A 144179-nucleotide genomic window follows, 5' to 3' on the forward strand; every position below is an offset into this window, starting at 1 on the left:
TTGTTCAGTTATTTTCAGCAGAATTGGTCAGCTTTTGATAGTTCATCATTGCACATGGATATATTTTAGTTCATTTTTATTTTTGTGGAATAAATTACTTCCTACTTACAATATGAGCCTCGTCATTGGAGCTGACCAAGGAGAACGAGTGTCTGCAGAAGGCAAGTGGAAGTTGGACATGCAGTCTTCATGAGTCAGAACCCTTCACATCCTGCAAGAGGTGGCGAGGACTTGACTTGACGTTATGGTGGACATGTGTACCAACATCTGGATGTTTGAGCAGTTTGCCCACAGGAAGAGGAAACAGGAACCAAATGTCAATGAGATCATTGACTGTTTTGGGGATTTTGTTTGAGATTAAAATACTCCTAAAATATTCATTTCTTTTGATGCAAAAGAAATGAATTGTTGCCGATGAGAGGACAGATCAGCTCCCACCTGTCCATCAACCTGTCTGTCCATCAGTCTTTCTGTCCATCAGTCTGTCTGTCCACCTCTCTGTGTGTCCACTACAGTACACATGTTGGACAGTAACAGGGTGTTGCGTTCACTGACCCTCAGGCTGATTTAAAGGTTGTCTGTTTCACTTTAACGCTGCTTTGACTCTCAGTTTCCACTTGTTATTTCCAGCAGCCTGCAGACGTCCAGCTCGCTGCTTCTTTTTATTGACGGGGAGGGAACGTGTGTGCGTGTGTTACTTGCACTGTGGGAACACATTTACAGTGTGGGGACTCCACAATGTTAACCGTTCAGTTTATGGTTCAGACTTTTTTGTTTTTTTTGTCAATTCACTGCAGAGTGACAAGAACGTGATTATTGTGTGTTTGTGCATGTATTCCTTCTCTCAGTAGTCTTATCATATTATCATAGTGGGTAAAACTGACCTGTCATTCATCATTTCATTTTTACACAAGAGTGATCATTCATCGTTTAACATGTTTGCTACGTCCTAAACTAAGTGGATCTCTCCTGCTGTATTGTTTTCTAAAAATGTCTGACAACATCAACGTCACAGTTTAGGGGCATTTCTATGACTGAAAAGTGCTCTATAAATACAACAGGTGGAGCCAACATGCTGCTCCTCTCCTAATGACATGTTTGAGCCTTACGCCTCATGTCCACATGGTTAAGTTTGGTGTCTGTAAATCCGTATAGTATACGGACAAAGAGTACAGAAACAAAGAAACAAAACTCTGGTGCTTTTTTTTACATATGCCGCTGCCGCCATTTTGGACTGAAAGTTTTCAAGTGTAGCTCTGCAGCTGGGCGCTGATGTTGACATGGAACGAACAGTTGACTTTCACTTCTTATCAATATACGTTCTTTGATTATGACCCCTAGTGTTCAACGCAAGGAAATGCATCTCTTTACGGATGATAGAAACACCACCACAGATATGTGAGAGACGCTACTGCATAGATATAAAGCTCTATCTATGAGTTACTGTTTTTCACCGTCCAGACCAGCGTTTGACGAGTCACATGATACATTTTTTCTAAGTGAAAAGTTTGTCTGCATATTTAGCTTAACGCTGGTAGCATGCTAGCTGTTACTTCTTATGTCTTTTAACTAAATAGTTCACAAAACTGCAAAATGTGTCGTCTAACTTAGCTTATAAATAATACTAATTCTACGAGCTTCCTGTGGAAGGAACTGTGGAGCACCTCAGGAACCATATTGTAGTTCTTCATACACCACTTATAAATGCTTTATCAAAGGTTTACAATTATTTATCAAGTTTCAAGTTATTTACTGTCATGTGCACAACAAATATAGAGAAACAGTCTTTGGCAATGAAAGTCTCAGATCTCAGCCTCCTTCCAACAATGCTCATTAAATAAGTAGAAAAAGAAAAAACACCCAAGTAAAAAAAATGAGAAGCCGAGACATAAAATAGTGCAGAAAACACTTCGGACTTGCACAGATGAGTAGAAGATGCATGTGTTTGTGAAGTAGAGAACATACGACTGGATAAATGAGACTTGGATTATTCTGCACTAGTTGTGTGAGAGTTTGATGTCGTGATGTAGTTTTGTTGTTGTTAAACGCGGCCCACATTTACTTCAACTCATCAAGACTTGTCCATGTTGTCGGATTCTCCGTTCACTTTGGAGGCATGAGAGAAAAACAAAGTTTTCTTCAAGTATTCAAAGTAACACAGGATGAGGTGTTGGTATACAGGTGGTCATTTAAAAGGTGAAATATTACCCAGGATCCTCAGTGCTCCTCAGTAAGTAGCAGTGGACAGATGTTAACATCTGGTCACAGACACAAATGGAGGCATTTCCTGTTTGTGCACAAATAGAGACATTACAGCTCCTGGTTTAAGAAGGGAAGGTGAAGTTAAAGGCTCTTTAAAAACAACAGAGGAGGAGTGTTTACTGTGCTCCTCCTCCTCCTCTTCCTCCTCCTCCTCCTCCTTCTCTGTTTCTCCTTCACACATCAGAGCAGCAGTTAAGAATCAACCCACCAACACTCACTCTCACTCTGTCTATTTCTATTTCAAACTCACTCATGGATTATTATCACCTTCTTCTGCTGCTGTGGACCTGCAGCTTCCTGCCAGGTGAGCGAGCGAGCATCACACAGATCAGAGAGAGAGAGAGAGGGAGGCAGGTGTTGCTGATGGACTCAATGTGAGATTGATTACAGTATAAATAGAGTACAGTTGGGGGTTCAAAAGGTGCACAGAGGGACATTAAAGGTGCTTTATAACTTATTTATTATTATTTTTTACACCTGAAGGAGCATCGGAGATAAAGACAGAAAAAATAAAAGTTTACAGATTTATTTGAATCTCTCTTTAGATTTTCAGCTTTTTCTGTTTAAAATTGTAAACTGGTTGTTCCCAGGATGCTTCCACTTAAAGCCTCGGTGCCTTCATGTCACTTCATTCATCTAGTGTAGGAATTAAAAAGTCCATTGAATCGTCTTATTTTGAAAGTCAACAGCTGGGGAAGTACTCACAGCTTCCCTAACAAGCATTTCATCACCTCAATGTGATGTTTTCTGTCAGTTATGGTGGATCTGACTGTGTCTTCATCTGCACATGTTTTTCTACCCTTACCAAAAAAGAAGTTTATTCAAGTAGCATACTTCATTTAAACTTAAAATAAGAGAGTAGGCTTTCAGATTACTTTTTATGTACTAATCGGAGATATACTTAACAAAATTATACTTAAGTATACTTGGCTTATACTGACAAGTATACAGAAAAGTGTAAGTAAACTTGGCTTATACTGACAAGTATACAGAAAAGTGTAAGTAAACTTGGCTTATACTGACAAGTATACAGAAAAGTAAGTATACTTGGCTTTTATTGACAAGTATACAGAAAAGTGTAAGTACACTTGGCTTTTACTGACAAGTATGCAGAAAAGTCTAAGTATACTTGGCTTTTATTGACAAGTATACAGAAAAGTCTAAGTAAACTTGGCTTATACTGACAAGTATACAGAAAAGTCTAAGTATACTTGGCTTTTATTGACAAGTATACAGAAAAGTGTAAGTACACTTGGCTTTTACTGACAAGTATACAGAAAAGTGTAAGTAAACTTGGCTTATACTGACAAGTATGCAGAAAAGTCCATGTATACTTGATTTATACAGACAAGTATACAGAAAAGTCTATGTATACTTGATTTATACAGACAAGTATACAGAAAAGTGTAAGTAAACTTGGCTTATACTGACAAGTATGCAGAAAAGTATATTTGGCTAAGTACTGTAAGTTCACTTAAGAACACTTACAAGTATACTTGCAGTAAAAACTAATAGAATGGTAGTTTACTGAGAGTATACTTTAAAGTGTACTTGGGAATGAGAACGGGCTGGAATTTCTGGCCATATTTTCGACATACAGCATTTAAATAAGATTTCCTCTCGGCCAGCGGGGAAATTAATGAAATGGTGGTAAGAGAAAAGGTCAGGAGGGGTCACCACAGTTGTGAGGAAACCTGGTGTTGGAGGAGCAGATGAACCCACTAACATCCTAATCTCTAAGCACCGCTGCTACTGGCAGAGAGAAATCGTGCAAATTTAAAATAAAATGAGAACCTTTTACTCCAAGTGGATGATGCCAGAGATCATTTTCCTCATTCACTCGGATTAAATTATGTTTCCATACATTGAAGCTGGAGCATCATGATCCCACCGGCCCCTAAATGTGATCTGGGTAGAGTTTGGTGCGATGGCTGCGAGGAGGTGGATGTTTCCCTGGAGGGTCGGCCTGCAGGTCAGCGAGCTCTCGCTGCTGAGGTGATGGGTTTTTCTCCAGGAACTCAGAGGGGGAAATGGGTTCACGGTGTGGCTTTTAGGCGGATCGTTAAACATCATCAGTCATGATGTTGTTGTTGCTGCTTGTCAGTCTGCGGTCGGTGACACCACACAGGAAGACATCCGCTACCACCTGTCTTCAGGCTAAAACACACAAGAAATCCCTCCTACTATGATTATCTAGTACCTGATTGAAGTGGATTTAACCTCCTTGATGTCCCAGACAGGTGTGATTAGTCACCTCTGGAAACAGATGTGTCCTGGCAGCTTCTGAATGTCACTTAAATTCTCTTTAAATGGACTCAATAACTGTCCTGTGAACTGTTGAATCTCTCTGACACGCTATTATAAAACAAACCATGGTAGAAATATATCTTGGCCGAGTGCTGCTGCCGGCCTGGCACCACAGCAGCACTTCGTAGCAGCCACAGACATGCACGGTGGTTTTATGTTGTCTGTAACGAAGACTCAGGCACAGAACAGTCCGCTGAATTTGTGTGAAGCATAAAAATGTTTTATATAACTAAAGAAAACTATATTTTTCAGCCAGTACTGTGTGTACGGTGGAAGTCGATCCCTGATACGTGTCATCTTATGTAAGGAGAAACTCTCACAACAAGCTTCATTCAAAAAATTCAGAATTTAATGTGTCCTGGCTGGAAGAAGTATTTATGTGACTCAGTGAGTTTTGTGAAACAGATGGAGTCACATTTGAATTCAGCTCATATTTAATCCAACAAGTAGCAGGTTTTCCAGTGAAACTTGACTTGTCGCTCGCTCCCTGTGATATTCAAAGAAAAAGCAACACTGAATACTTTGAGGTTTTAAGCTAATTCTTGACTTTAGAAAGAGTCGTTGACAAAACAATCTCACCACGAGGTCCACTTAGAGCTGTTCTGGAGCTTTTGATCACAAACAAACACTGAGTATGGCTAAAGCAGCGATATATACAACTGTATGTGTGAGTGCTGCTTGGTCAACGATATGTACGCCAAAAAAGGTATACTGCTAAGAAGTGAAAGTCATTTGATCGTTCTGTTGCAACATCTGTACTATAAGTTCACTTAAAGAAAACTTACAAGTATACTGGCGGTAAAAACTATTAAACTAGTGGTTTACTGAGAGTATACTTTAAAGTGTACTTTCATAAACTAAAAAATGGGCTACAAGTATATAACTAGTAAACATTATACCTAGTTCACTTGTAGTATAGTTCACATTATAGTTGCAGTACAAAATACAACTTGGATATAAACTAGTAATGTACTCAAAGTTTACTACTCTTACATTTAAAGTACACTTAAAAGAATACTTTTATAAACTTAAAAGAAGGCCAATTTAGTCCCAAGAAGTAGTACACTTACAAGTATACTACTAGTACATTGATATTAGTATGCTTATTACATAAAGTATACTTGGGATGATACTTGAACTTAAGTTTACATCATAAAAGAAACTTGAACTATACTTCTTTTTTGTACGAGTACTCAGTGTTTGTTTGTGATCAAAAGCTCTTTCTAAAGTCAAGAATTAACTCAAAGTGTTGCATTAAAGAACCTATATTGCCAAAAGGTGAAGCAGCAGAGCTACGCTTCCACCATTTTGGACTGAAAGCAACAACTGGACGGCAGTAAAACGTCAGCCTACAAAGAGACCCTAAAGGGTTATTTAGCTTAACCCTTATTAAACTAACTTATTTCTATTCTATTGTCATATTTAATGTATCTACTGAAATGTCCTGTGTTGAACAGTAAAATATTAATAATATTCATACTATTTTAACTATTTACTTATTTATTTATTAAACTTTTTGCCCGGCTGCTTCCCAGAGGAGCATAAAGTCAGCGATGGACAGAAATGGAAGTTAGAAAAAACACAGACATTGAGAGCAATCTCAAACTTTTTTTTTTTTTTGGATGTAGAAGAGGTTGTGTCCTGTGCTTTTGCCCTGCGTGTTAGTAAATAGCCTACAACTCCATTAAATTCTGCTGATGTCATGCTACTAGCACTACTAGCTACTGGCCGATAGCCGGATGTTTGGGAACAGAGACGTTAATACATCCACCACGGTACAGGCTGACAGCATACAGCCCATGGGTGTATTAGAAGATAATAAAAGTGATGAATTACAGCCAATATATCCATTATTACAGCCGCATACAGTCCCGTGGGTCCGATGCACGTTCATTATGGCGAGGAAAATAACTCTGGATTCAGCTGTTAGGACATAATGATTTAAATGTGGGCTATTTAAGTGTTCCTACTGGGAAGTTGATTTACCTAAAAAATTGATCCTCTGATTTACAGACGTCTCTTTATACATTCATGGACACAGACTCATTGGTGTTTTCAGTCCAAAATGGCGGCAGAGCTACGGCAGCGCCATCTAGCGGCTGTCGCCTCTTTGCTTCTAGACTCTTTGTTTATGCCGAATTTAATATTTGTGATTTGTGATTTAAAAAATCTCCTGAGTTGTATCACATACATCTTGTAAAATGTCCAGGTTTTTAAAGGGAGTTTGGCATGTAGATGCTGCGTCTGCTCTAACAGAAATCTGACAGGTCAGAAAATACTACGCAGACCGTCAGGGTGGTGACCTCTGACCTGCGCTGGCTGTCAGAGAGGCAGAGGGTTATCTGGTCAACATGAGCGTCAGGCTGCAGTGATGCTGAGCCAATAGAGCCGTCTGCCTGCCTGCTGGAGGAAGTGACACAGACTGCGTGAGGCTGCCTGACAGCGAGCAGCTAAATCACTCCCATCTTTGGCCTGATTAGACTTATTTCCTTACTGCTGCATCTGATTTGAAAACTGGAGCTAAAACAGCACAGACTTTGTTTCTCTTCGGACAAAAATATTCTCTCCGTTGCTGCAGTAGCTGGATACTAATCTGGTGTCGATTATTACAGCAGCTGGAAAATTCACCTAAGTATGAACACAAACAAGTCACAAAGGCTCCTCTGCTGTGTAGAAAATGTAAAAAATGTGTCCTGATTGTCAGCGAAGATCATCTGAATCAGTCAGATTATCCAGTGGCAGCGATCAGAGACTTGGATCTGGATCTGGTATCTCCGCTCTGCCAAGTCTCTCTCTCCGTCTCAGTCGCCAACAGCTCCGATAAATCGAGCCGGTCTCTGGCTCGGCTCAGACAGGAGCAGATTCCTCTCAGAAACAAACACACCTGAAAGGCAGAGATGATTTACCGATCATTCCTCTCTTTTCCAGTGGCTCTTATTTTTGTCCTCAGCAGCCAAATTCATCACCGCTGGCAAAGGGTCGCACAGCGCGCCGAGTTTTCCGAGTGCTCATTTACGCAGCTGGAGGAGACGAACCTGGAGCGCTCGGAGGGAATACTTCAGCATTCACAGAGGTCACAGAGGTCACAGAGGTCACGGTGAGGTCTGAGGGTCATTAGTGCCTGGCTAAGGACACTGAAGCAGAAGCAGCTATGATGGTCGAGGCTCGCACATTTAATTTACAGGAGAACCTCTTTATGTCTATCTTGGTGGTTATAAACCTAGGATGACATGAGATTACATGCGATTATACACAATTTCAATAACTTTAAATTAGACTATAATACGTAGAAGGAGGGTAAAATGAGATTAGATGAGATGAGTTGAGACCAGATTAAATCAGATGAGGTGATGAGATGAAAAAGACAACAAAAAAAAAAATATATATATTAGGGCTGTCAATAGATTAAAATATTTAATCACGATTAATCGCAAATTAGTCACACATTTTTTATCTGTTCAAAATGTACCTTAAAGGGAGATACCCAACCGTCCCGATAGTAGCCATTCATTGTAGTGAGACCATTTTTTTAAACTTGACCTCACTGTATAAAATGACCTGTGGTGACCTCTAGGATAATCACAGCCTCATGAAACTTTATACCACACAGGCTTTCCTAGCTAGACTGACACTAAGGGGGTTTCTGAGCAGTTTACACAACAGAAGTGCTCACCATCCAATCACTGAAAAATGCAATTCTTGCAGAAATCTCCAAATGTCAAAAGTTTTTGATCCCAAATCACAGCATGACTTTTTCTATGGTGTTCCTCAAGGTCTTGGTGCCTTAATGTTGTATTTTGGAGGGATTATTGATAATTTTTTCTCAATTCTCCAGTGGTAAAAAATTGTTAAATTTAGCACCAAATCTGTGTAACAAATGGTATCAACCCAAAAATTGACCCAGAACAACTTATGAGACATAATAGAGCATGGGGATGCCCATCTTCTATCATAATGTTCTAAACCCTTATACACTTTTATAACTTGACACACAGTGCTGAGCTGCATCTAAAATTGATCTTCAGGTTCCCAGGTTTCAGATGATATACACCACTTCTATGTGACATCTACTGTTGACCTGCTATCACCCCCTAAAGATCCCCTGTACCTCCCTAAAAAAGACAAAAACAGGTCTGTTGTGGGTCTCAGAGGGTTAATGTTGCAGCTGGTAAATGTGGAGCTAATTTTAATGAATTTATATACTGCTGGCAGTTTAACCTATAATAATAATACATCAGCATTTATTAGTTAATCTTAATCTGTAAAGTAACTAAAGTAGTAAGTACAAGTACCTCAAACTTGTAGTTAAGTAGGTTACAGTACTTGAGTAAATGTTCTTGATGTAGTCGTTACTTTCCACCATTGCTCATAAGTGTGAGTGCATACGGTTGATAGTAGCATTAATAAAATATATTAGAAGATATTGATTGCTTTGATAAAAAAGCTGAAATAGTTGGAAGATCTAAACACAAAACCACGAGGAAGGATAAATTCAGAGTTTTTATTTCTCTCTTGGTATTCCTCACAAATAAAGTCCTTCCAATGATCTGATAGAGGAAGAATGCTTTGGATTGTCTTTACTCTGAATTTATTATTTTTCTTTGGATGATGCAGATTGGACTTCTGTTGAAAGGATGAAATCATCTCTAGCCTCCTTTTTCCAGGCTGCTCTCAGTTTCCTTTGCTGGAAAATAAACCAGAGAAAGCTCAGTGACGTCATTTTCATCATCCGTTATTATCGGTTCCTTTTGTCAGACCTGGCAGCGCTACGAGGCCTTCCTGTCCTCTCTCCTCCTGTCCTCTCTCCTCCTGTCCTCCCTCCTCCTGTCCTCCCTCCTCCTATCCTCTCTCCTCCTGTCCTCTCTCCTCCTGTCCTCCCTCCTCCTGTCCTCCCTCCTCCTTTCCTCCCTCCTCCTGTCCTCCCTCCTCCTATCCTCCCTCCTCTTGTCCTCCCTCCTCCTGTCCTCCTTCCTCCTGTCAACCTACCTCCTCCTATCCTCCCTCCTCTTGTCCTCCCTCCTCCTGTCCTCCTTCCTCCTGTCAACCTACCTCCAAGATACAGGTTTTAATTGGAACCAGAGGAAAGTTAAACGTAGTAATACTACAGTCTAGAAATACTCTGTCACAAGTAAAAGTCCTGCATTCAAAACTTTAAGTAAATGAACAAAAGTATTATCATGAAAATATACTTAAAGTACCGAAAGTAATAGTACTTATTATGTAGAATAATTTATATTATATTATTGTATTATAATTATTGATGCATGAATGTGTTCATCATTTTAATGTTGCAGCTGATAAAGATGGAGCTCATTTTAATTACTTTATATACTGCTGGTAGTTTAACCTATATTAATACATCGTCATTTATTATATTTTGTTTTATTAATCTGAATCTGAAAAGTAACTAAAGCTGTCAAATAAATGTAGTGGAGTAGAAACATAGCAGAAAATGGAAATACTTAGGTAAAGTATCTCAAAATTGTACTTAAGTACTGATCTGGAGTAAATGTACTTAGTTACATCACTCCACTCCTTTTCATCGTCTGTAAGTACTGAAAAGAAAACAAACAAAATCCCAGTAAAACTGTTCATCAACAAATTAGAATTAAAATTTATTATTATGCTGATTATTATTTGTAGTAGGGCTTTCAATCTATTAAAATGTGTTATCACGATTAATCGCATGATTATCCATAGTTAATGATGATTAATTGCAAATTAATCACACATTCATTAATGTGTTCAAAATGTACCTTGAAGGGAGATTTGTCAAGTATTTAAAACTCTTATAAACATGGGAGTGGACAAATATGTTGCTTTATGCAAATGTAAGAATATATTTATTATTTTAAATCAATTAACAACACAAAACAATGACAGATATTGTCCAGAAACCCTCACAGGTACTGCATCTAGCATAACAAATATGCTCAAATCATAACATGGCAAACTGCAGCCCAACAGACAACAACAGCTGTCAGTGTGTCAGTGTGCTGACTTGACTGTGACTTGCCCCGACCTGCATGTGATTATCATAAAGTGGGCATGTCTGTAAAGGGGAGACTCGTGGGTACCCATAGAACCCATTTTCATTCACATATCTGGAGGTCAGAGGTCAAGGGACCCCTTTGAAAATGTACATGACAGTTTTTCCTTGCCAAACTTTAGCGTTAGTTTGGAGCGTTATTTATCCTCCTTCATGACAAGCTAGTGTGACATGGTTGGTACCGATGGATTCATTAGGTTTTATAGTTTCATATGATACCAGGATCTTCACTCTAGCTTTAAAACTGAAAGACAGTAAAGTTGGTCGGGTCTCAGAGGGTTAATACAAAAGCATGTTGTGTCAAATAAAGGCAGGGTGTCATACTAGCCTACTTTACGGGTGAGAAATACAACTCTGCAATTATTTAAAGATCTTTAATAAAAGACCATAATATTTGAAAAATAGAAATCATACCCAAAACGTTCAGTCAGTCCGAGTCCACCCAAAGAGCACCTGAGTGGGAACCATCCCTTTATTTCTAGCACCCTCTGCTGTAACCCTCAAACATCACAGCTCCAGTCACACTGAGCATGAGTCAGAACTCCACGAGGTCAAAGACGGCGTCTCAGCCTTCATTTAATATCCTCGAGACAAACCAGGAAACAGGTTGTTATTCTGCCTCACTGAGACGACACACACACACACTGAGAGACGGTCGATAAGATTCACCTTCAGACTAAAACCACCACTTCCACTGAGAGAGGACATCTACAGGAGGGAATACTGGGAATACTGGGAATACTGGAATACTACCACTTCAACCAGCTGCTGAATCCACAAACAGAGTTTTACAAGAACAAAGTCTCAAAGTGAAAGTAACTTTCAGGGAACAGGGAGTGGCTGAGCCGTCTGCCTGCTGTGTTTTCAGCTTCACTCAGAGACTAAATGGCTTCCAGATTAGAGGACGATCTCTGCTGTTCTGTCTGCCACGACATCTTTAAAGATCCTGTCATCCTGTCATGTAGCCACAGCTTCTGTAAAGTCTGTCTGCAGAGCTGGTGGACAGATAAACACGTCCAAGAGTGTCCACTTTGTAAGAAAAGACATTCAAAGGACTTCCTAACTCCTAACTTGGCTTTAAAGAACCTGTGTAAGAGTTTGTTACAGGAGAGAGCTCAGAGATCTTCAGAGGCTCTCTGCAGTCTGCACTCTGAGAAACTCAAACTCTTCTGTCTGGACCATCAGCAGCCGGTGTGTCACATCTGCAGAGATTCAGAAAAACACACCAACCACAGATTCAGACCCATCGATGAAGCTTTACGACAACACAAGAAGGAACTTCAGGAAACTCTGGAGCCCTTAAAGGAGAAGTTAAAGGTTTTTAAACAAGTTAAAGTGAAGTTTGATCAAACAGCAGAACACATGAAGGTCCAGGCCCGACACACAGAGAGGCAGATTAAGGAGCAGTTTAAGAAGCTTCACCAGTTTCTAGAAGAGGAAGAGGAGGCCAGGATGGCTGCACTGAGGGAGGAAGAGGAGCAGAAGAGTCAGATGATGAAGGATAAGATGGAGGCTGTGAGTAGAGAGATAGCAGCTCTTTCAGACACAGTCAGAGCCACAGAGGACGAGCTGAGAGCTGAAGACGTCTCATTCCTGCTCAACTACAAGGCTGCAGTGGAAAGAGTCCAGCAGCGCCCCCTGCTGGAGGATCCACAGCTGCTCTCAGGAGCTCTGATAGACCAGGCCAAACACCTGGGCAACCTGACCTTCAACATCTGGAACAAGATGAAGGACATGGTCTCCTACACTCCTGTGATTCTGGACCCAAACACTGCTAATCCAAGACTCATCCTGTCTGAAGATCTGACCAGTTTGAGACGAGGAGAGAAACAGCAGCTTCCTGATAATCCAGAGAGGTTTGATTACGACTACTACTCCTCTGTCCTGGGCTCTGAGGGCTTTAACTCAGGGACTCACAGCTGGGACGTCCAGGTTGGAGACAGTACAGGCTGGTTCCTGGGTGTGTTAGCAGAGTCTGTCCGGAGGAAGGGAGTCATATGTTATGGATTATGGACATTAAGGATATTTAATGGTGAATACAGAACATTCTCCCCACCAGGTCCATACACTGATCTCGTAGTGCAGAAGAAGTTCCAGAGGATCAGAGTGAATCTGGACTGGAACGAAGGAAAGCTGTCGTTCTCTGATCCTGATACTAACACACACATACACACCTTCACACACACTTTCACTGAGAGGATGTTTCCATTCATTGCCCCTGTGGATGAACTCCCATTGAAGGTTTTACCAGTGAAGGTCTCTGTGACTGTAGGACAACAGAAATAGATGATGATGATGATGGTGATAATGATGATGCTGATGATGGTGATGATGATGATGATGATGATGATGATGATGATGATGATGATGATGATGATGATGATGATGATGATGATGATGATGATGATGATGATGATGATGTTGATGATGATGATGATGACGACCGACACCACTGCCTTTAACAGGAAACAGCGGCGTACAGAGCTTCAGAGAGCAAGATTATTGATTATATCTTTAATGTGAAGTTTCTGTGTATTTGAACAGCAGGTTCAAACATTGATTTGTTTATTCATGTAAAGTGTTAAAGAGATTTTATTTCACATCATCTGTTCACTGTAATTCTTTATTAGAAATGAGATTAAAGCTTCAACTGGAAAATTAAAGTGTCTCATGAAGCAGAAACTGGCGGTGCTTTTGTTTTTGATCTGAGGTTGTAACTTTAAAATGTAATATATACTGTATATAGATATATCTATATATATATAGATAGATATATCTATATACATATAAGGGCTGAAGAGTTTCTGTTCTAGTCCTCAGTAAAACTACCTGTCAGAGTCAAAGCTTTATTAAATGTTGCTTTATACATCAGGCTTCAGTCACACAGTCGTGGAAACCTGCTGTTAGTAATCTGCTGCAGTCAGATGTGTGAGAGGACGACTCTATATGTCTGAATGGTACAACGTCCTCTTTACTAACACATGTTATTTAGTTTAGTTTCACTTATTTTACACATATTTTACTCATATTTTTCAGACATTTTTCACATATTTTACTATTACTTTTCTGATATTTTTCACATACAGTATGTATGAATGGTAGAAAGTTGTCTTTACTAATATATGGTATTTAGTTTAGTTTTCACTTATTTTACACATATTTTTCTGACATTCTCCCAGATTTTTCTAACATTTTTCAATATTTTTTTTCACATGTTTTACCAATAATTTTTCAACATTTTTTGGGGATATTTTTTCATATATTTTATATTCTCCTGGAAGGTGTTTCACATTATTCCCTCCACATACCTGAGGGGAAGGCCTAAATGTGAGGAACACGTGTGTGTGATTTAGTGTTTTCATGGGAAAGTGGAGGAGAACCAGAATCTGATTCCAGTCCAGAAGGGCTCTGAGAGGAAACTGGTTCTTTCAGTGATGAAGAGGAGTTTACGTTTTCCTTCAACGACTTCTTCGATTACAGACTTTCCTACAAAAAAGGGTCATAAAGCTCCTCCGTTCAGGTGATGGAGAGACAGCAGAGAGACAGTTGATGAGGACTGGTTATACTGGGCAGCTTCCAGTTTGATGAAGCGTGTTGTTTCTTCTTCTGTGTTTCAGATCTTCAGCTCTGCTTCAACTTCGACACAAAGAACTTCAAGATCTTCTCTGGTTCCAAAGAAAACCAGTTTGGATACACAGTCCAGCAGCACGAGGCGGGAGGACGCCAGTGGTGAGAATCCCAGTTCACTGTTCATCCACCACACCCAGAAACCAGTCTGTACTGGTCCGTCTATATCTATAGAAACCAGTCTGTACTGGTCCATCTATACAGTATCTATAGAAACCAGTCTGTACAGGTCCATCTATATCTATAGAAACCAGTCTGTGCTGGTCTGCACTGTCTGTCCACATACAGAAACCAGTTTGTAATTCCTTTTCTCAGTCCAGACAACGGTGACCTGAGAAATGAAGGTTCGTACTGGTTGCCGTGGTGTTATTAAAGAGATACCATGACAGCTGTTTAAATTTAACAGGTGTTATTTAATCAACTTACCAGTTAGAGAACATCTGGCTGACTTGTGCTCCAGTGTGATGAGTGATGTGTTAGAAATATGAACACGTAATGTTTCAGTGGAAATTTAAATTTTCCACCGTGTGATGTAACTGTAGTCTGTCATATCTGGATCAGGTTTAAATAAGACGATAGATATTAAGATAAATGACTGACTAAATAAATATTATGCACTGCTTTTTAAGCTTTAGACAGTGTCTTCAGGTAGACAGGCAGTCTCTCGGCCTGTCTGTAGAGTTGAGGATTTATGGGACCCGGTGGTCTGTCAGAAGCGTCCTGGGAGACTGGATCTAAAAACCTTTGACTCTGAGACGTTTCCAAGAAAGTTGGTTGTTGGTTTCTGTCAATGAATCATGTTGAGAAGTCAGACTCATGTTGGGATGACATGTTTTTCCACCCATGTGTCTGATAAGTGGAGCAGCAGGACGTTATTTACTGTCCTCTCTGCTATGCTGTAAATCAGGATCTCATAATGTAGATCTGATCCTATACGGCCTCAGAGATTATGATTCTCTCTCTGGCTCTTCTTCATGTTTCCAAGCTGCTGTTGGATTCTCAAACACCAGGAGACACGTTTCAACCTCCAGCTGCTTCCTTTTACTCTCTTCCTCTCATTTAATTTCTATGACGGTGTATCAGGTCCATTGTAGGTCAAAATAAATAAATTACGGAGACAGGGGAGGGGGCAGTATTCAGAGAAAGAATTCAGAAATTCAGTGAGATTATAAAGTCACAAATTTAAAGGAAAAAAACGCAGACCTTTTTTTTGTCAAGGAACCACATCGCTTCACTTTGCAAGGTTGGATCAACCTCATCACAACACGCCACCGTTAAACACTACGCAAACGCGAGCCGCTGAGTGCAAAATATATTCATTTTATTAGTATTTATTTATGTGCATAAAAGAACACAAGAAGAACATGAAAAGAAACTCGCTCAGAGACCATAAGAACACTATAGCAACAAAAGTCAGACGGTGGCTGGCGGTACCACGGTTTTGCACAATTTCAGAGTTTTATTGTCATAAATTTGTGAGTTTTTTCTCATAAATTTATGACTTTATTATCTCAGTGAATATTCAAGTTTTTTTTCTCATAAATTTGTGAATTTTTTCCTCATCAATTTACAACTTTATAATCTCAGAGAATATACAATTTTTTTCTCATAAATTTGTGAGTTTTTTCTCATAGATTTATGATTTTATAATCTCAGAGAATATAAATTGTTTTCATAAATCTGAGTTTTTTCTCATAAATTTACAACTTTATAATATCAGAGAATAATCAAGTTTTTTCTCATAAATTTGTCATTTTTTCTCATAAATATATGACTTTATAATCTCAGAAAATATTAAATTTCTTTCTAATAAATTTGTGAGTTTTTTCCTCATAAATTTACAACTTTATAATATCAGAGAATATTAAAGTTTTTTCCTTATAAATTTATGACTTTATAATCCCAGAGAATATTCACATCTTTTTCCTCATAAATTTGTGAGCTTTTTGCTCATAAATTTACAACTTTAATTTCAGAAATTCTGAGTTTTTTCTTGGAATATTGTCCCTCTCCCTCGGCTCCGTAATTTATTTTTCAATGGCCCTGATTCGCCGTCGTACATTTCAGTTTATCTTATCTCAACTCATCTGATCTCATCTCGAGTCACGTCTCATCTCACCTAATTTCATTTGATCCCACCCCTTCTCCTATTTTTATATGACGTGTGTATTCCAGTCACACTGAAAGTCCATTAATATAGTAAAATATCGTCTCATCACAATTTGTGCATTAAATCAAATCTCATCTAGTTTTGTCTCATCTATTCTTGTGAGAAATTGAGAAAACAAACAGGGCAGGATAGGTTAGACGTAATCCAGTCTAATCCAGGGATCCTATATAATTAGTGTTATTTTAAAGGCAGCAGGCGTCACTGAGGAGATGAGGAGAAATTAAAGGAGATAAAACTGAAAGAAGTAAAGATCTCCAGTCTGTTGTTGTTGTGTCTGCGGTTGCAGGTGAACTTGTGCAACATTTCCGGTTCTCTTTTTTTAAATCTGGAAACATTTGAGCCGTGGTGAATACCTCGCAGTCTTCCAGGATTACAGAATCTTGCCGCCTTTGAAGTCGCAGGTAAATAAGTGGAAAGTATTTTGCGTTTGTCTCCTGCGTCCTGAGGCGGAGTGGCGGATCTGGAAACTATTTGTTATTCCCCAACCTCCCTCTGGGAAGCCCATCACGCTGCTCCGTGTGTGTTTTTAGAGGAGGGATCTGACGTCGTAGTTCTGCAGAGTTGTTTTTCTACACAGACTGGTGACCTTTTACATTTCAGCTGTTTGTCTGCTGCTGTTTTCCAGACAGACTCACCTCTTCTCTTCTCTTTCCTCCATCATTGCTCTCAGGAATATTACCCATAAACCATCAGGGACCTGTGACCTCCGACACTCCTCACAACTTTATAGTTGTAATGAATTTTGACCAGTTTTATGTTTAAATTTACACATTTTCAAGTCCAACAAACATTTAGAAACGTTTCACTGTTACTCAAGAATGTGCCGTTTCCATCTAAACACACATAAAGACGTGCATTTGGGTTTGTGAGCAGTTTTATTTCAGGTTTTAAACAACTTAAGGGAACTCACAACTACCACTGAAGCTCAGAGGTAAAATCTACTCCAGATTCATACAGCTGCCTGTTCAGCCATTATAGATAATATGATTTAACAGTAAACCTTTTTGTATAAAATATTCCTTCATAAAGAATCGTCAAACTATCATACATCTTAAATGCTGAATCTTCTCTGTGTGCAGAGGTAGAAGTCAAGTTCACCAGCGAACTTCAGCTGAGAACTAAAGCTGCGTTCGGACCGACTTCAGTCCTAATGAACAATCGCAGCCCTCCCGCTCATTTGATTCAGGCAAAAACAACGCAGGCTCGTCTGGGACAAGACCTTAACCTGGCTCATGACAAATTAATATTTCTACTGTTTACCTCACAGTGGTTAAATCCTGTCTCAGAGTTTTACAACCTACTGCTCAGTCTTCCTGGATCGTATTTTATTGTCTCACCAAAACGTTCTCACTCCCAACTCATCAAATACCGCCGCTTGGTCAGCGCCCCTCGTCATCGGAGATCGTCACACAGGGTTACCCTCTAGTGTTACTTTTGGACGGACCAGGGGCAACGTGTCAATATACACTCGTTACATGCATAGTGTCCTTTCAAAATAAACTTTCGTTTTCACAGTTTAGGCAAAACAACCACTTAGGTAGGGTTAGGAAACAGCCGTGGTTGACGTTAACTTCACTGACTAATGACTCACGTGACTAAAGACTAACGTGACAAAGTAAGTCAACGTAACTTTTAGTTTCACACGGGACACCAACAGCGGTCTCCTGGTTGAAAGTCTTGTGTTTGTTTGACCCAACCTCCTCTCCTCCCTCCCTCCCGCTCTCTCTCGCTATTAATACTACATGACTGCTCCGACCGTTGAATAACGCCGTAGGTGAGTTTACATTTGTGTTAATTGAAAGCGCGGTTCGTCACATACTGTCACTAAAGGGCGCCTCCATGCGTTGGTTTCCAATGCCGAGGGGCGCTGACCAAACGGCGGTATTTGACGCCCTGGGATTGAAAATGGTTTGGCTGTTTGAGGAGTTGGGAGTGAGAACGTCCTGCACAGTTATACCAGTAAACCTAAATGAACAGAAGAAGGCTCACCTGAATGTCATGTTTCCATTGTTAATGTTGTGATATTGACATTTCAAACTACGTGTGAATTTTTCCTGTTGGAGCCACTAAAGTTAAACGTGTTGTCTGCAAATCAGATCAGCTTTATTTACAGTTAACGTGTCTCAGCGCTGAAATAGAGAATATAAATAACCCTCTGGAGAACTCTAATAAAACTAAAGTAGAACACCATGTGTGAGGATGCTGTTGTGTCTGTTAGAGGTCGACCCCGTTGACCCCTGTCGACCTCTGAGGTCAAACCTCCGGCGGTACGTGTTAACAGAGACGAGTGTTTATGTGGCCTGGCAGCCTCCACGCTGGAATCTGTGTGTGTGTGTGTGTGTGTGTTTGAGGTTTTCGCCTCACATCCAACCAGCGTGCCGACCGACCACGCTGCCACCGCTAAAACCAAACTGCAAGCACGGCTGAGCAGCTGTTGATTTTCTTGCATTTGCATTGGTTCATTTAGTGGTTTAGTGTCTTTTTCTCGACTCATAACTGGGCAAAGTCAAGAAAAGAGAAAATGTAAATCATTTTCCAGCAGCAGCAGTGGAGCATGAAAGCATCAAAATGTCTAAAACATCTGCAGTAATCTTCAGTGGCTGTATTTAAATGTGCACCCTCTGGACTTGTGGGACCGTGACGTGTTCACCGTCATCACATTAAATCTGCGAGGGGATGAAATGCTCTATTAGATGCACCTCAAGTGTTTTTCCATGGAGATGAATTGAAATTTCTGACCCTGTAATTCATTTCGAAGTCTTCTGAACGGTTCTTAACGGAACAGTGTGTAGCATTTAGGGGAATTTAACAGCAGGAATGGAATATGATATTCATAACTATGTTTCCATTAGTGTATAATCACCTGAAACTAAGAATGGTTGTGTTTTCGTTACCTTAGAAAGAGCCCTTCATATCTACATAGGGAGCGGGTCCTCTTCATGGAGTCCTCCATGTTGCTCCTCCATGTTTCTACAGTAGCCCAGAACGGACAAACCAAACTCTGGCTCTAGAGAGAGACTTTCACATTTTTTTTGTTGATGCGGCAGCTTGAATTTGGTGGCGTTGCATGCATGGTGTCATTTCAAAATAAACTTCCAACGTAGGTTTACTTAGTTGGTTTTACTTGGTTAGGTCTAGGAAAAGATTGTGGCTTGGGTTAAAATAAGTACATCTGTTACGTAAAATAGCTACGTTTGTTAAAGGAGCAATACGTAGCACTGACAGCAAGTGTTTAAAATGGGTAACAGAAGTCCAAATTCAAAACATTGGAGTCGTGGCCCATCGGATCAACGTATTCTCATACAACGGTTCGTATGATATCTTACGAAAAACGTATTCCTCCTTTTTCATTAATTTTCCTACAAATGTCCAGCAACACACGACAATTTCCACTTGTTACATACATACAGTCTTTCCAAATTAAATATGCGTCTTCACAGGAAACAACTTGGTTAAGTTTAGGCAAGAAAACTACTTAGTTAGGTTCAGGAAATAATGGTGGTACAAATAAATCACTGACTTCTGGTTTCACACGGGACAGCGGTCTCCTGGTGAAAGTCTGGTGTTTTTGGACCCACCTATCCACCCCGACCTCCTCCCTACGCGACCGCTCTTTATACTTCGCGGTTCACATACAAATTGATTTTGTGCTGACCATCACGAAAAAAAATTGAAATTCGTATGTATGTACACGAATCAATACATTAAATTTCCTGACTATTGGTGCCTTCAAATGAAACTCATGAGCTTGTGTTTACAACATGGGAAGTCGTGTACATGATATGCTTGCCGTTCAAGTGGTTAAGTCGTGAAGAACACCGCTGCTAAGCAACTGTGATATTAACGTTATTGTCGGTGTCTAGAAGCCACAGAGGCTAACAATTTAGCAAGCTGGTAAGCGGGTAACATAATGCAGGAAATGCAAAGCGGCAAAGGAGGAAAAAGATGAGGCTGTTGGGAATATCAACATTTTTCTCAGACATATTATAAAATTACGAAGAAAAATAACATACGACTAAAATTACAATATATTAACTTATTATGCACCGAAAAAATGAACTTCCATGGCCTCCGCCATTTCTGACAATGTCAACAAACACGTCCCAACTCATGAACTCGGAGCTTTCAGAAACTTTCCACTTACGAGGTTGTGAATACGACAAGAGGGGGTGCGTTCATATGGACTCTTCTCGTGAACACGGTAAACACAACGCCATCATTATTCATGAACTGCTGTGCGACCTGGCTGATATATGAAATATGATTCTCTTTCTTAAGGAATAAACAAGAAGAATATTCTCTCTTTTCTCAGTATTGTTCCCTCCACCTTTATCTACAAACCCACTGCAGAGTAACGCCGGTCCAACCCCGTACAGGACTGTTTTTAGGCTCTGCAGGAGCTGCAGGAAATCAGTACTTAAGTAACAAACAGCCCAATAAAGCAGTAGCAGGAGAGGAGCGGGCAGGTATAAATGACAGCACCTGCTCAGGAAATGATCAGCTTGATGGAGTGATGTCAGAGGGCGGGAGGCGGGTCTGTGTCTGCTGCTGCAGGATGTGGACTCTGTGGTTTGTCAGCGCTGCTCTCCGCCCGTTTGATGTGGACGGGAGACACATTAGCAGATTGAGGGTTTGCGCTCCACTATGGCATCTCCTCCAGTATGTGACTCAGACCTCTTCCCAGAACCGCCGTCCAGACCACATGTGGAGCTGTTTACTCCGGTTAACACTCATAACCGGCTCGCTGGGTGACACTGTGGCGGCAGGATCTGACCTCTGAGTTCATCAGCACCAAACTCTACACTTTATTCTCTGTATATGGAATTAAATCTATTTATTAGGTTTCTGTCTACAACATGCACCACACCACAGTTAAATGATTACTTCACCAGAAGTCTGTGAGGATTGAAAAGTGCTCTGAAAACTTTCTCAGCTTGGATTTGTAACAGTGAATTTTAATGACTCAGAGTCTCAGTGACAGAGAAAACATCACAATGTCCACAAGAATCTGCAGCCTGCATGTCTTCTCCATCACCCAACTGCTCAGTATGATCATAACACTCAAATATAGTTTAATCAACGTATCCTCATACAGTGGTTCGTATGATATCTCACGAAAAAAGTTATTCCTCCTTCTTTCGTTCGAATGTCCCGCAACACATTTCAATTTCCACTCGTTACATGCACACAGTCTTTTCCAAATAAACTTCCGTCTTCACAGGAAACAACTTGGTTAGGTTTAGATAAGAAAACAACTTAGTTAGGTTTAGGAAAAGATGGTGGTTTGGCTTAAAATACCTTCTGGTTTCACACGGGACATGACCGCTTCTTCTGGGCTAAAGTCCTGTGTTTTTTCACCCACTCATCCACCCCGACTTCCTCACTACGCTGTGTTCGCTGCTCTTTATATTTATATATGGTTCACAATTACGTGGATTACATCAGAATTGAATGATGAATTTTGTGGGATATATACAAATTACAGTTCAGATTTGCCTTAAGCCGTTGTTTGAGACGGGTCTTAAGAGTGGAATATGTCAAACACACATTCACAATAAATCTAAATTATAGATTTAACACCAGACTGACGGTTAAACTACCATCTGGCTGACAGCAGGGTTTCTTAGTGTGGGTCTATCGAGGGTAAACCATCACTGTGTGTTGCTTCCTGCATCGTCTCAGCCTCAGGTGTGTGTGTGTGTGTGTGTGTTTCCAGGTTGTTGGTTGGAGCTCCCTTTGAATCCACGGGGAAGCAGCAGACTGGTGATGTGTTCAGGTGTCCGCTGGACACCAAAAACTCTGCAAACTGCACCAGGCTCAACCTGGGTGAGTAAACAGGGCTGGGACGATACACCTATCTTCTGATTCGATTCTATCACGATACTTGGGGGCCGATTCGATATGTATTGCGATTTTTAAGTAAGGCGATTCGATATTATGATTTATTGTGATTTTTCTTAACTTTTTTAACACTAGACCATGGGGGGAAAAGTTGAATCATACACTTCATGGGACTTTTACTTTGGAAAATCTCTAAATTAATCCAGTAAAAATGTTAGATTTTCAGCATGTAAGTCAAATATATCAGTCATTGTCAGGAATTATTTATTAATTTCCCTCACAAATTAGTATTTTCTTTTTAATTTATAAGGGACATGTAATGTTTTATATTTCTAGTGAATATAATTTATCAATCTTATTTCCATATATGTATTTTGTATATACAGTTCCCTTGTTAATTTTGAAAACCAGATGTAGTCACACGTGTATACTTCCTCTAACTTCTCCAAGGTGGTCTCTAGCTCTCCCGTCAGCTCCGTCCTCTTTATACATCCATGGTCAGCTCCATCGGGGCCGTTTGAATGCATTTAACATAAATGTCAGTATATGGGTGCTCTACAGTTGTAGCGTCGGCCCATTTGACCACGGAGATGAGAGTGACTGCCGGCTTGACCGCACGTTAACGCGATACGATAACGTTTCCTGTCCTTGACAGAGTTAGCATGCAGCTTTAGCCGTGATGTCTAGCTCTGCTTTACGGAACGGATATGACGTCACGTTACTCAGACTACAACAGTAAAAGTGGTAACTTCCTTCTACCTCCACATAGACTCAAATGAAGCAAAGATATTGATTCTGGCATTAAAGAATTTAATTTAAAATTGTAAAAAAAAAAATCATGATACATAGGTGAATTGTTTTTTTTCCCACCCCTAGTGAGCAACATGCAGACACGTTCATCAGAGTCACAGCATGTGTCCACGTTGAACCACATGACAGAAGAATAAGATATCTGAGACAAACACTGAACCTCTGATGTTTACTGACTGTACTGTGACTCCACTGTGTAAAGTTTAGTGATGTTTTGAATCAGGGAAACTTTCTCTGGACAACGTGTCTGAGAGGAAAGACAAGATGAGGCTGGGGATGACGCTGACCTCCAACCCAAAAGACAACAGCTTTGTGGTGAGTCACATGACACACAGAGACCACCTCCACATCAGCTCAGCTTCACTTTAAATGACCGAAGACCTTTGTACTATCCTTAAAAGTTACCCCTGTGTCTTTTTGTCCCTGCTGTGTGTGAATGTGTCCTCAGACCTGTGGTCCTCTCTGGTCTCATGAATGTGGAAGCTCCCTGTACAGCACAGGAATCTGCTCCAGAGTCAGCCGAAACTTCAGACTGTCCCACACCATCGCACCCGCCCTGCAGAGTAATCAATACACATCCACCCATCCATTCATCTCTCTGTTCCTCCATCCAGCTATCCATCCATCCATCCATCCATTCATCATGTCCTGTATCTTGTATTGTTTATTTATTATCTTGCAGGGTGTGAGACGTTCATGGACATCGTGATCGTTCTGGATGGTTCGAACTCCATCTACCCGTGGTACGAGGTCCAGGACTTCCTCATCACCATCCTGCAGAAGTTCTACATCGGCCCAGGTCAGACGCAGGTCGGTTCATCGCTGAATGAAATCCAGTGGGATTCAATATTACACAAATAAAAAACACCCGAAAGTACATTTTTCAGGGTTTATCATATTATATTTGTCTAAGATTCCTCAGGATGTTTTAATATAATGGATATAAATATATCAGATATCATCCACCTCTGATACGATACAGATTTTTCACAACAATCTACAGAAGAAGAGTCTGAAGTTTCTAGTTCATGTAATTTATTGTTCAATAATGTTTTTAAATCCATACAATGAACTGTAGTTTCAGTGTCTCGTCATGATCTAAATGTTGTGTAGGAGGCTTTTCCACTCACAGATTTAAAGGAAATACTTTATATATATATATATATGGTGAATATATCACCATCTTGGTATTTGGCCATCACCATCTGTTTTTTTTGTCCGTCACCATCTTGATTTTTGTCAGTCGACATGTGTTTTTTTTTTCAACCAGAAGTGACACAAGAGGGTAGAGCTAAGTACAACCGAACACTGATGACATTTTTAGGTGACCAAAATGTTATTATTAACTTTGATGATGTGAAAACACACTGTGAAAGGGTGAGAACTTCAGGTGCAGGGTTTTGAGGTCTGGACTGAGCTGTGGTGTGTTTTGGCTGCAGGTGGGTGTGGTCCAGTACGGCTCCACGGTGGTCCATGAGTTCGGTCTGGGTGAGTACCAGACGGTGGAGGAGGTGGTGGACGCCGCCAGGAGCATCGACCAGCGGGGCGGCGAGGAGACGAGGACGGCACTGGGCATCAACGTGGCGCGGTACGACACATAATGATGTCTGTCGTGAATAATAAACCCCACACAGTAACCAACCGGGTTGGACTGACGGACTGTCTGTTGCTTTTCTTTGCTGTGCAGGTCGGAGGCGTTCAAGCGCGGCGGTCGGCCCGGCGCTCAGAAGGTGATGATTGTGATCACAGACGGAGAGTCTCATGACAGTCCACATCTGTTGCAGGCCGTCGCCGACAGCGAGAGAGACAACGTCACCATGTACGCCATCGCTGTGAGTCCGTCCCTCTTTCCCTTCAAACCCAGTAATACCCTGCTGACTTCCTGTCTGACTTCCTGTCTGGTCCTGATTCAGCTTTCTGTTCCTGAGAACTTGGACTTCCTTCTTCTTTCCCATTTTTCTCCGAGCACTTGCATCAAAACCACCTTGAGGTTTTCTGTCTCTGAACTTTAAAAACCGCATCCTGAGTGTTTCCTCTGCGTCTCATCCAGGTTCTGGGTTATTACAACCGTCGGGGAATCAACCCCGAAGCCTTTCTGAAGGAAATCAAGTTCATTGCTAGCGACCCGGATGAGAAGCACTTCTTCAACGTGTCAGATGAGTCGGCGCTGAAGGACATCGTGGACGCGTTGGGAGAGAGGATTTTCTCTCTGGAAGGTCAGCTGACCCTCAGCCTGTTAAATCTTTGTTGATTGGTTGAATGTCTGAAGCTGCTTTTAGTGATTTTGAAATCAGGTCATTATGGCTAAAGAGTTACCAGAAACTACTACAAAACTACTTGGTTAGGTTTAGTAAAGCATCGTGGTTTGGGTTAAAATAAGTACATTTACACTTACTTACTTAAATCACACCACGTACGTAAGTTACATAACAAAAGTGCAATAAAATAAGTCAACGTTAACATTTGGTTTCACACGGGACACCAACAGCGGTCTCCTGGGTGAAAGTTCTGTGTTCGTTTGATCCATCCATCCACCCATCCCAGTGAAATCGCTTGAATAAAGGCATAGAAAGCTTTATTAATATGTGAAAGTAACAGGATAATGATGTCTGTGTTTGTGTTTGTGCAGGAACCAGCAGTCAGGGTCGAGGGTTTGGTCTGCAGATGGCTCAGGCTGGTTTCTCCTCACATTTAGTCAAAGTGAGTAGCTCACGTTCACATTTACAGTCCTCTATTAGTTCAGTTTATGCTCCTGAAATCTGAATTTTACATCTAAGAGATTGTGTTGATGTCAATAAAGTGATATTTCTAACTCACTGTTTCTGATTTGACTCTTTAGATTTTTAATAGACAGTGTAGTTGATTATTTTATCTTGTTTTATTTCCAAAGATCTGTCCATACTGGATAAATAATCAGTATAATTTCCCCCAAATAATTGCTGGATATAATCCTGATCTTTACTTTGATTTGTAGGAATTAGGGACTTGGCAGGTTTAACTCAACATAATAACTACAGTTTTCTCCAGTGAAGCGAATCATGATCCAATAAAATCAGCCGTCGACGGGAGCAGAGTTGTGTATTTTAATGATTTTAATTCCAACCGAAACAAAAGATCAAACTCTCAACCGTTGGTATCGGTGTCATCCTCAGACATTAAGCATCGGTTTGGTTCTGGTCCTGGTAGAAGTCTGAAGCTGCAGAATAAGAAGCTTCTGGAAATATTTCTGTTGTTTCTCGTCCAGGGAAAATCGTATTCTGCTGGATTCAAACGTCAGGGAGTGAAACTGGTGTCGTGGAAACTTTCTATGTGTAACACAGAGCAGATGGTTTTCCTGAACGCAACGCTGCCAACGAAACACACACACACACACACATTAATACATGCAGGAACACATGGGAACAGCTAGACTTTAACCCCCACACACACGCAGATACACTTGCATTCAGTATTAATGATGCACACTATCACATACACAGACAAATATGCAAAGTGTTTCCTGCTCTTAAAAGGTAAAAATGTGAAATCAGGTTGCAGTCAGACTGATGTGGAAAACAGATGACACAGAATCATCTCTGACCGAGTCATCGTGCAGGAAAACCAGCCTCCTCTCCCTCCTACAGGGTTACTACAGCAGCCTTGAGATATTTAACAGTGAACCTGCAGATCCAGAAGTCAGTCCATGTGCAGCTCAGATCCTGCAGGCGAGATGCTTTGTGGCGCCGCCGTCGCCAAGGATTCGGTCATTCACTGTGATCCTTGACTCACTGGCCCGTAGAGACTATGACTCAACGCTTTAATAACTTTCATATCTGGACTTTACGAGCGCCACAGTTCATCTGGGCGTGCGACCGACTGCACACACGTGTTGTGAGACGTTTAAGGACGTCCAGTTTCTGTGAAAGATAAACCAACAGCAGCTTCTGATCAGAGATCAGATTCAATGCTTCAGTGCTGAGACTACTTTCAATCATGAGACTGATATTTTATGCATTTTAGATAGATTTATGTATTTACCAATCATTAAAATACACATAATACTGCTCCGCCTGAAGTAAGTTATCACATATGTTTACAAAACTGTCGAGGATTAAATTATACAATAAAACGACAGGTTTATTTCCATTGTGATCCGTTAATAGTGGTTGCAACACATTCTCTCTCCCAACTCGTATGCAAACTGTGCCTGTGCTGACTAGTGACTCACGGGATTGATGATTCCGACGAGTCACGTGACAAAATAAGTCATCTTTTTAGTTTCACATGGGACACAAACAGCGGTGTCCTGGTTGAAAGTCTTGTGTTTGTTTGACCCCCCTTCCCTCCTTCCCGCCCTGAACGGGCTTTGCTTCGACCGTCGAATAACGCTGCGGGTGGGTTTATATTGGAGTTAGTTGACATCCCGGTTTGTCACATACTGTTGCTAAAGGGTGCCTCCTTGCGTCGGTTTCCGATGCAGAGGGGCGCTGACCAAACGGCGGTATTTGACGAGTTGAGAGTGAGAACGGGTTGGGTGGTGGGGCAAGATGCCAAGTCAGACAAGACCGACAGGTGCAATTAGGCTACAATATCCATCCAATCATACAAAAGAAACAACATGAAAGGACATAAAGGGATAATGTACAGCAAGCCGGTCATTGTTGTGAAAGAAACCCCGACAGGGCGATGCTGCACCCCGACGCGAAGCCCTGAAGGGTATTCTTACACAACAATGACCCGCTAGCTGTACATTATCCCGCTTATTACATGGCTACTTACTGAAGAAATCAATATTTTGACGCAAAAACGGTCCGCCAGAGTCCGACATCAGGACTGCGCCTATAGCAACGGTCTGTTGTAAAGAAATAACAGACTGCAGAATGCTGTGATTAACCAATCAAAATCGATTATTCAACAAAGCCGTGTAATAAATTCTGATAATAGAGTGACCTCAGAGCGTTTGAGCTCAGCTCTCACATGGTCAAGTGAATTCAGGAACGGTGTAGCTGGAACATTTCTGCATCCTGTTACTTGAGCTGCACGATGGGAAAAACAGTTCCAGTCAACAGATGTGAAAATAGTATCACTGATGGATTCATTCAATGATGAACACATGAACACTTCCAGGTTTTACTGGGATGTCATCCTGCTCTTTGAGTTCTTCTCATGTCATATAAATGCGGTACCTCATCATGCGCACTGTGTTAAAACCCACGTTCTCCCTTCAGGACGGCATTCTGCTCGGGGCGGTGGGTGCCTACGACTGGAACGGTGCCGTGCTGAAAGAGACTAAACACGGCAAAGTCGTTCCACCAAAATCCTCCTATAAGGACGAGTTTCCAGACGAGCTGAAGAACCATGGAGCCTATCTGGGTAATGAACCTGTACTGTACTCCATTCTTATATTTGTATCTCTGGTCTTTGTGTTTGATGCCTGTCTAGTTGGATAGCTACTGTCTGGACAGTTCATCAAATACTGGACAAAACAAACAATATTATTAGCTTTTGTTTGACCTTTGCCGTTAACAGTAATTCAATTGAGAGGCCATACAGTCATTAAAATCAGAGAGGTTGATCCACTCGGGAGAACGAGTGTGGTTGCAAATCCAACTGCATTGCGCCCAAAAGATTTTTATATTTCTTGTGTGCAGTACAAGTGGGAACTTTAGCACCACTGTGGCGCCACAGAGAAGGTTGGAGAGGTGACTAGAATGAGTTGGGTTCATCTTTTGCAGACCACGAATATTCTTATTAGTTGTCAAGACAGCTAGTGGCCAAAATGTTGGACACACAGTTCGACCTACTGGCCTCCATCACCATCTTTGTTCTGTGTTAACGAGGAAACGAAATAATAAAAAACATCTTGACTCCTGTTGGTCCGTTTCTGTGTCTTTCCTGGGTTCAGGTTACTCGGTGGGTTCACTCATTTCGTCTCGCGGCTCTCAGCTCTACATGGCCGGAGCTCCGAGGTTCAACCACACCGGGAAGGTCATCGTCTTCACCCTGAAGAACAACGGAAACCTGACCATCCTGCAGGCGTTGCTGGGAGAGCAGGTCACTAACACACACACACACACACACACACACGCACGCACGCACGCACGCACGCACGCACGCACGCACGCACGCACGCACGCACGCACACACACACACACACACACAGAAGCATGTAGATGTTACTCCTGCATGTATCCACACATGTGGGACACATGGCTATCTCCAAGATGACCCCGACCGTTGACCCTAACAACGGGATCTCAGCAAAACCAGGACCTACCACTGATCTGATGAGACTACTTCACACTAAAGCTGATTGGAGAGGTTGTTTCCAAATGTGAGGCTGTTATCCCTTACCAAAGTGGTAGAGCACATACTTGCCAACCCTCCTGATTTTCCTGTTTTTCATTGCCCTCTCCCAGTTTCCCCCCGGGACGCAATTCTCCCGCATTTCTCCCAATTTATAGAAAATGTTCACACTTTTTTTCCTTTTCGTTATCTTAGCCTGTTTCTGTCACTGAACAGTGTCTATAAACTCCACTGTTTCCACTCAGACAACAATACAGCTACACCAAATGTCGTTTCCCGGTGGAAGAGAGCAGTCCATTGTTGTTCTCTGTCACATTTTGTTTCCTTGTTTTCCAGATCGGCTCGTATTTCGGCAGTGAGTTGTTATCGATGGACGTAGACGGCGACGAACACACGGACATACTGGTAGTAGCAGCACCCATGTTCTACAGCCAGGGCTGGGAGAGAGGGAAGGTCTACATCTACACCGTCACACCACAGGTACATATTGTATATACCACATGTGCTACCACAAGGTTGATGTTCACAGTGTGTTCGGCTGCTCAGAGCCTCCAAAGGCGTCACTCTCATTGGCTGGCTTCAAAATGTACCTTAAAGGAAGATTTGTCAAGTATTTAATGTGCTGACTTGAGTATGACTTGCCTCAAACTGCATGTGATTATCATAAAGTGGGCATGTCTGTAAAGGGGAGACTCGTGGGTACCCAAAGAACCCATTTTCATTCACATATCTGAAGGTCAGAGGTCAAGGGACCCCTTTGAAAATGGCCATGACAGTTTTTCCTTGCCAAAAGTTTTGCACAAGTTTGGAGGGTTATTTAACCTCCTTCATGATAAGCTAGTTTGACATGGTTGATACCAATGTATTCATTAGGTTTTATAGTTTCATGTGATACCAGTAGCTAACTATAAAAATGAGCCTGGTGCAACCTAAAAATTGCAAGTTGCGTAAATGCTTTAAAGAAATTAGTGGCGTTTAACAACTTTGCGCTAAAGCGTTACTATCACGTTAACTTTGACAGCCCTAAACAAAATACAACTGTGTTTGGACAGAACACTGCAGCACGCTGGTAAAACTAAACTAAACGTTCTACCACCAGACATCATTCGTCCTGCAGGGGGTGCTGGAGGTTTCCGACCACGCTCAGAACTCCCGGCTGGGTTCGGCGTTGGCCCAGATACCCGACATGAACGGGGACGGGTTCAGGGAGTTGGTGGTGGGAGCGCCGCTGGAGGACGACCACCAGGGAGCGGTCTACGTATTTTACGGCCAGGACAAAACCCTCCAACACCGGTACAGACAGGTAACAGAAGCTGAACCAGTTCAGCCAATAGAAGCAATCTGAGCAGGAAATATAAATAATCACTGTTATGACTCTCTCTCTCTCTCTCTCTCTCTCTCTCTCTCTCTCTCTCTCTCTCTCTCTCTCTCTCTCTCTCTCTCTCTCTCTCTCTCCAGCGTCTGTCTGCAGCCGGTTTTTCTGCAGGTCTGCAGTATTTCGGTCAAAGTCTTCATGGTGTTCTGGACGTCAATGCAGACGGGCTCGTCGACCTCGCTGTGGGAGCACTGGGAGCTGCTGTCATCATCTGGTCAGACATTCACATATAGATATGCAGTATTATGTTTCCTCAACCACTCTGGTGATGACTGACATATAATTTATAAAAAAACGAACCGTGGGCTTGTTGAAACGTTGCACCACTAAACCACTCCATGCCTAATTTCCCTAATTTTAAACTTAATCTAACAAAACCAAGTCTTAACCCCTAAAATGTAGTGGTTTACCTTAAGGGGGGCAGTTTTAGTCCCTAAACGGTAACTGACTCTCCACAATGGAAGTAATATAAGTGACCAAACACAGACAAACACAACCTGATGATGGCGTGCTTCCTCCCTCCAGGTCTCGTGGTGTGGTGCGGATTCAGGCCAAGCTGACCTTTGAACCGGAGAAGGTCAACATCTTTAACAAAGACTGTCGGCGAGGAGGGAAGGAGGTCACCTGCATGTCTGTCACCGTCTGTCTGAGTCTGGAGTCCAGGACAAAGACCAGGACAAAGACCAGGACGGATGTTGGTAGGTGGGAGGCACACATTATCACAGTAACTACAGATTCAAACAAATCAAGCAGGGATGAGATCAACAGTGAGCTTGTTAGACGCCTGCTGGTACATTGTTCTCTAGCTTCCTTGGGAATGCCAAAATGGACTTCATTGTGTCCTGGTGCCGACCTTTGATGAGGAAAGCATTACACAAATGTACCACAGATTAAAACATCAGTAAACAAGTGTCAAAGCAGACCAGCGTTGTTAGAAAACTGAACTCAGATCTGGAACCGAGCGTGAAGGAAGGAGGCACAAAGTTCACAGTGACAACACTAATCTGTGTTTTAGAGTGTGTTTACTCATTTTGATACGTTTCATCATGAGATCATGTTGGACTTGATTTCACTTGGCCAGTCGCTCCAGCAGTCCCTCCTAAACATAGCAACTAATGTTAATGTGCCTTTGAGCATGTTGCACAGACTGTATAGAAGTGGACGTAGTCACCGTGACGTCACCCATTGGATTGGGGACTACAGTCTTGGAGCCTCGAGTTCTGCATTTTGGCCGTCAACACGTTGGTTTTTGGCCGTCACCATCTTGGTTCTTTCCCGTCGCCATCTTGGCTTTTTTGGCTGTCGCCATGTTGGTTCTTTCCCGTCGCCATCTTGGTTTTTTACCATCACCATCTTGTTTGTTCCCGTCGCCATCTTGGTTTTTTTGCAACCAGAAGTGACACGAGAAGGTTGAACCCAGTACAACTGAATGCTGAATTTTCAGGTGAAATGTTAACAATGAAGTGAGCTAATTACAACCAAACACTGAAAATGTTATAATTAACTTTGATGAAGTGAAAACACACTGTGAAAGGGTTAAAGTTCTAAGACAAAAACACGGACAACTCCCAGACCGGACAACGCCGTGGTAGCGACCTGTCAATCACAAGGTAGCCCCGCCATAAAGCATACCGTGTAAACAAACACAAGATTGTCAACCAGAAGACCTCTGTTCGTGTCCAGTGTGAAACTAAAAGTAAAGTTGACTTATTTTGTCACGTGACTCGTCGATATAGTCAGCCCCGTGAGTTGTTTGTCAGTGAAGTTAATGTCAACCACGACCGTTTCCTATCCCTAACTAAGTGGTTGTGTTGCCTAAACCTAATTTCCTGTGAAAACGGAAGTTTATTTTGAAAGGACAAGGCGACCAAAAGTAACGCTAGAGGGGTAACCCGTGCGTTGGTGTCTGATGCTGTGGGGCACTGACCCGGAGGTCGCCCACTGGCAGGTGGTGGTTGTAGCCCACAGCCTTCTTAAATGAGTTGATGTGAATGTTGAAGCTCGTCTGTATGAATGAATTTGAATTCTACAGATTCAAACAGCTGTCCGGTCTTCCAGCTGTGTGGACATTTTAACCAGACTCACCCAGATGTTCGGTATTTCTACCGTCTGTGTGCGGAAAATCTTGTCGTGGTCTTTTCCTCGCAGCAGAGATTCCCCACAGTGCTTTGTGTTGTCGTGTCTCTGTGTAATTGGCTGCAGATGTGCGGGCCGGCTGCATGGAAACCTCGCTGTAACGAGCTAACGCCGGCCAGCCGCCGTTAAACTGCGTCACTCCTCCATCACTTCATACCTTCATACCTTCCTCTCTACTTTCTTTCTCCTCATCTTCCCCCTGATCATCTGGACCGGATTAGACACACATATAGAGATGCATGCATGCACACACGCCAACACGGCCACATGGTATCAAACGATCACGCTCCAGTGGACAGATAGAGGACAGGAGCCATGGTTGACGAAACCTGAGAGTTTATTTATTTCAGTGCAGACGTGGCGTTTCTATCATGAACTGAGCTGGACTGAAGCAGCTTACCTCAGCTCTCTGTGTGTTCATAAATCAAAAGTTCAGTTGTTAAACAGATGAGAAGGAGCTCTGCAGCTACACTCGGCATCCAACAACTAATAAGGAGCAGGAAATGCTCCACTTTATTAATCAGTCACAAAGAAGAAGAAGAAGTTATTACTCTGTTTAAAATGTAATTAGGAACACAACGTATTACATTACCTTTGCAGTATATTTGGTCCTTTGTGTGCATTGTATTTGGACTTAAACAGCTTAATTAATAGTTTATCTGTTAACCCCTTAAAACTCTGGCGTGCCCAGCTGCTATTCTGTCTTTCAGAGGTTGTTGCAGGCTGAATTTTAAAGCTAGAGTGAAGATACTAGTATCATATGAAACTAAAAAACTTAATGAATCCATTGGTACCAACCATGTCATACTAGCTTGTCGCAAAGGAGGTTAAATAACACTCCAGTATCCAGTTTTACTGGGGACTAGCACAGAAACTCTTCAGCCCCTATATATATATATATATATATATATATACTGCATATATATATATTTATATATATATATATATACAGTATATATTACATTTTAAAGTTACAACCTCAGATCAAAAACAAAAGCACCGTCAGTTTCTGCTTCACGAGTCACTTTAATCTTCCAGTTGAAGCTTTAATCTCATTTCTAATAAAGAATTACAGTGAACAGATGATGTGAAATAAAATCTCTTTAACACTTTACATGAATAAACAAATCAATGTTTGAACCTGCTGTTCAAATACACAGAAACTACACATTAAAGATATAATCAATAATCTTGCTCTCTGAAGCTCTGTACGTGTTGCAACCTAGAAATATTTTATAATTTACATTTTATTGACCTAGAATAGATTTAAGTTATCTAAGAAGAAATATACACTACACTATTATCTGATTTATGTTATTATCACGAGGTCAAAGTTCAGAGTGATGTGATGTCATCAGTCAGCGCAATGTTATTATTGAAAAGGTCAAAGTTCAGGCTGTGATGAGGTCATCAGTCAGCGCAGTAGCGATTAGGGAACGTGCTTGATGTTTTACATATGTGTGCGAGCGGTTCTGATTGCTTCGTGTAAAAGATAACTTCAACAGAACTGGGAAGAATAAAAGTTGCCAAAAGGAAGACGGAGTCATATGTCTTTAAGGGTGCAACATACGCCGCTGTTTCCTGTTAAAGGCAGTGGTGTCGGTCATCATCATCATCATCACCATCATCATCATCTATTTCTGTTGTCCTACAGTCACAGAGACCTTCACTGGTAAAACCTTCAGTGGGAGATTCACAGTTCCAATGAATGGAAACATCCTCTCAGTGAAAGTGTGTGTGTAGGTGTGTATGTGTGTGTTAGTATCAGGATCAGAGAACGACAGCTTTCCTTTGTTCCAGTCCAGATTCACTCTGATCCTCTGGAGCTTCTTCTGGACTACGAGATCAGTGAATAGACCTGGTGGGGAGAATGTACCGTATTTACCAGTAAAGAACCATATTGTCCATAATCCAGTCCGTATGTCTACCTTCCTCCGGACAGACTCTGCTAACACACCCAGGTACCAGTCTGTACTGTCTCCAACCTGGACGTCCCAGCTGTGAGTCCCTGAGTTAAAGCCCTCAGAGCCCAGGACAGAGTAGTAGTAAACACGTAACCTCTCTGGATTATCAGGAAGCTGCTGTCTCTCTCCTGGTCTCACACTGGTCAGATCTTCAGACAGGATGAGTCTTGTATCAGCAGTGTTTGGATCCAGAATCACAGGAGTGTAGGAGACCATGTCCTTCATCTTGTTCCAGATGTTGAAGGTCAGGTTGCCCAGGTGTTTGGCCTGGTCTATCAGAGCTCCTGAGAGCAGCTGTGGATCCTCCAGCAGGGGGCGCTGCTGGACTCTTTCCACTGCAGCCTTGTAGTTGAGCAGGAATGAGACGTCTTCAGCTCTCAGCTCGTCCTCTGTGGCTCTGACTGTGTCTGAAAGAGCTGCTATCTCTCTGCTCACAGCCTCCATCTTCTCCTTCATCATCTGACTCTTCTGCTCCTCTTCCTCCCTCAGTGCAGCCATCCTGGCCTCCTCTTCCTCTTCTAGAAACTGGTGAAGCTTCTTAAACTGCTCCTTAATCTGCCTCTCTGTGTGTCGGGCCTGGACCTTCATGTGTTCTGCTGTTTGATCAAACTTCACTTTAACTTGTTTAAAAACCTTTAACTTCTTCTTTAAGGGCTCCAGAGTTTCCTGAAGTTCCTTCTTGTGTTGTCGTGCAGCTTCATCGATGGGTCTGATTCTGTGGTTGGTGTGTTTTTCTGAATCTCTGCAGACGACACACACCGGCTGCTGATGGTCCAGACAGAAGAGTTTGAGTTTCTCAGAGTGCAGACTGCAGAGAGCCTCTGAAGATCTCTGATCTCTCTCCTGTAAGAAACTCTCACACACGTTCTTTAAATCCAAGTTAGGATGTAGTACTTCCTTTGAATGTCTTCTCTTACAAAGTGGACACTCTTGGATGTGTTTATCTGTCCACCAGCTCTGCAGACAGACTTTACAGAAGCTGTGGCTACATGACAGGATGACAGGATCTTTAAAGACGTCGTGGCAGACAGAACAGCAGAGATCGTCCTCTAATCTGGAAGCCATTTAGTCTCTGAGTGAAGCTGAAAACACAGCAGGCAGACGGCTCAGCCACTCCCTGCTCCCTGAAAGTTACTTTCACTTTGAGACTTTGTTCTTGTAAAACTCTGGTTCAGTTTGTGGATTCAGCAGCTGGTTGAAGTGGTAGTATTCCAGTATTCCCAGTATTCCCTCCTGTAGATGTCCTCTCTCAGTGGAAGTGGTGGTTTTGGTCTGAAGGTGAATCTTATCGTCCGTCTCTCAGTGTGTGTGTGTGTGTGTGTGTGTGTGTGTCGTCTCAGTGAGGCAGAATAACAACCTGTTTCCTGGTTTGTCTCGAGGATATTAAATGAAGGCTGAGACTCCGTCTTTGACCTTGTGGAGTTACGACTCATGCTCAGTGTGACTGGAGCTGTGATGTTGGAGGGTTACAGCAGAGGGTGCTAGAAATAAAGGGATGGTTCCCACTCAGGTGCTCTTTGGGTGGACTTTCTATTTTTCAAATACTATGGTCTTTTTTTAAAGATCTTTAAATAATTGCAGAGTTGTAATTCTCACCCGTAAAGTAGACTAGTATGACACCCTGCCTTTATTTGATACAACATGGTTTGGTATTAACCCTCTGAGACCCGACCAACATTACTGTCTTTCAGTTTTAAAGCTAGAGTGAAGATCCTGGTATCATATGAAACTAGAAAAACTAATGAATCCATCGGTACCAACCATGTCACACTAGCCTGTCACAAAGGAGGATAAATAACGCTCCAAACTTATGCTAAATTTTGGCGAGGGCATGGCCATTTTCAAAGGGGTCTCTTGACCTCTGACCTCCAGATATGTGAATGAAAATGGGTTCTATGGGTACCCACGAGTCTCCCCTTTACAGACATGCCCACTTTATGATAATCACATGAAGTTTTTTTCATGCAGTATAAATGTGTTATTTTCGCCTATTCCCAAAATGGTGTTTTTGAATATTTCTGCATACTGGGGTCCCTAAACAGTCTTGAATTACATAAATTGGGAATCACTGTAAAGCTGAGACTCTTGTGGATCCAATGAGCCCAACTGTATTCATGTGTGATGATGTTAGTCCCCATAGTAGACATTTCATTGTAGTGAAACTTGACCTCACTGTATAAAATGACCTGTGGTGACCTCTAGGATAATCACAGCCTCATGAAACTTTACAGCCACAAACTAGAGACCTAGAGCATTCAGAGGATGGATGGCTTTCCTAGCTAGATGGACAATAAGGGGGTTTCTGAGCAGTTTACACAACAGAAGTGCTCACCATCCAATCGCTGAAAAATGCGATTCTTGCAGAAATCTCCAAATGTCAAAAGTTTTTGATCCCAAATCACAGCATGGCTTTTTCTATGGTGTTCCTCAAGGTCTTGGTGACTTAATGTGGTATTTTGGAGGGATTATTGATCATTTTTTATCAATTCTCCAATGGTAAAAAATTGTTAAATTTAGCACCAAATCTGTGTAACAAATGGTATCAACCCCAAAATTGCTGCAACAACTTATGAGACATAATAGAGCATGGGAATGACCATCATATACTTCTATATAAGAACCCTACACACTTTCACTATTTATTTTAATTAATTAATTATGTTTATTTCTTATTAATGACTAGAACACCTTGACTCACAGTGCTGAGCTGCATCTCAAATTAATCTTCAGGTTCCCATCTTTTAAATGATGTACACCACTTCTATGTGACATCTACTGTTGACCTGTTATCTCCCCCTGAACATCCTCTGTCCCCTAACCCTCCAAGACAGCTGATTCGTGTTTTATTTTGCCAACTTTTCAGGAATTCCCTTAAAACTTGCCCAACATTTGGAAACATAACAAGTGCAGTTTGCACCAATGAGAACACCTGGTGACATCACTTTCTTTCATATCACCTGAAAGACCTGTAAAGTCTGTTCTCGATGTGTTTACAATATCATTGTGCTGCATACGAGCTGGATGAGACTTTGATGAGACTGGATTACTTTGCCTCCTTTAAAACCCATTTCTCCTCCTCCTCCTCCTCCTCCTCCTCCTCCTCCTCCTCATCCTCCTCCTCCTCCTCCTCCTTCTCCTCCTCCCAGCTGTTTGGTACAGTCTGGTGTTGGATGAGAGGCGTTTTCCTCCTCGAGCTGTTCTGGACGAATCAGACCGACAGCAGCCCAGGAGTCTGTTTCTGCCGGTTGGAGGTCAGAGCTGTCAACGCCTCGGCTTCTCCATCCAGGTCAGAACATCACAACCCGATCACAACCAGTATAAAACACACAAATCCTAAAAGTCAGTGTGAATCCCTAAACGCACCACCGTATCTTTGAACAGGAGACGACTGACTACGGGCGTCCCATTGCAGTTATCCTGGAGACCGGGTTGAAGAGCCCAGACGAGGGGCCGGTGTTGGACCCCGACTGGTCGAGCGTCCTGAGGGCCGAGGTGAGAGTTCATCCAGGTGATGTCACACCTGTCTCTCAGTCTGTTGTATTGAGCTCCAGAGGTAGATGTCCCGACCAGGCAGGCCTCATTTTCCTTAGATTTTTAAACCAACCACTTTGCTAAAACACCTTTTCAACCAGCCTCCTAACAATGTGATTTGATTTTGAGATTTTTTTCACTTCCTGCCACTGTGACAGGTAAGTATTTTCTTTTGTCTGCCACTTTAAAATCTCTGCGCTCAATGAAGGAATAACATTTTAGATCTGATGTCATTCAATGTTCAGTATATTTTACATAAAGAACACACATACATTTGAACACATCATGATAACTTTGTAATTTACCTTCACCCAATGGTCATTTTTACTGAGCAGAGCTTGAACGCTTCATAATTGTAACTCAATGGCACCTCCGTTAACGTCAGTAGCTCCCTTATTTAACCAAGCAGGACTGTGCTTCTAACAGCTAACGTTACTAACTCTCCTCCTGACCAATTCAACACATATTTGTTGTTCACAGTGTCGCATTATCAGGGTAAAATAGGGTGCTCAGGTTTAGTAGCGCCATGCTTTTGAACACTTTTTTTTCTCACCGCCGTGTCTCCGGTCCCAAACAAACTGGAACATGATAAGGCGTGCAAATGTGTCATTGTGCATGTGTAACTGTCAGAAAGCATCAATACAGAGGAATCGATAGTCACGGAGGCATGAGATGCTAAGGAATCTAGGAAACTAGGACCCAACTAGGAACCGGTTCTCTTTTCCCTTTTCCCTGTCTGCCAACAAATTACCCGCATTTGGCGGGTGGCGAGTGCTAATTTCAGACCCCGGTTGGGTCAAACAAACAGACTTTCACAGACCGCTGCTGCTAAAGGAGTACCTAAAGCGTCATAGTTTGATGTGTAGGGCCTCTGACCAAGCGTTGGTATTTGACGTGTTGGGAGTGAGAATGTATTGACATATTAAAGTGGTGCCTCATCAAAAAGAAGTGAATTAATCCTTGTTTCTTGCCGTAGCTTCCCTTCTGGAACGGCTGTGAGCAGGAAGATACGTGCGTTCCTGACCTCATCCTCCACAGTCACACTGACCTCATGGATGTTCAGTGAGTGAACACACACACAAGTATTATTATAATTTATTAGAGAACCCATGCTAATTCATATTCTGTGTTTCTCCTGAAGGCAGTTCTGCAGCTCGAGGAACCGGGCCGCCTGGTCGCTCTGCAGCCACCGGGGGGCGTCAGAGGCTTCGGTGCACGTGGTGGAGAGCGGGCGGAGGAGGATGGTGGTGTTTGCTCGACTGGAGAATCAGGGAGAGAATGCGTACGGAGCCGCCATCCACATCTCCACCTCCTCCAACCTGCTCTTCTCCAGCCTCATAGTCAAGGTGTGTATAGAGCAATAAATCAGTTTCATTAGATCAGAAATAATCTGGCGTTTTTATAGAATAAACGTTTGTTCCTGTTCTCTGTCTGACTGTAAACATATACGAGTGATTCAACCTACATTCAGTTCTTTAACCCTCTGAGACCCACAATAGACCCGTTTTAGTCTTTTTTAGGAGGGGACAGGGGATCTTTAGGGGTAGATAGCAGGTCAGCAGTAGACGTCACATAGAAGTGGACCTGAAGATTAATTTCAAATGCAGCTCAGCACTGTGTTTAAAACAGCTTCTCTCCTGAGCATGTAGGCAGTAGTAGCATTATAAAATGCAAAATTTAACTGCACAACAGCTGCTAGCAGAGACAACGAGGTCAGCAACGCTTGTAACATTGAAATTAACCGCTGGTGGTCGAAGCTGATGTCGTTTGGTTTCTTCCGGAAAAGGTTTACGTGATGACGAATCAGGGAAGGACACGTCATGACTGATAAGACCCAATCCGGAATGAACGTGGGCATCTGCGTCATTGTTATCAAACGTCTCCGTTTCTGTCCGTCCAGATTAAAACGCAACCCCGGAGTTTTAAAACTAAAACGGCATCAGCAGCGTTTTCAAACGTCTCCGTTTTAGGGGCTTGAAAACGCAGAAGTAGTGTGAACGCTAAGCATAAATGTAGCAAAAGTTATGCGGTTTAAAACTGGAATGTATTAGTGTGGATGAAGACGGAGATGGGGTGCGTAGGGTGAGTGGGAGGTGTGGTAGGACGGCTCAAACAAACACAAGACTTTCCCCCAGGAGACCGCTGTTTGTGTCCCGTGAGTCAACGCCGACTTATTTTACCTTACTTTTGTTACGTAACTTTCTTATGTCTTATTTTAATCCAAACCACAATCTTTGCCTAAACCTAACCAAGTAGTTTTGTTGCGTACGTGAACATAAAAACGAAGTAAACCTACGTTAGAAGTTTATTTTGAAAAGACACTATGCATGTAACGAGAGGAAACTGACACGCCGTCCCTGACACGTCCTAAACTGACGCTAGAGGGGTACGTAGAGCGTCATAGTCTAAACGTAGGAACACTGACCAAACGTTGGTATTTGGGAGTGAGAATGTGTTATAACAACAGCTCCAGCTGGCGCTCATGCGTTTTGTATCATTCACAATCATATGAGATGGAGAAAGACTCTCTATGACTCATCAGGCTCCTCCCCTTCCCCACAGGACCAATCAGATATTCAGATTGAGTGCTCCTCCGAGGACAGACTGGCCAATCAGAGGAGCTGTAACATCAGCGCTCCGTTCATGAAGTCCTTGTCTCAGGTAGGTTCTGCGTCTATACACCTCCACTGATGTTTACCACCACAGACTGCTGATCTAACCAATAATACACTTACTATTTGCTTCTATACTCTATGCCCATATTAGGGAGTAAAAGTCAGAGTATTTTATATATAATATATATCCAGCTGCACAGATTCTCCTGGTTTTGATCCATCTCTTGCGAGTCCCCCAACTTTACAGTCAATAAGTCAATACTTAATTTCTGGTGTACTCTCCAGAGAGGTGATTATTAGACCAATTTCATAATATAGTTTCACCAAACATAAAACATACAGAACAACAGACTTCACAGATAATAAAAATGTAAGTGAAATGTCAGTTTGTTGTAACTGTAACCGCAGACAGACAGTAAAACAGGTGTTATTCATACAGCTGTCAGACTAATGATAGTGATTAAACAGAGCAGGAATCTGCGATCCACTAACATCCTTCATTAGCCTAATGACCGTCCTGTAAACGTGATGGTACCCCGAGGGCCTGCTCTACAGATGGCTGTCTGAATGAAGTCCAGTTTATGGGTCCAGACTGCGGTGCAGATTATTGTGGGCTTCCTGTTAATGAGGCGGTGGCTGCTGGATGAGGTGAGACGCCGCCGGAGGGAAATACAGTCTGAGATGATTAGAGACGAAACCACACAAAGCGTTTCACGTCGGGACGTTAAAACATTCAGAATAGTGTAAACTGATGAGACCTGATGGTTGAAGAGAGTCAGAGGTTTGAATATTCATCTTCCGCTTAGGATTTGAACATTTTTAGATATGTCTTACTGCCCATTTAAAGTACAAGTATATATAGAAACTGAATATATTTATTTAATCAGAGAAAATGCACCCATTTTGAATGTTATAAGCCCATTAAATGGCCGTTATCAGTTGTTATCACAACCATTATAATGCTTCAGACGGGGCAAACGGCACCTACTCGCATGTTGTGAAACGGTTCGCAGTTTTGAACACGTGGTTAACGTTGTGAATTGGTTAGGAATTGGTGAACTACTTGGTTAGGTTTAGAAAAGGGTCATGGTTTGGGTGAGTACGTTTGTTAAGTTAAGTAAGTTATGCACGTTATATAAGTTAACTTGCACATGTTAAAATGAGTCAACATTGACTTTTGGTCTCCTGGGGGAAAGTCCTGTATTTGTTTGACGTCACCTGACTTCCTCATTTGCTCCCGTCATAATTACGACGGCTACTAGAGGTCGCTGCCTAACAATAATGATCCTCCTCCGGCGCACCAATAGATGATAACAGCCTACTGAGCCAGTTAGGAGGAAGAGTACAGGGCCGTACCAACTAAAATCTAACATAACATTCGAAGAAGGTGGAAAATGTCAGTTGTTTTATTTTGAAAGCAACCAGCTCTCTTCCTGTCCAGGTATCCTTCCATCTGGAGTTTGAGTTCAGCCGCTCGGTCTTCTTGGATCACGTCCGGGTCGTCATGGCGACCAGCAGGTGAGACAGCTGATGTCACTCTGACAATTGTTTGATTTATTTCAGTGTTTGTTTGGAGTTTGGGAGTTAGTGAGAAAAGTCCTCATTAAAAGACAATTTATCTTTCTTTTTTTTATTAATTAGTGATGAAAACAGGATGCTGAGAGAAGAAAAGAAATGTCAATAAACAAATAATCAACATAAGTAAATATTAGCCTAAGGAGTAGGAAGAAGTAGCCTATAGTCTACACTTGTATGGTTCTACGCCTTCTCCATAACTCAATGAACTATTTATCATATAAACTTTTGTGACTGGTAGCTTATAGGCTATCTTTTTTTAATTTCAATTCCAACCGTAATAATGAAGTAGCCTAATATCTTTCAACGGGTTGTCCACATTTCAAACAAAATAATCCTTTATGTTGATTGTAAAGTGTGACAGCAGCAGGACCTGCGGTATCTCTCCGTCACGCTGAAGCAGCTGGTTATATAGCCTGCATGAATAAACCATGTAAGAATTCACAGGGAGAAGAAGCGCTTATTTTCTAGTCCATCTTTGGAATATTGTAGTTTCATGACGGCAGTCCCTCGTCAATAATAATCATAATCATAATTACGGAGCCTAGTGAAGTGCAGTCGGATTCTCTGAGCACCACGGGTGTCTTTTCCTAAGACCTTATGAATTTATTTCCTTGACCTCATGACCTTTTCCATCAAGGTCACGGAAAAGTGGTTAGGAAAAAAACACAAGGACGTCATTTTTTTACTTTTCGATCCTAACCCCCTTGTTCGAGACCGGTGTTTTATTTAGCTGGTTCCGTTTTTCACGTGTTTTGTAGTGACGTTACATTGTTTTCCGTACGTGTTTTACTTAGTTTACGTACTTTTTTAAAGTCCAACCATGACGTTTTCCCTTAACCTAATTAAGTGGTTTTGTTTCCCCCTGCTGGTACTGCACGTTAATACAGGCGCGTAATATTCACGTCTCTGCGAGGCAAAATGTGACACTGGCCCACTGTCCTCTGGTGGACGAACGGGTCTATTACACGATTTAGTTGTAATATCAGATCATATATATATTTTTTTTCAAATGAACATAATTCGAGTTCATGTGAGCAGCAAACAAAACAAGAAGCAAGACACTTTTGGAGAGTCTTTTTCTTTAGTTCTCACGTCTTCAAAAGGTGTTTGAGGGTTAAAATGATCGGGTTAAGGTTCAGGTTCCTCTATAAGTATAGAAGTACAAAAGTGTGTCTCTGTGTGTACTTGGACATCTGTTTTCATAGCTACATTGTGGGGACACACACCAGGTCCCCACAAGGTAAACCATCAAGATCAGGATCCAGATCCAGGTCTATTGTTTCTGATTTAGGTTAATGTGAGGCTTAAGGGTCCCAGGAGATAAGTCCATATAATGTCCTCACAAGTCTGTTTGTGTGTGTTAATCAGTGAGGGAGAGGAGGGATACCCAGACGACAACATCAACGACATCTTCCTCCCTCTGAAGTACCAAACTGACCTCCTCTTCACCAGGTCAGTGACATCACTTCCTGGTAAAACTGTTCCAGTAACAGGATGCAACAGAGAAATAGATCATCTACATACATATGTACATACATACATGTAAACATTAGGAAATAACTACTGAAAATCTAACAAATGCAACAATTATTTATCATCAGGGTTCAAATAAATGTGTTTATGAAAGATTCAGTATTTTCTAAGAGTGCAAATTAGAGGCAGTTGATGTTTGAGATATAGATGAAGCATCAGCACATTTTCTCTGCTGATTGCAGTGAAAAATATTCCACTGCTGTATTTACAAAAACATTTAACAACATCAGGAAATATTATAAATTTGGATTTTATTGATGTGTGGTCTTTTTTTATGGAGGATGGAACCTGCCAAAATCAAAAATAAATTAATAAATACATAAATGAATCAATAAATTAATTAATAAATGTCATTAAATGTAGCAAAAATAATATCAAAAATAAATGTAGCCATTAATTAATTGATAAAATGTGACATAAATTGATATTTGTTTTAATGTTTCTTTATTTATTTATCTTTGATTTAATTCCATTATTCATTTACTCTTCTGTTTACTTTTCCCTTTTATTTATTATTTTATATTTATTTTTAAATCTATGTATTGTCATTTAAATGTACCGTATGTATTATGTCACATTTGATCAATTAATTAATGACTATTTTAATTTTAATATTATTTTTGCTACATTTAATGACATTTAATAATGACATATATAGTTTAAGTACAACAGTGTGTTTATAAAGACTCAAACTAGCTGAGATTCAGGTATGTTTTGGGTGAAATGGCCCTTTAATGATGCTTATAATAAGTCTATATTACATGAAACAAACTCTTCCTCTCTTCTCCTGTCAGAGACCCCAACCCTCCTCGTTTTGAAATCAGAGCAGACAGCTCTTCTTCCTCCACCTGGGACCAACCAGACAGCAGCCCTCCCACCTTCAACCTCACTTATTATGTGAGTTCACTGAACATGTCGGTCTGCAAATGTCACATTTCAATGTCTGATGTGACTTTTCTAGTTTTTTGATTTGATTATTTGATGTCTGTCCGCGAGACCTTTTTTTTTTTTTTACAATAAGAGATTTCTATTTATGTTTTTATTGCCATCTTTTACTTTGCATGTAGATCCAGAACCTGGGCATCTTCTCAGTGCAGGACGTCCTGTTCAGGGCTGAAATCTGGTCTGGGACCAGGAAGGGGAACCAGCTGCTCAACATCACAGACTACAGCATCGAGCAGGTATACCACGGGGGAACAGTTACATACATCTTAATAAGACAGGAGGAGCTACATGGATCCATTTACACAGACTATATAAAGAGAAATATACAGTATAATACAGTCACACCTCCTCCTCCTCCTCCTCCTCCTCTTCTGCAGGAAGCTGGCTCTCACTGCGTGCTGCCTCAGCCCAGAACAACCAATCAGGTGACAGCTGAGGACCTGTCTCACCTGTCACAGCTGGTAAGACCCATGACGTTTCATGATGACCTTTAGCCACTGAGACAGAGAGACAGCTGTCTTCTTCTTCTTCCTCTCCTCTTCTTCTTCTTCTGTCTGTCTGTCTGTGTAGAACCACAGTAACAGTGTGAGCGTGGCGGTCCGATGCCGACTGAATCTGCCGGCCTCTAAAGAGCTGAAGGTGACGCTCGGAGGACAACTTCAGCTTCCCGCTCTGCTCGCTGTGAGTCTCTTAAGGAACCTCTACGTTTCCAGTTTCTCCGAAATTAAACTGTAGATATAGAACGTACATTGAAACCAAAGTGGAACCCTGAGAAAAAAGCCAATGTTTGCTTACTTCTCTAAGAACATCTGTAGTCTTTTATGTTCCCATCGGACGACTGACTTCTTGTTTCAGGTGAGCTTCAGGTCCTTGGAGTTACTGACTGCTGCCTCCATCCAGCTGGAAGCGTCCAGTCCCATGTTCCTCCAGGAGGACCGACCTGTCAGACAGGTAATGAACCAACCACTCGATGAATACACTAATGAATGAACTAGTTGAGGGCTGTGATTTGTGTACTTCTTCTTTTGTTCAAACACTAAATCACAGCTCAGACTGGAGATCAGCTGTTGCATCACTTTTAATGTGGATGTGTAATCAGTGTTGATGGTAAATGTGGTCAATGGAAGCAATAATAAGCCCCTTTGTATGTTCCTATGCAATGTTTGTTAATGCAGTAGCTGACAGGAAGTAAACTTGGACCAAACCTGTTGCCCTAGCAACAGAATGACAATGAAAAGGTCTATATTGACCCAGAAAGCTGAGTTCTCCTACTGACAAAACCTGCTGATCTTCCTGCATGCAGCGCCGTCATTTGACGTGTCAGTGAAAATTTCATCCCAAAATAAGAGTGCGGAGGATGTTATATACGAGGATAGATTTTACAGTGTTTTGGATGACTCAGATATTCAGCCGTATTTATTTGAGTATACAGCTGAAGAAAAGCAGCAGAGAGAGGCAGTGAGTGCGGCTGCATCAGCCGTGGGGCGTCCAAAACTTGTAGTAGAGTGTAAACCTTAAGAAGTTAAGTGTTTCTGGTCGTATGCACACAGATCACACCGACAGCACTCCTATAGGTGAAAGCAAAGCAGGATTTTTATTAATCCACTTTCCCTCGTACAAGTTGGTTTTATTCACGCCTAATTGTTACTTAATGGGAAGTATATACTCCTGTTCAGATGTCCCTAATCAAAAGGAAGGTCAGGGCTGGACCAGAAAAACACCAAACTGAAATTTAAAGGAACACATACATAAAAATAGAACAGAAATACTATCAGAATCAGAACCAGGCTTATTTTGCCAAGTACATACAAATCCAGATAAAAATAAGAAAAGTGACAGGATAGGTCAAGAAGCCACAAAACCGCCCCTCAACGTAAGGAGACAAACAAAAGAAAAGAAAATTAAGCTATATAACGAAAAAAAAAAAGACAACAAAAGCACACAAATTAAGCAAAAAAACTAACCAATCAGTAGACAACAATCCAATAAATCAACAAATAACTATGGAAAAAACAAACAACAAAAATACATAATGGAATTGTCTTTCAATGTACTAACACAGATTAGAAAGTCCACTGTGAGAGCTGCATAAGTCAAACTACAACTATTGTAATTACAGAGATATTAACAAACAAACCAGCTGTTATTTAAGGGACATTTTGACTCAGTGCGTTTCTTTCTTATTTAGTTATTTACTGACTTATGAACTAACTACCTGTCCACCAAACACAGTGTTATAACTACACATATAAACTGTAGATGTGGAGTTTTGCTGCCATCTGCTGTCAGACAGTTTTATTACAACAATAAGATCTGCAGATATTCAACATGGTTTCTTTTACTCACCCATTGGGAGTGGATAAGTAAAAAGGGGTGGACAAAAAAAGAGAAACATCTGAGAATGTAATGTCATCCACAAGTTCTGTTTTTTAATTATCATTTCGTCATATCACTTTTGCCTGTTAGGTACAGTTTATCCCTAATGTTCTTTCTTTTTTAAGTGAAGCACTTTATCATCTCCATCTTTTTTTATTTGTTTCACACATATCAAAAGACATTAAAATACAATTCACGTGGAAAGAATGTAAAACATGTGTGAGGATGTGGTAGAAATCTATAATGGCTTAAATAAAAACCCCAGCCAAAGGACATACAATAAATACTATCATGACCAAAATCACCAGTACATTTAAGATATTAGTGTTCAAAAATTGCACATATAAAATAAGTGTAGGTGTAAAGTTCAAACAAACAAAAAAACATGCAGAGAAGCAGGAGTAATTGAAATATTTACAGTAAGAGTTTCTAAGAGTGATCATTTTTTTTCTAAATCAAATGTTTGTGTCAGCAGAGCATTTCTAAGTCTCTTTTTATACACCGACAATGACACAGAGGAAAACGTTAAATGGACATTTTCATTCCATAAGATAACTCCACGAAATGTGATAGAAAACTGAGGTGAGAGTTGTTAACAAAATAATATCTAAAACAACGAGGTAGATCTGCATCCTTATATCTCGACAAACGTACAGGTTCGGAGAATGTTGATGTCAAATATAGTCAACAACTGTAATCTAAAAAAAAAAAGTGCTGCATTTGGTCGAACTGCATTCGAAAAAGTTGCTTATCTAATAAACTGTTTCTGTGGCAGCAATACTTTGTTCAGATTGGAAAAGTACTTGCCCATACAATATTACAGTATGTTAAATATGGATAAATTAAACTATAATTTAATGTTAAGAGTATGTCTGTCAAAGTCAACGCGATAATAAAGCATTAATACAAATTCTTTTTAACGCCACTAATTTCTTTAACGCATTAACACAATGTCATACTAGGTTGTCATGAAGGAGGCTAAATAACGCTCTAAACTTACGTTAAACTTTGGCGAGAAAAAACTGCCATGGTGATTTTCAAAGGGGTCCCTTGACCTCTGACCTCCAGATATGTGAATGAAAATGGGTTCTATGGGTACCCACGAGAGTCCCCTTTACAGACATGCCCACTTTATGATTGTGTTGTTGTTAATTGATTTCCAATAATAAATATATACATACATTTGAATAAAGCAATATATTTGTCCACTCCCATGTCGATAAGAGTATTGCATACTTGACAAATCTCCCTTTAAGGAACATTTTGAACAGATAAAATGCATGATTAATTTGCGATTAATCACAATTAACTATGGACAATCATGCGATTAATCGTGATAAAATATTTTAATCGATAGCCCTGGTTAAGACACTTGTATTGTGTACAAAACCTAACCTTTCTTAGGTACATAATCACATTTCATTTTTTTGGTTTTAAGTCTTTTTAAAGTTAAACTGTATAAATCAATTTAATCCTGCCCTCATGTTGTTGTAGTGTTCTTGTTATTTTGTCCGTATGTAACAAATATAAAGATAAAGTGTTAAACAAACTACATGTGTGACTTCTAACACAAACAACAATCAGCTGCATTATAAGAAAAGACCCTTAAAAATGTAACTTCCACTGAATCTACATGAAGTGATGTCTAATATAAATTCAGATCATAAAGTATGTATAGAAATGAGGTGAACTCTGTTTGGTTGATATTGGGTTTGACCTTCTGCGGTTTATTGAGTTTATTTCAGATCATTTATTCCAGCATGTTGAAAGCTCAGAAGGTAGGAAGAGAACAAATTAAATTCAGTCGGTGGATGATGTGAATGTGTTCAGATAATCCTGGAGCTGAGGAAGGAGGAAGATTACATCGTCCCCGTCTGGATTATACTGGGGAGCTCACTGGGAGGCCTGCTGCTACTGGCCTTACTGGTCCTGGCACTATGGAAGGTGGGCAGTATTTCCATTTTATGCTATTTTATACTTCTACTCTTCTACATCTCAGAGGGAAATATTGTACTTTTTACTGCACTACATTTATCTGACAACTTTAGTTACTTTACAGATTCAGATTATTAATACAAAATATAATAAATGATGATGTATTATTATAGATTAAACTACCAGCAGTATATAAAGTCATTAGAAGTAGCTCCACCTTCACCAGCTGCAACATTAAAGTGATGGACGCATTAATAATCAATAATTATAATACAATAATATCATATAGATCATTCTGCAGAATGAATACTTTTACTTTTGGTACTTTACATACATTTTGATGAAAATACTTTTATACTTTTACTGAAGTAAAGTTTTGAATGCAGGACTTTCTGACTCATGTAACAGAGTATTCTTTACACTGTGGTATTACTACTTTTACTTAAGTTACTTTTTCCACCACTGCAGTCCAGTCACAGGTAAGATTCTTCTGTAGTATCCCCGGACGTTTATTCACAAAAGCCTATTTATTTCTTATTTAGCTGTCGCCATCTTGGCTTTTGGCCGTCACCATCTTGGTTTTTTAGCCGTCACCGTCTTGGTTTTTGGCTGTCACCATCTTGTTTTTTTGCAACCAGAAGTGACACGAGAGGGTGGAGCTAATTACAACCAAACGCTGAATAAGACGTTTTTAGGTGACCAAAATGTTATAATTAACTTTGCTGAAGTGAAAACACACTGTGAAAGGGTTACAGTTCTGAGACAAAATAAAGGACAACTCCCAGACTGGACAATGCCGTGGTAGCGACCTGTCAATCACAAGGTAGCCCCGCCCTAAAGCATTCCCTGCTTTATGGTTTATTTGACTCTAAATGGGATCATAATTTACTAAATGAACATCATGCTGTATTGAAGAAGACTTGAAACTAGTGATTGAGACCATAAACTCATGTTTACAATGTTTACTGAGATAATAAATCAAGTGAGAAGTAGGCTCATTTTCTCATAGACTTCTATAGAATCAGACTTCTTTTAGCAACCAGAGGAGTCGCCCCCTGCTGGCTACTTGAGAGAATGCAGGTTTAAGGCACTTCAGCATTGGCGTCACTTTTGGGCTGTCTGGTCGCAAATAATGGAAATTTAAAACCGTAACAAAAACAGTTATCTTCTGTGAAGTTAAATGTTGTCAATCATGCTGTTAGTTGAAGTGCATTTCCAACCATAAATGTGTCTGTTTTCTGCTCAGCTCGGCTTCTTCAACAGACGAAGGAGACAGGAAGAGAAGGAGCAGCCTGTTGCCAATGGGAAGGCAGCAGAGGAGCTATAATGTGTGGGCGACGATGATGCTGCGTTCGTTTGGTCCTCGCCAACTTGTAAAGTCACAAAATGTATGATATGAGTTGAACTGTGGTCCAACGTGTAACTTCTTGGTGGTGAAAACAGAACTTTCTGACTTTATGAGTTGATGAGGAACACTTGAATGCATCACAAGCCTCCGCCTGTAACTCAGGGACCCCAATGCCCCAATCAGCCAATCAGCCAATCAGCCAATCAGCCAATCAGCCAATCAGCCAATCAGCCACGCCCCGAACATATGAACATGTTCCAGTTAATCAAAAGGGTCGTGTGGCTCTACGCATCCTGTCAGCTGATGAACAAAACCCATCCACAGCTCATCTACGAACCAGCAAACTGCTCACCAGCACCAACCACAAGAGAACAAGTCAAGTTTATTTAAAGTGCTTTAATCACAACGACGTGTCGCAACTAGGGCTGTCAATCGATTCAGATATTTAATCATGATTAATCGCAAATTAATCACACATTTTTTATCAGTTCAAAATGTACCTTAAAGTTAACAACACAAAACAATGACATATATTGTTCAGACACCCTCACAGGTACTGTGAGTGTGCTGACTTGACTATGACTTGCCCAAACTGCATGTGATTATCACAAAGTGGGCATGTCTGTAAAGGGGAGACTCGTGGGTACCTATAGAACCCATTTTCTTTCACATATCTGGAGGTCAGAGGTCAAGGGACCCCTTTGAAAATGGCCATGACAGTTTTCCTCGCCAAAATTTAGCACGACTTCGTAGTATTATCCAACCTCCTTCATGACAAGCTAGTAAAACATTGTTGGTACTGATGGATTCCTTAGGTTTTCTTATTTCATATGATACCAGTATCTTCACTCTAGCTTTAAGAATGAGCCCGCTACAACCTAGGAAAAAACGATTGCGTTAATGCGTTAAAGAAATAGGTGGCGTTAAAATGTTTTTGCGTTAACGCGTTATTATAGCGCTAACTTTAACAGCCCTAGTTTCAACACATTTTAAAATAAAAGTAATGTAAGTCAGAGATACTTTGAACAAGGAATTGTCCATTTAAAGGAAATAATTATTATACGTATACATGAACATTAATTCTATGGCCAACTAGAAGGGCACTCAGACACTCACATCTGACTACAAAACATGACTTCCTCAGAGGAGGTAATAACCATCTGATGAACGAGACGCTGATGAATGAAGCAGCTGAAACAGGTGTACAGTTGGCGGTTTTCATATCGCAAGTTTCAAATCAATCCCCAGTTTAAAATACTTATTTTGTGTTATAAGAAGGTAGAGAGGAAGACACTAGAGCTTCAGTTACTGTGTGATTTTACTCATATTTCAGTCTCCAAAAAATGGAACTAACCAAACATATTGTTTTTAAAAAGAAGTTTGGACCTAAAGCGTAGCACCGCGTAACCAAGAACAAATCTCGATTGTACGTCCTCTGAAGGGACCGCTGATACAAGCTGAAAGCTAACTCGGGTGTTATTTTATTCTAATCAACGAAGGTGAATGTGCCTAAAATGGCTGTTGTGAACTTGTGCTGCATTGAAAAGTGATTTAAGTCGAGCGGGTCAAAGTTGAACAAGCCAAAGACATACAGGAATCCATTTCTGCGGTGGCGTCTCCCTACACAACACAGTCTCACGGCAGTTTGTGAAATAGTCACGGGATTTAAGCTTTTTGATTTGTGTACATAGACACTAATTTACGTTTTTTTTCATGACACTCAGCACGACTTTCAACAGCGTATTTTTTGTGCGTTTTCCTACGAATGTCCAGCAACACGTGACGCACGTGTCAATATCCGCTCCAGTCTTTTAAAAATAAAATTACTTAGGTTTCAGAATAGATCGACTGGGTTAGGTTTAGGCAACAAAACGACTTAGATAGGTTTAGGAAAAGATCAGAGTTTGGGTCAAAATAACTCCAGAAGTGTTGTAACTTAAGTACGGAAGTTATGTGACAAATAAATCAACTTTGACTTCTGGTTTCACACGGGACACGAACAGCGGCCTTTTTGACCCACCCCAACCTCCTCCTTACGTGGCGTTCGGGGATGTCTTTACTTCCTGGTTCACAATTACATGGATTAAATAGCTTTTGTGCTGACCATCACAAAAAAAATTGTGAAATTTATGTCTTTGAATCAATACTTTAAATTGTATGACTATTTCACGAACTGCTGTGCGACTGGGCTGGGTCACCATAACCTAATGACCACAAAGTAATCATCATTAATCGGTCGCCATCACAAACAGAACATGCGTCTGCTAACCGTGTTAACTTGTGACTCGAGGCTGAATGCGTCGTGGTTGCTCGCAGTGACGGCAGCTGTGTCCTCGAAAAAGTCTTCAATCTCACTTAAATACATTTTAAATACATACTCCTCTGTGTTTATTATCTACGCCAACATTTACATTAGTTACTATGAGCAACCCAGACGCATTTGGCTGCCACCGCGGTAACAGCGGCGCCGCTAGATGGAGGAATTCACAAAGTGAAGAGAGTTGTCTAGTTTACAGTGACAGGGATCTTTTCAACTTCTGCATACGTGGTTTGGAAAAATGTTGTAAAACCTGAGAAACCTGTGTGACCGCGTGTGTCGCCTGATGCCTCATGATGATGTAATCTCAACAATGAAGCTGGCGAGTTAAACCGACGGGAGACGTGATGCAAAATAAGAATTTATGTGTCACACCAACAACAGTGTTTAACACAGAGGGCAGATTAATAAAATATGAGACAACACAAGACTACCTAAGAGGGCTGATTTTATTTTATTTTCCTTTTTTATACTAATGGAAATTGTAAATGCATCTTATGAACACATTGTATATTATTTCTGAATTTATATCAGATGCACTTTTGTTGTATAAAGTCCACTCTTTTTGTAAATATGTGTGAATTATTAAAAGGATTGTGGCATTATTGTTTGATATGAAGCAGTTTGTACTGATGTGTGATGCCGCTCTGCCCAGAAATGAACTCCATGTGTTCACTATGTCTGTTAATACTGGAATAAAGACGAGACACATACAAGCTGTGTGTTATGTGGTGCTTTGTAGTCAATTTCTCATGAAATTAAAAAAATCTCTTTTAGTGATTTTTAATTGATGAGGCAGAAATGCACAAAGAAATGAAAAAGGAAATGGATAAAGAAACGTATAAAGAAAAGAATACAGAAATAAATAAGGTTTGGGGAAATAAATAAGGGATGAAATGCAGAGTGAAAATCGTGCAGAAATAAATGAATAAATAAATAAATAAAAACAGTGCTAAAATCAATACATTTAAAGAATTATGAAAATAAAGAAATAAAAGAGAAAATTAAACAGAAGAGTGAATAAATAAGGGAATTAATACAAAGATAAATAGGAAGTAAATTAATTTTAATATTATTTTTACTACATTCAATGACATATTTATTTATCGTGTCATTTATTTTTGGCAGATTCCAGCCTCCATAGAGACAATGCCAGCTTAGAAAAGAGGAAAATCAGTTTGATCTGCCTGAGAGACTCAATGTTGACAATGAGTCCTGAGGGTGGTGAAGTAAAACACATAAATCTCCTCATGAGGGTGGAAAATGTCGTCTTAGTGGAGGATTTAGACAACATAAAATCTGCTAAACTTGAGTTTCAGTAACTTAAACATCAAGTCTGTGCCTGTCTTTGAGTGACTTGAGTGTAGTTCGTCCACAGAGAGAAACACACCAGTGAGTGATCCTTAAAAGCTCTGAACACAGGTGTTCTCTATGTGGCTGATTAGACTCCATCTGCTCAGGTGGAAGGTGTTTGGAGTGATGCTGGGAATCACAGGAGGCCACCAAACTCCATTTAGAAATACAAATAACAATAGTGAATTTGTTTTTCTTTTTATCATATTTATATATTCTGTCTTATGACTTGAGCTCTGCCTTTTGACCGTATGAACTTGAGAGAGAAGAGAAAAAACACCCCAGTTCAGTTCCTATTTGGGAATTGTGCGAATTCATGAGCAAAAGGTGTTGTCAGATTGAGTGTTTTTTTTAGTTTAATTGGGCCGGTAGGGCTGGGAATCGGTACAAGTCCAGATCTAGAAATAACATTCGCCAATCAGCGGTCTTCCATTTAATGTGACGTGTGATTGGCCAGCCCAGTCGCACAGCTGTTCGTCAAATAGTCACAAAATTGAATGTATTGATTCGTGTACAGACACGAATTTCACATTTTAAAACTCTTTCCTGAATAAAAATGAAAAATTGGGGAATTGAGTGTGAATTTTTCATTCACATCTATCCAGCATGTTTGCAAAGACTCTAAAATCCACCTGGAGTCAGTCTGAAGTGAACGCATCACAAGAATTAAGAAAAACAAAATTTCAATGTATTTATTCATTCAGCTTTCAGTTAATTTTATCCCCTGACAATCTGATCTAAAAAGCTTTATTCACTCTGACATGTGTAATTGAGGTGGATAATACTTACTACATACTATTTTATTGTAGTGAAATGTTTCCTACAAGTTCAAATTGAAAGATATTTAGTCTAAAAAGTGTCAGAATCAGCCTTTAAAACCAGGACATGACCTGTGAGAACACCTGTGTAGGTACATTCAGACTAAAACATTCAGAATAAATGAATAACAGGAGAACGTTGGTGAATGCAGACAGAAAACTTTTAATTTGACAGCATTCATTCTGCAGGAAGTTCAACCACAGCTGACATCTTCTGACGTTTCATCAACACATGGAGAATCTTTGGCTTCATTTCAGCCTCAGAAAACTGGTTAAAAACTCAGTGTTTCCAGCTCCATCAGGACAGAATCAGACTCACAGCAGTGTTAAATAAAAACTCTGAGTTAAAAATAAAATTAGCATCATGAATGGCACATTATCATCACCTCAAACCCCCTCCAGTAATGCCCGACCAATGGGCTCTGCTGGACAGATACAGTTATTGATCAGAAGGACAGACGCTGCGTTTGCATGTTATAACGGAAAAGTCTGACAACTGTTGCATCACATGCTGCTTTTGTTCAGAAAAATCAAACCCGGAATACAAACACTAAACAACTTTTCCTCCACCTGATTATTAGAGAATCACAACACTGGCTGCAGCAAAACCAGCTTCTAAAACAGGAAACAGGTGAGACATAACCCCGACGGTTCAGTTTGAATCAACAGATTAAATACGCGTTTAGACAGTTTTTAGAGAGTTGTGCTGAGTGGTCCCGATGGATTTTGTGAATGTTCTCCAGACTTTTAAATGTTAGACTTTTTAGCCGGACCGCAGAGTGCCAGCCCTGCGAACGCAAGAGTCTGTCACTGAGTGATGAAGTCACACGATTGGTCGGCCGAGTGTTGGAGTTTCCTCGTTGGCCGTTGCTCTTTCAACATGAAAAGGCGGGAACAGTCCTTTATGCAGATGTTAGGGGTGGGAAAAAAAATCGTTTCACCTATGTATCACAATTCTTTTTTTCTTTGCGATTTTGAAATAGATTTTTTAATGCCAGAATTGATATATTTGCTTCATTTGAGTCTATGTGGAGGCAGAAGGAAGTTACCGCTTTTATTGTTGTAGTCTGAGTAACGTGACGTCTTATCCGTTTCGTATCCCTCAACCAAATCAAACCGCAGCGAGAAAGTAGAAAACGGCGGAGGGTCTGCGTGGATACGACCGGCACCCTCACATTTTAAATCCAGCGTAGTAAACACTACACATCCAGTAAAGTATGGAAACACTTTGGGTTTCACACATTGCAGGAAAAGCAGAGCAGAGCTGCATGCTAACTCTGTCATGGACAGGAAACATTATCGTATTGCGGTAACGTGCGGTCAAGCCGGCCGTCACTCTCATCTCCGTGGTCAAATGGGCCGACGCTACAACTGTAGAGCACCCATATACTGACATTTATGTTAAATGCATTCAAACGTCCCCAATGGAGCTGACGGGAGAGCTAGAGACCACCTTGGAGAAGTTAGAGGAAGTATACATGAGTGACTACGTCTGGTTTTCAAAATAAGGTGTTAACAAAGGGAACTGTATATAAAAAAATACATATATGGACATAAGATTGATGGATTATATTCATCAGAAGTATAAAACATTACATGTCCCTTATAAATTAAAAAGAAAGTACCACTAATTTGTGAGGGAAATGTCTTTATTCTTTGATTTTTTGGTTGCTGGAAAAAATGTAATAAATAATTCCTGGCAATGACTGATATATTTGACTTCAGGACATCTGTGACTACATACATGCTGAAAATCAAACATCTTTACTGGATTAATTTAGATATTTTCCAAAGTAAAAGTCCCATGAAGTGTATGTATCATCTTTTCCCCCATGGTCTAGTGTTAAAAAAGTTAACAAAAATCACAATAAATCATAATATCGAATCGCAATACTTAAAAATCACAATACATATCGAATCGGCACCCAAGTATCGTGACGGTATCGAATCGGTAAATAGGTGAATCGTCCCAGCCCTACTGACCGTACACGGTCCAGACATATACTCGGTTTGGACGAGTCTTGTTTGGACTCTGAGCGACGTTCATAAGAAATCTGCACGTTGATGGAAATATATCATATGCAGAAGCTCGTTTCTCTGATAAATCCATCCTCTGTGGCCGAGCTGCTGCAGCGAAAACCTCCAAAACTAATTGTTCCCTCTTTGGGGTGCGATTTGCTGGGTGAGCTACTTCTGGAGGAAACAGAAAAGGTATCAGTGCACCTCCAGTGAAGAGCTAATGAACCTCCTTCAAAGAAGTACTTTTCCTCCCTGCAGGTTTCCACATGTACAGAAGGAAAGATCAAGCAAACAGCTTTGTTATCGTCTCATCTGCGGCGGGTTTTAGGTACGATTGGCCGGGTTTTAAAGATTAATGAGCCCTCAGAGGAGCTTCTAATCCTTCTATCTCCACCCTCAAAAGTCTGGATTTAACAAGGTTCTTTCACACAACAGCACTTTTTCTGTCTTTACAATCACTGAACGCAGAATCTCAGCATGCAAACTGTCAGGTACACTTAAAGGAATAATCCCCAACATGTGTGGGAGGTTTCTCAGAATAAAGAAGAAGAGCTGGGGAGTTTTGCATTAGCATTAATAAACGCCATGTTTGAAGAGAGCCATCTTACAGAAACTGAAAGTACACAACACACACGGTTCGTCTTGTATAACCGTTCCTGCTGTCCTGCAGGTATTTTCAGACTCTTCTAACCATCTGGATGAGAGAATATTCTGTGCTGCAACATAAAAAAAGCATATATGTCCTCCTTGCAGCCAGAGTCGACACATCTTCTCGTTTTGTACGACAATTAATGCTTTGCTTTAAGTCGGGTTTTATTTCACGTCGTACAAACGGGTCTCATTTCCAGACACATCTTTGTTTGGATCAGGAAACAGTGGCGAAATTTGAGAAATAAAATGAATAAATACTTTTTTTTTTTTCTTTCTGGGTTTTACAAAGATCACTAGTCATTTACATTTTGGAAAAGCAGATGGTTAGCTCTGGAAATATATGAGGCTCAAACAGCAAAGATGAGGAGTGGACACGACATAAAAAAAATAAAATGTAAAAAGAGCAATGACAATAAACTTTCTCTGCAGCGTTGAGTCCACAGATTCTCGCTCTACAACGGTGATCAGGAGTCGTTGGACATGATCCGACACAGACCTGCAGAACCGACCAGAACCACTCAGGCAAATGATAAAAAAAAGAAGAAGAAATCTGAAAAGGATTTGAGGACATTGAGTCATACCGATGACAGCGAAGCTAAAGCTAAACCAGGTGGCATCGTCCTCCACTTCACTGTTGAATAAAAAATAATTTCAATTTATAAATGGGGATTGGCGGCATCATGTTCAGGGAGTATTTGGTATTTTACGAACGTACACTACATGGCCAAAAGTATGTGGACACCCACACTTTACAACATCTTCCACTGCATCCTGTGATAAACCATCCAACGCAGACCAGTTTTCAGCTTTGTGACGATGCATTTTTTTGTTTAGATCATCCATTGGGCTTCTATGAGTCTTATGACGCATTCACACCAAGAGCGAATCAAGCTTTTCATGCGCCGTGATTACACACAAAGTCAATGCAATGAAGCGAATAGACGCATATTTGCACCGGGCGACGCGAATGGCATTTGCAGGAGTTGAAATTTATGTAAATGTAAAATCTTGTATGTGTCTGTGGTCACCCAGAGCTACGATAGTACATCATATCTGTACAGAGACGGGACCAAACTCTGGTAGAAACAACAACGTCGTTGCAGTATATATAAAGAGGACTTTATGTTGAGTGTTGATGGATAGCCGCGCACTGATCCATCCAAACTCCATTCAGAAAACAAGCATTTTAAGTTGTTTGCTTGTCGTCTTATGGACGGACCGGGCAAAGCATGAATTTGGACTTTTTACAAATCAGCATCATGATGTAGGTATTTCAGCATCATTTTGATCCGTTTATTGATATTAAATCACTGCACAATCTGTTAATTTTGGGTTCATACCGCAGTAGCGACATGTGGCTTGCTAGAAACAGTCAGTGAAATGGCACTGTATGTGAATACAGCTCGTCGTATCACAATACATAATACACACAATACATATCGAATCGGCACCCAAGTATCATGACAGTAACGAATCAGATAGGTGGTATATATATATTTGAATGGTCCCAGCCCTAGCAGATAGTTTTTACTAGTTCAGGTCTTTAAAACGAGGAATCCCACGTAGATATTGCTTTGTTTAATGGGGGCCGGTGGTCTAAAATATTATTGAATGCTGTAGTATTAAGATTTCCCTCCATTAGAACTGATACATGTGGACCGGGGTGTCTGCAAACTTTGGGCCATATAGCACCGTTTTAGTGAAACAGGCCAAGAGAAAAACTATTTTCAAAAATAATTGTTACCAGCAAATCCTTTAATATAACATCAAATGAACTAAAAGCCTGATTGTTGGTATAAATTCTGCCGAGCAGTCAGATCACGTGTCCTTATTCTGCCTCTTTTCTCTTCGGCTGTTGTTGATGTTACAGTAGAAACTAAAACAGTGAAAACTATTTAAAAAAATCATGTGTGTGACGGCGTGTAAAGCAGGCGAGGTCGGCCGTCTGTTGGCTTCTCTACAGACACTCATTCATTCTGATCGTGTCTCATTCACTCACACTGTAGAATCACAGTAACATGGCGGCTCCCCGGCGTGGAGATAAGGCAAAACAAGAAGCAGCGCGGTGACGTCGCCGCCGTCCTCTCTCTGCTGTCGCAGCACGAACAAGCTGAAAGTCAGCTGGAAGTTTCCTCTGATGTGTCGCAGTGAACGAGCTGCAGCCCAGAGATACAGACAGACGGACGGATTGCCGTCGATGGCTGCTGGTACGTAGCAATTAATACTTATAATAGAAAACAAGCATCCAGCTGTTTTATAAAAATGCTCAAAAACTGTTAGTGCTGAACCATCGTCCTCAGCACCGTTTGGATTTGTTAGAAAAAAGAAATTCTTTAAAAAGAGCAGTCTGTCCTCAGGTCTGTTTCAGTGGAACTCCACAAACTCCTCCAGCGTTTTGGGGATCTGGTTGCGGTAGGTGATCTGGTGCTGGCGGACGGCGCGCGCCGCCAGGCACTTGAGGCTCATCTTCATCTGCGTCTTCAGCAGGATCTCCGACACGCCGGTGGTGCTCTTGTCCAGCGGAGTCTTCTTCTGCTTGTTGGTCATGTCCGTGTGGGCGCCGGCCTCCACCAGGTTGATGATGATGGCGTGCAGCGTGAGGAAGTCGCTGATGGGCCGGTTGTACTGGACGATGACGTGCAGCGGGGTGTTGCCCTCGTGGTCGACAGCGTTGACCTGCGCGCCGCAGTCCAGCAGCAGCTTGGTGACCTGGGCACTGGGGAAGCTGCACACGTCGTTGGTATGGAAGTCGTCGACCGGCGTGCTGGAGCTGATGGCCAGGTGGAGCAGAGACGAGCCCTCGCGCGACCGCGGGTCCAGCTGGATCAGGTCGTAGATGTGCTTGTTGATCCGGGCGCGCTCCTCGTCGCTGCAGGTGGTCTTGGTGGAGATGCAGGTCAAGTAAAGGAAGGTAAAAACATTTGACTCGTAATTGTCCAGGGCCTGCGGCAGCTCCGATTCCGCCGCCGCGTCCACTCGAGCCATGCTTCGCTGAATCTCCAACACGCTGCAGCTCAACACTTGCTCGACGGGCGAGGCCAACACCCGCTCCTTCAGGTGGACCATCTGGGAGAAGACCTGGGCGAAGCGCAGCAGGTCCTTGTGCGTGTTCCGGTTGCCTTTCTGGCGCAGACGCAGCGCGTGAAGCCACAGTTTGATGCACTGTTCAAACTCCATGTTATCTGCGTAGACGGCGCCGCGATAGATGATCGGGTGTGACACGTCTATATTGTCCGAGCCAAGGACACGCTCCCGGATCATCAGCCCCTCCATGTGCAGAGCGTCCCGGTCCACCCGGATGGCCTCCAGTTCTTGAGGTGTCCGGCACTCGCTACGCCCGCCGTAGGCCTCGATGGCGGGCAGCAGCTCCTTGGTGATGATGTTCTCTGGGTCGCGGTAGCGCTCCAACATGGCCATATGCAGGTAGTGGTACGTCCTCTGGATGTCGTAATTCTCCCGGTCGTTGGCGAACGAGGCGCCCAGCAGCTCCAGGGCCTCGATACGGCTGTGCGGGTCACAGTCGGCGTGCGCCAGCAGCAGCTCCACCACATCTGCTTTGCAGCTCTCTGCAGCGACCTTCAGTGGCGTCATGCCATGTCCGTTCACCACCATGCCTGCTTGACAGCGCACCAGCTCTTTTACGATTTCCAGATGGCCCGCCTCGGCTGCAAAGTGCAGGGCGGTGGCCCCGCAGTGGGCCTTGGCGTTGGGGTCCGCCCCCTGCTCCAGCAGGAACTTCACTACATCGGCGTGGCCCTTATAGGCTGCGATCATCAGGCAGGTGTTGTTGTACTTGTTGGTGATCCTAATGTCTGCCTTGTGCTCCACCAGGTAGTGGACGATGTCCAGGCGCCCGTCGAAACAGGCGGCCCGCAGGGGGGTGGAGTTGGTGATGGTGGTGTGGTTAACGTTGGCATGGTGACTCAACAGCAGGCGCACCACCTCAAAGTGTCCCGCTCCAGCTGCACACCACAGCGCCGTGGCCCCGTCGATGACGTAGCTGCAGGACAGATAGGAAGCACTCAGCTGTTAGTTTCAGGTTCAGGATCTGATCTCTGATCTGTCGGACATCAAGACCTCAACTACTCAAAAAAGTAATCTCTTTAATGCTGAATAAAAACAGTAGTATAACAGAAGTATTATCTTTATTATTACAAGGCTTCCTGCAGGTTGAGCTCAGAACTCAAACACACAAGCCGACCTCTGATTAGAAAGAAACTATTTCAACAGACTTTTGAATCAGTTCACATTTCTGACTGTTCTGACATAAACAGACATAAACAGACATAAATAGACATAAATAGACATAAATAGAGCACCCATTTAACTTTTACATTTAAAAAAAGCTCTATTATTACTACACCACCAGTCACAGCAGGATAATTTCTTTAAAAACTGGGTCAAAGCATCTGCTATGACATCACTGAGTGGGTGTGGCCAGCTGGACAAACCAGCTCAAAGTTTCAGTTTCGGCTCTCAGTAAGTGAAACAACAGCAGGTTTCTATTGTGGGGCCGAGGCTCATTTACACCCCCCCCCCCTCAATACTACTGATTGTAAACAATACCTTTTTGACAGCTTACTTTGAGAAATGTTTTCCTACAAACCCCTTTTTTCATTTGACAAAAGAAACCAAACGTCTCACATGTTAAACGTCAAAATGGAATAAAATACTGTCTAAAATTGGCTAAATTATTATTTTAATCGGGAACTTTCTGATCAATTATTAACTAAACAAGATTGTGAATCTGACCAAACTGTCAATACCAGCTTTTTTGTGTGGAACAGACACATTTTGTCAGTACCAAAAAACATTGAGGTTCGACACCTTTAGTTACTTTGCAGATTCAGATTAATAATACAAAATATAATCAACTAATAAATCAATGATGTCATGGCTGACCTGAATGCTTCGACCGTTGCCATGGTATTCAACCTCCAAATCAGTATTCGAATGCTTTGTTTTTTTATAGATATAAGTAGGTAATAATAATAATGTATAAACCCCAAAATAGCCCATGAAATAAGGAATAATCACACAACATTATTCAATATTCATATTCAATATAAATTATTATTAGTTATTCTCAGACGGATATCGCAGTTTGATATGTGTAGAGGTGTGTGTGTGTGTGTGTGTGTGTGTGTGTGTGTGTGTGTGTGTGTTTGTGTGTGTGTACAGTAGTGCAGCAGCAGCCCTTTGAATATTTCTCACCAAAACTTAAAAATGGTATTCAGGACAGCCCTAAATGTAATATTATAGATTAAGTTAAAACTTCATTGATCCCTGTGTAAAGTTCACCTGGAAGCATATAAAGTAAAAATATTAAAGTGATGTAGTACATAGTCATTAAAATGAACTCCATCTTTACCAGCTACAACATTAAAGTAATGTACACATTAATGCATCTATAATTATAATACAATAAATATAATATACATTATTGTGAAATGGGACATTATGCATAATGAGTATTTTAATTTTTGGTACTTGTTGATACTTTTAATTGAGTTAACTATTTGAATGCAGGACTTGTACTTGTAACAGAGTATTCTTACACTGTGGTATTACTACTTTCACTGAAGTCAAATATCTGAGTATTTCTTCCAACTCTGGAGGTACTTGAGTACTTTTAATTTTGGTACTTTAAGTATATTTTGATGTTGATACTTTCTTCAGTATTTCTACACTGTGGTATTACTACTTTCACTGAAGTCAGATAGCTGAGTACTTCTTCCACCTCTGGAGGTACTTCAGTACTTTTAATTGTGGTACTCTGAGTGTATTTTGATGTTGACACTTTGAATTGAGTAACTATTTGAATGCAGGACATGTACTTGTAACAGAGTATTTCTACACTGTGGTATTACTACCTTCACTGAAGTAGTAATAGGAGGAGTACTTCCTCCACCTCTGTGAACTTTAGCTACACCTCTCTCCATGTAGAGAGACGGTGAACACATGGCAGCTCTTACCCGTCGAACCGAACCGTGCCGGTCTGTTCGGTGTCCACTTTGTAGTGGTCCACCAGCAGCCGGACCACCTTGTCGTGTCCGTTCCGGGCCGCGATGATCAGAGGAGTGGACCTCTGCCCGGCCACCTGGGTCACGTAGCCGAGCAGGTACCGGATCTCACACTCGGAGTGGTTGTGCAGCAGTGCGGCCAGGGTCAGGACTCGGCCCTCGCTGGCTGCCTTGTACACGTAGCCGGCCAGGGACTCCATCTGAGCCCGACAGGCAGTAGTAGTAGTAGTAGTAGCCAGGACCTCCGCTTTCTTCGCAACTGGCGCCCGCAATGTCCACTCGTCCAAAGCGAGCCGCCTCCCATTAAAATGTCGAAACCGGCCCCAGTGCACACATGAAAAATGAATCTTCTCCGTTATGGCAACAAGAGAAGACGTGACGGATCCCGGCTGGAGGAGTGTTGAACAGGTTGAACGTCCAGGTGCTGAGCGTGCAGGTTCTTCTGGGGTTCTGTCTCCAGGACGACGAGGAGCTAGCCGGTTAGCTTCAGTGTGCTAACTCAACGTCCAACAGACAAACCGCTCTGCATCTCTTTACATCTCTTTATATCTCCACGGTTCATTACATCTAACCGACAGCTTGTTGATGCCCGCTAGTGTTGATCTCCGGCTGTTTGTTTGTTTGTTTCTGTCTAAAAAACACGTCAAGAGAGATTTCAACCCGCAACACACGAGAGCCCTCACCTTCTGCTACTAGTCATTTACCGGAAGCTGGCGTTCGGCTTAAAAATACCTCCGACTGGAACTTTCTCTCCAGCTGATATATGTTCCACTACGCAGACTTCCTCTTAAAAGAAAAAACAAGAACGTTATTTCACAGTTTAAATGAAAACAAAAATGCAAAGAGAAATATTAAATAGTATTAAAAAAAAATATATATATATAATAAAAAATAAAAGGTAAAAAGACCATGACAATACTATTTTATATAATAATAACAATAATATTAATATATTATTAATAATACAATACTATTATTAATCATATATTGCTATTATTAGTATTAATATATATATATATATATATATATATATATATAAAATAAATCAATAGAGGTAAAAAGGCGATGGCAATATTATTTTATATGATAATAATAATAATTAGAATAATATATTATTATTATTATTATTATTATTATTAATAACAGTATGATAATATTATTAATACAATAATATTTTCAATCAATTGAAATATTTAATCGCGATTAATCGCATGATTGTTCATAGTTAATTGCGATTAATCACACATTTTTTATCTGTTCAAAATGTACCTTAAAGGAAGATTGGTCAAGTATTTAATACTCTTATCAACATGGGAGTGGGGAAATATGCTGCTTTATGCAAATATATGCATATATATATTATTGGAAATCAATTAACAACACAAAACAATGACAAATATTGTCCAGAAACCCTCACAGGTACTGCATTTAGCATAACAAATATGCTCAAATCATAACATGGCAAACTGCAGCCAAACAGACAACAACAGCTGTCAGTGTGTCAGTATGCTGACTTGACTATGACTTTCCCCAAACTGCATGTGATTATCATAATGTGGGCATGTCTGTAAAGGGGAGACTCGTGGGTACCCATATAACCCATTTTCATTCACATATCTTGAGGTCAGACGTCAAGGGACCCCTTTGAAAATGGCCATGACCAGGCCATTTTACCTTCTTCCTGACAAGCTAGTATGACATGGTTGGTACCAATTGATTCATTAAGTTTTATAGTTTCATATGATCATAAGATCGATTGCATTAATATGTTAAAGAAATTGGTGATGTTAAAATGAATTTGCGTTATTACATTATCACGTTAACTTTGACAGCCCTAATAACCGTTTTTCAGGTATTGTGAAGCCCACCAGCTTCTATCTGAAACCAGATTAATGCTATCTAATAAAACATTGGGAGGAGGTTTATACAGATTACAGGATTATCTGTTGGCAGATCAACCTGCAGGTTAACTCTGCTGTATTTTATCATCAAATGATTCGCTTTGTTTCAGTCTATGGATAACTGTGAGGAGTTCAGCTTCAGCACCGACGAGAGGAAACGATGAGGAAGGAAAACATCTCAGACGAGGATTTATATGGGAAAGCTAATCAAGATAAACGATGAGAAAGAGTTCTGGAGGATAATCTCTGCTGTCGACCTAATTGTCTCTCATTGAGACAGTACTGTTTGTTATCAGGCCTCTGTTTAAACTGTATTTTAGTGGAATAGACAGAATCATAGAGTTACAAGCACACGGGATGCAGCCATCCAACCGGAAGAGACACAACTCAGCTCTGCATGCAGCAACTTTCATGTGCAGGTTTGTAAAATTAATTCTTCATAATTAGTCCGAACTGTTCCAGTCATTAATCACACAGCTGTAAAATGTTTAAAGGTGCACAACCACAAAGTTCCTCCTACTGAAAACTCAACACAGATCACAGTCAAGTTTAAAAACATTCAGAAGAGGCTTTGCAGGTCAAACTGGTTTGACTGGATGGATTCCATTCATTGTTGTGTGATGAGACCGAACCTCTCGATGAGGAAAAAACATTTTGAGAAGTATAGGTATGAAAACAAAATAGTAATAACAATACAATTAACAGCTAACATACAGCAAACTTCTCAATAAACAACAGAACTTTATATTTTGTGTTAGGCTGATCAAAATGAAAAAAGTAAAAGTATTAAAAGTTCCTCCTACTGAAAACTCAACGCGGATCACAGTCCAGTTTAAAAACATTCATAAGAGATGATGCGTTACAGGTCAAACTGGTTTGACTGGATGGATTCCAGTCATTGTTTTGTGATGAGACCGAACCTGTCAATGAGGAAAAATCATTTTAAAAATACAGTTAGAATAGTTTCAGAAAATATTACAATAAAATTCTTTATTTATTTATACTTTATATAACATATAACGAACTTCTCATTAAACAATATAAATTAAAATTTTCTTGTCAACCTGATCAAAATGAAAAAAGAGAAAAAAAGTTGAGTAAAAGTACTAATACAGTGTAGAAATACTCTGTTACAAGTTGAAGTCCTGCATTCAAAATGTTACTCAAGTAAAAGTACAAAACTATCAGCATCAATAAATACTTAAAGTACCAGAAGTAAAAGTACTCATTGTGCAGAATAATATATATCATATGATTGTATTATAATTATTGATGGATTCATCACTTTAATGTTGCAGCTGGTAAAGGTGGAGCTCATTTTATTTACTTTATATATTGCTGGTAGTTTAATCTATAATAATACATCAGCATTTATTAGTGTATTTGACTTTGTTTTAATCATCTGAATCTGTAAAGTAACTAAAGCTACTAGATAAATGTAGTGGAGTAGAAATATAAAGTAGCATAAAATTATAAAATTTTATTTTATCAAATTATTATTATTATTATTATTATTATTATTATTATTATTAATAATAATAATAATAATAATGTTATTATTAATATTGTTATTATTTGTATTATTACTTTAGATTTGGATCATTCAACATAAAATTTCACATATTTAATTAATTAATTTATTTATTTATTCATTAATTTATTCATTAATTTAATTTAGTTTAATTTCATTTAATTTAATTTAATTTAATTTAATTTAATTTTATTTTATTTCATTTTATTTTCAGGGACAATGCCAGTGTTAGCCAACAGGTTAATATTCAACTGTTGTCCTTGGCCAGATGTTAAATTAGCCATTAAAACAACAATAAACCACACAAAATGTAAATAATTAAATCAATGTTGTTTGTTAACATATGGATACAGCATCGTGCTGCTGGTTTCCATCTATATAATGGGTCCTGCTGCTGTGTTGGTGGCTGGCTTCTAACCTGATTACACAGTGACAGCAGCAGCAGGACATTAGCCTCTATCCTCTGCTGGGTGTGTGACAGAGGAACGATGAGATTAGAGCTGGACCAAATCCACTTTCTCAGAGTTTGGGGATTTTGGAAGGAGAGCATACGTCAGGTCACGACTTTCTCTGGCTCCAGGACTGTTCAGTACTCTCTGCTTCTTTCTGTTCTTCCTGTGAGGACATGCAGAAGTAAGAACAGTACACAACCACAGGTATAACACAACGGCCCTACACATGAATCATAGTCGATCAATGAAAAGATATTTTATTTTAATTAATTTTATTTATTTATTTTATTAGTAGCCATTCATTTATTGATAAAATGCGACATAAATTGATATTTCTGTGTTAATTTGCTTCTTTATTTATTTATCTTTGTATTAATTCCCTTATTTATTTTACTTTTCTGTTTAATTTTTACTTTTATGTATTTATGTATCTATTCTTTATTTTTTTATATTTATGTATTTATTTTAGCATTCATTTATTTATTTTAGAATTTAGTTTTTATTTATTCATTTTTTTTTTTTAATTATCCAAATAATTTATACAAATATTTATCTTGATATAAACACTTTTAACTCCTGCTCCACTGACTAGACTGCCCTGGAGCTTTTCTGCAAACTGTATTAATTTGACGGGTATTTAAATAGTTTTTAAAGAAATAAAGTAAATTAATGCTTTTTTTTTTACCAATTTAAAATAATTATTACATATTTAATATTAAACATATTCAATATTTACGATGGGATATCCTGTTGTGTGTGGGGAACCCCTAGGACAGCCGATGACGCAGTCACGTGGGAAAGAACGATACGAGCCAATACAGAACCAAGCTGACTGAAGAAGGAAGGAAAACCACTGCCGTCATGCTGACCGCGGCTAATGCATGCGCTAATGCATGCGCTAATGCATGCACTAATGCATGCGCTAATGCATCCATCCAAAAGTTGTTGAGATGTTTCACCAAATAAACACAAATGTCAACCTCATAGTAGCGCTAGAGGAAAGGTCAGAGGATCATTGAAGTCAGTAGGATTCATCCTCTGGGGAACTTGAATATCTGAACAAAATGTTGTGCCAATCCATGTAGGAGATGTCGAGATATTCCACAGGATAAATAAAAACCTCGATGTGATTGTGGCGTTACAAGAAAAGTCAGAGGATCATTAAAGTTAGTAGGATTCATCCTCTGGGGAACATGAATGTCTGTGTCCTACAATATTCACTGAGCTGCTAACACTCTGCAGAGACATTTCTTCTTATCTATGTACAATCTGTTATTTGTGTCATGTTTTTATTTTCCCAGTTGTAGAGATTTGGTGCTTTAATAAATGTTCGTATTTCAGCATCACTACGTTTTGGTTTCTTTCCCGAGCCACTGATCTCAGACAAATCCCATCATGCATTTCAGCGTTTAAGCTCTCCTTCACAGCACAGTGTGTCTAGAAGGCAGTCGGAGTCGCTGGTTGCATAATTAGCTGCTGCTTTATTAAACCAGACGCCGGCTGAAATGTTCACATTAATCCGTCTTCTTCGTTCTGCAGCCGTTCTGTGGAGATGGAGGCGGTTCTGTCGAAGCCTCGGTTCCAACTGGACCTCTGGCTCGGCTTCACCGTCCACAACTGGATCCTGGATGTGGGCCGGCCTGTTGTCATGGTAACAGGATGATAACTAGTGTCCATTCTGTGGGCCTACTGTACTCCTCTATGGAGGATCATTTCAGCCAGAAAGAAACTGCAACTGTTTATATCTCTATATAGAGGGAGAAATAAAACTTTGAATCTATGATGCCTAAATGTTTTGCAGTTCATCCTTCCAGCAGACTGGTTTCCCCTGAATCGTCCCGGCGTTGCGGAATACCTCCACATCTTGTACAACATCAGCACGCCACTCATACTGCTCAAAGTAACAGAGACACAACACACACAGAGTAATACACTCCTATAAAGATGCTTTTCACATCTCAATCACACATCTGTTCTTACAGATGCTTGAACGCAGCCCCAGGACGTTACCCCGCCCCGCCATCCACCTCGGCATCATTGCCGTTGTCATGGGAACCAGCCTCCACCTGGCGGCCGACTCCATCACCCGACGGCTCCTGCTGATTGGCTACCAGCTGCACCTGTCGGTCAGAGAGAATCCAGTCATGAGGAACCTGAAACCGTCCTCCCTGGTGGGTTCCTCTGGATCTGAACCAGCATATTTATACATTATTATTCTGCTAACAAACGCTTTATTATTTTGTTTGTTTTGTGAAACAGTTTTTCCTTTATTAGTACACTTGATTTATATCTTCTGTGTCTTCTACTTCAGTTAGTGATCTCATACATTTCCCAGAATGCCTTTCAACAGCCATCTGAAACCAGGTTTGACCTTCTGCTAATGGTGAAACAATCAATTAATCAACTAGTCGATCAATGAAAAGTTATTTTATTTTAATTATTCAAACAATTTAGATACCAAACATTTATCTTGACATAAAAAATCTTAACTCATGGTCCACTGACTAGATTTTTCTGGGAGCTTTTCCAGAACCTAAATTAACTTAATGGGTATTTTACAAGTTAAAAAAAAAAAAAAAAAAATGCATTTTTTTACCAATTAAAAAAATAATTGATAGATAAGTCAATGAAATAAATTACATATACCTGACTCATAATTTAAACTTTCACCCATGTCACACATGGAGGGGGCGGAACCTGGCAAAATAAAAAATAAATGAATAAATATTACATATTTATAAAGAAGCAAAGTCACATTGCAATTTATTTCCAATTATTTTCAATTTACAACTACAAATATATTCCTGATGCAACCTCGGCCATGTGGGAAATTAACAACTGAAATTGAATTTGTGTAAAGTACAAAGTGACCTTCCTGTGAGGAGCACATGACAGGAATAAGAAAAACACACGACCACGTGTATAACACAACGGACTCACATGCAAAACCAAGGTTTTCTCCTTTAAAGACACGATACAGGAGGATAACTGTTGAATCTATCTCTGATAAAGTCTTTCAGAGTGATGAATGTTATTTTATTTTGCAGATTGATGCCTTTGAGCTTCTGTTTTACTTTGACGACACTCTTGGTCATCTGATGTGGTAAGAAGACCATACTATTTAAACCTGTTTTACTGTAACTTATATTCATTCTGTACACTAACATGCCATGAAATCAACTGTAATATAATAAAACATATAATCCCTTTAAATAGTTCCAGTCACCTTTCTAAAGTAAAAGAAGATTCTTACGTCAGAAAACACTGAAGAATATATTTGGTGATATCTCTCAGTACTGTGTCCCTCAGCTCCAATCCCATTGGCTCCTACTGAACACGTAAATCTTTAAAAATACAAATATATAGTTTCATTTTAAAAAAAAGGCTCAGTAATTCCCTAAAACAGCAGCTCACTGTAGTTTTTATCTAAAAGAAATTTGTTAGGGGAACTATTTTTAGTGGAGGATTAATCCACATTAGTATGGAGGATGGTACCTGCCAAAATCAATAATAAATGAATAAATAAATAAATAAATTAGTCAATAAATGTAACAAAATAAATGTAGCCATTAATTTATTGATAAAATGTGACATAAATTGATATTTCTGTGTTAATTTGCTTCTTTATTTATCTTTGTATTAATTCCCCTATTTATTTTACTTTTCTGTTAAATTTTTCCTTTTATATATTAATGTATATATTATTTATTAATTTTTAAATGTATGTATTTATTTTGCGTTTATTTATTTATTAATTTAATTTTTATTTTGCATTTATTTATTTAATTTTGAATTTAGTTATTATTTATTCATGTATTTTTTACTTATTTTATATTTCCTTTTAAATGCATGTATTTATTTATTTATGATTTTCCTTTTGCATTTCACCCCCCATTTATTCTCCTTCTTTTTATATTTCTTTATGCATTTCTGCCTCATTATGCAAATGAGGAGCTTGTCACTCTCTAAGTGGATTAATACAAAGTCTGTTTGATGCTAAATGTAAATCTGATCGAAAGCTTGTCAAAGTTCACAGAGGAGAGCTCCCAGTGCATCCTGGGTAAAATGTACAAAGAAGGAACACTTGAGGACATGTGGACCTGACTTGGTTAAACCAGAACTTTAAACTGGATCAGTATTTGGGTCGTGACCGATGATGTTTCACAGGTCTGTCGTTAAAGGAGCGTTTGTCTTTCCCTCTTGTCTCCTCCAGGTATGTTCCTCTTTTCCTCGTCCTCTTCCTCTTCTTCAGTGGTTGTTTCCATCACAGGAGACAGGAGGAGGAGAAGATGCCGCTGGCAGCGTGGATGCTACTGGTCCCCAGCGCCGCCTACTACTGGTCAGACTGGTTTATTACTACATCACACAGAGAGCCACTGGTTCAATCCCTGTAAGAGTAGATATATCTGTGTCCTGTTAAAGGTGCAGATCAGTGACTTCATAGTGACTCTGTGTGTTTCATCTTCATCTCACCAGAGGAAACCTTACCGTACATTACGTAATGAAACTCTCCCACAGTGAGGAACAGATGAGGGGAGAGGTGATGAAGAGCATGAATCTATTAGTTTGTGTAGTGAGCTGTGTGACTTGACTTTGGTCCATTAACATGCAGAGAGTCTCTCATCCAGACAGACGTCCAGTGAGGACGACAGCAGAGAAACAGATTAAACTCTTTGTTCATCAATAGAAACACAGCAGCTCAGAGGAGACGACCGGCTCCCTGCTGAGACAACAAGAACACAAACAAGAAAAAGACATTAAAAAGATTATGTTAGACGAGCTGTGAAACTACAATCAGGCTAGTCACCATGACGTGTGATGTGTTTTCATAATTACATTATACAGCTCGAGTCCCCGTTCAATATTATTATGAGACAATGGGCCCCCTGTAACAGACATGTAAGAGCCCCCCACACAAGTCACCTAAACTCAAAGAGTGTCAAAGAGTCTTTTAGTCATTGTGGTCCTTTTTAGTTGTTTTGCATCTACTTTTATGTCTCTATGTGGTCGTTATTTTTAGCTGGTGCATCTTTTTGTGTTAGTTTTACATCTGTTTTTAGTTATTCTGCATCTCTGTGGTGGTTTTACATCTATTTTTAGTTATTTTTGCATCTTTTTTTTTTGTTATTTTGCCTCTTGTTGTGCTGTGTTTTCATAATTACATTATACAGCTCATACTGGGATGTATAAGTCCCAGTTCAATATTATTGTGAGACAATGGGTCCCTGGGAACAGACATGTAAGAGGCCCCCCTGTCTACATAAGAACAAGACACCCAACCTCAAAGACTACTAAAAGTCTTCTTTTAGTTATTTTGCGTCGTTTTTAATAGTCGTTTAATGTTAATTTTTAGTCATTTTGCGTCTCTGTAGTCATTTTGGGTCTTTTGTACTCGTTAGGTGTATGTCTTTGGTCTTTTGTGTGTATTTTCAGTCATTTAGGGTCTCGTTTTGCATCTTTTTGTGATGGTTTTGCTTCTATTTTTAGTCATTTTGGGTCTTTTGTAGTCGTGAGGTGTATGTTTTTGGTCTTTTGTGCCTATTTTCAGTCATCGTTTTGCATCTCTGTAGTCATTTTGGGTCTTTGTAGTCATCTGTAACACCACTGCTGCCAAACATCACAAAGAGATTGAATTTTAGTTTTCTCTTTCTGCAGCCGTCTCTCCACCACCTGTGATGTTTTTAAATTAGGGCTGTCAATCAATTAAAATAGTTAATTGTTCATCATTCATCTCAAACTAATCACACATTATCTATTTGTTCAAATGTACCTTAAAGGGAGATTTGTCAAGTATTTACTACTCTTATCAACATGGGAGTGGACAAATATGCTGCTTTATGCAAATGTATGTATATATTTATTATTGGAAATCAATTAACAACACAAAACAATGACAAATATTGTCTCTTTTCTAATGTATTACAGGCCTGTACAGATAAACTACACTTGGATTACTATATTAGGAACATGTACTTTATACTGTAAGTCAGTATGTTAGATAGAAACAAACCACTGGTTCCTGGTTTTAAGTTTATTTGTATTTTACAGTGGACAGCCTGACCGTTGATCCAGCAGGTAACAGCTGAACTGAAACTGTAACTATGAACAACACACCTGAGGCTGTGTGTGTGTGTGTGTGTGTGTGTGTGTCTCTCAGGTGTTAGTAATAATTGATTAGTCGTTCTCAGGTGTTGCTGACTAATTACTTTACTCAGTGAGGACAACACTCAGGGATGAAAAGCAGAATTCAACAACCATGTCGGGGCTTTGAGTGTTTTTGACCTTTAAATACAAACTATGTACCATCATCACGTTACTGCTTCAGCCACTATGTTTATGTTTCGAATTTTTGTGTGATCAGAGCGGCTTTGGGCATTTTCACATTTTGGAGGCATTGAATGTCCAGAAAAGTGTCAAAATAAAACATGAATGAATGTTTGTTTCCATCCACTCTGTTTCCAACCTGTTTTTTCTCACGTTTCATGTCTCTTTGTGGTAGTTTGACATCTATTTTTAGTCATTTTGCATCTTTTTGTGATTGTTTTGCATCTATTTTAATCATTTTTCATCTTTTTGTGGTGTGCTAAAAGTGGCGTTTTCCCCAGACGAGTTAGCAAGCTTTAAACATTGAATTAAAACTGTTACCAGTTAATTTGTTTCGGTTACATTTATTGATCTGGTGGTGAATGTCCTTACGTAGCTTGACAAGCTATTGCACTCCGCCGTGCTTCCGTTGAAGTACGTCATCATTGTTTACAAACTGTAAAAGGGTCCAGATGTTGACGGATAAACAAACAATTAAATAAAACACAAAACTAATTTCAGGACTTTCGCATTTTGAATGATGACTTTTTTAACAAGATGAATTTTATGTTAAACATTTTGAGTTTCAGAATTCTCATCATGTGTTAAACAACATCTACTGTTCTGTTCTGTTAAAACAGTCGACACAACAACAGAACCAACACATGGTTCTAGTGAACATCATCATTACTTCAATAATTAAGAATATATTGTAGACATTCTGGTTTGAAAGCACAGTGGGGATTGAACCTGTGACACTGAACTAACCCTTCCTGTTTTCTCCGACCAGGTACCTGATCACTGAGGGACAGACCTTCATCCTCTTCATCTTCACCTTCTTCGCCATGACCGCCACAGTGATGCACCAGAGGAGGCGAGGCATGGTTCCCGACGGCAACGGCCTCTTCATGCTCTACAGGTACGCATGATCAGGTGCTCTTGGCTGCCCTGATGAGGATAGTTTAACATGTTTAAATTGTGCATGCTTCATGGACTACATTACCCAGAAATCTTGTGAGGTGATGGGACAGGGAGGGATTAAAGTTTGGTTCTGCTGGTCACAACAACATTTAAAATCAATGAATGATTTGTTGATTCTGAATCTGTGCCTCTGGTTGCTAGTTTCTCAGTAGCTCTGTTCCTGGTGGCGGTCTGGGTGGCCTGTCTGTGGAGCGACGGCGTCCTGAGGAAGAAGCACCCCGGGCTGATCTACATCCCACAGCCTCGCGCCGTGTACACACTCCATCTCCGTCAGGACACCCAGACATAACAGAAAAACCACTTCCTCCAGCAGACAGAGCCGACTCAAGGTGTCACTTTAATCTGAGCAGGAGGAACCAGACGCTCCAGATGTTGAAGGGACAGATAATGGATTTCCTCTCCTCGGGTTGTAACCTTCAAATGTTGTACTGGTAAAATGTTTTAAAGGTGTGATCACAGAGGCTGTGTGTGTCTGAGTGTAGCTGAAATAAATTCCAACATTTATGCAAAGCTGTGTCACCGTGTACTGCAGGAAAATAATGTGTTTTTCAGGTATCACAGAGTTGGAAACGTCTCTAAATAAACAGCTTTTCACACTGCATTATCAATTACATTTGTGGGGAAATATATTTTCTGGCAGATTGCGTTTGTTTATAGTGTAGAGAGGAGGAGGACACAGGACATCCACCATGGAGACCGCTGTTTGAGCCCAGTCTCACGACAGTTTGTGAAAAAGTCACGAAATTTAATCTATTTGATTCATGTACGTAGACATGAATTTACCTTTCTTTTTTCGTGACGCTCAGCACGACTTTCAACAACGTATTTTTAGTGCGTTTTCCCACGAATGTCCAACAACATGTGACGCAGGTGTCAATTTCCGCTCCAGTCTTTTCAAAATAAAACTACTTAGTTAGGTTTAGGAGAAGATCAACTTGGTTAGGTTTAGGCAACAAAATACTTAGATAGGTTTACAAAAAGATGGTGGTTTGGGTTAAAACAACTCCGGAAGTGCCGTAACTTAAGCACGGAAGTTACGTAACAAATAAACAAATTCTGACTTGTGGTTTCTTTCCATCAAAAAAAAAAGTGAAATTCGTGTCTATGTACACGGATCAATACTTTCAATTTCGTGACTATTTTATAAACTGCTGTGCGACTGGACTGGATGTCAGCAGTGTACACACTGAGCTGTGACAGCAGAGGGAGGAGGATGTGTCCTCTACCTGTCCGTCCCTCACTGCCGTCCCTCCTCATGGATCCTCCATCCACTTCCATTACGTTCCTCATCTTACACCGACCTGGATCAGTTTCCCGAGCTGAACAACAGACTGACAGACAGACACAATGGTGAGATAATGACTGAGCCCTTTTCACCCACATTTCACCTGTAACCTGCTTTGTGCCTTTTCAACCTTCACTCATGATGTGTTCCTGCTTTCATCCAGGCCAAGTTCCTGACCCAAGATCAGATTAACGGTAAGACTCTCATCTCTCATTTCATCAGTCATGACACCAGTGTTGTCAATGAATTAACTGCTTCAGTTAGTGGAATAAAAACAGACACTTTACAGATGCTTTTAGTGTGATGGGGTTTCTTATTTGGCAGCACAGGGAAGAAGTTCAGCAGTTCTTCAGAGATTATTTCTCCCTGACAGACAACCAGTGCTGGTATTTAATCAGACAACAGCGTTTTCCGTGTGCCTGCCTCCGTACAAAGCAACACTTGTTCACGCAGTGATCTGTTGGCCGACTTCCTCGACCTGCTAATGTGATTAAATACAAAGGTTCTCTATCTCAACAGTTTTTAGCCCAATGAGGAGACATTCACTCACATTACTGTCTCTGCTTGAAAGGAAACAGGAGTTATTGTGGCTTTGTTTGTGAGATATTCAACAGCTAAAAGGTTTCTGTATTAATAGATTGTCAGTAGCCATGTTTCCACTAATGTATTAAATCAAGATTAATCGCATGATTATCCATAGTTAATTGTGATTAAGACCCCCAAACTCAAAGACTACTAAAAGTTTACTTTTAGATGTTTTTCACGTGGTCGTTTAATGTCTTTTTTTAGTCGATTTGCGTCTCTGTAACCATTTGGGGTCTTTAGTAGTCGTTAGTTGTATGTTTTTGGTCTTTTGTGTCTCTTTTCAATCATTTAGCGTCTCGTTGTGCATCTTTGTAGTACTTTTGGGTCGTTGTAGTCGTCTGTAACTCCACTGCTGCTAAACATCACAAAGAGATTAAATGCTTGTTTTCCTCTTTCTGCAGCCGTCTCTCCAAGACCTGTGATGTATTTAAATTAGGGCTGTCAATCGTAGTTAATCGTGATTAATCGCAAATTAACCATTTTTTATCTGTTCAAAATGTACCTTAAAGGGAGATTTGTCAAGTATTTAATACTCTTATCAACATGGGAGTGGACAAATATGCTGCTTTATGCAAATGTATGTACATATTTATTATTGAAAATCAATTAACAACACAAAACAATGACAAATATTGTCCAGAAACCCTCACAGGTACTGCATCAAGCATAAAAAATATGCTCAAATCATAACATGGCAAACTGCAGCCCAACAGGCAACAACTGCTGTCAGTGTGTCAGTGTGCTGACTTGACTATGACTTGCCCCAAACTGCATGTGATTATCATAAAGTGGGCATGTCTGTAAAGGGGGGACTCGTGGGTACCCATAGAACCCATTTTCATTCACATATCTTGAGGTCAGAGGTCAAGGGACCCATTTGAAAATGGACATTTTCACCAGTTTTTCCTAGTTTGGACTGTTATTTATTCTCATTCTTCAAAAGCTAGTATGACATGGTTGGTACCAATAGATTCATTAGATTTTTATAGTTTCATATGATACCAATATCTTCTTACCAGTATCATGCGTTAATGCGTTAGTATCCCAGAAGACTAATATTTCATAGAGGATTATCTAGAACTTCCTTGATCATCAGTCAATAATATGTTAATGTGACACCACACTGTCTGTACTGTAGAATTAAGAAAGAAGCTCTAATCTGTGTGTTTATAATCTTCTCTTAAGAACTTTTTCATCCAGAATCTCATGGTAATACATGCTGTGTGTGTGTGTGTGTGTGTGCGCGTGTGTGCGTGTGCGTGTGCGTGTGTGTGTGTGTGTGTGTGTGTGCGTGTTGCAGACTTTAAAGAGTGTTTCTCTCTGCACGACCGCCAGCTGAAGGGAAAGATCGAAGCCCGGGAGCTGATCACAGTGATGAGATGCCTCGGGTCAAACCCCACTCCCTCCGAGGTCCAGCGACACCTGCTGAGCCACGCCACAGGTACACCTGGCTGACTGTCTGTTTGTGAGAGGTGATCTATAAATGAATCCTTGACTGACTTCTGTGCCATTATAAAGCAGGTATAACGGTATAGAGGAGACAGCATCAGTTGCTCCAAAAAGACGTTTCTGTTCAAGTGACGGCTTCCTCTAGTGGCCGCAGTCATTGGGACAAGCGTAAAGGAGGAAGTCAGGTGACGTTATTATAGAAAGTCCACAGAAAGAGGTAGTCGGGGTCAACGTATCCTCATACAACGGTTCGTATGACATCTTCATTTCCTCATTTTTCACGTGTTTTCCTACGAATGTCCAGCAACACTTGACACATATCTATTTACACTCCAGTCTTTTCAAAATAAATGTCCGTCTTCACAGGAAACAATTTAGTTAGGTTTAGGAATAGACGGTGGTTTGGGTTAAAATAACTCCCGAAGTGCTGTAACTTAAGTACGGAAGTTACGTGACAAATGAATCAACATTGACTTCTGGTTTCACACGGGACATGAACAGCGGTCTCCTGGTGAAAGTCTGGTGTTTTTAGACCCACCCGTCCAACCCGACCTCCTCACTATGCCGTGTTCACCGCTCTTTATACTTCCTGGTTTACAATTATGTGAAATAATTTTGTGGGATATATACGAATTACAGGCCTGTCGGGGTGGATGTGTTTTGCTGAAAGGCACCTTGGGAGTCGCAGTTGACTTCTCTCCTTCAGTTTTTATTTCCACAGGCAGGTCTTTACAAAAATGTACCTTTCACTTGTCCAGGCACAAAGGTCAGTTGTTCGGGTAAAAATGACAATAATTTACTTTTCTTCATTTTGTTTGCGAATGCAGAATTCAGAAAAACAATAGTTGAAAGCATCCACACAGCGGCAGCAGTGGCAGCCTGTGGCGGGCGAGAGGCACCCGTCACATAAGCTGCTGATCTGAGTGGCACGACAGTGGCACTCTGTTGGCAGTTGAGAGACGCCTCCCTCGACTCGCTGTGAACTCGGCAGCTAAGTGACGGATACCTCACTGGTGCCGCCTACTGCCACTGTCAGTAATCACACTCCCTGACTCTCCGGTAGCTCTTCCTGTCTCCAGTAAGCTCTGTTTGTCTCAAAATGTTATGATTGATTCAGAGTGAGAGCAGGTCACAGTTGTCTAGGTTGGTGCTTAGCTAACATTTTCATTTTCTAATGAATTACAGAACATTTCCCCTTCCAATTTGTTGTAACACACCCAGTTAAATTCATCTCTCCAGCTGTTTGAGCTTGAGTTTCTCTTTTTGACTCGAACGGTGCGACTGTAACGTGAGTCTTTCTTGGTGCTTTCCCTGACACTTGGCTGGGCTGCAGAGCCTGAAGGAACATTGCGGTTCTTCTGAGGTAAAATGTTTGAACTCTGAGCGGTTCCTACTTGGAGGAGGAATAGCGACTCCTGATTGGTCAATCAAAGCATTCTGTGTTGGACAATTGCATTTGTTTCAAATCTGTATTCTGAGTGTCTCCATTTAACTAAATCAGTAGAAAAAGTTCTAAAGTATCTATTACGGTGAAATTCTGGCAACCACACCTGCCAAAACAACACAATTATTTTTACAGTTATAACATTTTATAGACTAAATGATTAGTTAGTTTCAACTAAAGTTTATATCTAAAAAATATACACAAAAGTCACATGTCACAGTGTGAGACAAGAAAGATCTGGCAGGTTTATTTCATGTCCTACTCTTATACAATTTATAACAATCTGTGTCAGACTTGACTAATTATTGTTTAGGACAAGTCAATTGTGTAATGAATGTCTGATGAATCCTGGTACTTATTTACTATTTAAAAAATATATATCAGAGACATGTCGTCATCTCACATCTCAGCCCTGTCTCTTAAAAATTACGTTCCCATACAACATTGTGAATTACATTTTGAGGGAAATATATTTTCTCTCAGATTACATTTGTTTTAACGCATCACAAATACGGAGGTCAATCTCAAACACAGTTTCCCTCCTGAAGATTTCTCTTGACAGCAGTAATATGTTCATTATATCTTTATTATGGTTATAATAATAGTATAAGGCCTCTGATATTTGACTTTCTCTTGTTATCTTTGTATAATACCTATTTAAGTAAGTCTGAAGGGAGATTCTGTGTAATTAGCAGCTCAGTTTCCAGTTTATTTAACATGTTTAAACTGTCACCATCTTATCGGACAGCACATTCAGTTTTACTGCTTTACTGTTTGAACAGTTTATTTCATATTCACTGTGTGCTAATTTTTCCGCCTGCAGCGTCCTCGTTTCTCCTGCACAGATCAATAAAGTCTCATCTTATCTGGTGACATTATGGCTGATTGGGCAGATGTCTTCCTGCAGATTGGGGAGGAGAGCTGGACTTCTCCACCTTCCTCAGCATCATGCACCGGCAGCTCCAGCAGGAGGCGCCGGAGGAGGAGATCCTGGAGGCCATGAAGATGGCTGACAAGGAGCAGAAGGGCTTCATATTGGCTTCCGAGCTGAGAGCCAAACTCACCGGGCTGGGAGAGAAGCTGACTAACAGAGAGGGTGATTTATACACACCTCAACACACTGTTTCATCTCTTAGGATAACGTCATGTGGTCTGTCAGGTTTTACTGGCGTTAACTTTGTGCTCATTGTTTTCTGTTCCATCATTTTAATCCTCTTATGAGAAGCTGCTTGGACGTCCACAACATTTAAGAGGTTTTCATCCAAGTCTGGTGAAACACAATGAAGCTTCCAACTGAGGGATTTAATTCATTACCTCAGATTATTTAAACAATGTGAGGAAAGAAAGAAAAGGACATTTAGTCTTAGACAGTCGCACAAAAATACATTGCAAAAAATCTCAACATAAAAGTCTTAAATTCTTTTTAAAAAGTGAGAAATCTGCCAGTCAGGTGAAAATATTTTAAGAAATGAGCGTCTGTGTGTGTTGAAACAAAACAGCAGCGTTGGCACTAAAAAAACAAACAAACAAGAAAACCCTTAACACTGACGGCCCGAACACAGGCCCTGGCCGCTATTTTGTCTTTCAGAGGGTATTGTGGGCTGCTTTCAAGCTAGAGTGAAGATACTGGTATCACATGAAACTAGAAAAACCTAAGGAACCCATTGGTACCAACCATGTCTTACTAGGTGATCAGGAAAAACCCTAAATAACGCACCGAACTTATGCAAAATTTTGGCGAGGAAAAACTGTCAAGGCCACTTTCAAAGGGGTCTCTTGACCTCTGACCTCAAGATATGTGAATGAAAATGGGTTCTATGGATACCCACGAGTCTCCCCTTTACAGACATGCCCACTTTATGATAATCACATGCACTTTTTTGAATGCAGTATAAATGTGTTATTTTCTCCTATTCTAAAATGGTGTGTTTGAATATTTCTGCATACTGGGGTCCCTAAACAGTCTTGAATTACATAAATTGGGTATCACTGTGAAGTGTGCCCCCGGAAGTGCTGCTTTCGCCACCTATTGGCCACATGGCACCAAATTTGTCATGGCCACTCAGACATCATATCTACACGTCCACCAAAAATCGGAAAAAGTATTTTTTTCTGGCCTGTACCAGAGATGTTCTGTACCAAATTTGGTGACCAATGCTCAATATATGTAGGAGGAGCAGCGGAAAAAAAACAGAATTGGACACAATTCAAAATGGCAGAAAATCTATCTCGACACAGATGGCCTCGGCTTATATGGATATAATCGTTTAGACCCACAGAATTCAGGAACAAATATTTTTGTTTCTGAGACTTACTGTTCAAAAGTTACAGACCAAAAGATAAAGTTAATTTTATAGCGCCACCATCTGGCTAAACTGCACCAACTTCAACACTGCACATCCCTGGGTCCCCAGCTATACACCTGCCAAGTGTGAAGAAGATCAGATGAACGGTTCTAGAGATATGTGAAGGGACGCACACACAGATTCCTTGTTTTATAGTTAGATGGCTCATCCTGAAAGTTACTGTTTCCTTAAACAAGCTTTGATTGACAGCCGTGTCTCTCTGTTGTCAGTGGACGAGCTGCTGAAGGAGGCGGGTGTTGGAGCTGACGGACGGGTCCACTGTGAGCAGTTTGCAAAAGCGGTGACTCGCTCCTCCACAAAGCGCTGACGTCACAAACAACATCATCACCGAGCAGCTCGCTAAAGTTTTTTGTCCTGTAAAAGTGAAACATCGTTTGAATAAACCTTCAAAATCTCATCTCTGTGTTGCTTATCTAAGTATGTACGCTCCTCTCCGATGTTTCCTCTAACGGAGAAACAGATGCCAAGAGACCGGCTCGTTGCAGATCGCGAGTCGCTTGCGAAGCCAAAAAGTTTAGAAGCAAAGAGACGAAACTCTGGTATTTTTTGACAACAGCCGCTGCCGCCATTTTGGACTGAAACCGTTTATTATATTTATAATATTTAATTTTTCAACACAGGCCATTTCAAAGCAGCAGGGGGTCACGGCTCAGCAAAGGGTCAATTAAATAGAGAGGCAAAGTCCCGCCCCTTCCGGTGTACCACCATGGGATCTTATTTCAGAAAAAATATGAACAGTAGTCAACGGACAGACACAAATATTTTTTTGATCCCGTTTGAATTGCCTTCATCTCACTATGGTGTTTTGAAACATTTAACTTCAATATTATTGCACGTTTAATAGGCGCTCATTAGAGGATATATAATTTCACCATCCTCAGGCCTGTTAGTGTTCATAAGACGCAAAATCCCTGCAGAGTTTCATCTCCTCTGTCTGCATGATGACATATTTGCTCTGCAAACACAGTTTGGAACATTTTATGGAGGGGAAGATTCATTTCAGTGTAAAGCAGCCTGTCATTTCCTGTTAGTGAAGCTTCACGCGTGGAAAATCCATCAGCCGGGTTTTTGACTCGGCTGCAGCGAGGACACAAAACACTGGAAGCTTCCTCTTGTAATTCACATCTCTTCTTATGTAACCTATCAGGGAGAACGTGGATTATTATGAAGCTGCTGCTCTGTCAGAAGTTTCTGCTTTAAATCTGTTTGGATGTTTAAATTTGACTCTCCTCTCTAGTCTTTTCTTTCTGTGAGCCCTGAGGAGGACTTTATTATTATTATTATTCACAATGAATCACATAGTTTTATGAATAATAACTGCAAATAGTCACCTCAGGGCTTCATGTTGCTTTTGACCTCATTAATGCAGATTAAGAGACACTTCACCCATAAAGTGAGTTCATCCAGATGGGACTGAGCCAGACTGCTCGCTGCATTGGTCACTGCAGGGCACACTGCAGGGCACACTTTAGTCAAATCATGTGGATTTACTCACCGAGTCAAATATGATATATTGTTGATATTATTGGAACATCTGAGTTAAAGTAAACCACACAACAGAAATACAAGTGTTGCTGCTTTTTATCTTTCAATACAAGAAATTATAATATTTCAACACAGTCTCATGGCAGTTTGTGAAATTTAATCTAAATTTATTTCTTTCGTGTACATAGACATGAATTTCCCTTTTCTTTTGTGAACATCAGCACGACTTTCAACAACACATTTTTTGTGCATTTTCCTACGAATGTCCAGCAATGTCCACTCCGATCTTTTCAAAATAAAACTACTTAGTTAGGTTTAGGAGAAGATTGACTTGGATAGGTTTAGGAATAGATTGACTTGGTTAGGATTAGGAAAAGATCGACTTGGTTAGGTTTAGGCAACAAACTACTTAGTTAGGTTTAGGAAAAGATCGACTTGGTTAGGATTAGGAAAATATTGGCTTGGTTAGGTTTAGGAAAAGATCAACTTGGTTAGGTTTAGGAAACAAACTACTTAGTTGGATTTAGGAAAAGATTGGCTTGGTTAGGTTTAGGCAACAAACTACTTAGTTTGGAAAAGAAGGAAAAGATGGTGGTTTGGATTTAAATATCTCCAGAAGTGCTGTAACTTAAGTACAGAAGTTACGTTACAAATAAATCAACTTTGACTTCTGATTTCGCAGGGGACATGAGCAGCGGTCTCCTGGTGAAAGTCTGGTGTTTTTTGACCCACCCATCCATCCCGACGTCCTCCCTATGTGGCTTTTGCCGCTCTTTATACTTCCCGTTAAGAAAAATATACGCTGAGTTAGAGACGTCTCTTTCCCAATGTAAGTCTATGGGGAAAAGTATTTTTGGGCCCAATGGCATCACGTTTTAGTACCGCCGTTTGGCCACTACGAAAATTGAAATCAACGGCGGGCGCTCTTCCTGAGGGCTTGGCTGGGAGCAGCAGCCCGCGAGGGAAAGCGTTCGTCCAATCAGATGCCGAGTGCCTTTTGTCTAGTGGCAGCCCATCAAGCCTCCAATGCTGGGAAGCCAAGGCCTATTTGAAAGTGGCTGGGTCACGCGTCATTAACGCGTCATATCTTTGGGGTACAACACATGTGCAGTAAAATCTGGTCAGCACTTGCCGAAATTGACACACAACCCAGTTACACTGCGCATGTTTTATACCCCATACCCCAACACCCGTGTCCAGCCTCCTTCAATAAGCCTTGTGAGAAGCGAGGCGATCCCCCACGATAAAAACGCCCCTGTGGACATTTACCATTACCGTAGCATTTATACGTGGTTGTGTTTTCATCAGTACAGGATACATGGCGTACAAATGACACACAGAAATCAAGAAAAGCGTACTTGTTGCACTTTAAACCCCTTGCGCATTTATGTGGCATTTATTCGCCTCTTCGATGAGTGGGCTGGATGATGGACAGTTATGGTGGCCCACAGGGTAAGTGATGTGAGGTCTTTATTGCCATATTGTGAATGTAGAAATGCATCAGGAGCCTCCCCATTGGAGTAAATGTAGAGTGTCTAAGAGGGTGGTTGTTCTGCCTCAGTGTGTCACATCACATCATTACTCGCACTCGGCCGGCCCGCTGGCTCGGCAGTAATCACCATCCTCTTGCTACATGAAACCTTGTTAGTCAGCTGAAATTATGAGGCGACGCCCCGGAGGTCCGACCATGATGCAGCCGCTATTTATCGGAGTTCATGACCTGAGTGTGTGCAGAGGAAATAAACACTGAGTGTGTTATTATTACTGCTGGGAGAGATATACCCACACAAATACTGTCACTGCAAACACACACCATCCTCTGGCTCTGTGTGCAAACTACTAATGATTACTCTCTTTCATCTGCAGATAATGACAGCATGTTTACTTGCTTTTTAACCAAACTATTCAAAGATAATGATGTAATTATGAGGTAATCTTAAAACCTCAATTATTGAACTTCAAACTTTTTTTCAAGATGAAAACAAATCTCATTATCTGGAGATAAACTTCGTGGCTTCAAGCTGTCAGAGAGAGAGAGGCATCACACGGCAACAGAGAATAAATTAACCACTCACATTGTTTGTTATCTTGAGATAATGAGATGAAGCTGATTATTAAATTGTAATCACAAGATAACAGTTTGACATGTTGAGATCATTTTTTGTCTCACTTGTTATCTTGGAAGCTCCACAAACACGTTTTGGTATCAGGAACAAGAAATTAGATAATTAAGTTCAAACTAAATGGTTTGTTATCTCGAGATGACAAGATAATGAAAACAAAATGTATTTTATTACAGGACAATTGTGATTATTCAGGCTGGCGTTGGTGGTAGTGAAGGGAAAGGAGAGTTGAGGAGATGTGTTGGTGCAGGTCTATCTGGAGAGTAGAGAGCAGGAGCTAGTGGAGGCCAGCAGGAAAACAAACTGGTAACAAACACTAGCTGGAGCTGGAAGCATGGCACATTGACAAACCATGAATGGACACTATCCAGCAGAGACTGGCTGGTAGAGCCGGGTTTTAAAGAAGAGAAGCGGAGCTGGTTTGATTGGTGTGCAGGTGTGCTGATTGCAGATTATGACCAGGTGCGTTGTGAGAAAGAGAGCGAGGACAAGAGGAGGCGGACAACGAGCAAACAGACAAAACCAAAACACACCGAGAATACATCACTCTTACTAAAAAATAATTAAAACTCACTCCACATAACAACAACCATAACAAGATGAATGTATTCCAACTAGGGCTGTCAAAAATGTCAAAATGTACCTCAAAGGCAGATTTGTCAAGTATTTAATACTCTTATCAACATGGGAGTGGGCAAATATGCAGCTTTATGCAAATGTATGTATATATTTATTATTGGAAATTAATTAACAACACAAAACAATGACAAATATTGTCCAGAAACCCTCACAGGTACTGTATTTAGCATAAAACAATATGCTCAAATCATAACATGGCAAACTGCAGCCCAACAGGCAACAACAGCTGTCAGTGTGTCAGTGTGCTGACTTGACTATGACTTGCCCCAAACTGCATGTGATTATCATAAAATGGGCATGTCTGTAAAGGGGAGACTCGTGGGTACCCATAGAACCCATTTTCATTCACATATCTGGAGATCAGAGGTCAAGGGACCCCTTTGGAAATGGCCATGAAATGGCCTTTTTTCCTCGCCAAAATTTAGTGTAAGTTTGGAGCGTTATTTAGCCTCCTTCTTGTCAAGCTAGTATGACATGGATTGGATTCATTAGGTTTTCTAGTCTCATGTGATACCAGTATCTTCACTCTAGCTTTAAAACTGAGCCCACTACAACTTAAAAATTGCAAGTTACGTTAATGTGTTAAAGAAATTAGTGGCATTAAAACAAATTTGTGTTAACGCGTTATTATCATGTTAACTTTGACAGCCCTTAAAAATAAGTCAACGTTACTTTGACCCATCCACCTCCCCTCCCTCCGCCCTGAACGGACTCTCTCGCTATTAAAACTACATCACTTGCTCCGACCGTCTGTTGACGCCGCGGGTGGGTTCACATTTGAGTTAGTTGAAAGCTCGGTTTGTCACTGTTGCTATAAAGGGTGCCTCCGTGCGTCAGTTTTCGATGCTCAGGGGCGCTGACCAAACGGCGGTATTTGACGAGTTGGGAGTGAGAACAGGTTGCTAAATGCATCTGTGTTGAAGTGTGAGGTGATGGCGTTGTAGTAAATGTAATTATGACAGAAGTAAGTGGACTGTAACTCTACCGGAGACGTGTGTTAAACCTGAAAACATTTACACTGAGAGCACCGCTGACCTCATTAAACCACTGCACTGTGTGTGTGCTTGTGCGTGTGTGTGCGTGTGTGATAATGGCGGCTGTATTTTCACAGACCACTAGTTTCCTTACAGCAGCAGCAGCAGCTTTATGTGATGAAAGCTTCATGGAGGCTCGTATACGGAGGAGCAAAGTCCACCTCAGTGTTTATAGGCTGGACTGTCTTCTGTCTTTACGTAACGAGCTGCTGCTCTTTGTCCTCCTGCTTTTATTCATCTACTCTTGGTTTATCTTCTTTTATATGAAGCCCTAATAAACATTATACATGTTCCTGCTGCTCACTGGTGCTTTAATCCAAAGACTTTTCACCAGTAATTTTACCTGATTAAGGTTCAATTCTACCAGCAGAAGTTATTCAGAAGTCTCAACCTTGAATCAAACAGTCACACGTTATTTTATCTCAGCAGATCTGCAGAAAATGACTCTGCAGCCTATTCATTTGCATTTCTACCACAAAGCTTCACGTGAAATTTGTACAAATTGTACTTTTTCAGTTAAAGTCAGGGTTGGTAAAGATTGTGGAATTTTTTTTGTTATATTAGTTGAAATTCTCATTACATCCTGAAAGCAGTCAATAAATCAAATGCTCTCAAAAAAAACCAGACAAAGTCGCAGGACTGTAACAAACCCGTCCAATCATTTCAACAGTCTCACAACAGTTTGTGAAATAGTCACAAAGTTTATTTGATTCGTGTTCATAGAGAATTTTTTTTTCTTTCATGCAGCTCAGCACGACTTTCAACAACGTACTTTTTGTGCTTTTTCCTACGAATGTCAGGCAACCCATAATGCATGAGTCAATTTCCGCTCCAGTCTTTTCAAAATAAAACTACTCAGTTAGGTTTAGGAAAGGTTGGTGTTTTGGGTTAAAATAACACCAGAAGTGCTGTAACTTAAGTACGGAAGTTATGTGACAAATAAATCAACGTTGACTTCTGGTTTCACACGGGAACAGCGATCTCCTGGTGAAAGTCTGGTGTTTTTAGACCCACCCTTCCACCCCGACCTCCTCCCTACACGGCATTCGCCGCTCTTTATACTTCCTGTTTCACAATTACGTAGATTACATACAAATTGATTTCGTGCTGATCATCACGAAAAAAAATTGAAATTTGTGTCTATGTACACGAATCAATAGGTTCAATTTCGTGTCTATTTGACGAACTGCTGTGCGACCGGACTGATCATTTCATTCGGCCCGACCCGGCTGGGTTTTTAGGTTGGATCTTTTAAAAAAATCTAGTCTACTCTTGCTAGTTTCTCAAGATCACCCACCCTGCCTTTAAGAAAGCAAAATTGTCAGTTTTACTTAAATTTTATATCCCCAAATTTAGATAAAAGTATAATTATCATACAAAATAATTTCAGAATACAAAATCATCTCTTTTAGAAAAAACAGAACATTTCTGTGAGAACATTATCATTACTATTATTATTACTATTATTATTATACATTATTATTTTAAATATATGAAGGCTCACGATATGAAAAATGTTCTGCAAAGCAATTTAGGGAAAAGTGGATTTTTGGCATGAACGTGAGGATCAGACCTATTTATACTGAGGTCTGATTGATTTCTACTTCAAGTGCTGCAACATGCTGCTGTGACCGGACAGATCCAACCAGAGTGCTTTTAAAAAAACTCATTAATAATGAATCTACTCATAACAGTCACGAGAGTTATTTTCTCTTCATTTCCTTCAACAGATCTGGAGAAAATGACCCATCTGCAGCCCGCAAACATTTCCACCGTTGAGTTCGTCTCAGGGGAAATCTGTGCTTATTTGTACAAATTGTACATTTGCGTTTCAGTTACGGAAGCAAAATCATGAGCAGCCTCACCCCAGTTAGCTTCACATAAATATGAACCAAAACTAAGAACAATGAAGCAGCAATTTCTGCTATTTAGATAAAAGTATAGTTATCATACAAAATAATAATTTATTTTAGAAAACCACAAATTTCTGTGAGAACATTTAATAATTCTTTATTGTGTCTTTAAATACATCAAGGCTCATGACATGAAAAAATAAGTTATTATGCAAAGTAACTAGGGAAAAGTGAATTTTTGCCATGAATGTGAGGACCAGACCTATTAATACTGAGGCCTGATTGATTTCTATACTGCAACAAGCTGACTGGACAGATCCAACCAGAGCGCATTAAAAAAAAAAATGTGATTCCAGTAGAAGTTAATAGGGCAGATGAGTTATTTTCTCTTCATTTCCTTCAGCAGATCTGGAGAAAATGACCCATCTGCAGCCTGCAAACATTTCCACCGTTGAGCTCGTCTCAGGGGAAATCTGTGCTTATTTGTACAAATTGTACATTTGCGTTTCAGTTAAGGAAGCAAAATCATGAGCAGCCTCACCCCAGTTAGTTTCACCTAAATGTTACAACCTAGAATATGTACCAAAGATGAAAACTATTGGACAACATTTTTGTGCTATTTAGATGAAAATACAAATGTGGTCATTATAATCCATGTTAGAAAAAAACACATGAGAACATGTAACTATTCATTATTTAGCTTTTAGATATATTATGGTTCATGATGTGAAAAATGTGATGCAAAAGATGTAATTTATAGTTAAAAGTGAGTTTTTGGTACAAACTGAGAACAAGGCAGCGTTTTCTGTACTAATCAGATGAAAACACATATGTAGTAATAAAAAATAGTCATAACTTTTCACACATTTCATGTTTGTTTTAGAGCTGAAATGATCTGTTTTCACACTTGATTAATTATTAAATTAAGTATTTTTTTCAAGCAAAAATACCAAACACTTACTGAATCCAGCTTCTGAAACTCTTTTGTTTGTCTTATTTGATAGAAATCTGAATATTTTGGGGGGGTTTCGTCTGAAACAAATTATTAATTTGAAGTCATATATTTCGGTTTTAGGAAATTCTAACAAAAAGTTTCACAATTTTTGGACCAAACGATGAATCAAGAAAATAAACAGCAGGTTAATTGAACATAAGTGTCAGTTTCTACTTATATTTATGCTCGTGATATGAAAAATGTATGTAATGTTTTCCAATTATTTAACTTAGTTAAAAGTGAATTTTGGGGTATTAACATCAATATTTTTAGCCCTGGGCCGTGATTGGTTGACAGTGGCAGCTCAAATCAGAATGAAATGCTGCTAACTGGACTGACTGGACAGATTTGGATGAGCCAACCAGACTGGAGAAACTCAGCTGTGACGCATGGCAGAAGAAAATGTTTCAGAAAATATAAACTCAACCTCTCAAACAGAGCTTAACCTTTAAAATGTCTCAAATAAACATCTCTGATCTTTAAAGAAACAGAAGACATTTATGTTTCCTTTAAGTGGTCTGCTGCCAACAGAAACGCGTAAACATTTATCTTCATCTTCTCAAATAAAAGTCACCCCTGTTAAAAGTCTCAGATACAGACTGCAGCTCTGAGGCTGCTGGCATGTAAACACTGGAGACTGGACCCTGAAGGCATCACAGCCTGCTGCCCTGCTTGTCACATCTCAACAGAGACCTTAAACAGCAAAAAACCCTGAATCAATGTCAACACCAATTAAATGTTTTATTCTCCAAACATCGTTTTTTAAGGTTGCAAAGGCAGTTTCTTCAAATACATTCACCGACTCAAGCTCGAACATTTTACACAACAGCCACAACAAACTATAATATTCCACAGAATGATGTTTGAGGCAGCTCAGTCCTCCCTGCAGCACAGTGACCAGAGATTCCTCTGCTGGGAACATAAAGTCTGCACAGAGAGAACTTTAGAGAACGAAGCAGCATTGGATGAGACACTGAGCCTAAAAAAACCAAAGAGTCAGCATCCCAAAACCCCCAAAACAACATCCCAGTCGGACTCAGAGCAGTCAGCTGAAGCAGAAACGCAGCTGGATGCCTTTACGCACAGGTGCGCAATTTACGCACGACTGTTATTTCTCTCCTTTGATGTTTGTCACCTTTAAATTGTGATTAAAATATATACAATCCCTTTGATGCAAAGTCAAAAAAGCATCTAATACGCCACGTATAGCGGTATCCGGTCCTTTAGTGGTTTATTATTGGATTTGGCACAATCGGAACAGGAGCCCAAATCACGAACCTGTAGTGTTTCGTTTAAAGAGGTAAAAACTCCAGCAACACGAGATTTTCTTTCTGTCTGTCAGTTTAAAGGTCCCATATTGTAAAAAGTGAGATTTTCAGGTCTTTTACATTATAAAAAAGGTTTAAGTGCTTTATAAATACTGTTAAACTATCAAAACGCTCGATATTCGGAGAAATACCCACAGCCCGTATTCAGAAATTGTGCGTTTGAAACAAGCCGTTAGGATTTCTGTCCATTTGTGATGTCACAAATATACAATATTTAGACCATTACACGGTTTTAAACGTAAACATTCTAAATGTGTCCCAGTTTATTTCCTGGTTGCAGTGTATGTTAATGACATCAGCTGACAGGAAGTAAACATGGACCCAAACTGATGCCTAGCAAGGCAATTCTGTTGCAATTCCGTTGAAATGCAGTAAAACGGAGCGTTTCAGACAGAGCATGAATACAGGTGTATTCAGACAGACAGTATGAGGAAAATAAAGTTTTTTTTTAACATTACAGCATGTAAACATGTTCTAGTAGAAACACAAAATACAAGTATGAACCTGAAAATGAGCATGATATGGGACCTTTAAAGTGTGGTTTTACTTCTGCAGCGCGTCAGTGTCGCACTGGTTCGTTAAAACAGAGAGTCTGCATCCTAAAACCCCCAAAACAACATCCCAGTCGGACTGAAACGCAGCTGGATGCCTTTACGCACAGGTACGCAATTTACGCACAATTGTTATTTCTCTCCTTTTATGTTTTCACCTTAAATATTGATTAGAATATATACAATCCCTTTGATGCAAAGTAAAAAAAAGTATCTAATACGCCACGTATAGCTGTGTCCGGTCCTTTAGTGGTTTATTATTGAATTTGGCACAATCGGAACAGGAGCCCAAATCAAGAACCTGTAGTGTTTCGTTTAAAGAGGTAAAAACTCCAGCAACACGAGATTTTCTTACATTATAAAGAAGGTTTAAGTGCTATATAAATACTGTTAAAGGTGCGTAAATTGCGCACCTGTGCGTAAAGGCATCCAGCTGCGTTTCAGTCCGACTGGGATGTTGTTTTGGGGGTTTTAGGGGTTTTGTGATGCAGACTCTCTGTTTTAAAGTCTGGTTTTACTTCTGCAGCGCGTCCGTGTCACACTGCTCCGTTAAAACAGAGAGTCTGCAGGTGTCCGTCTCCACGTTGTTCAGCGGGATGACAACCTGCGTGTCGTTGTCCTGGTCCGGGTCCTCCAGCTCCATCTCCTCTGCTCTCACGGTCCCGGAGAACGGCCTTAGACCGTGACAGCTGGTAATCCCGGTGGTGGGCGAGGAGGAGGAAATCCTCCAGAACAGATCCTTCATCTTCTTGCGGAACTCGCGTCTCATGAGGCAGTAGAGCACCGGGTTCAGGCAGCTGTTGGTGTGCGCCAGACACACGGTCAGCGGGTGCACGTACGTGTGCACCATGTAGTACGTCTTGTCCCAGTTGACCAGGTTGAACTTCACCAGGACGCCCCAGAAGGTGATGGCGTGGTTGGGCATCCAGCAGACGAAGAAGGAGAGCACCACGATGGTGACGGAGCGGGTCACCCTGGACCTCCTCCTCTTCCTCTGCTGCTGCTGCTGCTGCTTCACCTCGGTGTTGTTGTTCATGCTCCGCAGCCGGACGAAGCGCAGCAGCAGCAGGTAACACACGGTGACGGTCACCATGGGTACCACGAAGGCCACCAGGATCTTCTGGAGGTGGTAGAGAGCCAGCCACGACTGGCCGTCCGGGTCCGGGAAGCCCAGCAGACACAGCCTCTCTCCGGCCACAATCTTTACCGTGGAGAAGATAGCCGTGGGTAAAGAGGCCACCGTGGCGGAGACCCAGAGCCCGGCGATGACCCAGCGCACCGGGCAGCACACCCTCCGCCGGGTCCGGTCCTTCAGCGCCGAGGCCACCGACCAGTAGCGGGTGACGCTCATGGCGGTGAGGAAGAACACGCTGGCGTACATGTTCATCACCGTGACCGAGAGGGTGATCTTACACATGGCGTTTCCAAAGGGCCAGCTGAAGTCCAGAGCCGTGTCCACCGCCCAGAAGGGCAGCGTCAGCACGAACTGGAAGTCGGTGACGGCCAGGTGGAGGATGAACAGGTTGATGCTGCTGGAGGAGGAGGAGGAGCGGTTCTTCTTCCTCCGTCCGCCGCCGCAGCAGCGCGCCTTCATCAGGTAGAAGACCAGCAGGTTGCCGAGCAGCCCGGCGGCGCACACCACCGAGTACACGATGGAGATGAGGATCCGCAGCGCCGAGGAGCCGTCCGCCGGCACGTCGATGTCATCCAGGCTGCTGAAGAACCGGTCAGAGGAGGACCGGTTCCAGGAGGAGGTGGACGTGGTGGTGTTTTGGTTCCACAGCTCACTTTCCATCCTCTCCGGTAACGAACCCGACCGGAGTCCTGCAGCGCGCATCACCTACTGCTGCGCTTCTGGAGAAAAGCTTCCAGGTGCGCAGCAGAGTTCCCAAAGCTCATGTTAACACTTCACTGGGACCAGGACCAGGATCGGGACAAGGAGCAGGAGCAGGAGCAGGAGCAGGAGCAGGAGCAGGAGCAGGAGCAGGAGCAGGACCAGGACCAAGACAAGGACCAGGAGCAGGAGCGGGAGCAGGAGCAGGAGGAGGACCAGGCACTCTAAACTGAACTCACCGGAGCTTCTTTCACTACCGCCGGTTACTGCTTCACTGATGTGCCTCGTGTGCGCGCAGCTCACTTTATGTTCTGCTGGTGCCCGAGGAGGCGCGTGCCCGATGGGGGACTGGCGTGTCAACCCCCCCCCTCACCTGCCCCTGTGTGTCCCATAAAACTGCAGGCTGATAAGTCACCTGTTTCAACCTGTAAATCATTCAGCGTTTTTATAATAATATTATAGGAGACTCAAGCTGGTGTGTTCCAAAAAGACTCAAGCAGCATGAAGCGACCATTTGTCAAAACAATCTAAATCTAACTTAAATCAAAGGGCCACTGATGCATCATGGGTATGATGTGGTTTACACAGGCAGAAGAGTCCATTGTCCATGCAACATGTGTGTGTCTCTGATGATTTATTCATCCAAAAGCAAGCAGAGGAAGCACAAAGCACACAAAAATAAATATACTTAAAGGGACTGTTTGTAACTTTTTACACGTATAAATCTACCGGGTCGGTGTCCCATGCGCGTTCGCGTGTGGCTACGCTGTTCAGACGAGACTCCAACACAAACTACACGGAAGCACCAAAACCACAAAGTTATATCTAGTGAAGCCCGTCTTGCAAAACAGTGTTGGCCGCGGTTAGAGGACGCGGGGGACACCGTAGCTTTGGTCTCCAGGGCCGGAGTCTCTGCTCCTCTGCCTGCTTGCCTTCACTCACACACCGCGCGCGTTCTCGCGCTCCACTCTTACGTGCATGCGCGCTCACTCCACACTGCAGAAGAGTTAGTTTAGCTCTGAGAATATCTAGTAAATGTACAGTGGACGTTTGTGCAGAAATAACTGCTGCAGCTCCTCCAGACCAACAGAGGTTTTCTGTGTCTTGTGAAGTGACGGGACTCCGCAGCGAGAAATGTTATCGTCTCCGACCGGGTGCCGGTGTCTTCCCTGTTCTCTCCGGTCGCGGTCGGGAGGCTGAAGCAGGAAAAGCCAACACTAGGATCAGATCTAAATCATGTTCATGGAGAGACCTTCGTCTGGTCAGCTAACATTACTGCCAAGCAGGTGAAATATAGAGTGATATTGTGGTTTTAGCTGACGTGTGTCGCCTCACTGTTTTGAGCGATGCTCGTTCATGTCTATTTAGAGCGAGCGCAAGCAACAGGACGCTGACTTTCGTTGACTTAACGGCCACAGGTGTTGCTGTTAACAAGCATTTCTGAAAGTTACAAACAGTCCATTTAAGAGGAAAAATAATTAAACTAAATAAATAACAAGCAAAAGAAAACAGGATCAAAAATCAAATCCAAATAAAGTAAACATCTAGAATAATAAATCAAACAATACTTCTTATTATTAGTAAAACAACAACTAAATACTAACAATTAAATAGCTCCCACACAGCATAAATGGAATTTAAGATAAAAAAACAACAACATTAGTTTTAACCCACAAAACAATTTAATTAAAGAGCGAATCAATGTGTTTTGAAATGAATAAATATTAGAAACTGTGTCACACCAGAGGCCTGTACTACGAAGCAAGATTTGTGGTTAGCGAGGTAACTTCAGGGTTTTCCGTCCTACGAAGGTGAATCACTTCGTACTGGGTTAGATCGCCATGGTAACCTGCTCCGGAGCAGGTTATGTTCCAGATAAGAGATCAAGTCGTATAAAAGCACCGCCTTCTGACCAATCAGAGCTCGGTGAGCAGATCGTATGATGATATTACACGAATACGAAGAAGTTACAGTTATAATCCAGACTGAAAACAACACAGTTTAAACTGACAGATGCAGAAAAGACAGCTGGATTACCTCTTTGAATTATGTTTTTGTATTTATTTTTTTACTTGCTCCGTTTCACACCGCCTGAGACAGGATGCAGCTGAAAGAAGGTTGAAATAGTCACACACGCCGCAACTTTGTTAATGGGCATAAGTAGGTGTAATTCATTCATTCATTACACGTTGTAAAGCTATTTATATTTAGACGACTACATCTGACTTTTGAATATTCCGTTAAATTAATAAATCTGTTAATTTACGCATTCACATATCGGGAGTTTTTTCTTTTGCCAGCTGTTCTTCCTGCATTTGGCAGCTTCAATTGTGTTAATTTTAGCCTGATTAAGTGTTTAACTTCTTGGTATTTGTCTAATATAGTCAAGTCAAGTCAATTTGATTTCTATAGCACAAAATCACAAATCACAAATTTGCCTCAGGGGGCTTTATAGGGGGCTTCTATGGTTTGCTCTTCCTTTGTAAAATGTGCCGCTCTGCCTGTCTGTCTGCAGGTCTGTGGACTTGTCCATGTTTGTGATTGGTCACATGCTACAGACACCCCCCTGTTCATGTGAACTTGCTCATTGCCAGATTGAGAAACCCTGGGTTGATTTACCGAGTTGATAACCAGCGTCGTAGGACCGCTCAGCGGGATCTCGTTTGTTAAGGTAAGTGAAGCCAGATAACGAGAAGACACCCTGGGTATGTTGAACTGGCTTCGTAGTACAGGCCTCTGGTTTCTACTGAAAATGATTTGTTGCACGTGTCAGTTCCTGCAAATGTTTTTTGGAGACTTGCACAGATCCCAGAACACCTAAACCAGCAGTGAGAAAATGTATTTTGCATTCTGAAATCAAACCCAAACCAGCTGTTGCTAAATGAACCAGAGCCAGATGTCACGTTTATGCTAAATAAAAAAAACAGGCAGTGAAAGTGAAAGGTTTATAAACTGTGAAGCACGCAGCCTCGGTAGGTACATGACAGACGCTTTTATGTTGCTGAAGGCACTCAGGTTTTGATTTTTTTGAACATCAGAGAGGCTGACGGATTCTAGAGTCCAAGAGTCCGAGCTGCCAAATAAAATCATGAAAATTTTAACTACCTGTTACTTTTTTTCAATGTTGTCATGAATAACGTGGTGTTGTAGATCTCCAGCATCTTTGTACAGCTCTGCAGGTCTCCCATGGGTGTATAAAGAGAACTGGATACAGCGTTGGAAGCAGGGAGCCGTTCATTCCTATGAGAGTTGCTCAGCAGAGCATGAAAACAAAATCAACTTCCACCTGGAAAAGTACCCAGATCTTCCGGCGATCTTCCACATCCATTGGGCCCATGGAACAGGCGCAGTAGCGTCCGCTCGGTCACATGGCTCGGTCACGGGGTCACGGGTTCACAGCCGTCACGTTTTCGTCACGGCTTGCTAACTCCGCCTCCCAACCCTCGCTCCAGCCTTGGTCTGAACGGGGAAAGGGAAATAACTCTGGATTCGGCTATTAATGCGTTTTACAACTTTTAGGACATAATAGTTTAAATAAGGGCTATTAGATTGTTCGTACTGGGAAGTTGATTTAAAAGAAAGAAAAATTATCCGCTGAGTTACAGACGTCTCTTTCCAAATGTAAGTCTATGGAAAAAGGTATTTTTGGGCCCAATGGCATCACCCAAAAATACTTTTCCCATAGACTTACATTAGAAAAGAGACGTCTGTAACTTAGAGGATAATTTTTTTGAAGTAAATAAACTTACGAACACTCTAATAGTCCTTATTTAAATCATTAGGTTTTTAAAGTTGTAAAACGCTCTAATAGCCGAATCCAGAGTTATTTCCCTTCCTCCGTTCATGTGAGTGAGACCCAGACCGAGGCTGCAGCGCAAGTCATGACGACAGCGTGACGTTGGGGCCCCGTGACCAAGTCATGTGACCGAGAGGACGCTACTGCGCATGTTCCATGTGCCCAAGATCCGGGTACTTTTCCAGGTGGAAGTCGAGCCATTTTGTCTTCATGCGCCAATGAGCAATTTTCATAGGAATGAACGGGGCCCCACCTCTAACGCTGTATCCAGTTCTCTTAATACATCCATGGGATGGGTGGGTCAAAAAACAAAGGATTTCATCCAGGAGACCGCTGTTCATGTCCCGTGTGAAAGCAGAAGTCAATGTTGATTTATTTGCCACGCAACTTCCGGACTTAAGTTACGGCACTTCCGGTCTTATTTTAACCCAAACCACCATCTTTTACTAAACTTAACTAAGTACTTTGCTGCCTAAACTTGACCGAGGCAATCTTTTCCTAAACCTAACTAAGTAGTTTTTTTTAAAAAGGCGTCACGTGTAATTGAAAGTCGTGCTGAGCGTCACAAATCAAATAGATTCAATTTCTTGACTATTTCACGAACTGCTGTTAGACAGTTGTTAGCTACATTTGGGGTTTTCAAGGCAAAATGTCTGCCATGAGAAAGATGACACCACTAACACTGTGAGCTGCTGGGCGTATAGACAGAGTCTGCAGATTGTTTGAGGCAGGCTTACGCACTGATCCCGGGTTCTGATCCAGAGCAACGCTAAAATTCAAAACAGCACAGCTTGGCCTTTCTGCTGTGAAAGCCAGTTTGTGTGTGAAGGCTGGTGATTGGCTGAGAGGTTAATCCTCTGGTGTTAAGGAGCTGAACTCTGCCGCTCTGCATGGCTCAACAATTATTTATGATTGGCTGAGAGTCTCAGCTGGAGGGAAATCACTCAGAAGAGCCAACAAACAAAAGGCCTCGAACTTTATCGGCTTGATTACACGTGAAATGTAAATGTGATTGTTTCTGCCTGATTTACAAAAGCTGATTGAATTACACACAGTCAACTCTTCTAACTCCTTTTAGTCCAGTGACTTTTAAGATCTTATTTTTTGTTCACAGTCGGGTTCATGCCCGAGGACATTTCAGGTTGTCATTTCAGCATATTGTAATTCAAGTGTTCTGAGAGATAACTAGACTTCTGCACCTCCTCATGGCTCTGTTTTCAGGCTGTAAAAAATCTAGCTCGGGACGGGAGACTTTGACCAATCACAGGTCATTTCAGAGAGAGAGCGTTCCTATTGGCTGTGCTCCGGCTGGTGGGTGGTGCTTGGTATTTCCTCAACTGATCTCAACATGGCTGCCGGGTCACAAACTTTCTCATTTCACAGCTAAACAGTACACTACAAGATGATTCTGAAAACATTTGAGGAGAGAAATAGGCATAACAGTAACAGAATATTGATTCATATTTGATCAGCGATTTGGCGAGTGATTGACCGCTGCTCAGAGACGGCAGACTCCAGATCAGCTCCTCGGGATGCATTGGGATGTCCAAAATGGAGCGCTGGGATTGATTTCCAAGTCACAAGCCGGAAGATCGAGGAGACGAGGAGGCACAAAATCGGGAAATGAGAAGCAGCTGTGGTCAAACACATTTCTTGTATACTGCTTGCTAAATCTGTGACAATTATTATTTATTGAGTAGACATGAGATCATAGGGAGCATTAAAAAAAAACAAGGAGGTGATCTTTAAAAAAAAAAAAGCAACCTAACTCTAAAAAAGATCTCCTCCCCAGGGTTGGACACCAAAGGTCTTTTGCATATTATAATAAATCATGTGTATGTTCTTCTCCTGTGGTGTCGTCCTGTCCTGATAGAAGCAGATTCATTCTGCTTGTTGAAACAGACCACAGCGGTAAACCAGCAGGTTTGTTCACCTGCAGCCTGAACTCATCATAATGATAAATGAATGATAAGTCGGGTCTGTTATCTCCTTTCCATATTTTCATTTCATTAGGACACTCAGGTAAACTACAAGTGCCAATATTTAGAAAAGGCACACTTAAAACATCATATCAGCAAGTGTACATAAAACACAGGACAACAGTCGGGAGTTCTCCAATAACCATGAGCACTACGACAGGATGCAGTGATTTATATTGTCAACTCATAAACCGTTGCTGTATTTCAACCCTGACGTCTACAAAATACATTTATATACAACTAAATTCCTTTGTGAAATGTGTATAAACCACAGAGTGGTATAAATCACGCCGTCGGCGTTTGGTTCCGCTGCACAAGGCACCCTTTTAGCGCCGGGATTAATTATAGTGAAAATGTGACTTGACGTTGTGAACACGTGACACGAACGATCTGCTGATTGTAAAGTGGAAGTGAAACTTAACACACAGGAAGCGAACAGCGGTCTCCTGGATGAAAGCCTTGTGTTTGTTGGAATTATCCACCTCCCCGCCTCCCCGTCTCTTTCGCTCTTTAAACTACGTCACTACAGCCCTTTCTCTGAGCGTTTACTGTTGCCGCAGATGGGTTTACATTGTAGTTAATAGAAAGCCGAGGCTAAAGGGTGCCTTGTGCGTGACAGCGGGTTGGTGGCATCTGACAAAAGCTTCCACTATAATGAATGGCCCACGCTTCTGTTCTGTTGTGTTTAAGAAATCTAAATGGATGTCAAGAGATGAGTCAAGTAATTGTTTCAGCACTAAGGAGACGTTTTGGAGATGTTGACTCAGAATCAGCTCTCGTCAGGAAGATGGATTCACACATTTTGTATACCTGGGGTTGCTTCTGACAGGGTGTTATGTTAGAAAAGATTTTGTCTTAAAGTCATATCTTTGGAATACAGTGGAAACCGCTTAGAGTGATGAAAAAGTTTGGGACAGAATCATTCCTATACAAATGCTGTTTAAATAATTAGCTCATAGTAATCGAGTAGTCCGCTTGCAGTGTTTATTTTCAATCTTTTCATACATGACAATGTACGGAAAACTACGTTAGACTAACATTAGTTGAATTTTTGTTTTGTTTTCTACTTTACTCCCTTGATGCTTTGCCTGGCGGAACGTCTGCTTTCCGGCTGGATACGTGAGGCTGATGCCGCGTGCACATTGATATCATGTAAGGAAAAAGTTTTTTTTTTCTCTGAATGAAAAATGAATCTGAATGCCTAGTCATGTGATGCCCCCGAAGTGAAACTCTGCTGACCCTCAACCGACTCTGCGGCACATGCAGACCAGTGCCCGTCTCCCTCCATGCTGCTACCAGGTGACAGAACGAAGAGTCCCGGCAAACGAGCGCCGTTCCACATGCACGCTCGTGTTGCAGAGACGGATAAAAACGCCAACGCCTCACCCTTGGTGAGGGAAGCGGCAGAAAAATCGGCAGCGAGTCAAGTGAAGCGGTCCATTTCATACTTTGTAATCAAGCAATAAATATATAAATGTCAATTAGATGGTGATCTGCATGAGAAATTATGCACAACAACAATTCAGTTATAATAATCATCCTCTTATAATGATCAACTTGACCCTAACAGATGTGATCTCTATAAGAGGTTTCCACTGTAAATATTTCTCAGATGAGACTGCTGTCATCTCTTCTCACAGAAATGAGGGGGCTTCAACATTAATTAATATGTAGGCCTATAACGTGTGCCAAATGTAGATTTCATTTAATAAAAATTAGACCTTCTATCTTCCTCCACATCTGTGCTCTCTGCTGATGAAGGTGAAGATAATGAAGTCTCTCTTCTATCCTTTTCTCTGTGTAGAGAAGTTTTCTCTGTATTTTAGTCTCACCTCTGAAAACTTCTCGTCTTCCGCACAAATCTTATCCATCAACCCCTCGGTCACCTGCCAAACTCCATCACCTCACCCCCACCTCCATCACCTCCTGGACCTTAAAGCTGCCAGCTTGATGTCCTGAGAGCTGAATCCAGATCTGCTGTGACAAGGACACTGAGGTTGTTGTAATTCACCCAGTTTATCCCCACATCCAACCTACAGTCCAAGGTGTTCTTTTAAATCTTGCTCACGCTCAGAGAAGGCAGCAAACCATTCACTCTGCCTTTCACTTAAATCCGTGTTATTTATGAATCTCAATGAGTCCGGGAAGATTGATGGCCTCGTGGTCTGAGTTCACCACACAGCGAAGAGACGAAGGTCACCTTCAGCAAACGTTTGCGCTGTAATTTAAAACACTCTGCAACAGTTGAGCTGAGATTAGCTCCATACGTTCTCCACCTCGTGTGCCTGAGAGATAAGCTGCAATATGTTTACCCTTAATTGGTCAGATAGTGAGAGTGGATGAAGTTTCCCCTTTATACAGTAGAACGACTCATGCTGTGTTCACACCAAGAGCAAAGCGAATTTTTGCCTCGCTTTACTCGCGTGAGTTGGACCGCCAGTATCATTTGTGTTCATTCCCGCTAGACACGCCGGAAAGGAGAGAGGAGCTCCATAGATACCAACAACTTTTATTTCCTCCATCAACCAGGGAAGAAATAACCACTATTGCTGCTTTATACATGTTGTGGAAGTCACAGATAGGTCAGAAAACCAAACGGCGTAGTGTCTGGGTTCATAACATCACCCGGCGGCAAGCTGTATTCACATACAGTGTCATTGCACTGACTGCATAGCAAGCCGAACGTCGCTACTGCGGTATGAACCCAAAACAAACAGATTGTGCTGAGATTTAATTGCAATAAACAGATCAAAATTATGCTGAAATAATTACATAACGATGCTAATTTGTAAAAAGTCTGAACTCATGCTTCGTCAGGTCTGTTACCAAGACGACAAGCAAACAGATTTTAAAATGCTTGTTTTCTGAATGGAGTTTGGATGGATCAGTACCAGTCTATGCAGCTGCTCCATCAACACTCAACATAAAGTTATCTAGGCATAAATACGGCAGCGACGTTGTTGTTTCTACCATAGACAGTCTGTGGTTTCTACACAGAGTTTGGTCCGGTCTCTGTACAGATATGATGTACTATCGTAGCTCTGGGTGACCACAGACACAAACAAGATTTATTTCCTCCATTTTTGATTCAACAACGTCAGGACGTCAGTGAGGACAGGAGGACAATCTCAACGCTGAGAGGCTTTCACCACACAGCGTCACGCAAATGTATCGCTCCGAGTGAAATATTTCAACTCGAATTTCACGTGTTTGCGTTGCATCATTCGTTCCATTTGACTCTGTATGTAATCGCGCCATGCAAAAAGTTCGCTTCGCTCTTGGTGTGACCACTTCATCAGACTCAAGTCAAGTGAGTCAGGACTGACTAGATGCTTTTTTTCATAACGGGTTTGACAATTCCTGTTTGACATGTCGGACTCTTCATCATAGAGTTATCAGGATAGTGTCATTCTCAAATGAAGAAAAGCTGTTCGTCTACATCTGATATCCACGTCTGCAGTGAGCCACAAAACAAGAAGACACCAGAAAGAGGATGAAAACCTTTTTGGGCATATGCACTGGGTGAGCAACTCCGATGATTGATTATTGTGACGATTCCATTTAAATGAACTGAATTCAGTGAGAAACACGGCTGATTTAAATGCTGCTCCGATTGAAAAGGAAAGTTAATTAAAAGCTTCAGTGGTTAGTTCATGAGCTGCAGCTTGACGGGAGGATGAGGTGTGTTTGATTCATTGTGCAACACATCAGCAGACACCCGATAAACAACTTCAGGTTCTGTCTTAACTATGTTAGTACCCACAGGCTGCTTGTTGTACAGACGCTGTCAAAGCTGGTTTGATTAGAAATCATCAGTAACACATCTGACATGCTGTCTTAAACGTGTGTGATTACATGAGAGTCTTGTCAAGCTATCAAAGCTGGGTTGGCAGAGGTTGAATTGGGGATTTTAGACAGATTTACAGCTTAAGAGAGCTGACAAAATGAATAATAATACGTCTTCATATTTATAACTGCAGTAATTATGTTGCCTGAATCTGTTGACTCACAGAGCATTTTACAGGATATCTCACATTTTCGGTCTAATCCTGATTTTAAGAGGCTGAGTCATCATGTAGCATTCTGTTTCTTGTCAATCACCTCACACCCCGCAGGAGGAACTGGAAGTTGAGTCCAGTAAAATGCTGCCTAAGAACTTTAAAGTAACTGGTGGAGTAAAGTCAATAGGCTGCACCATTGTCTATAAGTGGACGTAGTCACCGTGATGTCACCCCATTGGTTTGTGGATCACAGTTTTGAAGCCTGAGTTAGACATTTTGTCCGTCGCCATCTTGGTTCTTGGCCGTCGCCATCTTAGTTTTTTGCAACCAGTAGTGACACGAGAGGTTGGAGCTAAGTGCAATTGAACGCTGAATAAGACACTTTTAGGCGACCAAAATGTTGTGTGAAAACACACTGTGAAAGGGTTAAAGTTCTAAGACGAAAACACGGACAACGCCATGGTAGCGACCTGTCAATCACAAGGTAGCCCCTGCCTTACAGCATCACCTGCTTTATGGTCTATTTGACTGTAAATGGGACCATAATTTACTAAATGAACATCATGCTGTATTGAAGAAGACGTGAAACTAGCGATTGAGACCATAAACTCATGTTTACAATGTTTACTGAGGTAATAAATCAAGTGAGCAGTAGGCTCATTTTCTCATAGACTTCTATACAATCAGACTTCTTTTAGCAACCAGAGGAGTCGCCCCCTGCTGGCTGTTAGAAAGAAAGCAGGTTTAAGGTACATAACGGTACATATTTAATCAACATTAAGTATGTTCTGCTTCTATGTAAATTTAAGTATTGGATCAGACTCTGTATCTGCAGGTATCCAATTTGATTGGGACATCCAGGGTTGGAAATTCGAAGGAGGAAGATTTGACACGTGACACATGTTCAGTATTTCCTTTTTTCCTCGTGAGATAAAAATCAAAAGCAGATAAATGTTCAGGCGATCTTCCTCTGAGGCTGGTTGGACCTTACGGGACAGAAAAAGTAATTGAAAGTGTTTGTCCATGACACATCAGTGAATTGGAGGCGGCGGCGGCTGGTAACCTGACCTGACCTGCACGGAGACAGTCAGCCGTAATACTCCTCTTGGCAATAAGTAGGCAAACGAGGTGTTGACATCCTGCATTATCATTACTCCAGTTAATGTTTAGTAATTAGAAACAACGGTGCTGCACAGATAGACACAGATGAGCTGCCACTATTGCTGTATTCATCCCATATCTGAGTAATTAGTGGGTAATCAGAGAAGACAGACTCTTACAGTGAGGTGACTAACAACATAGCATGGACCGCCTCTAGAATGTGTGAATGTGTGTGTGTGTGTGTGTGTGTGTGTGTGTGTAGGTATAACAGCTGAGTGACAGGTCCTGTTTCTCACCAGCTCTGCAGTCAGATGAGGATTTCATTTCAGGACGAGATATGTTGGCGGAGGTCGTAGTTTATTAATAGAAGAATCAAAGTGGCGACGAGGACACGAGTCAGATCCAATCACACTCGCAATCTCACTTGGTGCTCCCATGTCGGTCCTCCTCATGAGCAGCGTGACAGCAGTAAATGGAGCTAAATTCAGACCCAAATTTCTCTCACTGGTGCAATGCCAATGCAACCCCTGTCTCTTACAAAATCACGTTTCCACACAACTAAACTGCATCCTCTGTTACAATTGGAAGGAAACATATTTTCTCCCGGATTATGGTCGCACTTTTAAACAGTTTTAAACAGTTTTAAACAGTTTTAAACAGTTAAACACGTGGTTAACGTTGTAAATTGAAAACAAACAAAAAACGCAATACAACTTCTTGGTTAGGTTTAGTTTTGTGTTGTTAATTGATTTCCAATAATAAATATATACATACATTTGCATAAAGCAGCATATTTGTCCACTCCCCTGTTGATAAGAGCTTGCTAACTCTGCCTCCCAGCCCTCGCTCCAGCCTCAGTCTGGGTCTCATTCACATGAACGGAGGAAGGAAAATAACTCTGGACTCAGCTATTAGTGCATTTTACAACTTTTAGGACCTAATGATTTAAATAAGGACTATTCAAGTGTTCATACTGGGAAGTTGATTTACTGCAAAAAATGATTCGTTGAGTTACAGACGTCTTTTTCCCAATGTAAGTCTATGGGAAAAAGTCTTTTTGGGCCTAACAGCATCATGTGATGGACACGGAAGTTGTTGTACGCCGTTTGGCATCAACGACCGTTGTTTTTCCTGGGGGCTTGGAAGGGCCCCACACAAAGAGTAGCCTAGGGGTCATGACCGTCTTCATCACTGCATACACAAATAGCGTAGCCCCTTCCTTAATGTGCCATTCATCATCATTCCCAAAACTTAATGAAAATCCAATGATTAGCGTGTGAGATATTGTGCTTGGCGAAGGAACAGCTGGACAGTCTGTGGTCAATCCATCCCACTATGTCCTCATGAGGGACAGTCACAGTTTATCTGCTTTCCCTTCTGTGTTTGAGAAGAAAACGATCGATTGGCGGAAAAAACCTCCATAACAGGTGACGTCAAATTCTTTCACCTTCTTTCATTTCTTCCAGCAAACAACTTTTTATCCTGAGACGGGGGAGGAAGGACAAAGCTGAGCACTTAGCTGAGTCTGTCTCTGCTGATACAGACAGGTGAAATGAACAAAGAAGAAATGGAAATGAATAGAGACTACTTTGGCCGACAAGTGATTTAAACACTTATCAACTGTTGAATAAAGGGCTGGTTGTCATTGAAGAGCGAGCGACGTGAAAAGACAACTGTCTGTGTGAAGTAGTTAAGTGATAGAGACGTCCTTTTATGGACTTCAAGTGGTCTAAAAATGGCAAACTAAACATTTAAAAAAGAGAGGAGAGGAAAAAATAACCAGAATAAGAAGTTTATGTATCTAAAGTTAAAGTCAGATTAAGTTCAGGAAACTAAAATTACTCTTAGGTCATGATTAAACTAAGTTGTAAAACTAAATTGTTGAAAGGAAAAAGGACTTTAACAAGGAGCTTATGGTGTCAGTCAAACACTCCCAAAAACGCCCAACATCCTCCACACATGTAATGACCCTGAACACAACCCAAATATAAAACACACTATCTGTATACTTCTTCATTCTCCAAGACTTTTTATATAGAGAGGTGAAGTCCTGCCCCTCTGGTAGACCATCATAGGACCTTATTTTAAAAAAAATATGAACGGAGAGAGAGAAAAATTTGTTTGATCCTGTTTTAATTGCTCCATGAATCACACATATGATGTTTGTTAATTTAAAAGATAATTTCGCAAGTCAAGAAAGTCTCAGTTTGTTGTAAAACTGTTGAAGCATCAGACTGTGAAAATACGTCATTGAAAAGACGACACACCCAAAAGTGTGGTAGTGACGTCTCTCTCTCTGAAGCTACGATGTGTGTGTGTTTCCTACTGGGATAAACTCACACATGCAACGGGTGTAAATGACTCCTAAATGTGCATTAAGGTCTGTTTATAAGATAATTACTTTCTGCAAGCTTTTATTTTGAAAGTCGCCTTTTTACATTACGGGACTTTTATTTTGACGCCACCTCCTGGCGGAAGAGGATACTGCTACGGAGATTTACTGAAGGAGGGAAAGCACGCAATTGCGCTGCTTTATGTCATCATAAACTGATAATTAAGCGCCTAGCCAGTACGGGAACAAGGTATTGTGTGTTTAATATGTTTTATGATTATATGCAGTAACATTATGTGATTTAGGTGGACGCATTTACAGTGTGTGTGTTTAATTGTGTTGTCATTCTGACGGTCTTGCTAACATTAGCTTTTCATGGAGATTGCTGTAATGCCAGCTTTCTAGCTTTTCATGTGCACATGTTGGGCTTAAGGTTTGATTAATGCTAATGTGTATGGCAAATACAGTATATGGATAAGGTTTGTAATGTTTACATTTTTAGTAAGAGCTCATTGTATTTTATTTGTCTGTCCTTTAGCTCTTACGGTGTTTAAAGGGACTATTTGTAACTTTCAGAAATGCTTCTTAACAGCGACACCTGTGGCCGTGAAATCAAAGAAAGTCAGCGTCGGCTTGCGCTTGCTCGCTCTCAATATACCTGAACGAGCATCACTCAAAACAGTGAGGCGACACACGTCAGCTAAAACCACAATATCACTTTATTTCAGCTGCTTGGCAGTAATGTTAGCTGACCAGACGAAGGTCTCTCCATGAACATGATTTAGATCTGATCCTAGTGTTGGCTTTTCCTGCCTAAGTGCAGGCTGAGGCAGCGGGGCTCTGCAGCATGTCTCCTCTGCTCTCTCCGCCCGCAGCCGGAGAGAGCAGAGGAGACACCGGCACCCGGTCGGTAACGAGAAGACAACGTAAATCTCTGTAGAGCTCTGTCACTTCACAAGACACGGGAAACCTCTGTTGGTCTGGAGGAGCTGCAGCATTTATTTCTGCACAAACGTCCACTGTACATTCACTAGATATTCTCAGTGCTAAACTAACTCTTCTGCAGTGTGGAGTGAGCGCGCGTTCACGTCTAGAGGTGAAGCGGGCTGAGCTGTCTGAGTGAAGGCAAGCAGGCAGAGGAGGAGTGTACAGCGGCTACACGCGAACGCGCATATGCGAGCGCGCATGTGTGGCGACCCGCTACATTTATACGCTTAAAAAGTTACAAATAGTCCCTTTAAAGAAGAAAAGGTGGTTAAAGAAGAAAGGTGTTTTCTGAAGGAAGGATTTTACAGAAAGCAAAGTGAATTTGTGTTCAAAATATGGCTGACGGCTGAACATAAATAAAAGGCTTCTGAAACATCAGTACGCTTCACCATTGTCTGGCTGGGGTTCGCTACAACAGGTCTGATCCTTCTTTCTCTTACCGGCTGATTAAAAGACCAGGAGTCGCTGGATAAAACACATCAGGTCAGATAACGTATCACCTGTGTGTGGAACATAGCTAAGTTAGCTAGCTAGCTAGTGTTGGTGACGATGAGAGATGTAGTTCACTGAGCGGTTTCAAAACTAAATGACACTGAGACTGAGATGAAACTTAGAGAGGCAAGACCGCTGGCGATCCCGACCGACTTTACTGTCTTTCAGAGGCTCTAGTAGGTTCAGTTTTAGAGCGAGAGGAATCCATTGGTACCAACCATGTCATACTAGCTTGTCGGGCAGAGGTTACATAACGCTCCAAAGTTATGCTATGTTTTGGCAGAAGAAGTTAGTAGAAGTTAAAGAGACTTTTTGAAACTTCTTACACGTATAAATCACCCGGGTCGGTGTCCCATGTGCGCCCGCATATGCGCGCTCGCGTGTGGCTATACGCTGTTCAGACGAGACTCCAACACAAACTACACGGAAGCACCAAAACCGCAAAGTTTTATCTAGGAAGCTCGTCTTGCAAAACAGTCAGAGGACGCGGGGGAGACCATAGCTTTGGTCTCCAGGGCCGGAGTCTCTGCTCCTCTGCCTGCCTGCCTTCACTCAGCTCGCTCCACCTCAAGTGCATGCGCGCTCACTTCACACTTAATAAGAGTTAGTTTAGCTCTGAGAATATCTAGTGAATGTACAGTGGGCGTTTGTGCAGAAATAAATGCTGCAGCTCCAGACCAACAGAGGTTTTCCGGGTCTTGTGAAGTGACGGGGCTCCGCAGAGAGAAACGTTATCGTCTCCGACTGGGTGCCGGTGTCTACCCCCGAACGCGGCACCCGATCAGCAGTGATTCATGGAGAGACCTTCGTCTGGTCAGCTAACATTACTGCCAAGCAGGTGAAATATAGAGTGATATTGTGGTTTTAGCTGACGTGTGTCGCCTCACTGTTTCGAGCGATGCTCGTTCATGTCTATTTAGAGCGAGCTTGAGCGCGAGCCCGACGCTGACTTTCGTTGACTTCACGGCCACAGGTGTCACTGTTAACAAGCATTTCTGAATCTTACAAACAGTCTCTTTAAGGTACATTTTGAACAGATAAAAAATGTGCTATTCATTTGCGATTAATCACAATTAACTATTTTAATCGATTGACATCCTTAATTAAAACAGTTATTATTGAAGAAAAGAAGAACATCAATATAACCACTGATTCAAAACTTTTTAACATTGTAAATACAAATCTACACACACACTCACATTCATATTGGATTAGTTATTGATTAACAGAATTGTGATTCATTTTATTTTTTGTTACTACTGGCTGTTTTACTTTCCCCTCTACATGCAAACACACATCTGCAGCTCATACAGTCAAGGAGTGAGTGGAGTTCAGCTTTGGTGAACTCTCACATGTGTGACTGTGCCTTTAAGCAGTTTGGAATGAAACTCAACCTCACAAACTGTTATGATGAAGCTCCACCCATCACCTGACTCGTCTGAGACAAACCAGGAAACGGGTTGTTACTGAGAGACCGACGATAAGATTCATCTTCAGATCAAAACCACCACTTCCACTGAGAGAGGACATCTACAGGAGGGAATACTGGGAATACTGGAATACTACCACTTCAACCAGCTGCTGAATCCACAAACTGAACCACAGTTTGACAAGAACAAAGTCTCAAAGTGAAAGTAACTTTCAGGGAACAGTAAGTGGCTGAGCCGTCTGCCTGCTGTGTTTTCAGCTTCACTCAGAGACTATGGCTTCCAGATTAGAGGACGATCTCTGCTGTTCTGTCTGCCACGACATCTTTAAAGATCCTGTCATGCTGTCATGTAGCCACAGCTTCTGTAAAGTCTGTCTGCAGAGCTGGTGGACAGAGAAACACATCCAAGAGTGTCCACTTTGTAAGAAAAGACATTCAAAGGACTTCCTACCTCCTAACTTGGATTTAAAGAACGTGTGTGAGAGTTTCTTACAGGAGAGAGATCAGAGATCTTCAGAGGCTCTCTGCAGTCTGCACTCTATGAAACTCAGACTCTTCTGTCTGGACCATCAGCAGCCGGTGTGTCTCGTCTGCAGAGATTCAGAAAAACACACCAACCACATATTCAGACCCATCGATGAAGCTGCACGACAACACAAGAAGGATCTTCAGGAAACTCTGGAGCCCTTAAAGGAGAAGTTAAAGGTTTTTGAAGAAGTTCAAGTGAAGTTTGATCAAACAGCAGAACACATGAAGGTCCAGGCCCGACACACAGAGAGGCAGATTAAGGAGCAGTTTAAGAAGCTTCACCAGTTTCTAGAAGAGGAAGAGGAGGACAGGATGGCTGCACTGTGGGAGGAAGAGGAGCAGAAGAGTCAGATGATGAAGGAGAAGATGGAGGCTGTGAGCAGAGAGATAGCAGCTCTTTCAGACACAGTCAGAGCCACAGAGGACGAGCTGAGAGCTGAAGACGTCTCATTCCTGCTCAACTACAAGGCTGCAGTGGAAAGAGTCCAGCAGCGCCCCCTGCTGGAGGATCCACAGCTGCTCTCAGGAGCTCTGATAGACCAGGCCAAACACCTGGGCAACCTGACCTTCAACATCTGGAACAAGATGAAGGCCATGGTCTCCTACACTCCTGTGATTCTGGACCCAAACACTGCTGATACAGAAGTCATCCTGTCTGAAGATCTGACCAGTGTGAGACGAGGAGAGAAACAGCAGCTTCCTGATAATCCAGAGAGGTTTGATGGTTACTACTCTGTCCTGGGCTCTGAGGGCTTTAACTCAGGGACTCACAGCTGGGACGTCCAGGTTGGAGACTGTACAGACTGGAGACTGGGTGTGTTAGCAGAGTCTGTCCAGAGGAAGGGAGTCATAGACTCTGGATTATGGAGAATATGGTTCAGTGATGATGAATACAGCGCAGTCTCCCCATCAGGTTTCACTGATCTCGTAGTGCAGAAGAAGCTCCAGAGGATCAGAGTGAATCTGGACTGGAACAAAGGAAAGCTGTCGTTCTCTGATCCTGATACTAACAAACACGTACACACCTTCACACACACTTTCACTGAGAGGATGTTTCCATACATTAACACTGGTGATGATCTCCCACTGAAGGTTTTACCAGTGAAGGTCTGTGACTGTAGGACAACAGAAATAGATGATGATGATGATGATGATGATGATGATGATGATGATGATGATGATGATGATGATGCTGATGATGATGATACGAACTTTAATCTCTGAGTCTTTGAGAAACATGTGACTGACATGTTGTCCTGATGATGATATTGGTTGTCATGGTGATGTGGATAATATTTACACTATAACAACAGATAAGAAGAAACATTTAAAAATGTTTAATTTAGAGTCAAATAGTTTAAAACAACAGATAAATAGTATAAACAAAAACAATAACTTTATAAATAATTCAATATTTTTTGACTGATATTTCTATATGATTTGCGATATTAGAGGGAATGATAACTTCTACATCATTATTCTCATTTTCATTGATAAACATATTAAAATGAGTTATGGTGGGATTTTCGCGTGTTTTCTGAAGTCTGTAGAATATGATGTGTCGGCCAGGACATCTCTGCAGCACCACAATATTTAATGTAAAATGCTATTTTGCATTTCTGATTCTTACAAACAGTCCCTTTAAGGGAAATATGCCTTTTTATGGAACATCCTTACTCGATGGTTTAGTTTGTTAAATTGGTTATGAGTAACAGCGTCTCTCTGCTGATGGCCTTGATGTTTCTTGCTTTTACATGTTCTGTCCTCTGTTCAGTTTTTGTCTTAAAGGTCACCTATTATGCAAAATGCACTTTTCCATGTCTTTTAAACATCAATATCTGTCCCCAGTGTGTCTACAGGCCACCATAGTATCATAAAAGACCATCCTCTCTCTTTTTCTCCTCCTCCGTTTGTCCGGAAATGGGTGCAGAAAAAAAAATTCGCTTTTTTCCTTGTATCTTGACGTCATTAGGGAATGCAAGTCACGTGAGGGTTTCCTGGTCGAACCAGAGAGAACCTTCAGTAGCTGACCCCAGCCCACAGCGCGTCACTGTCTCTCCTCCTCAACCTAACTTGAGCAAAGTAGCTCCCTACAGTTAGTCTGCAAGAACCAGCAGAACAGGCTTCATGTACTCCCATCATCTAAATATAACATGTTCTTTCACAAAGGCTTTATGTAATTACACTGTTTAAACAGATGATATTTATATATTATATATATTTGATGTCATGCATGTAGCAGATTACAGGTAGTAAATAGTGACTTGTAAGCAACACAACACATTTCTGTTTCACAGTCAAACTTTATTTGAGTAGACAGATGACAATATTAATTATTCACAGCATTTGTAATCATCTCACCTGTTAGTTAGTTATGTTAACATGGTACAGGAGAAAGTCTTCAGCTCTGGTAAACTACGGTAAGCTAAGCTCCGGTGGTCTGTAGTCATGGTAACACAGAGACAGCTACTACTGTAAATAATATACCATTACTCTGATCTTCCATACATTTATCTTTTAGCAGAAATAATGAACTGACTACTGTTTCACATCTTCTATTTTCCACCCTGATGGTCGCTGTGTTTACACACCGTGTCATAGCGGTAGCATGTAGCTAACCCGTTAGCATGTAGCTACATGCTAACGGGTTAGCTACATGCTACCGGGTTAGCTTTGTATCTCCATGTAAACAGAGCCATCTGCTTTCAGCTATCTGCTCTCCTCTGGGATGATTCTGTCGGTCATTTCTCACAGATGGATCTGTAAAGACAGACGTAAAACAGAGTGTATGTTTACGGTTTACAGAGTTGATGCATGAGGTAAACACTGAGCTAACTAACAGAGCTATAAACAGCATTATTTACCTGAGAGAAACCGTCAGGAAAACCTGGAATCTGGACCGCAGATGTTCATCATGTGTCGCCGATTTCTGATCAGATTCCTCCGGTAACGTGCGCTGGGTGAAGTTTCTGGTTTATAAACTTTAAAGTGGTTTATAAACTTTATTCGAGCTGCTATCTCTCCACTCGTCTCTCTCTCTCTCTCTCTCTCTCTCTACAGAGAGAGAGAGAGAGAGAGAGAGAGAGCTTCTCCGGGAGGGAGGGGGAGGGTGACGCTGTTGTTGAGGACGTTTGATTGACAGAAAACGCTGACCAATCAGAGCAGAGTGGGAGGAGACAGAGGCTACAGACACAGAAATCAGCACTTTTGGAAATGGGCTGAAACAGAGGTTATAGAGACATGCTGGAATGCATGATCTGATTGTTTTTTTGAAAAGAAAACTTCAGAGACATGGTTTGGAGGTGTCTGAGACCTATAATAACTAGTTTAAATGGAGTATAATATGTGACCTTTAACTCCTTTGTTCCTCTAACAGCATCTCACGAACCAGGTCTGACTGGAGTACTGTGTTGTGTTTTTGACTGACACTTCACTAGGAGAGTATTTTGTGAAGAAGTGAGAGCCCTTTACTGTGTCAAGGTTTCAGCCCATGCAGCATTAAAATATAAAGGCATAGAGGTAGAGTGAGGACAGAGTGTCCCATTGTGTTAATGTACGCTCCCAGCAGTCGACTTCTACCTCCAGCTCTCCAAACACGCTGATATTTCATTTTGATGCATCCCCTTTGCTACTGTCATCGCCAGTTCTGTGCATGTCACATGTCATTTCATTATGCATTATTCATCCATTCTCTGTGTTTCTTGTATATCTGTCTGTCTGTGTGTCCTTCGCATATCTCGAGAACCGTTCATCTAATCTACTTCACACTTGGCGGGTGTATTGATGGGGACCTGAGGATGTGCAGTGTTTGGTGCAATCTGGACACGTGACACATTCAATATTAATAAACTTTGAATAAACAAGCGAACGGCGCTCTGTGCAGCAGTGTGGACAGGGTCTGAAATTAGCACCCGGTATCAAAGGTTGCTGTGAATAGGTGAGCTCTGAGTGCGTTTATGGAGGGAGGATAATGAAGAGTTTCTGACCTGTCTAACAGTTGTAGATGGTTAAACAGAATCAGCTGAATATAAAATAGATTCCTCCCTACAGATCTTAACTGCAGCAGATAGTTTCAGGAGAAATGTCATGACTGATGGGGGAATCTCCTCCGCAGAGGTGGGAAAGGTCATCGACATGACCTTTGAGCGGGAGGGTTCAGGCTGACGGCTTTCTGCAGATAAGAAGCTGCTCAAACACGAGCATTGAATAGAAGTCTGGATGCTCTGCGGCTTAAAAAAAACATCACATTTATCCTCCAGAAAGATGCAAATGTCAAGATCTTTACTGGAGCCTCCACACAAAGCTGCATGCAAATCCATTCACAATTTTAACAGACAGATAAACAAAATAAATGGAAACACTGTGATGTCCACTGAGAGTGATAACACACCACAGAGCTGCTTGTTCTTCATGTTGTGCATAGAAACACGAGTCAAACAGAGTTTTTATAAATGTCACTCAAACCTTCATCTAAACTCAACAACCCCAAAACTTAACGAGTTGGCTGCAATTTAATTTATTTAATTACAAAAAAAGAATTGCAAAAATGACTTTTTTGCACGTCTCCAGGCAGCTCAGTCTCCTGATGAACTGCTGTATGTTCATATTAGATGATTGTGTCACAGTGTTTTAAATGGTAAGGTTTCAACGAAGATGCATGTGCTTCGGAAATGCTTTCTCGTCCCAACTCATCACATACTGATTGGGGCTGTCAAAGTTAACGTGATAATAACTCGTTGATGCACATTCATTTTAACGCCACTAATTTCTTTAACGCATTACCGCAACTTGTGATTTTTAGGTTGTAGCTGCTCGGTTTTAAAGCTATAGAGTGAAGTTACTGGTATCATATGAAACTAGAAACATGTCATACTAGTTTGTCTAAAAGGAGGCTAAATAACGCTCCAAACTTGCGCTAAATTTTGGTGAGGAAAAATGGGCATTTACCTCTGACCTCAAGATATGTGAATGAAAATGGGTTCTATGGGTACCCACGAGTCAAGGGGAGGTTTTTCTTGTCACTGTTGCATAACAATGCATGCTCCTGGAGGATCTTTTGTTGGGTCTCTAAATTATTAGAGTACAGTCTAGACCTGCTCTATATGAAAAGCCTCTCGAGATCACTTCTGTTATGATTTGACGCTATATAAAAATAAACTGAATTGAATTGAGTAATTGATTTACAGATGTTAATTTTTTGGGGTGAAATATTCCTTTAAGTATCAAACACATCAAAATGTTGAGCTGATGAAAAGTCAGAGGATCACCAAAGTTATTACAATTCATCCTGAATGATGAACCACATACCATCACCATCCATCCAACAGTTGTTGAGATGTTTTACTGTTTATCACAGATATAAACCTGATGGTGGCGCTAGAGGAAAAGTTAGTCAGTAAGATCCATTGACACAGTAGAAGAGCACAAGAAGAAGAAATGTTGTCATAAATGATAAGAACAAACTAAAGTAAATCTGCCGGTTGGCAGAGCGGAGGAGCAGAGGCTGAATACAACATTTAATCCTTTGTTGGTTCAGAACAAAGGACACATCAGTCAGAAACCAGAGGGACGAGCAGCTCTGTAATTTCTAACTATTGTGTTGAGTCCATTAGTGTCTGTCAGGAGGAGTCTCCTGCAGCCGGACACACGATGCTCAGTGTCCACACAGCACTTTTCTCTGGTAGAGAACTGCTGTCTGGGCGCCTTTCTGAAAAGTTCACAGTTTTTCAACTAGAAGCGCTCAGAGCGGCCAAACAAAGTCAGAGCTCCTTTTCTCTACAGCGGCCGCAGAGGGAACAACTGACAAAAGACGTGGGCACTGTGTTGATGATGAATGGCACATAATTGGCTCAATAAAACAGCACCAGAGAGGCCGTACAGCAGTTCAAATGATCGTTGACTGGCTCTTTTAATCAATGATGGTCTGATTAAAAACTCATTTCATTCTAATCTGTCTCCTGCTTCCTCCAAAATCAGCATTTAAAGACAGAATACCATGTCGACTGTGTCGTCCTGTTTCAGACTCACACAAATGTAATCCAGATTATTCTACCTGAGTTCTGAGAACACAAATGATCACCGTGCTGTTTACTTGCCAACCCTCGCGATTTTTCAGGGAGACTCCCGTTTTTCATCGCCATCTCCCGGTTTCCTCCCGGGGTCACAATTCTCCTGATTTTTCACACCTTTTTTAGGTGTTTCTGGAACTGTACAGCGTCTATAAACTCTACTGTTTCCATCCAGAGGACAACAGAGCCATAACTAATATCTTTTCCTGATGGAGGAGAGATGCTCACGACACCGCGGCGTGGTTTGAGCTACGCTCGCCGCACATCTGCAGCATCATAGCAAAGCTGTCGTGGCGTGATGTAAGCCATTGGAAATAATGGGTTTTAGAGCGCAGTGCCGTTGTCGCAATGTGTCTGAAAGCAATACTCAAGCTGTAACAAATGAATGAATTAATGAAAACTGATGAATAAGTTTATGCCAGAGATTCACACAAGTTCAGGCCAGCTAATTATTCAGTTTTCTTTCCTGAAAATTTTAATTAAAATCAAAAGTAGGCCTATTTAACAAATAATGCTGTCGCAGTGTATTTATTATTTTGTTATTTTTATTCTTTAAACAGAATGCAGGAAACAAAGTCTCTGAACTTGAAACCCCCCGCTTTTGTTTTCAAATCCTCCCATATTTTCAGGTCTCAAGGTTGGCGACTGCTGCGCTGTTTTTACCTGGTAATCCGTCCTCAAACAGCCGCTCAGTCAGTCAGTCAGTCAGTCAGTGAACTTTGTGTTTTGTGCTAATTATCAAATGTTAGCATGCTAACAGTCTAAACTAAGATGTGTCAGCATTTAGCTCAAAGCACCGCTGTGTCCAAGTACAGCCTCAAAGAGCCTCTAGCATGACTGTAGACTCTTATTCTTGCTTTTTATTTTGCTCTTTGGTTTTATATTACTTCTCTGTTATATGATGCATATATGACATGGTACCAACCATGTCATACTAGCTTGCGATCGAAGGAGGTTAAATAATGCTCCAAACTTGTGCTACATTTTGGCGAGGAAAAACTGTCATGGGGTTCCTTGACCTCTGACCTCAAGATATGTGAATGAAAATGGGTTCTATGGGTACCCACGAGTCTCCCCTTTACAGACATGCCCACTTTATGATAATCACATGCAGTTTGGGGCAAGTCATAGTCAAGTCAGCACACTGACACACTGACAGCTGTTGTTGCCTGTTGGGCTGCAGTTTGCCATGTTATGATTTGAGCATATTTTTATGCTAAATGCAGTACCTGTGAGGGTTTCTGGACAATATTTGTCATTGTTTTGTGTCGTTAATTGATTTCCAAAAATAAATATATTCACACATTTGCATAAAGAAGCATATTTGTCCACGAACATGTCGATAAGAGTATTAAATACTTGACACATCTCCCTTTAAGGTACATTTTGAACAGAACAAAAATTTGTGGTTAATTTGTGATCAATCGTGATAAAATATTTTTAATTGATTGACAGCCCTAATTATAATGTGTTTTTATATTATTTAATCCCTGGTGAAAGATGCTAAAGAAATAATGTTGAGTGTATCAGTTTTTCATATATCATACATTAGAGCGTAGAGTACTGACAGCCGTTTGCTTTATACTGCAGTAACGTGATTTGCAGTTAGCGAACATAACGTTTTTCCACTTTCTCTGATCTAAGTTGTTAATATGTAATGTGCTGGTTTAATTAAATGCAATTCTCTTAGTTTAAATTAAAAACTAATTTTAACTTCGAAATTTTAATTGGAACATGTGAGCACTTCCATCTCGGCTGTAGATCTAAACATGCAGCAATCACTATTTTCACGCTGTTCTTTCCACAATTTGCATTATTCATTCTGTGTGATGTGACTCATCCACACAAGAGCCCCCACTGCTAAGAATAACACTTAATAATTTACACTAATTCTGCAGCGTTGGCTTGTGAAGTGGACGTGGGTGTGCTGAACTTCATCTCGTCTCTCGGGGAAACATCTTAACAGAACTGACAACACGCTGTGTTCAAGGGACTGCAAAGACGACGTGACAACGTGACTGAAGTGTTAAAACAATCCACTAGAGTTCAAAATGTCAGCACACCCATGAGGCCGAGGACGCCCTTCACCATAATGTGCTTCTGACCTGCTGATACAATAACAGCGTTTGTCTTATTGCATTATTTCCTCTCTGTCTTCTCACAGTTTCCTCCAGTATAGTGATGAAACTTCAAAAGATGTCGGGCCGCCATCATCATCATCATCATCATCGTCCTCTATTCTGTTTTCCTTTTCAACCCCTCGGTCAGAAACTGGGTCACATTATCTGAATTTGTATTTTCTGGCATTACATGGCTTCTTTTTTAGTGTTAAATCCAGTGAAGGTGTTTGACAAAGAGAAAAAATGGTAACACTTAATTTATTTTATATTATGGTTATATTTATAATTTATAAATGGTAAATTGATAGTTAATTAAAGATTTGTTAACACTTTGTTAATGGTCAATAACTGGTTTGTAAAGCCCATATAAACATTATTTGGATGACTATTATAAAGTTGCAACTAATTATTATAACATCTTGTTAAAAGTTTAATAAATACTTTATAAAGCATCTATAAAAATGATTTAGATAGATAATTAATACTTTGTTAATGGTTAATAATTGGTTAATAAATCATCTATAAACATTATTTGGATGGTTATTATAAAGTTACAACTGGTTATTATAATACCTTGTTAAATGGTTGATAAATACTTTATAAAGCATTTATAAACATTCAAATAGATAGTTAATAGTTTGTCAATAATATGTTAATAACTGATTTCTGGTTCATCTATCTAGGTAATGTTTATAGATGTTTTACAAACAATTTCTTAAAAGTTTACAAATCATTTGATAATCATTAATGAATACTTAATATATTATATAAAATGTGATAACAAACTGTAAAAAAAAAAAAAATACTTCAGAATGTAATTGTTATTGTCTCTTATTAGCTATGATTCAATATACAATTTATAAATTAATTATTTCATATTACACTAGCTTCATTGTTTGTTAACAGAAGAATAACTATTAACTAAGTTTTTTAACTATTAATTTACCATTTACAAATTATGCTTATTACAGATTGTTACCGAAAAAAACTCCCACAGTTATATATTAACATTGTGTGAATGTACAAAACGGTTCAGAGTCCCTCTAGCAGACAGAAAGAAGCTGATCCTGCGGTGGAAGTAGCACATTTAACTGTCCAAACAGGACATTAGTTTCATCAGTCTGACTGGAGTCGAGGCTGATTTCCATACAGACACTAATGGAACATCCTGTCCTGCCATTATTTCATATAATTTGATCAAACCACAGGAAATGAAGCCTACATGCCTCTGTCCTCCTCTGTACTGCATCTCTGCTGCAGATGGATGGAATACCTATAAACAGCAGGTAATAATCCATAGCCAGTGATGTTCTGGTTAATCAGAGCCCTCCTGTCCCGGGCCGTGCACAAACCATGACGGTTTTCTTTGCATTTACACCGATTTTAATGAGCGTTCTTGCTATCTCGATTCTGCCCACATGGACTATGTTTACATTCACAGCCCTCAAGGGCCAACTTTGCAGTGCCCCGATATCGATATCTTTTCATAACATATAAACCTACATCTGTGCCAAATTTGTTTCTTTTATCGCAAAATGCACAATTGTTATGCTTAAAGGGACTATTTGTAACTTTCAGAAATGCTTCTTAACAGCGACACCTGTGGCCGTGAAATCAACGAAAGTCAGCGTCGGGTTCGCGCTTGCTCGCTCTAAATATACCTGAACGAGCATCGCTCAACACAGTGAGGCGACACACGTCAGCTAAAACTACAATATCACTCTATATTTCAGCTGCTTGGCAGTAATGTTAGCTGACCAGACGAAGGTCTCTCCATGAAGGAGATACTAGTGTTGGCTTTTCCTGTCTCAGCCTGCTCAGCAGCGAGTAACGTCTCGTCTCCGCCCGCAGCCGGGGAGAGCAGGAAGACACCGGCACCAGGTGGGTAACGAGACGATAATGTTACTCGTTGAAGAGCCCCGTCACTTCACAAGACACGGGAAACCTCTGTTGGTCTGGAGGAGCTGCAGCATTTATTCCTGCACAAACGTCCACTAGATATTCTCAGAGCTAAACTAACTCCTCTGCAGTGTGGAGTGAGCGCGTGTTCACGTCTAGATGTGGAGCGAGCTGAGCGAGAACGCGTGCGCTGTCTGAGTGAAGGCGAGCAGGCAGAGGAGGAGAGGCAGCGGCTACACGCGAACGCGCATATGCGAGCGCGCATGTGTGTCCCGACCCGGTACATTTATACGCTTAAAAAGTTACAAACAGTCCCTTTAAGTGCCCCGCTAATAATGCTTATTTACAGACAACACTTAGCCTAACGGGATTCAATCAAATATGTAGAGAAGTCTGGATCAGCAATATCCGGCCACTGTGTTGTACGGAGGAAGACTGAAGGGACATGGTGGCGATCAACCTTCATTTATTAAGGTATCATCAACGCTCAGGTTCAGCCAAGATCCCGAAAAAATTATTAGACATGAAACAATTGTTTGTATACCAAGAGATGAATGCAGACGAACTTATCACAATTACAATCCAAACATACGTCAGATTACGTTGAAGTCAGTTTTCTTTCCCCCAAAAGGGGGCGTGGCCTGGACTTTTTGTGAAGTACCCGTATGTGCCGGTCTGATGTATTATAATAATAATGTTTTTTCAACACAGTTGTGAGGTCTGTGAACATGGAAGATTCAGATAGCAGGAACAGAGGGAGTTAATGACCTTTCAGCTATTATTCAATTCATTTAAGAATAAAAGAGATTCATTAAACTATTTTACGGTTGTATCAGAGGGCAAATGGATTTTTTTTTTCCATCCATCTTCAACCGCTTATCCGGGATCGGGTCGCGGGGGCAACAGCTCCAGCAGGGGACCCCAAACTTCCCTTTCCCGGGCCACATTAAACAGCTCTGACTGGGGGATCCCGAGGCGTTCCCAGGCCAGAGTAGAGATATAATCTCTCCACCTAGTCCTGGGTCTTCCCCGTGGTCTCCTCCCAGCTGGTCGTGCCTGGAACACCTCCCAAGGGAGGCGCCCAGGAGGCATCCGTGCTAGATGCCCGAACCACCTCAACTGGCTCCTTTCGACGCAAAGGAGCAAGGACTCTACTCCGAGTCCCTCACGGATGACTGAGCTTCTTACCCTATCTCTAAGGGAGACGCCAGCCACCCTCCTGAGGAAACCCATTTCGGCCGCTTGCACCCGCGACCTCGTTCTTTCGGTCATGACCCAACCCTCATGACCATAGGTGAGAGTAGGAACGAAGATTGACCGGTAGATCGAGAGCTTTGCCTTCCGGCTCAGCTCTCTTTTCGTCACAACGGTGCGGTAAAGCGAATGCAATACCGCCCCTGCTGCTCCGATTCTCCGACCAATCTCACGTTCCATCGTCCCCTCACTCGCGAACAAGACCCCGAGATATTTAAACTCCTTCACTTGGGGTAAGGACTCATTCCCTACCCGGAGTAGGCAATCCATCGGTTTCCTGCTGAGAACCATGGCCTCAGATTTAGAGGTGCTGATTCTCATCCCGACTGCGTCACACTCGGCTGCGAACCGATCCAGTGAGTGCTGGAGGTCGCAGACCGATGATGCCAACAGGACCACATCATCTGCAAAAAGCAGCGATGAGATCCTCAGCACACCGATCTGCAAACCCTCCTCCACCCGACTACGCCTCGATATCCTGTCCATGAATATCACGAACAGGATTGGTGACAGAGCGCAGCCCTGGCGGAGGCCAACCCCCACCGGAAACGAGTCCGACTTACTGCCGAGGATCCGAACACAGCTCTCGCTTTGGGCGTACAGGGATTGGATGGCCCTGAGAAGTGCCCCCCTCACCCCATACTCCCGCAGCACCCCCCACAGTATCTCCCGGGGGACCCGGTCATATGCCTTCTCCAAGTCCACAAAACACATGTAGACTGGATGGGCATACTCCAAGGCCCCCTCCAGGATCCTTGCAAGAGTGAAGAGCTGGTCCGTTGTTCCACGGCCAGGACGGAATCCGCATTTTTTTTTTCCAGTTAGTAAAAAGTTACAGCAGCTTGTGTTAATATTCAAGTGGCAAGAAAAGTTTTCGAGCTTCACAACGGCTCTTCAGAAACCTCTGGGTGACGTGACGGAGACTACACGACTAGTCTATGATCGGAACAAAGCAAACAAACTGCAGCTCTGAAAACTCCCTGAAGCTTTAGTCAGCGTTTCTATGAGATGATACGAGACATCCAGACACATGATACCACACGGTACCACCAGGAGGAAACGAGATTAGGAAATATACATTACATACATTGGCTGAAGAAGAAGAAGAACATGAAGCCATATTAACATGCAGATGAAAAACTGAACTGAATGTTCAGATCCTGGATCAGTGTGATTAAAGCTTTGAGTAGAATTGGTCATTATAAAATCGACGGGGTGCAGACGGGCTGAAGTGAGATTTATCTGATCTGCTGAATTCTGCAGAGAGCTGCACCAGTCTGCAGCTGATAAAATATAAAGTATGAGGAACTTCTCGCTCAAATTACTTTTCCGAATACTTCCAACACTGAAGTCTGGATCGGTATCGACTCGTACCCTGCTGCTCTCCCACGTCCTCTCATCTTCTGCTCTGTGCCAGTGCAAAGTGTCTGCAGGATAATAACAATCATAATAATAACGATAATAATGTCTGTTGCATTGAGTGTGTGTAATAATAGCGAGAGAACAGACGTGAGTGGAAGTGGAAGTGACTGCTCTGTTCATGTCATCTTCACTCTGAAGTGTGTGTGTTGGAGTGCGTATTGAACATGCAGCGTGCTGTTGGCCGGCTCAGCGGGGTCTCCGCCTGCTGATGGACTTCTGATGAAGCCAATCAAAGTAATGATCAGTGCTGTACATCATGTATGAGTGTTAAAGAAGAGAAGATAACCCCGTCTCTGTGCTCTTTCATCCTCCAGCTCTCGTCCTGAGCTGCTGCTGGACATCAGAGTGATGCTGACATATAACAGAAGTGCAGCAGCAATAGCTCAGATGATGTCATGTGTTCACAAGACTGAAGACACTGAAGTGGCTGCACAAGATCAAGAGCCCTGTATCAGCAGCGCAGGGTGTTCAAGAGCAGGTCATACATCAGACCGGCAATACGTCATCCAGGGTAGCAGGGCCGGTGCCAGCATACAGGCTCGCACGCACAAATACACATGCTATTACGTCCACAAAGGTTATAAACTAAAATGCTCAACGGGAAATCCATTAAACGTTTTGTAATTATTATCTATTTATCAGCAGACATGTAAATAAAGCATATCAATTAACTTTGTATTCTTTTCCTGGAAATGTATTAAATAAATTACCAGCTATTGGGAAATAGTGGAATATAATTATTAAATAATATTTATAATGAAGTAATTTTCGATCAATTTTGAGGTAAATATTGGGGTAATTTGGCGGTAATTCCAAAGCAATTTCAAATAGGTTACTTGCTAATTATCACCTAATTACCATGACATTTACAGACCTGTAAAAGGAAGTGTTACCAGTGACGTAAAGGGGCGGTATGTGACGACCTGGGATGAGAATGTGATGGTAGATTGTAGCTGCAGTCAGTAACTCAGAGGATGTTGTGTTATTTAAGCCCGTTTGTGTTGAAACAGAGCGACTGGAGGAGTTTTGTATTTCCTGCACGTTCTCTTAGAAAGGAGCTTCAGTTTGTGCTGAATCATCACAACAATAAAAAAAGTCTCTGAGCTGTTTTCTAAGCAGATTTATTGAAGGAATCATTTTTGAGGCACCTGGTTCATTCATCTGATGGCACTAGTTAATGCAAACTAATGTTATGTGACTTAATGGGGTCTTTATAAAAGTTTCTTCTTCTCCAGAGATTTACACACCAAAGATAAAATGTTCTTCAGCTGTACTCACAGTGAACTCCAGGCTAAGACATGCTTATCATTATGACTTTTTTCTTTATATCTTCTTTAGTTTTTAAATAAATCTTGCTCACCTGAAACTTGAAGCCCTCTTGTTGAGATAAAGACATTTAGTCTGCACAGGTGGAACTGATAACATTAACAATGACTCTGCTCCAGAGATCGCTGCAGTGCAGCAATCAGTTGTCTTATTGGTCACAGCCGTGTTTGACAGGTCAGAATGTGAAAAACATCAAACATCAGACACAACTTCACTTTCACTCTCTGTGTCAGATCTTCTAACTCTAACTGTAAAACCAAGACTGTATTCTAAACCTCATACTATACTAGAAGTACAACCTCATACTGTACTAGTGGTACGTACTGATTTGACCAACATGTAGTATTCAGTATGCGAACGAAAGCAAAATCTACAGTATGTCTCTTCCCCTTCAGACAATACTTTGTTATTGTCATTTATAGTGGTTATTTGCATAAAACACACAATTGAAATGATTATTTCAATATTTGCTTTAATTAAAAAAATTCCTGGCAAGCTGCTTAGAGCTAGTGTCAGGAAGTTAAACAGGTCATAATTCCGTCTCTTATATCTATTTCATATTACTGTGAAAACATCTTCAAACAACTGGATTTATTCAAGTTTCTCGACAAAAATTTAATTTACGAGGTTACATTTGAACACATCATGTTAACATTGTAATGTACCTTCGCCCAATAGTAATTTTTTCTGAGCAGCGCTTAAACGTCTCATAATAATAACTCAATGGCACCTCTGTTAACGTTAGTAGCTCCGTTATTTAACCAAGCGGGACTGTGCTTCTAACGGGTAACGTTACTAACTCTCCTCCTGTTGATTTCAACACAGATTTGTTGTTCACACTGAAGCATTATCAGAGAAAAAATAGGGTGCGACCCCTCAGGTTTAGTGGTGCCACACTGTTGAGCGCTTTTTTTCTCTCCGTCGTGGCTTCGGTCCGAAACAATCTGAAACATGATACAGCGTGCGCATGCGTCATTGTGCATTCGGAACGGTCGGAAAGCATCAATACAGAGGAATCGATAGTCACGGAGGCATGAGATACCAAGGAATCAGACAACTAAGAACCCGTTTTCTATTCCCATCCATAGCGTTTCCCTGTCCGCCAAAGTGGCGAATGGCCTGACGATTTTATCCGCCACTGCCAACAATTGACCCGCATTTGGCGGGTGCTAATTTTAGACCTTGAGCGGTAGCATTGTTTAGGTTCATCCAGGTCGTCCCCGTGCTTTAAATCCTGTAAACATCTGTTCCACATCATTATCCACTGTCCTAATGCACCACGATGACGCATGCTGAATTCCCGAGCGGAGGCGGGTTAGCTGATATTTTCTGCCTGAGGGTTTGAAGACATTTCCAAGTATATGGGGGCGACAGGGCCGAACCAAAAACCTGATGAAACAGATTTTTTTAAACCCTTCTTTCCTCCACAAACACAGTTGTATGTTAAAATGAACACCATTAGCTGTAGCCTCCTGGCTGCAGAGTGCTGCAGGAGATCAGCCAGAAGGAGATTTCACCTCCAGATTAAATGTGTTGTTTCTACAGTAAAGTTATTGTACCTACATGGTGTTTGAGTTAGTACAGAGGGAGGATGTGGAGGTCAGGGCACGCTGCACACTGTTTATGGGAAACAGAGAGGAAGTGAATATAACAAGAACAACTGTAACATCTGATGCAACAAGTCAGAGCTCTGCAGACAATTTTCTCATCCAAGACACAATCACTGAGTGGAATTTAAAGTGTCGTGCTAACAGAATCGAAAAATTACTTTTTAAACAGCAACATTTCCAGAGACAGCATCCATGTTACTGTGGATAATTCTCATTAACACACTGAATTCTTCTATAAAAAAAGTCCAGCAACACGTGACAATTCCCACACGTAACATGCATACAGTCTTTTCAAAATAAATCTTCACAGGAAACAACTTACGTAGGTTCAGGAAACAAAACTACATGGTTAGGTTTAGGAAAAGATGATGGTTTGGGTTAATATAACTATAGAAGTGGCGTAACTTAGTACAGAAGTTACGTGACAAATAAATCAACATTGACTTTTTGTTTCACACGGAACATGAGCAGCGACGTTATTGTTTATAGACAGTGCGTTGTTTATACATACATTTATACACATAGATTTTCGTCCGGTGTTCTATTCTGCAACTGTAATCTGGGAGAAAATAGGTTCCCTCGAAACGTAATTGAGAATGGAGTTTAGTTACAGTATATGGGCACAGGATTTTGTAGGAGACAGGGCTGCTCACAGAGCTGCTAATTCGGCTGAAGATTCTTAGTCTTGGTGCATACAGGAGAGACGAAGATGGAGGGGACAAGAGAGAAAGTAAGAAAATTGAGGTTAAATCTGGGCTTTGGGTTTGGAATGGGGTTCAGCTGTCAGGCCCAAGTCTGGGAACAAAATTTCAGCCCACAAAGGACGTTGGGTGTGAATTGGGGGAAAATAAATTGAGAACAAGCTGTGTTCGTTCTGTGTCAGGTTTAGGGGAACGCCTCCCCGTCGTTTCCTCCCCGCAGGACGCCCTCGCTGTCAGCAGCAGACGCGGCCTGTCAGGCCTCATCAACACACACTGTGAGTTCAGATCCATCTTCAAGGTTCGGCAGTTGTCACCTCATTGACGGACTCTGATATCGACCAATCAGAAAACATTTTCACGGACACGGTGAGTTTTGATGTCAGAAACTAAAAGATCTTTAACTGTCAAGTGGTCATAGCCACTCCGTCAGCATCGCCACCTAAGCAGCCAAAATGAAAGAAGCCTAAAATGTGGTCTGTCATGAAGGTGTTTTTTTTCTGTTTGGCTGCTTCAGTAGACAGAAACCAGAGTGAATGCCTCTCTGGATGTCATTAGTATCACCAGAGGAGCTCAGCGAGTTGATTTCCCTTCTGCACGCTGGTTATTTCAGTCAGCCATCCGGACGGAGAAGTTGTTTCCTGAGGAACTGTGATAAACCACCGAGCTGCCACTCTTAGTCACCCACAGAATGATTCACCCAAAATCGTCAAAACTCTCTCTTTCCGACGGACACTTTTCATCCCATCTATCTCTATCTTTGTAGTCCTCTGCGCCGGCGATAGCCGTGGCCGGAGACATAAAGAGTTTTCGGGTTGACCGTCCGTTTACGCTTTGAGTGCTGGTGGATAGTGCACCCAAAACTGGATTTTAAACGGCAGACCTCTACAACATGTCTACCTGTCCTCCGGTGCGCTGTGGCCGGCGTGCGGTGGTGCGGCTCCTTGGTGCAGCATCAGCCAGACGGCCGCCTCGCCAGGAGGAGACGGTGAAGAAGAGAGCGAGTGAAAGAGAGTCGGTTTGTTGAAATAATTCTTGTCTCATTTGTGATCTGATAACCAGTAAATTCATCTAAACTGGGTTGAAAAACGACACAATCTAGTTGCCATGGTGATGAATTACGTCTGACTATTAACCACACCCCCATTCTCTGTTTGAGAAAGAACGTTAACCAAAAAACACTGGCTCGAGGGGGGCTTAAAGTGCTCAAGTGTCACAATACTGGGGTTCATTTAAGTAAATTAAAATAGGTGGATTTTTATTTTCTTGTCAGTGCGGTGGAGGCTTTGAATCAGCTTTTAATCATCGTGTTGCAAGATCAAGTTTGCAGAATCTATAACATATTGATTCAATGAATCAATAAATGTCTTCTGGGTGGTGGTGTTGTGCTTTCGGAATTATGTATTTTAAATTCCTGTCTCCAGGAATGCGCTGCCTCGCATGTTGTTTTATTGAAAGATCGACTTTGACCTGCAGAAACAAGACAGCAGGGATAGAACCTAATTGGCTAAAATCTGCATTTTATATTAACTTCAGTGTTTCATCAAGACTGTGTGTCTTTACATGCAGCAGCTGATCAGGCTGAGTCGTCTCTGTCTGTAACCGTCTGAGTTTCCTTCAGGCTGCTCTAATTCTCAGCGGCTACGTGGACCGCCTACCGTTTGCATTCCACCACGCACTCCCTCTCCGGATCCCAGACACGAGTTGTATTCAGGGTGCTAATGAAAGGGGTCACACACACCTGCCTCCTCTTCAGGCGATGCAGGAGTCGTGGTGATATGGATATGGGCTGATGAAACGAGGAGGTGTGGGCGGATGAAAACCAGAAGTACTGTAGGATGCATAAGTCTTTTATTGATTTATTTACTTCAGTATAAACACAAACCTCTCAAACTTTGTTCAAGTTCTCCAAGTTCCTTACTGCATAAACATTTTTAGCAGGTTGTCAGTCAGTAGTGTTCACACTGGAGTAGTGACACGATGTGCGTCATGCAGCAACCTTCTGAAAATTTCTCAATATTCTGTTAAGAGAAAAGGTAAGAGAAGCAAACTCCAGATGCAACAAACATTCTCAACCATCCAAATCTGCTCTAAGGGCAGGTATAAGCAAAGGTAACACCCCCTAAACACTAAGGGCAGGTATCAGCATAGGTAACGCCCCGTAAACACTATATAAGGGCAGGTATTAGCATAGGTAATGCCCTCTAAACAAAAAGGGCAGGTATCAGCATAGGTAACACCCCCTAAACACTATAAGGCCATGTTTTAGCATAGGTAATGCCCCCTAAACACTATAAGGGCATGTATCAGTATAAGTAAAGCCCCTAAACACTATAAGGCCATGTATTAGCGTAGGTAATGCCCCTTAAATACTATAAGGCCATGTATCAGCATATGTAATGCCCCCTAAATACTATAAGGCCATGTATAAGCGTAGGTAATGCCCCCTAAACACTATAAGGGTATGTATCAGCATAGGTAACGCCCCCTAAATACTATAAGGGCAGGTATCAGCATGGGTAACACCCCTAAACACTATAAGGCCATGTATAAGCGTAGGTAACGCCCCCTAAACACTATAAGGGCAGGTATCAGCATGGGTAACGCCCACTAAACACTATAAGGCAATGTATTAGCATAGGTAACGCCCCCTAAATACTAAAAGGGCGGGTATCAGCATAGGTAAGGCCCCCTAAACACTATAGGGCCATGTATTAGTGTAGGTAACACCCCCTAAACACTATAAGGGCGGGTATCAGCATAGGTAACGCCCCCTAAATACTATAAGGCCATGTATTAGTGTAGGTAACGTCCCCTAAATACTATAAGGGTATGTATCAGCATAGGTAACGCCCCCCTAAACACTATAAGGGCATGTATAAGTGTAGGTAACGTCCCCTAAACACTATAAGGCCATGTATTAGTGTAGGTAACACCCCCTAAACACTAAACGGGTAGGTATCAGCATAGGTAACGGCCACTAAACACTATAAGGGCAGGTATCAGGTCACGCCCCGTAAATACTATAAGGGCAGTTATCAGCATAGGTAACGCCCCTTAAACACTACAAGGGCATGTATCAGCATAGGTTATACCCCCGTAAATACTATAAGGGCAGTTATCAGCATAGGTAACGCCCCTTAAACACTACAAGGGCATGTATCAGCATAGGTTACACCCCCTAAATACTATAAGGGCAGGTATCAGCATAGGTAATGCCCCCTTAATACTATAGGCCTATAAAAGCAGAATAAGGGCATAGGTAACGCCCCCTAAACGTATCATTTTCCAGAGCGTCAGTACTGACGTTTATAGGAAATTTGATAAGCATCTAACAACAGTATGTAAACCACTCAATATCATCCAATGGTTTTCATAGTCTTAATTAGGATCAGTGGACCAATAGTATTTCTTTAGCCCACAAATTTGATAATCCAATCATTATAATTACTCTAGAACATAATAATTTAAATTTGCTTATATGATATTCATGCGTTTTTTAATGTTCCTCAAATTTAAAACTTGTTTCTTTGTGTTGGACAAACAGTTTGTGCACTATGAAAACAAGATGTTTTTTTTCTCATCTTGGGAAGAGTGTTCTCGGCCACTCCTAAAATTTACATCAGAGAAGAGCAAAAATAAGGAAACATTGGTGAATCCCAGAAATCAATGGGTACCAATGATACTTAAATGTTCAGGTTGAATTGCTGTTTTGTTTTAGGTACTTGTATTTGTTCATGTTTCTGTCAGGAGAGACGGTTATTTTGTTTTGTTCAACGTTCAAAGTTCAACATTTTGGTAAATACGCTTATTTGCTTTCTTGCAGAGAGATAAGATAAGATGGATTTTATTGTTATCCTTATCTTATCTCTCTTATCTTAACTTTTTAGGTGTTATGGTTGATTCCACTCTCAATGTCTGCACAGTTAATATGAAGCTACAGTCAGCAGCTGGTTGGCTTAGCTTAGCTTAGCATACAGACTGGAAGCAGGGGGAAACAGCAAGCCTGGCCCTGAATCACTCCAATTATCCTCTCTGCAGGAAGATGAATATATTATATTTACCGAAATCTCAACACATTTCTTAAATTTGAGAGATTTCAAGTTGTTTTTTCTGCAAGTCGACTTATAACAACTGCTGCATCAATCCTGAAAGCTTTGCGGCAGTGTGATAGTGGGGAGGGTGGACTCACGTCTTTTATTTAACTCTTTTGAACTGTTCTTTGGTAGTGGCAGTACCAACAAAATGCATCAAAACCACTTGTATAAAACAAAATGGTTTGGGCTTGTTACGTTATATAAGCTACGGACGTAAATTAAAATAAGTGACCATTGACCTTTAGTTTCACAAGGGGACACAAACAGCGGTCTCCTGGGTGGAAGTCCTGTCAACGGCCCATTATTCCAAAACCCCAATAGTCCAAAATATGGACAGCCCATTATCCCGACCAGAAGTACATGGTTATTTATGCAAAATGTCATCGGACTTTCCCGGGGGTGATGAAGGCATGACCTACTCTGCCTCTAGTTGGCTTACCCCGATATTCTACCCTAAACCTAACTCATGTCACTCCTCATGTCTAAACCTAACCAACCAACGAAGAGACAGGGAGGTCCAGTGATGTCATTCTGCATAATAATTAGCCATGTGCTTCTGTTTGTTGCATGGAAAGTGTATTTTCTGAACAATGGGCGTTTCTTTGACCCATCACCACCTCGACCTCCTCCCTATGTGGACTTCTGCTGACTATCATTAATAACATATTTGTGATACGTCAAAAACAAACGTAGTCCGTGACAAAATAAGTTTCCCTCTAAAAAAAATGTAGGAGACAGGGCTGCAAAGTGCATAGTATGTGGATTTTGTGTAGATGTAGAGACCTCAGCTAATTGGACGTACTCAACTGCACCACAATGCATGTCTTCAGACTGTGCAACAAGGCAGATGGTTTAAATTATTAACCTTTGGATAAAAAAGTCACTAATTATGGTGGGTGATGTGACATATAGTCCTTGACGCTGATGCTGAGAAGGACAGAGAGCTCCGCAACTGCAACTCCCAAAGATTGCAAAAAAAACATAGTAAACTACAATTTGAGACAAATGCTGTGTTAAAATCTGGATATTTTGACTCGTTGTTGTTATTAAACTTCACAGAACTTCCTCTGTTTGGGGAATAAGAGTCCGTTATTATCCAGAGTAAAGGAAGAGAGGCCTGAGGGGCCGGATACGGAGCTGAAGTCCGGACTGAGGTCATTATGTTCAGCAGGGTCAGATGTTCAGATCCCACTGGGGCCAACTATCCTGATACTACACTGCACGCCGAGTCGCACATCCACTTATAATGACCGCCGGTTAGTGACGGGACTTTAACGCACTTTTAAACTGGTGTCTGTTGCTCATTAGTGCTGCAGTAGGGGCGGCTCTCTGCTCATAGGACCATAGTTTTTCGTGAAGCCAACTGTCTTCAGTGCGAATGCTTGTTAAATACTCATTGTTTTACTTTAATTAAGTTTAAATAATCTTAATAATTAAACCATGCTGACTGCCTGTTTACCCCCACACTACATGTTATCAGCCAGTGAAATGTTAATAACATGTTATTTTTATTCGGTTGTCTTTTTCTCTCTCTCTCTCTCAAATTCAAATTCGAAATGGCTTTGTTGGCACAATTACTAAAGCAAGTGTTAAATAAAAACAAAAATGTACATACAATAAGTAAAGATCTACCAGAATAAAGAAATGTGTATACAGAGCTGTATACGTAGCAACATTGTGATAAAAATCTATAAATAAAAATAAGTAAAGTTTAACTTAAAAATACAGGTGCACATCAGACATCCTGCTCTGAGACGTGGAAACAAACTGTACAACAAGAATCATTCCATCAAAGAGCTTTTTATGAATTAATCTACAAAACAGTCAAACTGAATATAAACGCTGTAATATGTTGTTAGTTTATTCATGGGCTTGCAGAATAATGAAGATAATCCCAGGTCAAAACACAAGAAAAGAATATTACTGATGTGCAGATAAACAATATTTCTTCTTATTATTCAAAAATATTCAGGCTTCAATTGATGAATAGGTTTATTTAAATCTATCGGGAGGCTGCTGCAGCTGTTGCATCAAGATAATTCAGCCCAGTCGCACAGCAGTTGTATTGGTGTATGTATTGATTTGTGTACATAGACACAAATTGCACATATTTTTGTGATGGTCAACATGAAATCAATTTGTATGTAATCCATGTAATTGTGAACTGGTAAGTATAGAGAGCGGCGAATGCTGCGTAGTGTGACGGCCCCTGCCTCACTACTGAGATGCCAGTGCGGATTTGGCCATTCATTCTTTCCCTGTGTCCTTGAAGGTATCACGGGAGAGGATGCCTGATGCAGAGCACCTGATGCTGGCGCGTCCTGAGTATAAAAGCCCCAATCAAGTGCTGCTCTGCCCTCTTTTCCTTCACCTGGACTCATCCCTGTCAGAACCTGCCGGGCTGCCTTTGTTTGACTTTTCTTTAGTTTCCACTTACAACACATCACACTTCATCATGCTCACACATCCACATCTACATTACTGATGTTACTTTGTAGTTATTTCTGTATATCCTTAATTTATTTGTAATAAATATCTTTAATTTACAATCAATCACTGCGTCCTTTCCCGTATTTGTCATGGCCTAGGAGCCGGGCTATGACAGTAGTGAGGAGGTTTGGGTGGATGTGTGGGTCAAAAAACACAGGACTTCACCAGGAGACCGCTGTTCATGTCCCGTGTGAAACCAGAAGTCAACGTTGATTTAATTATCACGTAACTTCAGTACTTAAATTACAGCACTACTTGAGTTATTTTAACCCATACCACCGTCTTCTAACTAAGTAGTTTTATTTTGAAAAGACTGGAGCAGAAATTAGGGGTCCTTCTGTGTGGAGTTTCCATGTTCTCCCCGTGTTGGCGTGGGTTTTCTCCAGGTTCTCCGGTTTCCTCCCACAGTCCAAAGACATGCAGGTTAGGTTCATTGTTGACTCTAAATGTCCCGTAGGTGTGAATGTGAGCGTGAATGGATGTCTGTCTCTATGTGTCAGCCCTGTGATAGGCTGGCGACCTGTCCAGAGTGTACCCCGCCTTCGCCCAATGTCAGCGTGACATGCGTCACCGTGGTATTGGTACTATTACTGCAGTAACGGATCTGAGTACTTCTTCCACCGCTGGCTTTTATCACCCGATTCTGTGTTTCGTCTTCAGAAACGAAATAAAAGTAAAGATGAACTCATGTTGACATTTAGTGACCTTTGATCCAATCACTTCTTTACAGTCAGGTGACGCAGGCTGTAACTTTATTGTTTTATCACTTTATTACTTCTATCTAAGTCATCTTATAAAGACAAAAGTGAACACATAGATTGTTTTTCCAGAATCATGTTTGACCCAGAAAGAAGAGGACAAACTAATTTAATAAGCAACACCGTGAAGAATTCATTAACGGACAGTTTGACCGTTAAATTAGTGGAGTAAACATACTTTAGTGAGGCTGGGGAACACATCCTGAGTCCGTTGCTTTCTATTCAAGGTATTTTCTCCTGGATTACGGTCACAGTTTTAAACCGTTTTATACACCTGGTTAATGTTGTGAATTGACACAAAATGAAAACACAACAACACCGCTTGGTTAGGTTTAGTAAAACATCATGGTTCGGCTAAAAATAAGGATGTTAAACATAATGTGAAAATAAGTCAACGTTGACTTATAATTTCACACGGGACACTAACAGCGGTCTCCTGGAATGGAAGTCCTGTGTTTGTTTGACCCATCCATCCACTCCGACCCAGACTCATTACAAACAAATTTGTGATACAATAAAAACAAACGTAATCCGTGAGAAGGAACGTTTCCCTCAAAGCGCTTTTAAAAACGCAGTTTCATTGTATGGGAACATCATTTATAGGTGGCGGGGTTGGTGAGCATCACCTTTGTATTATTTGTACCACGACTGTAGTTTTAGATTCTCTATACTATCTACATGCACTTGTGGCCAAACATCCCTTAAAAACATATTCAAATGATCATAACCATCTCTTTATATATGCACACCTCATATGAATCAAGGTCCTTTTAGATTGTTGAGTTTTATATCTTTACCTCTCCTACTTTGTAATCTTCAAGATTACAGACTGTTTAAAAGTTAAATTAAGTTTTATTTATGATTAATGTTGACCAAGGAGGGTAAAACAACACTTCAGACCTGTCTTTGTGTGTTTATTTTACTCCTTAAAGTTACTTATTCTGTTGTTCTCAATATGAAACGTTGAAAAGGGTTTAAAAGTGCAGAATTGATTGTGTAAAAGTTGGATTCAGGTACAATGTAAAGGAGCAAAGAGACAGGAAGTCATACTCTGTTGCTGTTGTTTTAAATTATACGCTTCTGTTTGTGGCTCTTCATGACAGTGATGAATGTCTCCAGAGAGGATTGGTCACACTCTCATAACTCCACCAGCTTCAGCTCCCCGGGGGGGACGGAGAGATCAGGAGCTGTGGAGAATGGTTCACCGGAGGGGCGGTTCACGCTGCCACACACACCATCTGTGATGTCTCTTTGGCTAAATTTCTATCATTTTGAGGCATTCATCTGGATCCAGGGACAGAAAGAGACAGACAACGGCCTCCACTGGGAAGTCATCTCCTCTGACCAAACAGCAGGACGACACAAAACCTGTCTGAGACCAACTCTTCAGCCCTCCACTGAGTCAGACAATAAAGATAAACAACACTGATTTCACTGACTTGTTAAACAGCTGCTTGATTAGTTGATTAGAGGTGAACTAAACTGTGAATGTGAAAAAGAGCTGAGTGGGTTTATCTCTCTCTATGAGCAGCTCATTGATTCTGTGGTAATATGAAGTATAGTTTGTTTATTGTTGGCTGGGTAGGAGGTGATGTCTAAAATGTATAAACCCAGTGGAGCATGATTAACGATTTCAACCGTTGTAACCAACCCGTTCTCCTTCTCATTTGGTCAGCGCCCCTCGGCATCGGAAACCGATGCACGGAGGCGCTCTTAAGCGACAGTATGTGACAAACAAACCAGGCTTTCAATTAACTCCAATGTGAACTCACCCGCGGCGTTATTCGACGGTCGGACCAGTGACGTAGTATTAATAGAGTGAGAGTCCGTTCAGGGCGGGAGGGAGGGGAGCTGGGCGGGTCAAACAAACACAAGACTTTAAACCAGAAGACCGCTGTTTGTGTCCCGCCTGAAACTAAAGGTAACGATGACTTATTTTGTCACGTCAGTCGTTAGTCACATGACTCGTCGGTATCGTCAGCCCTGTGAGTCACGTGAGTGGTTGGTTAGTCAGTGAAGTTAATGTCGTTAAGTTGACCGTTTCCTAACACTACCTAAGTGGTTGTGTTGCCTAAACCTAACTCCCTGTGAAAACGGAAGTTTATTTTGAAAGGACACTATGCAATGAGTGTATATTGACACGCCGTCCCTGGTCCGTCCAAAAGCAACGCTAGAGGGGTACCCCGTAGAGACGGCGTGTCAATATATGCTTGTTACATGCATAGTGTCCTTTCAAAATAAACTTCCGTTTTCACAGGAAGTTAGGTTTAGGCAACACAACCACTTAGTTAGGGTTAGGAAACAGTCATGGTTAACTTCACTGATACACAAATAAGTCAACGTTACTTTTAGTTTCACACGGGGACAGCGGTCTCCTGGTTGAAAGTCTTGTGTTTCTTTGACTCATCCTCCTCCCCTCCTATCCTCTCCCCTCCCTCCCGCCCTGAACGGACTCTCACTCTATTAATACTACGTAACTGCTCCGATCATCGAATAACGCTGCGGGTGGGTTTACATTGGAGTTAGTTGAAAGCCCAGTTCGTCACATACTGTTGCTAAAGCCCCCGTGAGACGGTTTCCAATGCCGGGCAGCGCTGACCAAACGGCGGTAATTGGCGAGTTGGGAGTGAGAATGGGTTGACACGGGACAACAGTGGTGTGGTCACGTAATCCGTGACAAAATATGGTTCACTTGAAACGTAATTCATAGTGCAGTTTAGTTGCATGGGAACGCAATTTTTATGAGACAGTTGAACTATAGCTGCAGCACTATTACAGTCTATACACAGATAACGGGAATTCAAGTTTTTACTTTGACTTTAAATGCTAATTTAATGCATTCAGTGCTGTGTTGACCATAATGTACACAACATCTTCTTAACCTCACTCCCGTAACTCTGCACTCATATAACCGCCTTGTGTTGCCAGATGACGTGAAGTGGTTACCATGGTAATCCCCCCCATTACCACCTTCCAATCCATATGACTTGATTGCAACATCGGGCAGGATGCTAGGGATCGAGAGGCAGCGCTTAAATGCAGAAAACAGGATTAACAGGGAGGCAATCGGAGAAGAAAATGACACGTTATTACATTTTCCAGGAAAGAAAAATTGACAAAAGGTTATTGACAGCTGTTTGGGACTGATTGATATCACCTCAGCTTTAGCTGCTCTGCAGATCCATACTTACTCCCCACGTCTAGCCTCCAGGACTCACACTGTGATCCGTGTTCCCGATAAGTCTGTGAGCGATCGGTGCTGCACTGCTCTGACTTTTTCTCTGCACTTTTTTGTTGAGATGCTGCAAACTTTGCTTGATGGAGTTACCCACAATTCATAGCCACAAAACCAACACATTCTCACTCCCAACAAGTCAAAAAATGATGCTTGGTCAGTAGCACTACACATCAAACTACTCTAGGTACTCCTCTAGCTGTTAACCCCCGAGACACAGTCGGGATCACGAGGATAAACTGTCATTGCCATTTTCAAAAGGGTCCCTTGACCTCTGACCTCAAGATATGTGAATGAATTTACTTGGCTTATACTGACAAGTATACAGACAAGTCTACGTATACTTGGTTTATACTTGTACTTAATCTTTGATCGAGATATATAGTCGTGGTTTAATACATATGTATTTATCACACACAAAAAGACATGTTGGTATTTATTATGGATGGTCCACCAGCAGACTTGAATATACTTTACTTAAGTATACTTCATTAAATAAACTTGAAGTATACTACTTCGTGAGGGAATACTGTCAGTAGACCAAACCTTCCCTTTATTGCTCTTAAGGGGTTCATTTGCTCTTGCTGGCTGGTGTTTTATGGACCGGCCTGTGTTAACTCCTCTTATCTGTGATTCACTCTCTGAACTGATAGCCGTATTTTCCAGTGGCAGGTGTTAAGTTGGCTGCTCTTTTCCTTATCAGTTTGTTAAATGAACCCGGGGAGGGACACTCAGCGCCGCCACAAGATTAAAGAATAAATGAGGGGGAGTGTCCCGGTCCTCTGAGCTCACTGGAAGAGTTGTTATCACCGTCTGTTGACACTCGTCAGGTCTGTTGTGTGTTTATATTCTGACTCTGGTACTCACGTCGTACAGGAAGTTATCTGCTCTGCTTACACCTGCGTTCCTCCTGCCGCACAGGAAATTAATTACAGCACAGTGAAGTCCACTTTATCCTCCCTGCTCTCATACTGTTCAGTAAAGCCTTTTAATTTCTCCCCTTAACCCTGAGACCCGACTTTAAAGTCTCCCTTGACCTCTGACCTCGAGATATGTGAATGAAAATGGGTTCTATGGGTACCCACGAGTCTCCCCTTTACAGACATGCCCACCTCATGATAATCACATGCACTTTTTTTTCATGCAGTAGAAATGTGTTATTCTCTCCTATTCTAAAATGGTGTATCTGAATATTTCTGCATACTGGGGTCCCTAAACAGTCTTGAATTACATAAATTGGGTATCACTGCAAAGCTGAGACTATTGTGGATCCAATGAGCCCAGCTGTATTCATGTGTGATGATGTTAGTCCCCACAGTGAGACCATTTTTTGAAACTTGACCTCACTGTATAAAATGACCTTGTGGTGACCTCTAGGATAATCACAGCCTCATGAAACTTTACAGACACAAACTAGAGACCTAGAGCATTCAGAGGATGGATGGCTTTCCTAGCTAGATCGACAATAAGGGGGTTTCTGAGCAGTTTACACAGCAGAAGTGCTCGCCATCCAATCGCTGAAAAATGCAATTCATGCAGAAATTTCAAAATGTCAAAACTTTTGATACCAAATCACAGCATGGCTTTTTCTATGGTGTTCCTTGAGGTCTTGGTGTCTTAATGTGGTATTTTGGAGGGCGTATTGATCATTTTTATCAATTCTCCATTGGTAAAAAATGGTTACATTTTGCACCAAATCTGTGTAACAAATGGTATAATCCCAAAAATGCTGCAACAATTTATGAGACATAATAGAGCATGGGGATGACCATCATATACTTCTATCATCATGTTCTAAACCCTTATACACTTTTACAATTATTTTAATTCATTCATTCATTAATTCATGTTTATTTCTGATTTATGACTAGAACAACTGGAAAAAGACCCTCTGTATCCCCCTAAAACAGACAAAAACGGGTCTATTGTGGGTCTCAGAGGGTTAATTGGTGATTTTCATCACTGTTAGTTAAGTATTTCAGCTGTTTATCCATCTGTATTTTCTCTCTTTTCACAAGATTGCCATGTTTGTTTGTGTAACCAGCACAGTTGGGTTTTCTTATCTTTTTCCAGTCGTTATCATGTTTTTTGGGGGGGTGACAGGTGGAAACATACACACAGCAGACGAAACCTGCATGTCTGAATTACAGCACGTTGCTGATGGTCAGCACATAACTAGAGTTGTGGCCATGCATTCAGGACGTTTTTGTATTGATTTCTTTCCAAACACTGTTTAGAGTTCATTTCCATACAAATGAGCTCGCAGAAAACAATTACAGTGAAGAATTTGTGCCAAAGAAGGTGCAACTGCAGAAGTCTCACAGTACCCTAAATACTGTGATACTCATTCAGAAGACATGGAAAGATCTGAATTAAAACAGGAAATTTAATGAAATTAAAAGTGTAAAGACAAAATTATACTTTCCACGTCCGTGACGTCATCGGAGGGTGTACACGTAGAGCTCAGTGCGGACGTCTGCGTACCGCCAATTTCACCGCGCCGCTTTTAAAATTATTAGGATGTTGGACTTTGACACTTTGATGAAACTTTCAAATAAGTACTTTGGGACCAGACCTTTGTGCCAAATGTTTATTTAGGATAGCTTTAGTAAGAAAACAGCAGAGAAATAAAAGCAGCTTCTTTGTCTCAAGTGAAACTACGATGCTATCCGACAGTAAGCCTCAGCTTTGTTTGGGCATCAACACATATTCAATTATTCATGTATTTGTATATTGTGCATCTCCAAGCTATGTGTGTGCTTAGACACTCTAGTGGTAGAGAACCACAGTTCAGCATTACTGGTCTCTGAGAAACAATATTCAGTTTGAAATGTAAAGTAAGAAAACACTGAATGTGAATATGATGTATGACTATAGTAGAAGCTGCAGGTCAAAGGTCATCCTCCGAACTGCAGGTGCACTCATGATCGTTTGAGCCAGATGGGGATCCACCAAGGTAGTAACTGCTAAGCTTGTTTTGTTGCTTTAACAGGCATTAAGATCAAACACCATGTGCTAAATAGTTGGTAGACAGTTGGAAAGTTTGAGCTAATATTCAGTCCGCTGAGAGCAGGAATGAGGTTGGTGGTAAATAATTAATATCCGTTCCAGAGGGGCTTGAATTGGGACATATTTTCTCTATACAATCTTTGCAATGTTAAGCATTAATAGATGATTGGACCAGCAGAACAATATGTATTTATTAATTTGGGAAAATACGCTTATTGCCCCCATCGTTAAATCTTACTTTTCACAATAAAAAACATAAAATTATAATGGATGGTCCACCAGCAGACGTTGATCTGGCACGTTTTAATTGTGCGACAGCAATTTTACCGATGAGCTCACTATATATTCCTCTACATAGAACCTCTGGATAGTGAGTAGTGAATGAGTGAATGATTTCAGACACAGTCCATGTAAGGTGTACATTTCTATCAATTTTTATTACTGCTTGTCTTGAATCTTTGATGAATTATGCATATTGTTTTTATCTTTTCTAAGTATGACTTTTGATATCGTATAAGGGATGTATCTTATCTATAAGCTGTTTTTCTCTTCTAACCTCCCCTGCAAAAAGATCAACTTTTCCTTATTCTAACTGTCTTTTTATATCCGTGTATATGTGCAAATAAATAAAAGCAAATAAATAAATAAAACAAGCTGACTTTATTTGATACTCAAAAGACATTTCCAGTGTAATTGAGAACTAGCAATATTTGATTTATTCATCCTTGATGTGTAGGGAATTCTGTATGGAGGATGAATAAATAAATGTATAAATAAATAAATGGCTCCATAAATAAATAAATATGTCATTAAATGTAGCAAAAATAATATTAAAAATAAGTGTAGCCATTAATATTAATGTACATCTTTATTTATTTATTGAATCACTTATTTGTTCATTCATCTATTTTTTTATTTTGGCAGGTTCCATCCTCCATAATGCTGCACCAGGTCAAAGCTGACTCAGCATTCAACCCGTTCCTCTTAATTAAAATGATTATTTCAAGCTGCTGTGCTTGGTTTAGTTTCCTCCTCCTGTTCATTAGTTCAGGACGTGCACCTGTGTGATTGGACATTGTTTGCACCCATTAGTCAGGTTATATATACACCCACTGTTGGTGTGAGGTGTCAGGGTTAGATAGAAGTCATGTGACGTTTCCATCATGTCATGTTTGACCTTTTTGAGACAATTTGCTGGAAATAAACACGTAAATAGATGACTTTTTGACTTATTTGGCCTCAGCGTACCAGTTTTGAAATTATCTCTAGTTTAAAATACACCTAATAATGAGTATGATTATCTTAACACGTCAACACATAAGAGGTTAATTCAATGATTGTGAAAAGACTGACACTTTCTACAGTTCAGATTTATGGAGGATGGAACCATCCAAAATGAAAAAAAATAAAAAAAATAAATGAATGTCTCAATAAATACATAGGTCATAAAATCTAGCAAAAATAATATTACAAATAAATGTGGACATTAATTAATTGATAATATGACATAAATTGATATTTCTGTATCTTTATATTAATTCCCTTATTTATTTACTCTTCTGTTTAATTTTCCCTTTTATTTATTTATGTATTTATTTTTATTCATTTTTAAATGTATTTATTTATTTTTGCATTTATTTATGCATTTATTTATTTTTAAATGTATGTATTTATCTGAGTATTTATGCATATATTTATTTATTTATGCATAATTGTCCCTTACATTTTAAAATAGATATGAAATAAATAAAAGATAAATGCATAAAAAATAAAAAAACAAATGCAAAAATAAATACATTTAAAAAGGAATAAGAATAAACACATAAATAAATAAAATTAAACAGAGGAGTAAATAAATAAGGGAAATAATACAAAGATAAATAAATAAATAAGCAAATAAATACAGAAATATCCATTTATGTCACATTTTATTAATTAATTAATAGCTACATTTATTTTTCATATTATTTTTGCTAAATCAAATGAATAAATAAATAAATATTTCATTAAATGTAGCAAAAATAATATTAAGATTTTTATATTCTGCAAAATGCAGAATTTATAAATAAATACAAAAAAATGCAAAAAGAAATAAATGCAAATGCAAATATAAATCAATACATTTAAAAATGTATAAAATATATACATAAATAAATAAAATAAATAAATAAGGGAATGAATACAAAGATAAATAAATAAAGAAGCAAATTAAAACAAAAAATATCAATTTGTCAGATTTGATCAATTAATTAATTAATGGCTACATTTATTTGTAATATTATTTTTGCTACATTTAATGACATATTTATTTATCAAGTCATTTATTTATTTTTTTATTAATTTTTGATTTTGGCAGGTTCCTCCATACAGATTTCTGTCATAAATTTGCTGTAAATGTCAAATCATTGATACTCAGGAGAGAAGATGTGAAACTGATTCATACGCACACCTGTGCTGTTGAAATCTGTGGCTGTCACACTGCCATTATAATCAGTCTTCATAATGTGTGCTGTGTTCCCGGCTTCAGAGTCCACCTCCATCATGCCAAGTTCTTTTCTTTCTCAGTGAGTTTGGTGCCTCGGCCGGCTCCGCTTGGCAGTCGCCTTGTTTTCAGCCTGATTGATGCTTCACAAAAGGCCAAACTTTACTCAGTTGGCCACTAAAACCATTTGGCTCCTCTTCCAACATTTACACCCACAGATTCATGGACAGACACACTGCTTTAGGGACAGGACTGTCAGTTTCCATTCTAATGTCAGATTGCTACTCATATATAATGAGGTAGGCTAATGAAAAAAAAAATAAATAAAAACACAACGTAGAATAGATTAACGTTACAAAGGAATACCTGGGAAAATATATAAAAAGAATATCGGACCATATTAAAAAAATGCCATAAGACTGCTGTTTGTGTCCCAAAGTGTTGTTGAGTTATTTTTAAGGTACGTTTGTGACGTATTTTCCGTACTTATGTTGTTTACATATGTATTTTTTATCCCAACCATGATGTTTCCCAAGTATACTTTATGTAGTAAGTATACTAATATCAATGTACTAGTAGTATACTTATAAACATACTGCTTTAATACTTCTTGGGACTAAATTGGCCCACTTTTTAGTTTATAAAAGTACACTTTAAGTGTAAGAATAGTAAACTTTGAGTACACAACTAGTTTACATTTAAGTCTTATTTTGTACTGCAACTATACTTTAAGTATACAGGATAGTTTACTAGTTTTATACTTGTAAGTGTACTACTTCTTGGGACTAATTTAGTTTATAAAAGTATACTTTAATTGTAAGTATTGTATTGATAGTTTACTAGTTTTATACGGGTAGCCCACTTTTTAGTTTATGAAAGTACACTTTAAAGTATACTCTCAGTAAATTACTAGTTTAATAGCTTTTATACTACAAGTATACTAACTTTTAATTCTCTTAAGTATATCTTCATCAAAAGATTAAATTCAAATCTAAGCCAACTTAGACTTTTCTGTATAGTTGTCAGTATGAGCCAAGTATACTTTTGTTAAGTATATCTC

General features: G+C 40.9%; 7 protein-coding genes and 1 long non-coding RNA gene across 10 annotated transcripts; 4 read left to right on the forward strand and 4 right to left on the reverse strand.

Moving 5' to 3' along the window:
- Positions 1-2440: 2440 nt before the first annotated feature.
- itga11b (integrin, alpha 11b) lies at positions 2441-53865 on the forward strand. 2 transcript variants are annotated; one of them, XM_074633384.1, is made up of 30 exons: positions 2441-2566; positions 14236-14347; positions 22132-22241; positions 23290-23381; positions 23515-23629; positions 23749-23876; positions 24506-24654; positions 24754-24898; positions 25117-25282; positions 25696-25766; positions 28274-28418; positions 28951-29099; positions 29688-29831; positions 30451-30654; positions 30810-30940; positions 31252-31424; positions 37973-38112; positions 38208-38318; positions 39334-39419; positions 39499-39703; positions 40920-41018; positions 42414-42490; positions 43919-44002; positions 44878-44980; positions 45151-45264; positions 45406-45489; positions 45599-45709; positions 45884-45979; positions 49235-49348; positions 50586-53863. In XM_074633384.1, the coding sequence occupies exons 1-30, from the start codon at positions 2515-2517 to the stop codon at positions 50664-50666; spliced, it is 3591 nt and encodes a 1196-aa protein (XP_074489485.1). In that variant the 5' UTR covers positions 2441-2514; the 3' UTR covers positions 50667-53863. The 2 variants fall into 2 exon arrangements, with proteins under 2 accessions (XP_074489485.1, XP_074489486.1); XM_074633385.1 differs by lacking the exons at positions 2441-2566; positions 14236-14347; positions 22132-22241; positions 23290-23381 and having other exon boundaries at positions 23749-23865; positions 50586-53865.
- Positions 11410-13357, forward strand: LOC141766491 (nuclear factor 7, ovary-like). Its single transcript, XM_074633404.1, has one exon. The coding sequence runs from the start codon at positions 11504-11506 to the stop codon at positions 12902-12904; it is 1401 nt and encodes a 466-aa protein (XP_074489505.1). The 5' UTR covers positions 11410-11503; the 3' UTR covers positions 12905-13357.
- Positions 34267-36347, reverse strand: LOC141766493 (E3 ubiquitin-protein ligase TRIM39-like). Its single transcript, XM_074633406.1, has one exon. The coding sequence runs from the start codon at positions 35889-35891 to the stop codon at positions 34497-34499; it is 1395 nt and encodes a 464-aa protein (XP_074489507.1). The 5' UTR covers positions 35892-36347; the 3' UTR covers positions 34267-34496.
- A 2291-nt stretch (positions 53866-56156) lies between the features above and the next one.
- Positions 56157-64594, reverse strand: fem1b (fem-1 homolog b). The gene is made up of 2 exons (XM_074633400.1): positions 63821-64594; positions 56157-61845 (listed from the first exon to the last, which is right to left on the reverse strand). The coding sequence occupies exons 1-2, from the start codon at positions 64066-64068 to the stop codon at positions 60210-60212; spliced, it is 1884 nt and encodes a 627-aa protein (XP_074489501.1). The 5' UTR covers positions 64069-64594; the 3' UTR covers positions 56157-60209.
- A 4695-nt stretch (positions 64595-69289) lies between these two features.
- On the forward strand, positions 69290-75546 carry cln6b (CLN6 transmembrane ER protein b). The gene is made up of 7 exons (XM_074634338.1): positions 69290-69403; positions 69554-69652; positions 69735-69923; positions 70800-70855; positions 71966-72091; positions 74846-74974; positions 75178-75546. The coding sequence occupies exons 1-7, from the start codon at positions 69305-69307 to the stop codon at positions 75323-75325; spliced, it is 846 nt and encodes a 281-aa protein (XP_074490439.1). The 5' UTR covers positions 69290-69304; the 3' UTR covers positions 75326-75546.
- On the reverse strand, positions 70982-74547 carry LOC141767094 (uncharacterized). The gene is made up of 3 exons (XR_012593771.1): positions 74398-74547; positions 72241-72475; positions 70982-72140 (listed from the first exon to the last, which is right to left on the reverse strand). It is a non-coding gene; the product is annotated as an uncharacterized LOC141767094 (long non-coding RNA).
- A 770-nt stretch (positions 75547-76316) lies between the features above and the next one.
- On the forward strand, positions 76317-82508 carry calml4b (calmodulin-like 4b). 2 transcript variants are annotated; one of them, XM_074633346.1, is made up of 5 exons: positions 76317-76386; positions 76485-76515; positions 78207-78347; positions 80707-80895; positions 82375-82508. In XM_074633346.1, exons 1-5 carry the CDS (start codon positions 76384-76386, stop codon positions 82470-82472), a joined length of 462 nt encoding a protein of 153 aa, XP_074489447.1. In that variant the 5' UTR covers positions 76317-76383; the 3' UTR covers positions 82473-82508. The 2 variants fall into 2 exon arrangements, with proteins under 2 accessions (XP_074489447.1, XP_074489446.1); XM_074633345.1 differs by lacking the exons at positions 76317-76386; positions 76485-76515 and having other exon boundaries at positions 77792-78347.
- Positions 82509-91015: 8507 nt separating this feature from the next.
- Positions 91016-95242, reverse strand: rxfp3.3b (relaxin family peptide receptor 3.3b). Its single transcript, XM_074633347.1, has one exon. The coding sequence runs from the start codon at positions 94007-94009 to the stop codon at positions 92687-92689; it is 1323 nt and encodes a 440-aa protein (XP_074489448.1). The 5' UTR covers positions 94010-95242; the 3' UTR covers positions 91016-92686.
- Positions 95243-144179: the final 48937 nt, after the last annotated feature.

Source organism: Sebastes fasciatus, chromosome 4 (genome assembly GCF_043250625.1).
Source record: "Sebastes fasciatus isolate fSebFas1 chromosome 4, fSebFas1.pri, whole genome shotgun sequence".
NCBI lineage: Eukaryota > Metazoa > Chordata > Actinopteri > Perciformes > Sebastidae > Sebastes > Sebastes fasciatus.

Coding starts and splice junctions, on each gene's coding strand:
- itga11b (XM_074633384.1), top strand. CDS start 2,515: ATGGATTATTATCACCTTCTTCTGCTGCTGTGGACCTGCAGCTTCCTG. Junction 23,630..23,748: donor CATCGCACCCGCCCTGCAGA/GTAATCAATACA, acceptor ATTATCTTGCAG/GGTGTGAGACGTTCATGGAC. Junction 45,710..45,883: donor AGCTTCCCGCTCTGCTCGCT/GTGAGTCTCTTA, acceptor TTCTTGTTTCAG/GTGAGCTTCAGGTCCTTGGA.
- LOC141766491 (XM_074633404.1), top strand. CDS start 11,504: ATGGCTTCCAGATTAGAGGACGATCTCTGCTGTTCTGTCTGCCACGAC.
- LOC141766493 (XM_074633406.1), bottom strand. CDS start 35,891: ATGGCTTCCAGATTAGAGGACGATCTCTGCTGTTCTGTCTGCCACGAC.
- fem1b (XM_074633400.1), bottom strand. CDS start 64,068: ATGGAGTCCCTGGCCGGCTACGTGTACAAGGCAGCCAGCGAGGGCCGA. Junction 61,846..63,820: donor GGCACGGTTCGGTTCGACGG/GTAAGAGCTGCC, acceptor TCTGTCCTGCAG/CTACGTCATCGACGGGGCCA.
- cln6b (XM_074634338.1), top strand. CDS start 69,305: ATGGAGGCGGTTCTGTCGAAGCCTCGGTTCCAACTGGACCTCTGGCTC. Junction 69,404..69,553: donor TGGGCCGGCCTGTTGTCATG/GTAACAGGATGA, acceptor AATGTTTTGCAG/TTCATCCTTCCAGCAGACTG. Junction 72,092..74,845: donor CCCAGCGCCGCCTACTACTG/GTCAGACTGGTT, acceptor TTCTCCGACCAG/GTACCTGATCACTGAGGGAC.
- calml4b (XM_074633345.1), top strand. CDS start 78,113: ATGGTAATACATGCTGTGTGTGTGTGTGTGTGTGTGCGCGTGTGTGCG. Junction 78,348..80,706: donor CCTGCTGAGCCACGCCACAG/GTACACCTGGCT, acceptor GTCTTCCTGCAG/ATTGGGGAGGAGAGCTGGAC. Junction 80,896..82,374: donor GAAGCTGACTAACAGAGAGG/GTGATTTATACA, acceptor CTCTGTTGTCAG/TGGACGAGCTGCTGAAGGAG.
- rxfp3.3b (XM_074633347.1), bottom strand. CDS start 94,009: ATGCGCGCTGCAGGACTCCGGTCGGGTTCGTTACCGGAGAGGATGGAA.